The sequence below is a fragment of the Fundulus heteroclitus genome, chromosome 4, assembly GCF_011125445.2.
Source record: "Fundulus heteroclitus isolate FHET01 chromosome 4, MU-UCD_Fhet_4.1, whole genome shotgun sequence".
NCBI classification, from domain to species: Eukaryota; Metazoa; Chordata; class Actinopteri; order Cyprinodontiformes; family Fundulidae; genus Fundulus; species Fundulus heteroclitus.
In genome coordinates, this window is record NC_046364.1 from 33,277,434 (window position 1) to 33,421,612 (window position 144,179).

Here is a 144,179-nt window from a genome sequence, read left to right on the forward strand (position 1 = left end):
CTGCAGCTGATACGTCCTGCCAAGCAGCACCCCCCGCCCCAATGGCGGCCACTTGCAGCCCATTTACGCTAGAAGATGGCACTGCATTCTCAAAATCAGTGATCAGACTACAATCTAAGATGTTGTTCTTTTAGATGTTTTTGTTTTAAATATGTCATTGTGTTTTTTTTATTTTTTTTTATTTTTTATTTTTTTGTTGTAGTAGTTGTATTTAGAGATTTGTTGATGTGGTTTGCATTTTAGGGCCACTGCACCTTTCCCCCTATAGTTTTTACAACTGTTTTTTTTTTTTTTTTTTTTTTTTTTACCAAAAGCTTTTGCAACATATTAGTAAGCAGTGGTCCAAAAGAAAAGTGCTTTAAAACTAAGGGAATGGAAAAAGTTAATTATTTTAAAATTAATTTTATTAAATTTTTTAATTGAGTCACTGACTTACGCAGAGGTTTACAGTTCCAGCTCAATTGCAGTAGAAATGTGAGGAAAATGGTTAAAGACTGTTTTGAAATATTGCTTCTCTTAGGAACAGTCTAAGGCTTAATGAATTCAGTCTGCATGATGTGCGTCAGTTTCAACATGGGGAAAACAGCCTCAAAGATGGCAGTTGTATGAATAATGAAGGTAAATGGAATGGTAATTCACACTGAGTGTGAGGAAACAATGTACTTTAACGAAATTGTATATTTCCTCAGAGTACATGACCCTCAAAGAAAAAAAAAAAAAATAATAATATAAATTATTTTATATATATATATATATATATATATATATATATATATATATATATATATATATATATATATCTATGTATCTATGTATGTATTTATGTGTATGTGTGTGTGTGTGTGTGTACACACACACACCTTATGTTTTGAAATTTATTCCGATTCATAATGGCACCTCCAGTAAACATGCCATTATGAACTTGAGCTGCAATGAGAACATTTCTCTCAAATACTCTGAGAATGGAAGTGAAATCTCTATCTAAACCCCATCTGTAATTTCTCATCCATGTCCTTATGGACTTAACGTTGTGTACTGGTACAGAGTCAGGTCAGAACTAAAGGGACCATCTAAACTGTTCCCTGAGTCAGGAGTGTAAAACTCTCTAAATTACTGTTTAATGCTGCAGCATTTAGAATCCCTTTAAATAGAGCTAAGCCCAACTCCTGAAAAACAGTGCTACTCCATAATCCCCTCTAACAATGTTGAAATATATGTTAAATGTAAAATTTTCAAATCAGCATTTATCTCATAACATACTGAAGCCAGTGCAACTGACCTTACAAAACATTAAAATTAGATTTCAAGAATAGTCCTCCTTTGAACTATATTTTTTTCCAGAATATGCAGTGAAAAACGCAACAGCAGAACTTCATATTCAGACCCAAATGAAATTACTCTTTGGAGCATCTTTAGCTTCTTCTTTTTTTCATAAAAAAAAAAAAAAAATCTGGGTAATTGGCAGCTGTGCTGCAGCTCCAGCAGACATGCGTACAAAGCGGGGACAGAGAGAGATGGTCTGTGTTTGTTGACACTGATTGAGTGAAGTGAATTAATGGTGCATACTTTTGAAATGAAAGATGTCTTAAGATTTAGATTTTGGGTCTTTTCAAGCGAACATGTTCAAGTCCAATTCAAGTCTCGAGTCATTGGTGTTAAAGTCCAAGTCAAGTCACAAGTCTCTGAACACTTTTTCAAATCAAGTCTAAAGTCATAGAAACAATGACTTGAGTCTGACTCAAGTCCAAGTCATGTGACTCAAGTCCCCATCTCTGCTAATAACTAAGAATTTGCAATAGCACATATTTGGTAGTAGTACAGTATGAAGAACCAATCCTGCCATGATAAAAAAATAAATACATAAATAAATAATTGGTTAGTAAATAAATAAGCATTCAATTAAATGCAAAGAAAATACAGCAAATGAATAAATGTGGGCAGTAAGTAAATAATTAAAAAAGACATATATATTTATATATATATATTTTTTTTATTTCTTTATTCTTTGTAATAATTACTTTATTAATTATCTGTTATAAATTTCAACTTTATTTATAATTACTATTTTTTCAAATGCATTTATTTATGAGCATGTTTTAAATTTTTTGTCTGTTTTATTCTTACTTTGTATTATTCTGACCCTATTTATGAGTTACTGCCTTCTTTACGTTTCTGTATGCATTTTTGCCTCATTATGCAAATGTGTCTTAATTGGTCAACTTCTGCCTATTGGTTGGTTGCATTAAACTGCATAGCTCGAATCCACATGCTGCTATCAATGGCTGCTGCTACCGGCCACAGTCACAATGGATACTAAGGTTATCAATGAGCTGAGGCATTTAGGAACTTTATTTAAAAACAACTCAGTAATTCCTGACTTTATAATTTATCGTGTGGACGCTCTGACAGGTCGTGTGTTTCAGTTAGTGGCTTACACAGATGTCGAGAGTCAATTGTCATGCCAAAATAGTTATCCCTGACAGAAATTGCATCCTATGCATCGGGAGCATATTATATTACAGCATATTATATATATATATATATATATATATATATATATATATATATATATATATATATATATATATATATATATATTATTTCTTAGCTTATTATTTAATCACGACTAATCCTGTTTTAATTAAATAGCAATACTTAACACAATAAGCATTATTTTAATTTCAGACAATTTTGGTTAATGACTAAATCAAAAAACAGACACAAAATATTTATAATGATGTTATAAAGCAATTTCTACCTAAATGTAATGTAAGCAACAATGTTATGGCTCATCCAGGAGCAGTTACATTCAATATGTCTTATGGCAAGAAAACCAGCAGCTTTACATGTGATACTCTGTCGAATCATGAAATTATGTAAGGGAAAAAAGTTAAATACTCCTTTATTTTTCTTCATGGGGTTTCTGTCAATTCTAAATTCAAACTCTTTTTAGTAACTGCATTTTAGTTGAGATGTGTTTTTCCTAATCCCACACATGACATGAATGTATATTTGTTATTGTCCCAATCCCCAGTCTCAATAAAGAAAATGAATGAAAATACAAAAAAGAAAAGATGCTGGGATGGCAACAGTATCATCTGTTCAGGTGTTGGGATTTGTGGCAGAAATGGGTAGTAGTTACATTTACTCACTGACATTTACTTACTTTTGAAAAACAAGTTATCCTACAAAGAGCTTTAATGCAACCTGTGTTTTACTTTTACTTGAGTAATTATTTTAAATCAAAGCTGTTATTGCTTGAGTACAATGTCTGGCTAATCTACCCACCTAACGTTACTGTCCTAAATGAAAAAAACAACAACTTTCTTGTCATGTCCACATTGCTGTGTGCAGGATTCAAGTCCTCTGCCTCCTCGTTTAAGGAATTTACAGGAGTTATTTTTAGCCAAAATCATAGTTTTAAGTTTAATCTGATGTGAGGGGGGGAAAAAAACATCTTAGACTGCAACTGAATAAATGTGTTGCAATTACATTGTCACCACATGAAAAAATCACATAATAAATCATTACAGTTTTGGTTTAGTATTATATGCTTTCTATTACCTAAATGCTTTGTTTGACCCTTTGTAAAAATGAAATATCAGTGCAAAATACTCTAACAACACAATTTGCTTTCTATTACTACACAGTATTATGTCTGGGTTTTGTTGGTGATTCCAAAAAAGTCAAAAAAGTTGTTTAACTTTTTTGAAATGACCATGACCTGGATGACTGAGAATCTTCACCTGTGTTTTGCTGGTGGTAACTATGTATATTCATAATTATTTGAAGCATGTTTGTGGGATCTATAATTGCAAATTAAAAAGTTATTGGTACGGTTATTTTTTCTTTAATATTTTCATGCATTTTTTAACAGAATGTTTCTTCTTTTTTTTTTTCCAACAGCATACCTCTGTGACTACAGTGAAAGCTTATCATTACCATCTGCAAATGGCCAAGGCAGAAGTAAAGATTAACTAAGCATACATTTAGGGCTGAGGCAAAATGGACATGTCCACAGATTTAGTGGCATTTATTATAGTTATTCTTGTTTTAAGTGCAAAAACGCCTCTAAACTGCATAAATGAATAGGCTGTTGCTCGACTGTGCAGAAGCCATTAGTAGGAGAATTTATGCATTTAACATATTAGAATGGAAAATGAATCCAAAAAGACAATGCAGTACGGAATCACATTATCTCCCCCTGTTGAAAGTTTTCTGGTTCAACATTTGGCAGCCTCGTCAGTAAAATGAAAGAATTATTTCAATGATTTTAGAATACTGAATCATAGTTTATGGGAAAAAAGTGTTGACAGGTCTGCATAGCTATAACACTTCCCCTGCCTCTAACTTCTCTGTCATTTTTAATGAAGAAACCCTTCTACACAACATAAACTTAGAAATATGCAGGGAAAGGGGGTTTTGTTAGATGTCTTTAACTTTTTTGTAACTGAATAGGAATGTTTTATTTTTTTATGAGCACCAAAGGTTAATTGAGACAGCCAGGACTTTGACAGACAAAATTAATCTGTTTCTTACTGTTGAACCTTTTTACTCCATGTAATCTCTTTTATAGTCTCAGTAATTATCTCTGCGATGCTATGCTATAGGGTTCCAAGCTCACACTTGAGTTACTCTTTGCAGAATTTCACTCATCACATGAAAAACTATATTTCTGCTGTACCTGCTAAACAAACACCTAAGGGCAGATGTATCCTCCTTATATTTGTATTAGCTCTCTGCTAGCAACTCTGTCCTTCTGCACATAATGTCCTCTATAAATAGATGGTAAAAGAATAGGCCTTTCTAAGCCAGTGGTTCACATCCTCCACTACACATATCAAATGCTTTATCCCTGCAGCATTTAAGCAAATTAAATACCACCATCATTAGCAAGCCTACACCTAGTGGATCCATACAAAATACCCCCACATCAAGGACACAAAAAAGTCCATATGTCATAAAGGCTAGCATTCATTCAAAGACTAGCTTCTTTCCTTGTACTTGGCCCACTGCTCTAAACACATTGTGAGTATTTGCAGTCGACGTTCCTACTGCACTTCATCAACACAGCAACACCTTGGGGTCAAATGCATGAAAAATACAACCCTAACACTTCATATTTTGGTCATCTGATCTGATGTGTAAAGTGGTGTAATGTCAGTGTGTCATATTACCCCATACTTAGGTCACTTTGGTATCTGGCATAACCACCAGTGGAGCAATTGATTGCATTGCATGTACTAATTGTATATTTTAAGCTATAGTGTTTTTATTTAAATTTTGGATTTTTCATGTTATCTGTGTGTGTTTATTCTGAACTGGTATGGCCAGATCATTTTGGGGGCATTCTGTCATTTAGAGACTGATAATCAATCCCTGTTCTGTCCATATTCTATGTTAAATAATGCTTTTAGGATTTCTCAGGCAAAAAAACATGCTATGTTTGTATCAATGAACTGGATGTATGTTTCCAGGTTCAGACCCACAGTTCTTCACTGTACCATTGGCTCATTTGTCTCCATTCTCACCTTTGACCTGCAGGCAAATGGTGATAAAAGCACCCTTCATTACATTCGACAATAAAAGCAATAGGCAGTTCCTGAGTCAAGCAGCACAGTAAACAAACATAAATAAAAGAGAGTGGGAATCAATGAAAGAGGAAGCATTGTAAAGCAGCATATAAACCTTGAAGCTGATACAGTTAGACATTACTACCAGTACAAAAAAATGCAATGGCTCAAAAACAAAGGTGCCAAAGTCTGTTTACACTGTACAGTGTTAAATTAATGGATTAATAAGACATACAGACATACAATCACAAAGCAATGTGCCAAATCTGAGCATACCTGAAAGTGTGTTTTTTATTTATTTATTCTGAAACTAGATGAAAAGGCACAGCTGCTCCTAGAATAGTGTCACCAAAAAATATTGTCTCTCTGCACCAATGTAGTATGACCACAGTTACATGAGGTATATCGAAAGTGTTTAGTGACAGGGTTTAGTATTTTTATGGTAGGTTAGTATAGAGCAAATATACTTATCTTCGTTTCACCTGGTAGCTAACTATTCTGGCTATAAGGAGCTCATTATGTTCACCAGAGTGACAGCCTGGGGAAAGAAATTGTCTTTGTGGCAACTGTTTTTTTTTTTTTTCAAATTGCACTAACGCTAACCCAAAGGTAAAAGTGTCAGAGTCCCCAAGCCTTTTTGTGACAGGCCACAGCAAAACCAGGAACAAGTCTTCCCGTAGCCATTTTGAGTTATTTACAGATTCTGAAAGAGTTGTCTCTAAGCTTTCCAATGATGTCAAACTTGTGGAAATAAACAAAGAATTGAAGAAGATATGACCATTTGAATGTTGGTACGCTGCAAAGAAGATTAGTGAGAAAACAGGCCTCAAAGTTTGTTTAGAATCAGCCTTCAGCCAAGGGGTATTAACAAAAGCTGTTAATTTGAATTACTTTGCATACCTCACAGCGACACCCCCCCCCCCTTTCAATGCCTGTCAATAGAGTGTCCAGATCAACTCACTGCACTATTTTGTTCATGTAAAGGTAATTTACAGCTCTGCTCTACAATATTTGTGTTAGATCGGTACATTGAACAAAAATCTTTCAATTGTCCAAAAATTACAACACATACAAACAAAAACAAAGTAAAAGTTTTAACAGTTATCATTTACAAGATTGGTAAACGTTAAAAGTTTTTGTGTCTGCAAATTCCAATATGCACAATGGTATTGTTGCTTGTTCGATTTCAATTAAATTGTTAATTAAATTCAATTAAATTCATGATACATGTCATCTCAAGGCACTTTAAAAAGTCCGATTCAATCATATTATATCATCAAAAAATTTCCTATCTAGGAAATCCAGTAGATTGCAACAGATAGATCAGGTAGATTGCAAGTCTTGACAAGCAGCATTCACTCCTCATGAAAGAGGGTAGAGCCACAGGAACAGCCATCTGCTTTGTCCGTGGCTTTGCAGCAATCTCTCAAACTGAGCAAGCATGAGGCAACGATGGAAAGGAAAACTCCCCTTTAAAGGGAAGGAAAATCCTCCAGCGTGAGGTCAGTGTTAACGGTCATCTGCCTCGACCAACTTGGGGTTAGAGAAGACAGAGCAGTGACACAAAAAAGAGACATAAAAAAGCACAGAAGCACACATCCTTTCTACATCATATGGTAATAGTGGATGAGCTGTCTTCCCTGGATGATGTCATAGGTAACTGAACGCCAGACCAGGTGTACCTAGTATGAAGAAATAAAAATGACAGAGAACAGAAAGGTAAAATATAAAATAACAAGCAATTCAAATTCATGTCTTCAAATTCAAGCAATTTGCATCATGTTTGGTTAACCACAACCGGAAACTATGAATGCTCACCAAAGTTATGCAGTCACTTCGTCAGTTCGTTTTGAAATGTAAATACAGCTCGGGGGGATTTTAAGATGAAAACATTAATTTTTAAACACAAAGTTTACCATTTTAAAACCTTTGAAACAGTAATTTAAAGGGTAACACAACTAAATTAATGATTTGCTTGTATTAAATGTTGAATTAACATTGCTTTTAGTTAATTGACATAATTCAGATATAGTAATGTTGGTAGCTCTGCCGCTTTGGGGTATGAAAGCAGCTCAATCTTAAAAAACAATTTGTCCATAGGGAGGACTGTTGCATTCCTCAAACCCTTTAGCGAATTTTTTTTCTTAAAAAAAGCTACTAGATACAAATCTACCAATTTGCTTTGTGTTATTGGCAAATCTCCATGAAAGCAATCAATTGTTCTGCCGTTAGTGTCCTGAGGCAGCCGGGAAGGGGCTAGTGTGAAACCACGGTGAGATTGGTTTTGGGTGGGACATTGGATATTCACGTTCCGCAGCTTCAACAGCCAGCCAACAGACAGAGAGCGGCAGTCTTACATCAGCCTCCCTGACTCGGCTCGAACAGGAGGCAGACACTGCTGAAGCCGGGAAGCACGAATATCCACTGTCCAGACTAGCTGCACCACGGTTGCTGTGAACTTCCCTCTCTAGATTAACCATACTTCGTGCCCACACTACAAATTATCCCCAGATCCCCAGATGCCCGAAGGCATCTGGGGATCTGGTTCCCCTAGCGTCTGCCTCTGTGCTCTGGGGGGCAGGTATTTGGCTCTTCACAACCACTATTGAGCATTTTTCTCATGAATAAACCTTACATACACAAGTGCACTGTCACAAACACCTGCGGGTGCTTGGATCCGGGTACTTACAGACTTACTTCTACACAGAAAACCCCTATTATTATCTTCATGTGTCGCTTTATACATGTTGTATAAAGGAAGTCCGCGTGTACTCGAGGCGGACTCAAGGCGGACTCTGCACATTCAGGTACGTGCAGACTTAAATTTTTACGACAGTGTACTGTATGCAGTGTTACACTATGAAATTTTTGCCGGCAAGAAGTCTTTAAACTGTTTTATATGTGACACTGAGCTTGATACACTGAGCTGCTCCAAGCAGGAGGTCACAAGGCATCACAGTCACTCTCTGTTCTCACTTACATGTGTGAAGTGATAGCCTGCTGGAAAAAATGGCCCTAGGTGCTCAGCTAGCTAATCACACATTTTACCATCTGGCAGAAAGTGTGAGAATTGTAGGAATTTGCCACAAGAAATGTAGGCAACAGTTACCTCGACTATGAAGGGTAAAACGTCCGCGGAGAGTCTGTGAGGAATCTACGCAGCTCACAGTACGTCCAATTATGTGGGAGCATTTAGGCCGCCCGTGTCTGGAGTACACACTTGCAACAATAAACCTAGCAAGTTAATTAAATATAAAAGTTTAATTTATTGTGCCGTTATCTTAAAAACAGGGCAGTGTAGTCCAACTACTCTGTCCTTCCGACACAGACAGATGGCTCTCCCTCTCAGAAGAGAGCTGTGTACGTGAAGGGGCGGAGTGATATTACATACTTGGGGAAAAATATTTAGTGCGCCTTATAATCTGGTACACCTTATGTGTGAACAAAGACACACATCGACACGTTTATTCACAGTGTGCCTTATAATCTGGTGCGCCTCACAGTACCATCTGCATGTACAAAAAAATAACAACACATTTGCTAGAGTCCTGTTCCTCACAACTATCATTAGAGTCCTTTAATTTGAAAATAAACCACTGACTTGCCCACTGAGCTTCCCTTTAAACCCTAGTACCTGCTGGAGCTACTGTTGGGTCAACCTGAAGGGCAGATAAGGTAGGTAAGGTTGAAAATGTTAAAAGGCAGGAGCTTAAAGTCTGCCAGCAGGTAAATGCATACAGCAGTGAACCTGCTACACTAAAAACATGTGCCCTAAATAGGTCTCAATAATTACCTATCATGCAAAAATAAAGCGAAATGTTCAAATTTTCCTGTTTTGTTAAATTCAAATCTAACATTTTGATGTTTTTTCTCAGCCGCTAGCCCATGCATTGTCATTCCAAACTTCAGGATCATGTTGTGTTTTGGGAGACGACAGACGTGTGAGCAGCGAATAAAGAATGGTGCTGAGGACACAACCATGTGCGATGTCAATGTTTGTGATGAAAATGGCTGAAGTACCATTGCCAATTCTGAAAGTCTGGGATCTGCAAGTCTAGAAGTCAGTCACAGAAGTTGGGGTTGAGTCTGATGGTAAGCAGTTTTTGGGTGCATTTGCGAGGGAGTACCATGTCAAAAGCCAAATTGTAGTCAGCAAGAAGCATTCTGATAAACCAGTTTTAGTTTTCCATATATATATATATTACAATTACATACTGAGAAGTAAATTGGTGTGTTAAACAGTTATCTTCTCCTTGATGGTAAAATGAAACCTTAAAGTTTGCTTGCGATGTAGTATTACTGATTTCATCTTCTATTGTAAATTCTATTTTGGGGTTCATAAAACTATTGTAAAAAATGCTTTCTAATTATTTGTGGCTTTAGACATTTATATGTTTGAGAATGAGGTACCTTCAGTATCTTCCTTGAACTAAACACGTGCAACATTCACATTTTTTGAAGCATCCAATTTGTACTGAACATCTTAACAATTTCTGGCACTGAAAATAAAACAATTGAGCCTGACCTTCCTCTTCCATCACTTTCCTTTTTCCTCCGCTCCAAACATCCACCCCATAACGGATTAGCTCAGAGGAAGACCCATTTCCTCTTTGAGGCTGCTAAAATATTAATCAAAACACAGAGGAGTGTGCAGCAGCTCCCAAGATGCATGTCTTCTAATGGTAATACATGGGGAAGGCAGAGAGGGAGGAGTGCGGCCTGTAATAGCATCAGAGAGGGGAGGAGAGGAGGAGGGCCAGAGGTGACAGGGGGCTTTCACAAGGGACAAAGGGAATGAGAGAAAGGGACAGGCAGGAAGAGTGGTAGAGGGAGGACACGGGATGTTTGGAGAATTGACAGACAAAATGAGCTGATATGGGGAACTTCTGAGAGATAGTGGAGATCAAAGGAGTATAATCGCCTCTCACAACTAATTTTATGTGCTTACAAGAGTTCTAGATAGCCTTGTGTGAAACTTCAGGCTATGAATAATAGATTAAAAAAAAAACATAAAAATAGCTAAATTAGCTTAACATTTTTTTTCTTTCTTGTCGACATGGTCAAATGTTTGATTGGGTTATGGTTGGCTGTGTTTGGTTTAAGTGTAAAACAGAAAGAAAAATAAAATGTTCAATACATGCTCTTTTTTTTTTACCTAAAACTCAGTTTGATGTAGGTGGTCTGTTTCTGAGAAAAATCTGGCTTTCTCTTGTGGGCAGAATTCAAACCTGCCTTTGGAACTAAGCTACTGCCACTAGGGAAATCAGGGGAAAATCCACACTAATCATATGACTAAGCTTTCTTGTGGTAAGACTAGACGAATGGTGTTATTTTGGCTCATTTTTCACACTTGTCTCCTAATCTTTCTGTTATTAGATAATTTGAGCACACTGACAGTTGTCATGTTTTTTAAGAACATTTGGCAAGCACATTAGCGTGATGAAAGCTGTGAAATTAGGCGCACACATGTGGCAGACAGCCTCCTAACTGACAGTTTAAGGTTGACAACTATATAAAATACATGGTCTGTAAAGAACAACAAGCTGATTTATGGCTAATGCAAACTGTATATCCTCTTAGGTCATCTCCAGCTAACGTGCAAATAGCTGTGACTGTTCCCCTACCTGGTAATTAGGTAGACGTGAAGCCCCTATGGGTTACACACAAGCAGTGTGCTGCCATACTCCTCCTCCTTCGTACATGAAAAATCCCAGGAGGGAGGGCCATTTTGGGAAAGGTGACACAACTCAAGTGACCGCTGTCTACTTGACCATTTCGATAATGAGATGGAACTGAAGCTTTGTTGTATGCAAATTATGCTGTGCGTGACAACAATGTTGAGGAGAATCGAGCTAAGGTTGGTAGACATTAACTTCTCTCAGAATAATAAACACTAAATATAAAAAGGCAAAGAGGGTGTATGATGGTAAAAATGAAGGAAATAAATTACAATCATTGGTCAACATGTTCTTTGTTTCTCATAGAGACACGCTGGAACACCCCCTAGTGTAAAGCTTTTGTCTCTTGTGTTGCTTTAACTAATGTAAACCAATAAAGCAGAGGGCCCAATCAATGCTTATTTAGAATAATATTGATTAACAGTTCTGATTATTGATTATGTCATTCTGGTCCAGATATTCCAATGGTTCTGATAAGGGCATACCCTGGAACAAATAGCCAACTAACAACTAAGCTAGGGGACACACAAAGCATGGCCCTTTTATTTGAAGCACTCACAAAAGGTTTTAAAACTACCCCTCTACTAATATTATGACGGTTATATGACAAAGGGTTTTTTTTTGTTTGTTTTTTTTGTTTTTTTGTCCTGCCATAACTGATAGACGTTGACATCCCCCAACCCAAGAAGTCTAACATAATACAGCTCTGTCTTTTAGTTTGGGTCCACGTTAAAATGCTATTTTAATGGCCATTCCAATCTCTAAAAGTGAGGTGGATGAAATGGAATAGACTAAAAGAAACATTTTAATCTCTCAAATTCTCAATTTTTTTATCACTTCCAAGCCAGACACAATGTCAAGAAGAATTACCCACATTTTGATTATATGTCTGTTACTCATCCTTTTTTCGAGGCCCTCCTGCTTCCTTTAGACTCCAGACAGTTGATATCAAAACTTGTGGGCTCTCTCACTAATCCAGTTTTCTCTGATTATATTAGGGAAGTTTGAGCCAGGAACTTACTCTGAAATATAAACACAATTTTGGGAGGAGACACTGTCTTTGGTCCATCGTCTGTTAACTGATGTTATCGGCTAATCCTGTGGAAGGTGTTGCACAGATGAGATTGAGATTACTCAAAAACAAAGTTAAATCATATTTTCCATGGTGTACCCTGTAGGTGATAACGGTCACAGTTCTGATGGCTCACTAGCACATCTTTTCTGGTTCTGCCCTAAACTACACAATTTTTTTTTGATTTAACGCAAGGCACACAGGTCACATTGCTCTTATGGATGCTGGTGGCTAAGAAATGTTTTCTTCTGTCTTGGATTTCTACCATCCACCTATGTTTAGCCACTGGTTCAGTGAGAGGTTGGCAGCTATTGAAATGGAAAGACTGCGCATGCACAAAGAGGACCTGGTAACTATTCCTAGCACAGTCTTATTGTGATTAACCCACACATGTTGTGAAACCAACATGTGAGACCATAGGAGCAGGTTTGATGCTGGTATGAAGTTTTTATATGGTGCTTGTTATACTTTTAATTTTACAACTATAAAAATGTAAGTAGAACACATATTTCATCAGAATGTAGATTTGCAATGACAAATAAATGTTTCTTCTTAATATCGTGTATGCAAGTCAAATGGTACAAATCTGTCTGTCATCCTTCTTTTCTCGTTTTTTTTATTTTTTTATTTTTATGTTATTCTCTTGGGTTTTTAAATTATTCAGTTAATATTTGCCACACTACATGTGGCATGTTTTAAAGTTAAAAACTGTAAATAAATTATTAAAAAACAATATAGTTACAGCAACATGTTAAATTACAATTGAAATTGCCCAAATGACATGAGTTTTTTTGTTTTGTTTTTGTTTTTGGTATCTTCTTAAACCATCATTTGATTGCAGTAGATGACTGCTCATCCTGAGCCTGGTTCTGTTGAGGTTTGTTTTTGTTAAAATTCACCATATACTCACTCTGGAGGGGACTCTGGAGGGGAAGTTATGTCTCAATGCAATCAGCTGGGCTATTTGAGATATAAAGCTTCTTTTTAACAATTAGCACAGGGAACTCAGTTTGTTGGTATTGTTTAATAAGTAGCATCCAATTGTATTGTAAATTTAATGTTAATATGCGAGTGGATTTATTTGGCTGTTTATTTCTGTATTTAAATTGGATCTGTTTATCTTGTAAGATGTCTTGAGATGACAATGTACATTTTAATAAACTGAAAATTAAAGCAACAACATCAGACATAAACACAGACTGAAGTGCTTAATAGTTCAGTTTTGTCTGTGCCACAGGAGCAGATGTTATATTGGTTAAAAAAAAGAAAAGAAAGTTGAAGTTGTCATGTGAAACAAGGTGTTCTCTTACTGACCCTATTTAGCTCAGGTCTGGCATCTGCAGACCACAGGAAACTGGTTCAGAATGGAACCAAATCCCAAAGTATTTGAATTGTGGATGAGCAAAGGTTTTGTTTTTTGGACAAAGAGTCAGAAATGGCTGATGGACATTCACTTTTTAATCACCCTAGTGTGGTGAAAATTAATGTGATTAAGATAAAACTGCCATTTATGTCATTAGTCTACCTTTTCTCTGATTTTCTACATGCTTTTCTTGAATTGCATGTCTTTGTTCCATCCTGTTTGTGGATGATGTGAAAACATAAAATGAGGAGAGAGTAGTCAAGATAACCAGAGTTGTTGCTTCTAAACCAACCTTTCAAACTGCAATTAATTAAATATGCTGTCACACAGCTGAATCATCTAACCATTGTTTCGCCATTACTATTTGTGTTAGATAAATTTCAACGGTGTTCCTTCGGTTTAAATTTATAATCAGCAATAATATGTCATGCCTCCGTTAGGTATGATGGGGAAAAGACACTCCAGTGAATCCTTGCTTATTGCTTTTCCAGCATGCTTCACCTGTCATCACTTTGCCTTTCTGTGGGTGGACTATAGAAACTAAAACACCCCTACATTTTGCTGAGACTGATTTCCTGATCACATAGGTATAAATTTAGAAAATAGAAAAGATGGGTAAGCACATTTTAAATGCACCTCAGACGGACTTATATTAACTCCAAGACTGAACATTTTTAAGCAAAATAACTTGCAGCCCGAGTTTGTAAGAAATAAAAACTTCTGTTTTTAAATTACTTTGTACTTAGTTTTGCATATGTAGTTTTCATCTCTAAATATTATACATGTTATGTTACAACTGTATTATTAATTTTTTTCTTACCAGGGGTCCTGCAATCTTTGCAAAACAGAAAGACAATGTTGCTCTCAGTCGTGCGAAATAAAATGCCTCTAGAGGCTTGGTCTAAAAAGCAGGGCTGTGGTCTGATAAGGGAAAGTAAACTTACCAGGGCAACACTGGTAACAAACGCTAAACACTATTGATCAAATGCCCCAACCCTAGCCCTACCCCTAGGCAAGGCAAGGCAAATTTATTTATATAGCACATTTCAGCGCAGACACAATGCAAAGTGCTTTACATGATTAAAATATAGGAAAATAAAACAGAATAAAAGCAAGTAGGGAACAAAATAGACATGGGAGAATAGAAACTAAAAGCAAACATTAAAAACAGTTGGACCACAGTCCAACAGTCGAAGGCAATCCTAAACAAATGTGTTTTTAATCTTGATTTAAAGGAACTCAGGCTTTCCGCACTTTTACAGTTTTCTGGAAGTTTGTTCCGGATAAGTGGAGCATATGAATTAAATGCTGCTTCTCCGTGTTTGGTTCTGGTTCTAGGTATGCAGAGAAGGCTGGAGCCAGACGACCTTAGTGGTCTGGAGGGTTGATACACTGATAACAAGTCTGTGATGTATTTAGGTGCTAGGCCATTTAGGGATTTATAGACTAACAGAATTATTTCAAAGTCTATTCTCTGAGATACAGGGAGCTAGTGTAAGGACTTTAGAACTGAGGTGATGTGCTCTACTTTCTTTCTTTAAACCAATTCAGTGCTGTACCAGAAAGGCCGACCCAGTTTCCAAGGCATTCTAATAGGATGGAGTGATCGACAGTATTGACTGCTGCACTGAGGTCCAATAGTAACAGCACTGTGGTTCTTCCACAGTCTGTATTCATATGGATGTCATTAAACACCTTGATAAAGGCGGTCTCTGTACTGTGGTGAGCACGGAAGCCTGACTGGAAAACGTCAAAGCGGCTGGTCATTGTTAAGAAGGTGTTTAATTGTTGAAACAGCTTTTTCAACAATCTCACCGATAAAGGGGAGGTTATGAGATGGGCCTGGGATGGGTTAGATCCCTAACCCTAACTGAGATGTGTTTTTACCCAGAACCAGGCTATGATGATGAAGCATACCATTAGGAAAATTCAACTACAATAGCCACTGTCCAACCCTAAGAAGACAAATACTGCTAAACTTAACAAATTCACATGAAAACAGAAAAAAACAATTACACAGTAACATTAAAGTAGCATCCACAGGCTCATTTTATATAGTTTATCTGCAAAAAAGTTTATTTTGGGTTTGGTTACACTTTACTGATGTGACTACTTACCCTTTAGAATGTTTGAGCGACATCGTGTCAACTCAATCAGAGTTCGGCAGCTTTTGTTAGTACATAGTTTAAATAACTGACATCCATCCCCTGGTGCTCTACTGTGGATGTTAGTGATTATGTGGTACTTTAACCACTAAGGAGAGGTGTGAGAGGATTATAAATTGCTCAATAGACCTCTGAAAAATGTACCCCCCCCCCCCTCGTACTTCTAGGATGAAGGCTATATCCCTGGTAGAGGCACACTCCTGACCTGCTGCTGTAGCTCTATTAGTTGAGCAAAAATGCATGCCACACTTTTCTGATTTCTGAAAAAGCTTTAAAGGCATGTGCATTATGTTGAATACAAATGTATATTTCTTTAACTTCGTCTGCCACAAAACCCCAACAATAACACATTAAAGTTTGTGTTTGCATTAATAAAAAAAGTGAAAACGTTCAAGGGCCATGAATAATTTTGCAAGATTTGGGATTGGTGAAACCACACAATGTAATGTATCTGCCCTGTCATTCCTGTATTGTAGGAGTTTGATTTGATACTGCCTGAATGCCTGCTCTGTGGCTGAATGCTCTGCTCCCCTCGTTAACCCAAGCAGCAACACCGGCCGCTGCTAATTACAGGGAGTTAGTTGCACCTGGAATTCTGCCTATACATTTATCTGCCTCTCCCTGTGTGTTGCTGCCAGATTCTAGAAAGCCATTGTGTGAGCAAACCATCTAGGCTTCCTTGGCTGCCTACCTGTTTATGACCTTCCCTTAAGTTTTTGGATTTCCCTGTTTGCTTTGCCCTTTTTGGATTCTCCAGTTGGCCTCTGATATCTGGACAACTACATCTTGCTGAACACTGACCAAGCCTCCTGTCCCTCTGGAAAGCTCTGCCTGATCTTATTCATGATTCTGACCCATGTTTGTATTATGGACATTCCTCTTGCTGTGATTACAAGCTGCTTAAAGCAAATCCCTCTGACAGTGCTTGTCTGCAGAAGCATCAATCTATTGAAGACCCTAGACCCACAGACCAGAACCTGTGGAATCTCCTGGCTTATGAGAAGTTTAGTGGCTTTCATTTAGTGTATTCTACTTCTTACTGAGTTGGTCCCGGCGACTGACCTTACTTTCTCCCTCATAGTGGTTCCTGGGTGAGCTCCTTACTATTTCCTGCCATTCTACACCTTTAATTTAAATAAAACCTTTAAAACTACTCCTATGTTAAGGCTGAATTATATGGTTCCGTTCTTGGTTTATTACAGTAGAATCTGGTCAAAAATGGACCCATTGCCTGCACAGGAGTGACGTTATGTTCACGTTTTGTTCATATGTGACGTTAAAGACGCATATGAACAAAATCACTGACCTGCTTCATGGTGTCACAATAGCCCCGGTTAATTAGTTTAAACCTGTACCTGCCTCTAATCCTCCTGTCCCCTCCTCCCCCCAACTACCTGTCCGTGAGCCTTGTCTCATTCCACCTGAGGAATTTAAAGGAGGTGCTTAATAAACTCAGGGTTTCATCATTGCTTCCTCATCACCCTTACGAATGTGCTATTAATCTCCTTCCATGCACTATTTATAGAGGTAGGTTGTATTATCTTGCAGCTCCAGAACATCAGGCAATGAAAAAATATGTTAAGCTGGCATTTTTCGCCCTTCTTCATCACCAGCAAGGGCAGGATTCTTCCCGCCCCTGCTGGTGATGAAGGATGGTTCTCTTCATTCATGCATCGACTACAGAGGTCTCAATGTGATTAGGGTAAAGAACCGCTACTCTCTGTCACTAATGGATTCTGCATTTGATCTCATCCAGGGGGCAAACATCTTGACTAAGCTAGACCATCGGAATGTTTATCATTTGGTCTGCATCAGAAGACGGAATGAATGGAAGACTGCATTCAACATGGTTACTGGCCACAATGAAAATTTGGTGATACCTTTGGGCCTCACCAATGCCCCGGCGGTCTTCCAGGCCCTAGCTAAAGGTGTTTTCAGACATAGTTGGCCAATATGTATATGTCTACCTAGATGACATTGTCATCTTCTCTAAAGATCCAGTCACACAAGTACCTTGTCGGATCCGTACTTCTCTACCTGCTCCAGAACATCCTGTTCGTTAAGGTTACTTTGAGAGGTGCAAGTTGCATCAAACCACCATATCATTCCTAGGGATCATCATTTCACTCAAAGTAACCATGGGTAGCCATGGGCCCCTATAAGATCACAGACATCTGAGATTGACCTACTCCATCAGACTGCAAACAACTTTAGAGATTTGTTGGTTTTCCCGACTTTTATCATAGATCCATCTGCAGCTTCAACCAAATTGCTGCTCCTCCCATGCCATCACTTCTTCCACTTCTACTAGGATATAGTTTTCATGGACCAAACTCAAAAACCTATTTACCTCAGCGCCTGTTCTACATTCCCCTCACACTAAGAAACATTTCATTGTCAAGGTCGATGCCTCTAACACAGGGGTATGTGCTGTGCTTCATCAAAGAGCCTCTGGCTACATCGTAATATTTTTAAAGAAAAAAATGCTATTGCAGTTGAATTGGTAGGAAAAGGTTGGCAATTTTTCAACTGTTTCAACCTAGGGTTGGGAATTGAAAAGATTTTCACGCTTCCGATTCCCTTATCGATTCTGTGAAACGATTCGATTCCCTTTCGATTCTCTTTTCGATTCCAATTTGGGGAAAAAAGGAGAACAAACAGTTTGATGAGGAGCATCAACTTTGTTTACTTAACTACGACACACGACCTTACAAACTAACAAGGTCAAGATGTCCACAGCAAATGTGCAACTGGAGTAACATTTATTTGTTTAAATAAAAAAAGGAATATAAGAACAAACTTAAATACAGTAGATGAGTTGTTTAGAATACAAGAAAGTGTAAGTTTGTTGTGACAGTTGCCTATTAATCTTTCTTTAGATAAATAGGCTATGGAGAAGCCATCCGTTTAATGAAAAAGCATTACTGTACAATTTTGGGAAATAAACTCATCTCCCCCTGATTTAAATAAACGAGCTTCACCTTTCTCTCGCTCCCTGAACTGCGGAGCAACTTCGTAGCATGTTTCATTACATCCACTGCAATGCCTAGAATCCTGTAAGAATTCCAGCTACCAGTAGTTCTTTTTCATAATATTCACTCGGTGTCTCGCTATGGGATGCAGCCTCCTGCAGCCCTGATAGAAGCATTTATCTCAATCTGCCAATCCTGATTGGCCGGTGAAAGTGCTCGTCTTACGCCACGCCCAGTAGCCCCGACTACTAAAGCGTGCGCAGATCACGTCACTTCAATTCAAAACCTCTTCTCACCTCAGAGCTTATCTCACGTCGGAGCCTTTTGCTAGCTTAACTGCCCATAGACGGACCTTGCTAGCTTCCGTCGCCGGACGCTAGCACTGTGCTTTGATTTCTGCCCTGTCCGCTCACTCCAGACCGGACCGGTATCGTTTTCTCTTTTTTTCCGTTCACTCCACGGCGGAATCCCTCTCAGCTCCCCTCCGCGGATGCTCGAGTCGGTCGAGCATTTGGCACACCAGCGAATTTCTCGACCCCACCACGCTAGCACACCAGCTAGCCACGATCCCTTTCCCTACCAGCACTCCAGCTCGTCGGAAAATGGCAACCGTGAAAAACCCTCACACCAGAGGAGAATACCGTCTTTGTGGTTGCGGGAACAAAATTTCGGGGAAGGACACCCACCCGGTGTGCAGTACCTGTCTGGGGGTCGACCACGCCAGGTCAGCCCTCGAAGTTCCCGGGTCCTGTGGGCACTGCAAAGTGTTCACGGTCAAGAGCCTCAGACGAAGACTAGCCCGCCAGGTTAGCATCTCGGACCGTGACCCATTCCTCCCCACCGCCGCCCACGAGGCAGCCGCGGAGGAGGACGAGGACATGGCTGGGGAAGCCCCGGAGACTGGCTACGACTGGAGTGCCCAGTGCGAGCAGCTCCGTGCTCCCCCGTTTCCCGAGGAAGACGTGCTGGATGTTAGCCCCATGGAGGAGGATGACGACGCCTCGTTCCTCATATCAGAGGACGAGGAAGAGGATGACATCTTCATGGCGCCAGTCCAGACTGAAAAGCCGAAGCTGCCGAGCCCTTCCACCAGGGAAGACAGGGGAGCGAGCTCACCAGCTCCCTCCCTCCATGTGGACCTGCTCGACGTGTGCAAACGCGCGGCAGAGAAACTGGAGATCCCATGGCCGATTGCAATAGCGGAGCCCACCCGGTCCCGCTATGAAGGCAAACGGCTTCCCTTGGCGCGAAACGCGATGAAGCAGCTTCTTCCTGTCTTCCCCGAGTTGCTGACTGAGCTCTCCAAAACATGGACTAGCTGCCCGTACAGCAACAGGAGCCCCATTGCGGGCGCGGCATCCCTCGATTGCGAGGCGATGGACGCCCATGGCTTCTTCTCCATGCCTCCGGTGGAAGTCCCGGTAGCTGCGCATCTCTGCCCAGGCAGCGCGAGCCAGCTGTCCGCGGCTTCCACCAGGCGCCCGACGCTGCCAGCTAAGCCCGATCGTTTTCAGTCTGCGCTGACCAAAAGGGCGTACAAAGCAGCTGCCCTCTCGGCCAGAGCCCTCAACGCCCTCTCCATCCTCACCGCCTACCAAGCGGAGTTGTTTGGCGCGTCCGCTGAGGAGCAAGACCCGGATGCGTGGGAGGAAATGGCGGTCATCGCCGATTTGTCTCTCCGCATCCAACGTGTCTCGGTCCAGGCCACGGGAAAAGTGATGGCAACCCTCGTCGTCCAGGAGCGAGCGAGATGGCTCAGTCTCGCTAACCTGACCGACAGGGAGCGGGATGACATCCTGGATATGCCAATCGTCCCTGAAGGCATCTTCGGCTCCGCATTGGCCACAATGCAGCAGAGATGCGAGGCAAAAAAGAAGGACAACGAGGCCCTCAAGCTTTGTCTCCCTCGGAAAGCCCCAGCGCCTTCACCTCCGGTGCAGCGCAAAACCTTTGGGCAAGCTGCCTCCCAGCCGCCGCGTTTTAAAATACCGAGACGGCCACCACCACCTGGCCAGCCCCTCCCGATGAGGAAGGAGCGCGGAGCCGGCTGGCATGGGAAATCCGCCTCCCCGACCGCTGCGCCGCCGCTGCCCACAGCCGCCGCGACCTCGGTCCCCCGGGCGATGAAGAAAAAGAGAGCGGCCTGAGAGAGCCCTGAACAAATTCCTGCGGAAATACAAGTTCAGGATGCTGACACATGCAGCACTGCTGCGTCTAGTAAGACCGAACGACTGGTTTTCGTCCGTGGATCTGAAAGATGCGTATTTCCACATTCCCATTTACCCCCCTCACAGACAATATCTCCGATTTGCCTTTCAAGGGGTGTGTTACGAATACCGTGTTCTACCATTCGGCCTGTCTCTCAGCCCGAGGGTTTTCATACGGTGCACAGAGGCCGCGGTAGCCCCGCTCAGACGCCGTGGGATACGTCTGGCCACGTATTTGGACGACTGGCTCCTGTTAGCGCAGTCAGAACAGGAAGCCAGGGTTCACACACATATTGTCACAGCACACCTGATGGATTTGGGTTTTGTGATAAATATGGAAAAGAGCCACCTATCTCCGACGCAGGAGATATGCTTTCTGGGGTTATCCCTGCGCTCTGTGCCGTTCACAGCTCGCCTATCAGAGGAGAGGGTGACGACTTTCAGAGCTTGCCTTGCACACTTCCGTCGGCACAGATCCGTCCAGAGACACAGCCGCCCGTTCCTCAGTTGGTGCAGCCTGCAGTTCCCCGTTGCGCAGGCCCACCATTTTGGCTTGTTCGTGCGCGCCCCGTGCCACCGCTGCCCGTTCCAGAGCCGGTCCGCGAGGAGAGGGACATCGCCTCGGAGAGTTGCGCTGTTGCGCCCTGAGCAGAATGTCCACAAGCACACACATACACACACGTTCGAAGGTTGAACGGTGTGAAAATAAAAACAATAAATCTGTCACATCCAGGCCACGAGCCGAGGGTGCAGATAATAAAAAAAGCCAAAACAAACAATGCTCTCTCCATAAGCAGGGTGGCCATTCAGCCCCCTGCAGCCCTGCTACCGGGATGGGCGTCGCCGTCCCCGCGGAGCAGAGCAGAGCGCCCCGTCACACCTGCGGTGGTACCCGAGGATCATTTCCCGGCTCTGCCACAGGGGGGCGCGGAGCAAAAGCCGCAGTATGCTCCTGCTCTTTCTCTCAAATGGGAAAGCTGGAAAGCAGCAGCGGCCCCACCGTGGGTATTACGCACAATTTCCCGGGGATACAGGCTTCAATTCGCCACTGTCCCTCCCCGTTTCTCCGGCGTAGTACACTCACATGCACAGGGAGAATCAGCTCGAGTCTTACAGGAGGAGATCCTCTCTCTGATAGACAAACGAGCGGTTTCTGTCGTATCTCCCGAACAGAGTCTGTCAGGGTTTTACTCCAGATACTTCCTCGTCCCCAAACGGGGGGGGAGGGGAATCCGCCCTATTCTGGACCTTAAACACAGGTGCGGACCTGCTGTCCAGGGGCGCGCCAATGTACGGAGAATGGACGCTGCACCCGCAAGTCGTGGAGCAGATATGGGCGCGCTATGGCCGCGCCCAGATAGATCTGTTCGCGTCCAGGGAAAACGCTCGATGCGAGCTGTTCTTCTCTCTGAGGACCCTGAATGCTCCCCTGGGCGTAGACGCACTAGCGCACGCTTGGCCGCACGAGCTGCTCTACGCGTTCCCCCCGCTGGCCCTGATACCCCCTACTCTCGCCAGAGTGAGGGCATCCAATCACAAGCTGATCCTGATAGCTCCACACTGGCCAGCACAACACTGGCTGGCGGAGATATTCCAGATGCTGTGCGCCCAGCCTTGGCAGCTGCCGCTGCGCAGGGACTTGCTCTCGCAGGGGGCGGGGACAGTGTTCCACCCGCACCCGGAGCGACTGCAGCTGTGGGCCTGGCCCGTGAGTGGCTCAATTTGACCACTGCTGGGCTCCCTCAGAGTGTAGTTAATACTATACAAAATGCCAGGGCTCCCTCCACCAGGACTCTATATGGCTCCAAGTGGGGACTGTTTGAGCGGTGGTGTCTTGAACGGGACTACGTTCCTTTTCAGTGTTCTGTACCAGCGATTCTGTCGTTTTTACAGGAACTGATTGATAAAGGAAAAGCCTTTTCCACGGTTAAGGTCTATCTGGCTGCTATAGCGGCGTGCCATATAGGATTTGGGGACAAAACGGCGAGCCAACACCCTTTGGTGTGCCGGTTTATGAAGGGCGCGCGCAGGCTTCTCCCTGTCTCCAAACCTTTGCTGCCCCCGTGGGATTTGATGGTGGTTCTGGAAGGGCTCAAAGGGCCCCCTTTTGAGCCATTGTTGGGGACCAGTCTTAAACATCTGTCTCTTAAGACAGTGCTGTTACTGGCTCTGGCCTCTGCGAAACGAGTCAGCGACATTCATGCGCTCTCTGTGAACCCCGCATGTACTCGGTTCGACCCGGGGTACACGCGTATGGTTCTGAAACCCAACCCAGCTTTTGTTCCTAAAGTAGTTGGTTCTTGTTCACCGATCGAGCTGGCGGCGTTCTCCGCTTCCCCCGGTGAACAGCGAGCGCACATGTTGTGCCCTGTTCGGGCCGTACGCTCTTATATGGACAGGACACAGAACATCAGGAGGAGTGATCAGCTCTTTGTCTCCTGGGCGGAGCCCCGTAAGGGACAGCCGATCACAAAGCAGCGCCTCGCCCACTGGGTGGTAGAGGCTATAGCTTTGGCGTATGAAAGCAGGGGTCTGCAGCCCCCGGCGGGTTTACGTGCACACTCTACCCGCGGGATGGCCGCGTCCTGGGCTTTATTCAGGGGAGTGTCCGTTCAGGACATTTGTTCGGCAGCGAGTTGGTCCTCGCCTCTGACTTTTGTGCGGTTCTACATGCTTGACGTGTCCAGACCGTGCTAGGCCAGTGCGGTCCTGAAGTCATAACGGAACTTATGGACCTTCCCCATACGGCCGGTTCTTGTTCGATAAGCTGTCTGGCAATACGGGAGCTACCATATCCCATAGCGAGACACCGAGTGAATATTATGAAAAAGAACGTTTGGTTATCTAACATAACCCCAGTTCTTAGAATAATATGAGCGAGGTGTCTCGCCAGACAACCCTTCTTGCTGGGCGGTGAGAAGAGGTTTGCTTGTTGAATTGAAGTGATGTGATCTGCGCACGCTTTAGTAGTCGGGGCTACTGGGCGTGGCGTAAGACGAGCACTTTCACCGGCCAATCAGGATTGGCAGATTGAGATAAATGCTTCTATCAGGGCTGCAGGAGGCTGCATCCCATAGCGAGACACCTCGCTCATATTATTCTAAGAACTGGGGTTATGTTAGATAACCAAACGTTCTAATTAAACATGCTACCAATGAAGGGCTGGATTAACGAGAAAGGCACACTCCCTTAATAACCCAAAGAGAGGTAGATTTACTAGGAACCAGCCAGTGATGTAAAACTAGCTACTTACCACCAGAGTTGCCTTCCATGCTGGTCGTAACTTTAGCTTCTGTCCGGTAAGAATCAAAAACACGGCATTCGTTAAATTGTATGCCATGTTGTGTGCGCAAGTGTTTCTGCCTGTTGGATGTATTTCCTCCAGCGGATATAAATGCTACTTTGCAATGATTGCAAAGCGCCTCGTTGCCATCTTTCTCTTCCTTAAAATGAAGCTAAACTTTCCCGTTTACCTGATGGGTAAACATTTTTTTTGTTTTGCTTTAAGCCTGGTCACGTCGTGCGCAAGTTACGCACACATGCTTACTGAACGCCGTGTGCGTAACTTGCGTATAAAACATGACGTAACTTGCGTAAAAAAAAAATGTTGTGCTAACGTTGTGCTGCTAAGAGCCACGGCACAACGGAATCGAAAAGAGAATCGTTTAGCGAGCTGCCAAACGGTGCCACGGAATTGGAAAACACAGAACCGGTTCTGAACAGGAACCAGTTTTCGATTTCCATCCTTATTCAACACCCACATATCCAGTTTGCAAGTTGCTCACTGGTAATGTCATAAAAGCCCATGTTGCACTCCATGTCTTTTTACAAAAACACATGGTTAATTTTTTTAATCACACCATCAATCTTTGCATTCAAGTACAATATACAGGGGTTGGACAATGAAACTGAAACACCTGGTTTTAGACCACAATATTTTATTAGTATGGTGTAGTTCCTCCTTTTGCGGCCAATAGAGTGTCAATTCGTCTTGGGAATGACATATACAAGTCCTGCACAATGGTCAAAGGGATTTTAAGCCATTCTTCTTGCAGGATAGTGGCCAGGTCCCGACGTGATACTGGTGGAGGAAAATGTTTCCTGACTCTCTCCTCCAAAACACCCCAAAGTGGCTCAATAATATTTAGATCTGGTGACTGTGCAGGCAATGGGAGATGTTCAACTTCACTTTCATGTTCATCAAACCAATCTTTCACCAGTCTTGCTGTGTGTATTGGTGCATTGTCAAAATACAATGTTTGAACCATTGGATGCACATGGTCCTCCAGAATGGTTCGGTAGTCCTTGGCAGTGACGCCCCCATCTAGCACAAGTATGGGGCCAAGGGAATGCCATGATATGGCAGCCCAAACCATCACTGATCCACCCCCATGCTTCACTCTGGGCATGCAACAGTCTGGGTGGTACACTTCTTTGGGGCTTCTCCACACCGTAACTCTCCCGGATTTGGGAAAAATAGTAAAGGTAGACTCATTAGAGAACAATACATGTTTCAAATTTTCCACAGCCCAAGATTTGCGCTCCTTGCACCATTGGATCCGACGTTTGGCATTGGCACGAGTGACCAAAGGTTTGGCTATAGTAGTCCGGCCCTGTATATTGACCCTGTGGAGCTCCAGACGGACAGTTTTGGTGGAAACAGGAGAGTTGAGGTGCACATTTAATTCTGCTGTGATTTGGGGAGCCGTGGTTTTATGTTTTTTGGATAGAATCCGGAAAAAAATAAAAATAAATAAATAAATAAAATTAATAAGGGCTGTCAGGTCTCTGTACGACCGGTGTCAGAGTCTGGTCCGCATTGCCGGCAGTAAGTTGGACTCGTTTCCGGTGAGAGTTGGACTCCGCCAAGGTTGCCCTTTGTCACCGATTCTGTTCATAACTTTTATGGACAGAATTTCTAGGCGCAGCCAAGGTGTTGAGGGGATCCGTTTTGGTGGCCTTAGGATTGCGTCTCTGCTATTCGCGGATGACGTGGTCCTATTGGCTTCATCAGGGCGTGATCTACAGCTCTCACTGGAGCGGTTCGCAGCTGAGTGCGAAGCGGCCGGGATGAAAATCAGTGCCTCCAAATCCGAGACCTTGGTCTTGAACCGGAAAAGGGTAGAGTGCCTTCTCCGGGTTGGGGAGAATGTCCTGCCCCTAGTGGAGGAGTTCAAGTATCTTGGGGTCTTGTTCACGAATGAGGGGAGGATGGAGCGGGAGATCGACAGGCGGATTGGTGCAGCGTCTGCTGTGAAGCGGGCGCTGTACCGATCCGTTGTGGTGAAGAGAGAGCTGAGCCAAAAGGCGAAGCTCTCGATTTACCGGTCGATCTACGTTCCTACCCTCATCTATGGTCACGAGCTTTGGGTCGTGACCGAAAGAACGAGATCCCGGATACAAGCGGCTGAAATGAGTTTTCTCCGTAGTGTGTCTGGGCTCTCCCTTAGAGATAGGGTGAGGAGCTCAGTCATCTGGGGAGGACTCAGAGTAGAGCCGCTGCTCCTCCACGTCGAGAAGGGCCAGTTGAGGTGGCTCGGGCATCTGGTCAGGATGCCTCCTGGACGCCTCCCTGGTGAGGTGTTCCGGGCACGTCCCACCGGGAGGAGGCCCAGGGGAAGACCCAGGACACGCTGGAGGGACTATGTCTCCCGGCTGGCCTGGGAACGCCTTGGGATTCCTCCTGAGGAGCTGGCCCAAGTGGCTGGGGAGAGGGACGTCTGGGCCTCCCTACTGAAGCTGCTACCCCCGCGACCCGACCCCGGATAAGCGGAAGAAGACGGACGGACGGACGGACAGAATCCGGGTTAGCACACGAACATCTCTTTCAGACAGCTTCCTCTTGCGTCCACAGTTAATCCAGTTGGATGTGGTTCGTCCTTCTTGGTGGTATGCTGACATTACCCTGGATAACGTGGCTCTTGATACATCACAAAGACTTGCTGTCTTGGTCACAGATGCGCCAGCAAGACGTGCACCAACAATTTGTCCTCTTTTGAATGCTGGTATGTCACCCATAATGTTGTGTGTATTGCAATATTTTGAGCAAAACTGTGCTCTTATCCTGCTAATTGGACCTTCACACTTTGCTCTTATTGGTTCAATGTGCAATTAATGAAGATTGGCCACCAGGCTGGTCCAATTTAGCCATGAAACCTCCCACACTAAAATGAGAGGTGTTTCAGTTTCATTGTCCAACCCCTGTATCTACACATGATGTGAGCATAACAGTCCATCCACATTTTTCAAAGAAAAAAACTAACATAATTTAAGTTGAATGCCAGGTGTTTTTTAAGCACCTGTAAATATAATTTATGTTCACAGGGTTTCCCCCTCTAGGAAACTAATAAACTCTTTGTCATTCTGTGATGTGCTTTTAAAAAAATACTTTTTAAGATATAGAAAAAACAATAATTATCATGACAGCAACAACAACATGAACAGCTTCTCCATGCTTATACAGGACCTTGTCCCCACTGCTTTAATCCTCTTCCTTGTCCTATGCAGCTTCCTCAGATGTGACCCTCTGGCTGTAGTCAGAGGGCCTAGTGGCACAAATGCCATAAGTCACAGCAGCCTCTGGGCAGCTGTGGCTAGTAACATAGCTCACCACTGTCAGGGTTTGAATGTGTGTTTGAATGGGTGAATGGCTGATTGTAATGTAAAGTGCTTTAGGATCATCGGACTAGTTACAGCGCTATACAAATAAGTAATTTAGGATATATTGTTGTATGTATGAAAGGTCTTGTTTTGCACACAGATGTCTTCACTAAAACTGAAATAGGAAGTTACAGCTTCAGCAAGTTTGTTCAAGTCAAGGGCTGAAACTTGAAAATCACTCCAATCTGTACAGTCGAGCCTTGACTCATCAGTCCACTCCTAAAGTCCCAAATACAGACTTTGAAGTTTTTTTTATTATTTTTATTTTATTTCTGCCAGCAGGTTAGAATGAGATTAAACATAAAGAGATTAGAAAGTCCTAAAGTAGCCCTGTTGAGAGAGGGATATGCATATGTTGAAGCTGTGTAACAGTGGTCCATTGTGTTTTTATACCTGGTAAGACATTTAATATGCTGTTTTTACTTCTCCATATCTGTTATCAGCTCAGCAAGTTGTTTTCTTAGCTTCTGATGTAAAGGTTTTTGGTTCAGATGATTGGTTACTCTACAAATAATCTATTTTATAAACTGTGTTCAACATTAAATATAAAACTAACACAGAGAATATATCAAGAATATGTTAAAGGAATATTTTCATACCCAGGAAATGATATCTTGCCTGTATAGCATGTAGTTCTGCATTCTGATAATAAAATCCCTTACAACAGAGTTGCTGTAAAAGTGGGAAAATGACTCCATCAAAATTGTCAATAAGATACAATCCGAGAGGTCTATTTGCTAGTGCTAACATTTCTGCAGTATGTTGAGCAATTCAATTTTTATAGTCTGTATGAAAAGATATAAATAAATATTCAGGGAAATGTGGATATACCATGCTGTAAATAACTTATAAATTCCTAAGTCTGAAGACTTACTCACTTTGAGAAATTCTGGTGCTTAAGTAATATACTAATTATGTGATAATTTAATAATATGCTATAAGATTGAAACCAATCTAATGTATCTACAATTAGGCCTCACTAGGGTGTACTGGTCACTTGTAGTGGGTAATTAAACCCAGTACAAGGATTCCAAAAAAATTTGATACTAAAAAAGGAACACTGAAACAAAAATCTAATTCACATTACAACTCTTTTCAGGTTTTAAAACCTAAGAGATCCAGGTTACATACAAAACCCAAATGCAGAGGGCAGGGATAAGAAGAGAAAATATTTTTTTAACCTATTCTACCTTTAAAATATGTGACCCTTTGTAGAGGAGCCAAGAGGAGGATTACCTCAAAAATAATGTATTTTATGTAGGAATTATGGTTTAAATTGTGGTTTAAATGTGAAATCTCAACTAAGTGTTGAGACTTCCCATTTATTGCATTTTATATTATTCACATTACCCAAGAATGTCAATTTCTAACATTTTCTTCAGAACAGCTCAAAAAGTGTTTGAGTCTTGCCCATAAGAAAACCCGAGGCCAAGACCTTGTACAGATGTTCTCATTAATACAGCTGGTCTGTGTTTTACTTTAGAGAACAAGTCTTTTTATCCAACTCCAAGTAAATCTCAAATTTAAAGGGACAAGTCCAAGTCAAGTCTCTCATCCCTGAAATAAACATTTCACATTTGATGTGTGTCATCCATCTTACCTATCCCTTCATTACTGTTGGTTATGAATTCAAACAATTATGTAATGCTTCTGCTCTGCACACACTGTTGTGTTTTAGGCTGAATCTGAAAATGTCTAATTGGTAAGAACAAAGCAGAAGTGGGACAGTGGATGCCATGATAAGTGCTATCCAAATAGAAGGAAGGAAGAAAAGGAGCCTGTGTGCTTCCTATCATTTATCCTTTAGCATAGGAACCTCGCAATGCCCGTTATCGGCGCTAAGCAGCTATAAGGAATCCGACAATCTTTTATGTGACATTATATATAAGCACATCCCACCTGAAAAAATAAACGAAAATGTCCTTGGAGAAGAGATTGTGCACGTTGCAGTTATTTTTTGCAAGGTTGTAGGCCCAGATTTGACTTGTATCACTTATGTGCATTTCTGTCGTATCAAGACATACGGAATTAAAGAAATATCAAGGTACAAGAGCTAGGAGCTATGATTACAACATTTCGGATTCAGCCTTTGTCCAGCTGGCTGTGTGCTGTTCTCTGCTCCTACGCTCTCCTCCACTAATTAGTAGGAGCAGCGACACCTGCACTGATGCTGAATACCTGATTAATACTCACCTGCACTCCTGCCAATATATTCCTACCTCACACAGCCAGTCTCCACCAGATAATTGAAAGCCATTGTGTGAGTAAACCATCAAGCGTTCTTTGCCTGCCTGCCTGCCTGTCTGTGACCTTGCTTTGTGTTTTGGATTTCCCTGTTTCCCTTGATCCCCGTCGTACTCACTAGTTGGCCTCAGAATTCTAGACATATGTCTGATCTGTCTCCTAACCAAGTCCTTGTGTTACCTCTTCCTGCCTCTGCTTTTGGTTGTGACCCACGCCTGTATATTGGATCACTCTTTGCCTAGCCCTGTATCTGTTCAATGTTAGAAAGATTATCTGTGCTTCCTGCACCATCTATCCCAGCACCCAGTTGGAGCCCCTGGACCCATGGTTCAGTTCCAGCGCAATCTCCCAAACTCTGAAAAGGTTATTGGCTTTTGTTCACTCTCACTGAGTTGTTACCAACCACCAACCTCCCTCTCCTCACAACAGTGGTTCCTGCATGTCCGCCTGGCAGTTTCCTGACTGGGATTGAGATATTTCTCGTTAATAAATTTATCAAAACCACTCCTGTTGTCTGGCTGAATTATTGGGTTCTCAGTTTGGCATTATGGTACAATCTGGTCACAAAACACACGAGTGGTGTCCTGGAATTGAGAAACCTATTTCCGGGTTAGAGACGCAGGTATCTGAGATCATTAAGCTGTGACATGCCGTCACTATTACCCCTGCAGCTCCAGCCAGTGTTTACCCCCCCACACACACACACACTCATCCTGTAATTTAATAGATTCATCCCAGCCATGAGCCTTGTTTGATTCCTCCAGAAGTGTTTGAAGAGGACCCTGACCAGTGCCACTCTTTCCTGACTCAATGTGAAATCCATTTTCCTTTCCCACAGAATGCCCAATGGTAGCGTTTGTGATTTCTCTGCTCCCCTAAGAATAGGGATAGGGCTGAGTGGCAACGTAGGTCACCTGTTTGCGATTTTTATTCTGAGTTTGCCAAAGAACTTGTGGAGGATTTTTACCCCATTCTTCCAGAGAGGAAGGCAGCTAGAGAACTGCTTTCAAGGAGTAGGGTCTGTTACCAACTAAATCATTGAATGTCATACTATTGCAAAAGATAGTTGCTGGAATAAGGACGCTTTAATTGACACATCCATGCATGGTCTGGATGAAGTCATCATGGACAACCTGGCAACTTATGATTATCCCAGTACCTGTCCCAATTCACCCCTGGTACCATTTATCAATGGACTTCATTACCGGTGTGCCCTCTTCCGAAGGCCACATAGTTATTCTCACCATTGGTAAAAGGTTCTCTAAGATGGTCAAACTGGGTTTCTCCCCTGATCCAAGGAACTGGTGTAGATACAAGGAACTGGGGGAGGTCCTGGTCCAAGAGGTGTTCATGCTCTCATCTTGGAGTTTCTGCTAGCCTGTTTTCAGGGTTTCATCCTGACTCTAATGACCAGTCAGATATGCTCAAACAGAAGGTTGAGACGAAACTAAGTATACTTTGTGACCTAGAACATACCAAGTGGTCACACAACTTAGTGGTCACACAACAGCGTGTTCAACCCTGAGTTTAACACGCCATAAACTTCAGTATCATTATTGTGTCACCCTTCTACACTATTACCAGGAAACGGTGTCTACCCCACAGGAAACAGAGGCAAAGTGCCTTCTGCTCATGCAGCCACCCTGAGATGCCACTATGCTGGAAGGAGAGCCAGGGAGACTCTTTTGAAGATGTCACAGTGCTACACAAGTCAGCAAATTGTTGCTGTAGCACTGCTCCTGTGTATAAAGTGGGTGAAAAAGTCTGGTTCTCCACTGGGGACCTGCCCCCTCATTTGGGGAGTCGGAAACTATCTATTCGTTTTGTGGCGAGTTGCTCTCAGAGGTACCTCAGAACTGGGGTAAAAAGGAAGAATACTAGGGGTAAATTAATGAGGTAATTATTGAGAAATTCAGACCAAAGCATTGCAGTTCCACTTTATATAGACCACAACTGGGTGATTTCAGTGTGAAAAGAAATAATTCAAAAGCATGATATGTCCCCTTTAAGGTATAGTAATACCCACTAAAAAATATGAATATGTATTTATGTTTAAAGCAAAACCATTGTAATTGGTTAACATTATTTAACAGTTAATTTCTGAATTAATCAGAAGTTGATTCAGGGAATACATTTTTATTTGTTTGATTTTATTTTATTAAGTTCATTTGTAATGATGCTAGCTTAAGAGTAAGATAGTTAGACATTGGAGGTAAATTATGTTTATTATGTTCTGAAAACAGAAAGAATTTTTTTTTAGTTTGAGAGACATCTGTGTGGTCATTATTATGATGCAACTATGTAATAAAAAATTGGGGTAGATTACTTAAAGTAAACAATGAAAACAGATACAATTGGAAAGTGTTGTCATATCCTTTTGCTGGCATTACGTGTTGACAAACATTTCAGACAAACCAATATGTATTGTGAAAAGTGCTATTATGAAAGACAGTCATTGGTATAAAAATATATTTATAAATCAGAGGGGACAGCTTTAACAATTTTCTCAAATGTTCCATATCTATCTATTTACTTTTGCCCAGGATTCTAAGAGTCATAGGAATTTAGACACTTTGTTTTCGATTTCAGTAATACTGCACTCTGAGTCGAAGACACAAGTCAGCATTCTGTATGTCTGTATCTGTATGCAAGAAACTGATATTCTTTTCTGAAATTTATATCCTGGTGATATCCAAATGTATAATAAAAAAGATTGATTATTAGTCTTATATTTGTGGAACAATTAGTGAAAGAATTCCTTTTTTTCACGTTTTTAAAAACATTGTAACCACTTTATTTTAACTTTATGTCAATCTTTCAAATTTAAATGGTTTTGACTCAGTGTGCTGTGGTGACCTAAAAAGTGCTTGGGCTTGTGCTCATCTTAACTTATCTTGTAGCTACTGCTGACCTGTGCTGATGAAGAAATCCAGACACTGCTACAGCTGTGTTTTTAGGGAACTGTGGAGAGAGCCCCTGTTCTCTTATTCTTCAGTCAGCAGTGCCAGTTTAGGCCCTGTCAGCCAGCCAGTGTTGAGCTCTGCACTTTACATATAGGGGCTCTTCCGTAATGAGCCTCTATGTATGGGTATCATGTGAGATATCTGAGCTAGCGCTTGCTGTTCCATGGCCAAGGTCAAAGCCGGCCCACTCCACCACTGACTCCCCAACCCTATCCATCACCTGAGAACACAGTCTGCAGCTAAGCTCACATTCCAACCCCTCTGGTCATCCTCACACAATTGGGGAGGACTGTGATTATGGTCATCCCAATTTATTAACTCACTATACCCTGAAGATATTACCAAAATAAAAGCCATCACCTTCCATACCAAAATACTGCTGCCATTTTTTCATTTAACAATCACAAGAATAAAACAAAAATTATTTGGTATTAAATAAATTATTATGACTTTTGTTTAGACTAATATTTTAAACCGTAACAAAGTAGCTCCCTGATCTTGTCCTAATTGTGGCCTGTCACTGATGTTTTCCTTTTATTCCAAAAAAATCCCTTGCTACCAACATGTCACAAGTGAATACCTTATTTGTTTCTATATGAAAAAGACATAGGCTTAAGTGGAGAAAAGCCTGGAACAATCTGACTGTGCACCATCATACTAAAACTAAAGTCCCCACAGTAATCAATAAACTGCCCCGTACAAGATTATATATCAATATGTTGCTGAACTCAGGGGTAGAATAAAAAAACATGTACCTAAAGAATTAACGACCTCAGTGCTGTATGCACGTACATGAAAATAAAGCTCACATGTTCTGCAGCCTGCATTTGGAGAGGGCATCCTCTTGTCTGATACAAGAAGGAGTTTATTTATCATGAATGGAAATCAGAACATATTACTGTACATGCCAGATTTTTTTTTTTATTTGCTGAGGTCTGTGTTTTGGGTGTTTATATATATATATATATATATATATATATATATATATATATATATATATATATATATATATATATATATATATATATATATATATATATATATATTTACATTCTTCATGAAATACTGCTAAAAATGCCCCTTTATTATATACTAAAACAATCTTATGGCACAAGATCAAAGTACATAAGCGTTCAAATTGTTTGTCGTTTTAGTGATTTTCTTTATAGGTTGTCTTAGGCAGCAAAGAGAGTTTGCCTGTTCAGTTTTTGCCCTGTTAATGATAAGGTTTTGTTTTTCTAAAAACAAATGCATGCATGAAATGTATGCAGGCTGCATTCACTTAGACTGTAATAATCCATCTTATAACTTATACTGTAAACCAGTTAAGTTTATGTACATGAGAGGTGAAAACTGTGATGTATATATTAGCCAGTAGATTGTAAATAAGCCTCCTTCACATTGTGATTTTTCTGTCAAATAAATAATCTTTGCATTTCTATCATACAAAATCATTATTTTCCATAAATGCACTTTTAATGAGTGAAAACTAAAATATTATTACCTTACTAGACAAAATATTGAAATGAAAATGAGAAATGTTTTCTAATTATATTGTAAAACATAGAAAAAACAGGTAATGTATTTTTTCATTCTGAAAATATGTAGTTCTTTTTCAATCAAAAGCCAAGTGCCAATGGCTTTTGCCTTTTCACTTAAAAGCACCATGAGATGAAGCTATGACTTATGTCTGTACTTCCAATCCGAACAACCTAATGACAAAACAAGTGCCGGGATCGGGTTTTATTCAGACTGCAGTGGCTATAGATATTTGAAAACATGCTCTAAAGTACAGGAAACAGGATTTTTTATATATATATTTCCACGTTGCCAGCTTTAACATTTACCAGGATTTCACAATTTGTTCCAACTTAGTTTTTTGAAAAGCTCCTGTCAACTTAGGTCAGCTATACATTTCTTTATTTTTACACCAGCTAACAGTTTCATCACCACTATTAGGGGATCAGGTGTGAAAAATCTTTGAAATTAGTGCATGCTTAAAAAGAAGGTGAAAAGGAAAGGAGAGATGGATTTGCTGCCATTTGTGATATATGACCAATCTTGCTGCCTATGTTCAGATTTGCTGTTAATGGCTATTGGTCGAGATTTAAGTTCTTTCTTTTGTGTTTTTTTTCTTCACTTTATCAATAAATTGGCAACCGTTTGATTGAATGCCCATCCATTGTGTAAAAACGGGCCTGAGCAGGTTGTGTCTTTTTTGAGCGATGCTGTTGTTTTCATTACATCTTTACAGATGGTTTTCAAAAGAGGACATTTCTGAAAATCCTAAATTATCTGTCATCAAATAATCATCAACAAACAATTACTTTAAGTACAAATATTAAGTTTGACCAGTCCGGCCCTCATTTTCTGTAAACAATAGATACTAAACTTTATGCTCAATGGCTGTCACCTGTGGATTTGATGAAGCCACTGTTCTCTTAAAGGGGCAAACAAAAAAAGATAATTTCTTATAAAATAAAAATGACAAATGCTCATGTATGTTATTTATTTATTGATTGATTTATAATAATGATTTTTGCAGCAGTCAGGATGCCTTGTTTACTGAGTGTGCATCTACACATGCTTGAGTGATTGCAAACCATCTCAAACTGAAAAGAAATGTGAAAACAACAGCCTCACTTTGCGCTCATCAGTATTGCAAATCTACCTTGTGTAAGCTTGAAATTATTCCATTCTTTTAATTTTTTATTCTCAGATAAGACTTGAACAACAAATCACAAACTATTTGTTTCCCAGAAGAGAGCAGAATTCCTTCCATAACTGATATAAAATTAGCTGTCATAAGATTAGATCCAAAGCAATATATTTGTTTTCTGTTCCTCCAACTCCATGCAGGTGAACATCATGCCATCAATGAGATTTTAAGCAACCTGTAGCTGAACCAGTTATTGAACTTTTTTTTCTAGAAAGTCAAATTAAATAAAACATTTTTTCCATTAATAGATCTGTAACTATATGTTAACTTGTGCTGAGCATAAGGAATATTTTTGAATACTTTGACAAATAAGCCCACGGAAACTTTGTGAAAGAGAGAAAAGTTTTGTTTTTAATTCCTGCAGAGAAGAAATGGCTGGGGCTTGATGAAATGGATCATTTTAATCTCCATCACACATAAATTCATTATATTAGGCAACTCAGTTTTAGAGAGAAACAAAAGACTGAGTGTTTAGTCATTGCAGTTGCTGACTGACTGTGGAGAAAACACAACACACAGAGACGGAAGCTCGAGTTAGTATTCAAACAAAACTGTCAGATTCAGTCAGATTTACAGTAGAAAAGAAAAACAACTGCTCTCCTAGATCCCGACATAAACAAAGCATCCTTATAGCTGTAGTTGAACCACAATGCCCTCTATTGGCGCCCGACTGTAATTGTCATCTCTTCCAAGGCCATCACACTAAAAGCACACCGATGTCTTTTCCAGCACACTCAGCAGAAGCATCACATAGAAGTTCAATCACCTGAAACCTCGAAGTCTGTCCTTATTAGCCTTCTAACTACCACAAAGTGCTCTGTTGTTAATTTACTAATGTTATACAGCTAAAGCAGTCATTGATGCCAAGATTGGTGGGGGAGAGGGGGGATTAAAAAACATATTAATTGGAACAATAATGAATAAAACCACAGTAGGTAAGTGCAGGCTCCTTAAAGAGGAAGAGGCTGCAGTAGGGGTCTCAGATAGCTTTCCGACAGAGTGTGTGTGTGTGTGTGTGTGTGTGTGTGTGTGTGTGTGTGTGTGTGTGTGTGTGTGTGTGTGTGTGTGTGTGTGTGTGTGATTGTAAGGCAGGACGGTTTACAGGATCAGAGGGAGTTTTTGACAGGAATGAGCATAGAGCCTTTCGTTTCCCTGTTGCGTTCTCTACTGAACCGGAACAATGTTGTAGACAAACAGGGGCGCCCCAGAGAGCCTGGCAGGCTAAGTGAGTGAGCACGGAGGCTTAATATGACAGCTCAACTTGCGAGTTCAGGGTGAGGAAAATGTCCTACACTGTGGAAGGCTATAAGCAGCATCTTAGCAAATCAAACCACGTCACTTGAATGAAACATATAGCGTTTCATACAGGTGAATTACTTCTAAAATACATTTCTCAGAGAGACCGTATGTGGAAAGAGAAAGGGTCACTTTTCCAGAGCAGCTGATTGAAACATAATCACATAACAGGATAGATCTTAAATAGTTAATTTCTTCACTGTACGTGCAGTTAATCCCTTAATTAATTCTCACCCTTGCTAGACATGAATTTAGAGTTATTTTAATTTATTTAATAAATTTGCATTTGACAGGAAATAAGGAACGCATTTCCGAGAAGATGATAAAACAAAGTAAAGGGAGTATCAATTTTGCCAAAAATATTTATTCTGTTTTTATCTACATTTTTACCAAAAAATTAGATGTTGAAATACTGCCAATACCAATCTCCTTATTGAGTTTGGTATAGACTCTTTGTCAGATTCAGGCCTGTACCAGACTGTTATCTATTTTGTAAGAATAAAGATATTGATCAAATTAAAAGATTACTTTAAATCTCTATCTACCAGTGTTATGGATAATCTTGGGATTAACAGTACATTTTGTGATAATATTATAGATACAGTGACAAGGAAGTGAAACATTTCCTTTGTAAACATTATTTGTAAAACGTAAAAAACGTTTCCAATTATTATGACAACTAGTTCAAGTAACACGTTGCATTTCAAAGATTGTTTTTTTTTTTTGGTAGTGTGACATTATTAAAGTATTTTTTTATTTATATCTTGTCTTTTGAGATTTGCTTCTTCTGCAGCATTACTTTCACATACATGTACAACTATCATAAACAGATGTGTAGGAACAGTACTTTTCAAATATAAGTATTAGATGGAAGTATGATGGTATCAATCTCCGCTGTAAAACTTTGTTTCATGTTTCTTTTATTACGTTTTTTTTTTTCTTTTTTGCCTTCCATGTGTCTCCTGTTTGCATGGATTAAACTGTCATCTTTCGATGTGCTTCCACTATCCTGCCAACCTCTCAGAAGGCCATAAAACACTTGCAGACAAGCTACAAAGGTGGGGGTAGCATTGCAGAACAAAGATAGACAGAGATACATGCTAATAGCTGTTTTGCAGTGATAAATGCTATCATAAGAAGGTTCGAAAGCTGTCGCTTTTTCAAATGGTTAGACAAATGTTAAAATAAATCTTTCAGAAAATAATTGTGTTAAAGGACATCTACTTCAGTATGTGTGTTCATTAATAATTTTCTTATACTTTTTTTCTCAAATTGCAAGGGGGAATTTAAAGAAAGCAACCTTCGGTGTTGTCTCAAAAGCCTTGAAAAGGAAATCATGCAATGCAACTGAAAGGCAGTGTGATCCATACCTGAGCAAAGCTAATAGCCTGAGTCCTCTCCCCATTTTTATTGCAGTTGAAGCCTTCCCTTTGATTCAGAGGCCTCCAGATTGGACAGAATGAACAGTTTCTGAAAGAGGGTGAAAAAGGTGTTATTCTTGAACAGTTGACAAATTTTCCCTGTTGTGGTTTTCAGAGGCACATGTATGCTTAAAAGACTGTACCTGCTATAACAACTGTGAACAAAGCAATACACCAACAGGGAAAGAGAGACAGAAAACAGACAGACACACACACACACACACACACACAGTCAAAATGGAGCTGACAGGCCTGTTTTTCATTCTGAGTCGTACCTCCCCAAATGTGATTAATCAAGAGTCTGAATATGCATATGGAGAGGAAGAAAACAAAACCTCAAACAGCACGAGTTATAGCTGATGTGGAAACCAGCACATAACCAGTGAATGAAACAAAGAAGGAAAAAAAAAAACAGAGGAGAAAAAAATCTCTGCTGTGTGCTGTAATAAAAAAAATGCATTTAAAAGGGAAGAAAGTGCATCCTAAAGAATTCCATGCTTAACAAAGGGGTTATCTGGAGTCTGTGAAATAAGAGCTGAAGTTTAAGTCACTGATTGGACTTTGAAGGTCATATATCGTCATTGCTTACATCAGAAATCAAAAATGCTCTTTCATTGTGCCAGAAATGTATTCATTTTAAAACCACATTTAATTTTAAAGCATGGCTGTGTTGTTGTTTTAATTTTTAATAAAACCTTAATTTTAGCAAACCAGAACAACATCGGACCAAACCTGTAGTTCAACATTGCAGCTATAAAATCTAGAGAAAAGATGTAAATACCTCAAAATATTAAAGTTTTTCTCCTGACTGCTACTTTTCCTCTCCTTGTTTCTATCTCACTGCAGTTTGAGTCAGTTTGTTGCGAAAGGGACCACCCATGGTCCACATGCAGAAATGTACATGTAGTATTACCCAAGTTCATAGTTTCTATACTTTTAAGAGTTAAAACATGATACTCTATAGCCTCCCTACAGTTTTCAAAGAGAAAAGGAGAGGCACAGAAAGTGCTCACAAAATGTACTCAAATGTGCAACACGTCACACTCCAGTTAGCAAAAATTTGGTGATTATTTACTGCTTGAAACAGAAAATATTCAGTTTGAAAAAAGAAAAAAAATTGAAGCCATTTCCTCACTGTGAAAACAAATGAATTTCTTTAACAGTCATTCTCATTTAAACCACGTTAAATGGCATATTTGCTCACCCCAGAAATTTCATGCCTGTTGAGCACTGACAGGTGCAGTCATCTGGAGGCTCTGGCTGTTGATCTTTTCCTCAAGATTCCTCTCAATTCAGTTCAATGAATTTTATTTGTATAGAACCAATTCACAACAAATGTCAACTTAAAGGCACTTTACAAAATCATTCAAATCAAATCATACATACAGATTGGTCAAAACGTTTCCTATCTATTTAAGGAAATCCAGCAGATTGCATTGAGTCTTGACAAGCAGCATTCACTCCTGAAATACTGTAGAGCCACAGAGGACAGTCATCTCCATTGTTGATGGTTTTGCAGCAATCCCTAAGAACACATAAGAAAAGCCCCTTTAAATGGAAGAAACTTCCAGCAGAACCAGGCTAATTGTGAACGGCCATCTGCCACAACCGAATGGAGGTTTAGGACAGAGCGTATGCACAAAAGAGCACAGAAGCATTAATCTAGGAATACTTTCTATGTTAGAAAGGGTAATGGCAGATGACCTGCCCCCCTGGATGACTGTCACACCTAAACAGATCCCCAGGCCAGATGTACCTACAATGCAGAGCAAAAAGAATAGTAGGAGAACTATAGACCCTGATGTCTTCCAGCAGCCTAGGCCTATAGTAACATAACTACAGATATAGCTTAGGATAACCTCAGCCACTCATTTTGTCAAAAAAAGAAAGTTTTAAGCCTAGTGTTAAAAGTAGACAGGGTGTCTGCCTCATGGACCAAAATTGGGAGTTGTTTCCACAGGAGAGGACCTTGATACCTAAAGGATCTGCCTCCCATTCTACTTTTAGAGACTCTAGGAACCACCAGTAGACCTGCCGTCTGAGAGCAAAGTGCTCTATTAGGACCATATGTAGCAATGTGTTACATTTGTAATCAGTTATAGTATATAACTATGGTATGATATGGCATATATCATGGTAAGAAATTTATTTAATATCATGTCTTTAGTACAGGAGCCATAACAGGGGCATGGACCAGTTCTACAGAGGCACTGACCCCTGTTGGCCCCTGTCTAGAACAGTGAGGGAGGGAGCTTTATTAAGGGCTTTATATGTGAGAAGGATAATTTTAAATTCTGAGATGGGCTGTGCTCCATCTCTCAGACTTTTATAGTTCTAAAGATATTTGTCACGTAAAGAGAGGACAAAAGGGCAACAGGAACTGAAAACAACCTATGTTTCTCGTATATGCACACATAGCTGGCAAGGAACGCTGATTCAGATTCTGATTGATTCAGATTTTTTTTGTTGCTATCTTTAAATCAATCTTTAAACTCAATTTAAAGTTTGTGATTATTGTTTAGCCTGGTCTACCTGCAGGAATAGAAGCTACTGTACATGTGTCAGGAATTGTAGCATTTTACCTCTCTCAGTGTTGAAGAAAAAACAATTGATGTTCTCGTCTGCAAACAGTAATGCCCTTAGCATCCTGGATGTTCTCTGACGTGGTTCTAAGCATTGTATCTGCTTTATGCTTGTTTTACATACTTGCTAAATTGCCAATTTATTTTTGAATCATCTTTTTATTTGCATGAGCCACTTAACATCTTGTGTGATTGTCTGTTTTGAATAATATTAATCAATTTAATCTGTTTTCTGTGATTTAGAGAATCTCTAAATGTTTCTTCCCATCCATTCAGCTCTTTTTATGACACAGGCGTGCATATTAAAGGGAAGCAGCCAGCTGTGAAAACAGCTTAATTAGTAGTAATCAGTTCTAATGGAACATGTTTCCACCATTTGCCTCCATTAGGGATGGCTTATTTCTCATCTTCTATCAGCCAACTGCTGCCATTCTAAACCAGGTGAGGCAGGTGAATTAAAAGATGTGTCCCAGAGGCATAACTTTAACTCTAAGTGTGATCTTGACATTAAAAAAAAATTAAAAATGCACAGATGGCTTTAACAAAGAATTACATTACCTTTAAATAACAACATTGCATCCCTGGTATTTCACAGTGGATTAACTTGTTTTAACTATTTCTCTTGAGGAAATGGCTACAGTTTGTGGTTAGTCAGATGACAAGGACCAACAAGAAATCATCCACTTGAGACACATGCATACATTGGAAGAACAGTTTGTAGCAAAGAGCTTTCAACCCTGGATCAACAAGAGCAAGACTGAAAGAATCGAGGAGACTGATTGACAGGGCAAAGGAGAAACGGATAAAAGAAGTCACCATTCTAGCTGACATAATATCAAATTCTTGAAATCTATGTCACTGAAGATTACATTTAATCAACCAACAACTTATTTTAAGCTGAAACTGATGTTTAATTTTATAAGGATTGGGTATTTTACTTAGCAGATTAAAGTTCTTATTGAATTATTTTTCTGAAATAGGCTTTCCATGTAGCAGCCTTTATTTACAATCTTTGCAAGTCATTGTTCATTTATGGTGCATACACATCTTTCTTCCAAGCTTTGTACATTAATACATATCATAGTGTGATTGTGATGACATAATTTAATTGATTTAAGGGGTAAGAACCAATCAGTCTCAGAATTTATTAAAAAAACTTTCCATCAATATGTTTCTACAACACTGAAATGCACAAGATTTCAGAAAATTTCTCAGAAATGTATTAGTGTTGATTTCCATTTTTACATTACCATTTTTTAAACATTTACACCTATACTATGAATAAAATAGTATTTGGATTTGATGTGTGACACCCTCAACTACAATCAGTATTTAAAATTGCAACTAACTATGAATTATGTCAAAGCTTCTCTAGTTTTCCTAATCATGGAAATAAGAATATGGAATTTTTTTAACGTAATCTTTAATTACTATTTGTTAAGAACTTTAACAGGTCCAAATAGTGAACAATCAAACAAAGCCATAGTAAAGTCCATATTTCCCACAGATCTTCAGACCAAAAGAAAAGTAGTTCTTGTAGGTGAAAAGTCAAATTTAGGTGTGTGGATAAAATGTGCACTCATACCGATTTCCAAATACTTTACAAAGAATGCCACATCCATTACTTCAAAAAAATGTTTTGTAAGTTCACAGGACATTTTGCCACTACTCACTTTATTTAACTGTGCTTAACCCTCAGTACTTGAACAGAAATAAACTGCCACTTCTCCCTCTTGGTTGTTAGACAGCAGTACTGTTATGTCCAGACAATATCTGTGCAATGTGCACTGCACACTCCTTTATTGCTTTGTTTTATTATTCTTTTTAAGGCTGCTGCATTGAGCAATTTGTGATAAACACTATATCTATCTGTCTATCTATATAGATAGATAGATAGATAGATAGATAGATAGATAGATAGATAGATAGATAGATAGATAGATAGATAGATAGATAGATAGATAGATAGATAGATAGATAGATAGATAGATAGATAGATAGATAGATAGATAAAAAGTCAGTCTGCAACACTTGTTTGAGCTCATTTGCAGAGAATGTAATGTAAACCTGTATGTGATTCTTGTTAATAGTATCACTGGCAACTCCTGGACATACAGACTGGGACTCCTATCCCACTGCTGCTTGCTTAAACATCCATCCATAAGCATTCAATCAGAGCACATCAACTCGAGCTGAGTATCCACACACACATTCACTGCCACAGCCATAAAAGGCACAGATGCCCAAAGGAAAGGACAACATTCAACTCGATACAGTTAAACATTTCTGCTGAGTGGACATTACTATGCATGGGGGATTAGCACTTGGCTCGGGGAACAGAAGACCAGGTTGACTGGTGTTGTTGGTGTGGGTATCACTGTTTGTTTCTTTGTGTAGAGATAAAGGAAAATGACAGGTTTAAATTCACTTTTTAGATGAGCATATTAACACGGTATCAAAGAGGACTAAAGTTTAAGAGCATGTGATTAAAGCTTATTTTATTATTATTATAAATGTACAATCAGGGAAGGGGACCCTGAACATGCCTTAAACAGTTCACTTCAAGTTCCATTACCATGGTTTGTGTGGTGTTCTCTTTATTTTAGTTTCTGCTATACCCAGCATTTGAATACAACTCAGCCTAAGAGTGCTGCTTAAAATCCAGAAGGGATAGCTTTGAAGAATGTCTTATGTGAAATGGGAGAATAAAAATTACCAGGGCTCATATAATTTAGCCAATTAATTTCATGATAATTCTATTTTCTTTTCCCCCTGTATCTCTTTCATTCTCCTTCTGTCCTTACTGGTTTTCAAAGACCTGCCTTGCGGGCAGTAAGTATATACACCATGAACACATTTAATTTTCCCTGTTAGTCCACAGCACGGCCAGAGGTGAGGTTTAATAAGGATCAATGGCACTTTATCTGAGACAGGACCCACTCCTGTGCATGCAAATCACAACACCAGCAATGGATTCAATTAAAAAAAGAACCTCCAACCACCACCACTGGAAATTCAATTAAAGGATTTATGCAAAGGTTTGCTGGCTTTTTTTTTGTTTGCTTGGTGTTTCTGTTTATGTAATGAGCTTTTCATATCAAGAATCAATACATAATCTGGAGTGGAGCCATACAGAGGGTGGTGGACTGCCTTTACATATGTATACAGGATACATTACAAGAAAAGGCTTTTTAACAGGAAATCTTACTGTGCAATTCTGCCTGATGACCATGAGCTAAATTCTACTCAGCTGGGGCTTTTTTTTTTTTTTTTACGTCATGATCCCTCCACAGTTGGCGTTCACATCATTGACTTGGACTCACTTTAAAGTGCAGGGATTTTCCTTAAAGCCCCTGACTGGACTGCTTCTCCCAGTCAAGATTCAAAAGTAAAAGGCCAAGGTCCCTGGATCAACCCCAGTATGCAGTCTTAGGTGTGTGTTTTAGTCTAATGAAATGGGATCTCAATAGACCATAATCCTTGTTATAGGATTGAACCAGGACACCCATGTCAATATTAGCAAATGGGATTGCTGACTTTTCATGTTTGTGCGCACACACACATGCTGTCAGAATAGTCTCATACCTTTGTGTCCATTTGGTTTCAAAATGCTTTCTTGTTGCTCTTCTGCCCAGGTTTTATGCAGAACTCCAAAATAACACTTTTCAGGCTAAACTTCTAAACTGTGGGTGGAGACTCATAATGCTTTCCCACACCTGCATGATTAGAGGATTTAGGCTCCCCTGAAATTCCTGAGAAGTTTTTGATTAATCTGCTACATATGCACCAAGAGAGATTTTTGTCAAAGATAGAGGTGTAAGAAAAATGATGCTGTGTCAACAGAAAGGAGAAACATAAACTAAAAGCTGTACAATACATATCTGGGCATTTAATGAAAAGGAGCACATACATTAACAGCCACAGTATATACAGAAAAGTGAAAGTCTTGCACATGTCTGCTTATAGTTTAGGTTAGGGAATGTTATGGTGATTTTAAGTATTTATTGTAGCATAACCATCTTCATGGTTTGACAAAACTAAAATAAAATCACATGATCAATGTAAATAAAAGAAAGACTTCTTCTATCGGTTACCACCCTCAGTGATCGCACAGCAGATCCCCTGTCTCCATCTCACCATGTCCTTTACTTTTTCTACTGTTAAACCAACCACCTCCATGCCTTCCATCGCTATGTCCATTAATCTTCTCTGGGGTCCTTTTCTCCTGCACCACATCTTTATCTCCTAAACTTTCTTTACAATGTATGTCTTCTCTTTGCATGTACATATGCAAGAAGAACTGTTGCCATAAAGAAAATAAACCTACCAAAGACAAACGTCCTTACTTTCCATTCTCAGTTTGTAAACAGCGCAGTTTTCTCTGCTTTATTTGGGGTAAATACAGTGAAGGTCAGAAGCTTACATATACTCATCATGGTTTTGAATATCACAGTATTTTAGGTCTTTTAATTAAGAATGTGAAGTTTTCTTTTTATTGAGGTGTAATATTCATTCATAAATTTGTTTCGTTCAGTTTTTAAAACAAGAATTCTGCGCACCCGCTGAATTTATTTTATCACAACTAGGTCAAAATTATATATAGGCTCAAAAAAATACATAGACCCCTATAATTATATGATGTAAATAGGTCCTGAGAAAGCTTAATTTTAATCACATGCTTTTTGCAGCCATCAACAAGCTTGTGGCATAACTCTTGCTTGATACTTCACCACTCTTATTGATTGATTATTTGAAATCGGTTGGTTTTGTGACACGGACCTGGCTTTAAATCATTAGGACTGAGGTCAGAGCCATTCCAGAGGCCTTATGTCAATCGGTTTTATCAATTTCCAAACCGGTTTTAATGTTTGTTTTATTCCCCTGTTATTGTGTCTGAGTCTCAACCATTGGACACAAGCTGTCTGTTTCAGATCAAAGGGAACTGCTTAGTAAGATCAGGAAAAGGGTCTCAAAGGGGTGGCATAGTGGTAAAGCAAGTACCCTAGAGGTTATTAGTCCTTAATGAAGCTGTCTTGGCTTTGATTCATGATCAAAAGCAAAAACAAAAATATAAAAAAAAGATTCCTAGATAATACATTCATTTATAACTTTGATTAGAAATTGTCTACAATATTTAATGTGATAATGACAGGTATTTAATTATATTTCATCATAGGATTTTGTATTATTTTACAAAAAGTTTTTTTTTTTCAAATACAATACTAGAGACATCATAACTAACCCTAAGGAGTTTTTTTTAACACAAAATAACCTTAACCAGAGAGAACAATGCAAGTGTAAACTGCTTTATCCTTCATCCCATCAGCACTCTAAGTGAAGGAGAAGACTGGGATGTAGAGCAAAAGAAGACTAAAATTACCATCTGTATGAAAAGTGAAACTAGACAGGTTATTCACATCCTGACCCAGCTATAAATAGGGTAGCACACACACACACAGCTAATGTGGTGGATTAGTAGCAGGAAGCAGACAGACAGTCATCACAGTCCTTGTTCCCCTTAGCCCACTGGGTCCCGGATCCCAGCAGACGTCATACTATCTACCAAATCAGTATTAGCCGGGGACTTTGTCCATTCACAATAGCTGTTTCCATACAACTCTCAACCCTAGTGTGTTGGCTAAGGGTCCTGTTTCAGAAGTTGATATTCTGTCAGGATGTTCCTCCCCCTTTTCCTGTTCACTGCACCATTTAAAGTAAGTGTGTAACCATATCCACAACTAAGGACCCTTTCTTTATATTTATATCAAGTCTGAAGGCATGAGATCAAGGATTGAGTGCCGGTTTACTCTCAGATTCAATCACTTAATTTCCAGCCATGCCTTGTCTCCTCAATTAGGTCTGATTGATAGACAGCTCTGAATATTTGTTTATATGCCTCCATCTTATGATTTTCTTCATAATGACAAAAACACAGTAGAAATCACATTGGTTCGCCTGAGTAACAAATCTTAAATCAGACAGCTGCTGTGCAAGAAAAACTAAATAATTTGTTGGGATATATATAACGGCAATTCCTAGTTGTCTTTTTAGTCACAGATTATAAAATAAAGTTAGGACAGCAAACAGTGATATATCTGCACATAAAAAAATAGCACTGTTTTGTTTCCCTGAATTAGCAAATGCAGCTGCTTGCTGTTTCATCTTGCTAACATCAGACTGCAAATAGACACTCCCTCACCTTTTCCTCTCTCCTAAACACCAATTAGGACTCCATTAGTCTGGCCTGGCAGCTCATTTGCTCTGGAGGCAGCTGAGGGGGCCTGTAATGTGGGACCTCTGCCTATAGTGTTCCACCCCAGCAGCCACAGCACCACATGGCTGTCATGGTAATGCTGCCTCCATGTCTCCCTGTGCCACAAGTTAACGTCCCCTCCCTTCTCTTTCACCACTTCCTGCCTAACAGTGCTTTGCCAGGGAAATCCTCAGACAAACTGGCCGCCTGCAAGCAAGACTCTGGGATTGAAAGTGAGCAGAGCAACTGGAGGGCAGTCAACATACGTCTGTGGGGCCACTTGTTAGGCACTTCATTAAATGTCTGTCCCTATGGTAAAAAGGTGAGATAGGACCCTTATTAACTGAGCATTGACAAATCCCCCAAGAGCAGGGAGATGTGCTACAGTGCCAGCTGCTGTAGCAGGTCTGTGTGGAACAAGGGAAATAGCTAGTGGTGGAGGAACGGTGCAGGGCTCAGGGTGGAGTTTGATGAGACAGAGAGCAGGCACTGAGTCACATTCAAAGCACTAAACAGCCTCTTTGCAACACAGGGAAATTATCCCTCTGGCATGTAAGTCTATGTCCAAAGCTCTCAGGAACTTGTTAAAGCTGCCGGCATCCTGTGCCCTTCTAAGACACTCTCATGCCTAATATCACACATGAGGGACTTGGCCAAAAGATCAACATGGTCATATAGAAATACAACACACAGTAGGGGCCAAAGGGAGCAAAGACTCAGATCCCAAAGAGACAAGCATCTGTTATATGCCATGTCTAATGGGACAAAGAGAGTATTTCATTTACATAACAACTAGATAACTTGAAATCCCATTCTCACAAAAAAAAAATCACTTTGTTAGTTGTATCCAGATATGTAGTTCACGTTTTCTTTTTTCTTTTTAGATCCTTCGTATTTTAGGTCAGTTAAGATGATCAAAATTTATATAATTTGCTCAATGCCAGAATATTGAGCAAAAACTGCTTTATGAAGAATTATCTACATTTTCCAAGAGCCTAACATTTACATCCATTTCCTTCTTTTTTTATTGCATTTATAATTTAGGTGAAACATTTTAAGCACGTTTCCATTAGGTTTTCATATAATGTTGAAAGCACTTGGACCCATTTCTCCTGACGAGCTGGTTTGTAGGCTGCCTGTTTTTAGCTCTGCCCACCAATTTTTCCATGGGACTGAAATCAGGGCTTTGGGATGGCCATTCCAGAACATTGGAATATTTTTAATTAATTTGATCAAATGGTAAGGGTCATTGTCCATTTCTACAGCCAAAACATGAACTTCATGGATCATGAAGTTTTTCTCACTGCAAAAGACCCACACAACATTTTACTGCCAATTTCACATTTGTGATGGTATCATCTGACTTGCAAGCTTCCCCTTTTACATTTTGACGAAACATTACTTATTATGGCTAGACACTTTTCAGTTTTAGTTTAATAAGACCAAGGGACATTACTGCAAACCTTAATGCCTTTCTCCTTGTGATCTGGCTTTTTACGTTGATTTTAGAGTAATGGCTTCCTGTGTGCAGGCCTTTTTCCCCATTCCAGTACAGGACTTATTTCACTGTGATAAATATCAGCATTTTCACATTGACTTTTTTCTGGGGTTAATAAGCACATTTCACACCAAAACATATTTCTCTCTGGGTCACCCACCTTGTTCCCCTCCCCGAATTGTGTGATGGCTGGACATCCCGATGCTGGACAATATGAACGTGCATATATTTCTTTGAACAGATTAATGCAGCACATTCAGACAGCTTGCTAATTGTAGCCAAGGATGAACTACACAACGTGGATATCAGGTTTATCAGAAGATCACGAAGCTTAGATTTCCCCAAATTATTTAAAAACATAATAGTTTTAGTGTATGTAAACTTCTGAATTTAAACAATTGTTCTGGTATTTAGCAATAGAAATAATGTTAAAAAGTAATATCTGAAAGGGAAACTCTAGTCTGATATGAAGTCAGAGTGAGCAAAAATGTTAACTGTATGTAAATGTAAAAATGAATGCAAATATCTTTCCCAATATATAATTTTTTTATGTTGGATAAGAAGAACTCAACCAAATTCCTTTCCCCAAGCTGATTAATAAGACATATCACAAAAAATACAATGAATACAGTCCCAGATTTTAAGCATCTTTGATATGTACCACAGGTTCTCTCAATGCAATAAGGATATGTAATTGCTTGTGCCAATCTTGTCAAGTGAGTGTGAAACAAATCAAATACAGTACAGTTTGCTTTCTCAAGTTGCTTTTTGTGATCCCATTTCCAATATGCTGGCATCGCAGTCTCTGTAATCTCCATGGATCCCTGGAGTATGTACAAGCAATTAAAACAATAGCATCTTTACGCCCCTGCAACCAATAAACAAGCTAATGTCACTGCTGTGTAAAGACACTTAGTGTCAGAGGCAAAACCCCAGCTGGATTAAAACAGAGCTCTTTGCTTTTAATACCTCACAATAAAGATGGTTTAAAGAAATGTATGCACTTTATTAAAGAGGCTCAGAGGAAATAATATCAAATACATAACCAAGTCAAGAAACTGGAGCTGAAGGATACAATTGCAAGGCATAAACTGAACTTTGTTTACCAATACTTCGTTTTGTTTTTGGGCAAGTTCTTGGAGGTATGTTTCTTCTCAAGGACTCAAAACAGTAGAATATGAACAGGATTTTTTTAATTACCTAAGTAGACATTCAAATGAGCTACACTTTTTGTGTGTCGAAGTTGTCCTATGAGGTCTCATTACTAAAATAACGACATATCATATAGCAGTCAATTATCAGCATATGTGCCAGTTGAGCCTGTTGAGCCTGAAACAAGATAGAATCAGAAACAGCTGCTAAAGTATTGTGATGCTGACAGGGCATACGTAAGGAAATATCCAGATGTAACTCCTGCAAAACGGATATAAAAAAGCATTGGGGTTCCAAGATATTACAGGTACCATCTGTGCTTTAACCGGAGAACTTCACTTTGTTCAAACATACCGCAACCTGAAGGTCAAGGAGGTCAGTTACACAAGTCAGTATATTTTTGCATCGCAATCCTAAACGGAAGAAAAATATATTTATACTATATTGTGTTTAAAATGTAATATATTATGTATTATTAATTGTGGTGAGAAAAACTGAGGAAGGACTGGTGTTGGTGAGAGGAAAGACGCAAGAAGTGTGTGTGTGTGTGTGTGTGGGACTATTTCTCTGCATACTAATACACTGCTTTCATTGGCTTTGTTGCAAAGGTTTAACAGGGCTGTCCGGGGAGTGGTCCAGCACCTTTGGTTTTCCTTTACTCTGGCTGACAGTGGATTAACATACCCTCACCCTTCCGTTTTCACATTTCTTCCTCTTCCGTGTCTTTTCAAAGAGTCTAATGGGACTCACTTTACCCCTGGTAAACAAGCCTTGCAGCTGGGCAAACAGAACTCAAACCCAGCACCAGAGTTGGCATAAAATTGTTTAAGAGGGGGAAGAAAGGGGGATTTATGGAATAAGATGTTGGGGTGTGCAAAAAGTAAAAAAATAAAAAAGCAACATTTTGATTCAAACACTCAGAGTTTCAGTCTCTCCTTTGGACAGTTAACAAGCTCCATGGGTTGCAAGGCCGGGTTATGCAATCATTAGTTTACCTAACAGGAACCCATGGCCAAAATGAGCTGAATATGACAACTGTGAAATCAAACAACTGTTGAGAAAAAAAGTCAAGATGGAAACAAAAGAAAGGTTTAAAGACCTAAAATATTTTTGTGTGAAGGTGGTCTCAGCCTGTTCATTTTTGTAGGGTTTTTCTGTTTCCAATGAAAGTGAGGGATATTAGATTAGATTAGATGATTCAACTTTATTGTCATTACACAGGTAAAGGTACAAGGCAACGAAATACAGTTTAGGTCTAACCAGAAGTGCAATAGCAGCAAGTGCAGGATAAACAATGGTTCCATAAGTACAGGACAGGGTTTTTACTGAATAGACACTGACTACACAGACACAGGTCTCAGAAATGGACCAGAAGTCAGTCCAAGGTGTGCATCCACAACTGATAGCCCTGACGTAACGTCAGTGTACTCGGTCAGTGGTGTTTGAAAGGTGTAGTAAGAGCAAGGGCGGCACAGCGGAGAAAGGGACAATTAAAGAGGAAAGCTCTGACAACAGACAACATACCCAGACAATGATAGTGACCCGCTATACATATTTTTATCTTTAAAAGTGAAATATTAAATACACAAAGCCCACAAGTAAAATGGAATAGGATGAAATATGATATAAATCTGCATTTTTTTAAGAGTAATAGGTCGTTAACTTAGGTGTTCTAGTTTGAGGCATGAAACTCCTGGGCTGAAAATGACTCCCTCTCCGTCCCTAACGACAACACTGTCTACCAAAGCTCCAGCTCTTCTCAAGAGGAAAAACATGTTCAGTTCTCCCATGAATTCACATAAATTTATGTTTATGTTAGTGCTGCTAATTTATTTTTCAAAGCACAATAGTTTTCAGCATTAGCCACTGAAATAGCAGGTAGCAAGAACAAAAAACTTCATTTTGTAAACTTGAATGCTTTTGAAGTGCGATTTCTATTTTTTTTTTCAGTTTGTGGATAAAAAAACTGCTACCAGTTAACAGGTTAACAAAACCTCCTGTGACTGTGGCTTCCGATGTCCACTCTACTTGTGTAGTGGAGTTTGGAGGTCTTTACAAGTCTTTACTGAGAAAATCCAAAAGATTAGAGGGGCAGTGTCATAGTTATGGTTCTGTTTAGCTTGTCTTTACACTTATGAGGACTTTTTCTGTTCATTCGTTCACTATTCAGCCACCAGCAGTTCTTCTTCTTCTTTCCTTTGATTGGCTGGCACCACCAGCAGTTATCCTTCCATCTCAGTCTGTCTCCAGCCACCACCCCACTCTAGATTATCTACACCTGTCCCCACTAATTAGTTACTCAGCTCACCTGTTCACCGGCCTACTTATACCTGCCTCTGCCTACTCATGTCTGCCAGAACTCTCACTCACTTCGTCCTGCTCCTCATTGCTCACGCTCTTCATCAACCTCATCGTGTGGTGTGCCTTTGCTTCACCTTGACCTGCTCATGTGTGCTTTGCCAGCTGGACTCTCCTGCTAAGGTCGCCTTTGTCTGCATGCTGCGGTTCAGCCTGTTTCCCTCTACTGGATCCTGTGTGCCCTGCCAGCTGAGCTCTCCAAGTTGAGGTTGCCTGAGTCTCCATGCTGCAGTGCTACCTGTTCCTCCATAGGTCCCAGCTGCTTGTTTGCCCGTTCTGGTGGCTCTCCGGCCACTGGTTCTGTCACCGCCTACATCTCCTGGTTCTCTGCTCATCCTGGTAAACCAGCACTTTTCTGCCAGGATTCTTTTGCCAAGATTGTAACTGTTTGCCTGCCGGAGTTGTTCAGAAAACTGCAGCTGATCCAGAACGCTGCTGGCTCCATTCTCACTAAGAAAGCAGAGCACATCACTTCAGTTCTAAAGTCCTTATACTTTGTCGCTGAATCTCAGAGAATAGACCATTGAAGTACGTGTTAGCCTATATATCACTGAATAATTTGGCACCAAAATACAGGACAGGCAGTGTATCAACCCTCCAGACCACTCGGGTCTTCTGTTTCAAACCTACTCTGCATACCCAGAACCAAACGCAGAGAAGCAATATTTAGTTATTATGATACACTTATCTAGAACAAACTCCAAAACGACAGTAAAAGTGCTGAAACCCTGAGTTTCTTCAAATTAAGGTTAAAACCCTATTTGTTTAGCGTTGCCTTTGAATGTTATTTTTGATGTTTGTAGTCCAACTTGTCTTAAATCTTGACCTGCCACTATTATTCTACTGCATTGTACTTTTACCTGTAATGCTTCCTGATGGTAAAGAATTGCAATAGGTTAGCCTTAAAGTAACAAATGCATTGACTAGTTTTTCAGCATCACTCATGGACAAAATATTTTTTAATTTTGCCAATATTCCAGAGGTGAAAAAAGTAAACCCTGGAAACCTGTTTAATGTTAGATATTATATGAAACTAGATGTTGATGGAGCTGTTGAAAGCAGTTACTGGGAAAATAACAGATGATTCATAGACATTGCGAATGATAGGAAAGCGGTATACATAGAAATGGACCAAAGGGACAGCATGCTCACATATACAGTATGGGACATCATATTTCAAAAACTATCAGAACACCCAATTGGTGACATATTTTCCACTGATGTCATGTCAGGAAGAGTAAAGCCCATTGTATGGGAGTGCACCTAGATTCTATAAGAAGCTGATACAACCTTTATTCTGGGCTCGCTCTCGCTCTTTTCTTTTCCCCCATGTCGAATCTGTTTAGAGACTCAACTGATCTGCACTGTTTCTCTGGCTTGCTTAGATTAAATCTGTTGAAGTATAGTTTCTGTTTTGAGTCATTTCCTCTCAAAGACTAGTCCTTCAGGGTGAAAAGATTGGGCAAAGTGCAGAGGTGCCTAACTGCAGAAAGTGGGCAGTAATTCATTGACATTAATACAATATTTAAATGACATGTCCTGGTCAAAAATGACACCAAGTTTGTTTTTTCTTTGTTACCAAAGGCCAATTTAATGGCACAAAGATTTTAAATGTGTGTGGAAGCATGTTACGAGCAAACCTGCAGGACCCTGGCCCTTGAGGACTGGAGTTGGAAAACGCTGCCTTACAGGCAGAGAATAGGAAGCAGCATAACTTAAGCTGAGTCAGTGTAAGTGATAGCAGAGTAGATTTTTGTTTTTTAACAGCACATTATGTTTGAGTATACATCAAAGATGCCAAAACGGGCTCTTTGATTGTTCCTGGGAACACTGAATTCTGAAAGGTGTTAAAATAAGTCCCCGGGTAGAAAAGCAGGCACACTGTTTATACGCACACACACACCGTAATGACACATCATGCTCTTGGTAAGTAAGAAGATTGCAGAAGCCTCCCTGAAGATGTTTATGCTGAAGTAAAGTTTGTGAAGGAAGCACAACTGATATGACAAATCTACAATAATCTGATTATTGCAGATATATATAGCACTCTTACTCAATTGCAAAAGACACCTGTTATCAGTTAAAACTGCCTTTAGGGACATGTTGAAAAATGTTTGAGTCAAAATCATTGATAAGTCTTTCAACGTCTTTGCTGTATACAAGTTTATTGCATGAGTAACACTTATCCCTTTAGGCCAGCCTTGCCGATGCAACAATAAAGCCAAAAGAGTTTATCATTGATTTGATGGAAGTACATTACTACGCTGTGCAGAAAAAAACATACCAGATCACACATAGTTGCTACTTCAACAGAGCCTGCTATTACAATTTGTTCCGTTTGATACATCTCATCTCTTAGAGCCTGCTTCCATTAGTTCATCATCTGAGACCACAATCAACTAGATCTCAGACAATCTTCTAATTATCAGTAAGACCACAGTCTAGTGGTCATATGTAATTTCTCCATAAAATGGATTCCCCACCCCCAGTCCTCTGTGTGCGGAAGCTACCAGCTTTAATCTTGTTGCCCCTTACGCTAGAATAACTGTGAGTACTTTCTTGGCAAAGGCGTCTAAAGCTAAGGGGTTACTGCATCGTCGATCCTCTAGCAAGGTCCTTTCCATTCTCATTCAATCAATCTTTATTCCTACTATTGCCAAAATCAATTGCTTTCTGCCTGAGATGCCTGGTTGAAATGTGGGGAGGCACAGAGTCAGCCAGGGTGCTCTGTGGTAAAGCTGGCTAGTAACACTTTTTGAAGGGGTTCCCCCATTCAGTGTACAGCATCATATGTTACATGAGTTAAATCTCTCTGGACAGACATTGTCCTTTTTTTCACCACAGCAAATTGTTCTCTCTATGTTTCTGGTTGTCACTGCCAGATAAAGGTCAAATATGAGGTTGGCAAATATCAGATTTTATATAATTCTCATTATTAAAGCAAGGCAAGGGAAGTCCATTTTATTTGAATAGTACAAGCCAGCAACAATACAATTCAAAGTGATTTACATAATGAAAATGTGATTACGTGTTTTTATAAGAAGGTTTATAGATGTGGAAACAAAATCAATTTCAACTTTCTAGCTTTATACCAAGTAATTTTTTCTGCAGTTTAAATTCTAAAGACTCCCTTAAATATAATATGTAATGTATGTAATATTATTTAATGTAATAAAACAGTTCCAAACAAGTCAGGGTAAAAATCATAAATGAAGGGAAATGATTATTTCCAATTTTCTTTTTTTTCTTTTTTTCTTTTTTACCTTTTCTGCATACTTTTATCCCCTGGTGACATTCAGTGAGGTTCTACTTGAAAGTGAACAGCTGCTCCAAACTGAGAGACTGTCAGGACAAAAGTTTGCTTTTTATGTGGACAAGAGTTCATATCCTCTCCAGGGCAAGAGCTTGTTTATTACTCAGTGGGCTGCTATTTGCATGCTCAAGATTACTATATCTGCCTTTTTGGGGATTTACTCTTTAGCATGTATTCATTCAAAAATAGCTAGATAAGACTAAGGCTTTTCCCTATTTATCAAAACTTACAGTATATATCATGTTGACCTGTGTCTGCACTCCCTTGCTGTTCTTTCAATTCAAGAAACAAACTTGCTCTTGTCAGGGAGTAAGACTAGGTAGGTGGTAGCAGGTACGCCAAAGATAAAGCAAAAGAACAAAGTAGCGGAGTGGTACATTCTTTAATAAGCAAGGCTGCAGGAGTATGTTACGAAATAAGAGTTCCCCACGATCAAATTTTTTTTTACAAGTTTTCGTATAGTCTCCACTATATACTGCTTTCATAGCCTGTGCTTATGGACAGATTTTGTCCAAAACATTTTGTCCAAGGAATTTCCTACTCAGACCATGGTGCACAGGGTGAGTCGGATCGAAACAGCTCAATTTTGAAAAAAATGATGTACTTTAAAAAAAATCCTGCTTGTTATTCTTAAGTATGTTGGAAATAAGGGAAACTTTAAACATTTTTCTGATTGTGGTGAGTCATCAGATTTGTGGGGGTCAAAAAAGTTGGGAAGTGAAAAGATATGTTGGTTCCCCCACTTTCAAAAATAGGGAAGCAGTTGCTTCACTCACACCATTGTTCATGAGACTATGTGTAAAGGTTCTGCACAAAAATGCAGTTTTTGGAAAGGTCCCCTCACAGCAGAAAATTAAGTTTTCAAGTTCTCCGAATGTATTTGCGAATTCTCCTCAGATTCTCAGGGTTTCTAATTCAGTCCAGAAATGTGAATGTTTGAGTTATTGATTGTGCACATAATACACTAAAGACCTAACCAGGGTGTACCCAACTTCTCAAGGATAAGCAGGTAGAAAATAGATAAAAATTTGATTAAAAAAAATATGGATGTGTATAGTACTGGAAACTGGTATTTGCCAAAATAGTCAAACCGCATAATTAAAATGAAAATATTTATAATTAGAATAGTAGAATTCAAGCAAAATCCAAATTGAGCTTTAATGTAGTCCTATAGACATTGCATTGGGTGCCCCTACATGTAACTTTCAAGCCATGATCCCAAGTGGTAAAGGATAGTTCAAAGAAGACGCATCTGGCACACACCCAATATAAACACAGCCTTGAATCCTTAATACACATTTCTATGCCAAAACGAAGTTCTTTGTGGAGGCAGAAAAGCGTGGATGGTAAGGAAGAAAGTAGAGACACTTGATTAGGATACCTTAATAGGACTACCATGTCACATTGCATTGATATCTGGGCCATGGTCCAAAGCATTACTGACACTGCACTAAAGCAACAAGAAAAAGGTGAGGATAAGAGAGCTCCTGCATTAAGACACTTCCCAGAAGTTGGCTCTTTACTTACACTCTGTGCGAGTAACACAGTTAGGCTGAAACAGATATTCTGTAAAACAAATTACAACACTTTTGTTCCAGCAAGTGTGCCAAATTTCCTAAATTCCGTCCAAGGCCTTTGTCACTTATTGGATTTTGCTGAACCATGTACCATCACCACCTTTTTCAAAAATAATAAGTCTTTAAAAACATGTACTATGTGTAAATCATGGCATAAATACAAATGGCACAAAAGACACACTGAAATCTCAAGCATGTTAATTAAAGTCATTCTACCACGTGATCAAACAATTACTGTTATTTTAAGTCTGGGCATGTATATGGTTAATTTGGTTGCTGATTTTCCTTTTCCTGAGTTTAAATGCAGACCGACCAGCTTCATTGCAAAGATGAAATGCATAAAAATTGGGCAGCCTAGGTTCACTGACAGTTAGGAATGATGATGACTAGGGTGTGGCAGATTGTTTGGGCTAGGAAGTATGGTCCATTAAACTTTGGGACACAAGATCAACAACGGAAAAAGGAAAGGTTTGAGATACAATGGCGGTATTGTTTGTTGTTTGTTGTGTTGGATAATTTTTGATTCTCTGTTGTATCACATATTCACATATGGCGAATATGTGATACCATAGATCTATTTTTTATTAAAATATGGAGAAATATGTCCTGAGTGAAAAATAACCACATGTATGTACACACTCTTGACGGTTGGGATTGTTTTGACTTGTATCCAGGAAAAGACACCCTGTAAAATACTATATTATTATTGGTTAAAGTCTTTAAAACAGTGCACACTTTAATTTGTTTATTTAAATAATGTTTCAAATGAGTTAAAAGATTTTAATAATGTATTTGAATGTGCCTGTAAAAAAAAATACCTTTTATAGTTCTTGCCGTATTCTGTTATTTTGCCATTTGGGTTTTGCCTTATCAGTCATTTTCTCGTTGCTTTTACCTATTAGTCTATTTTTAGGTGTGTGTATTTCTATACTCATAGCTTTCTAGAGAATTATGTATTAAGTTTTACTTGCCATTGTATTATTTTCTTGTTTAGATCATATCTAGCTCTGTTTATTTCTAATTATGTTTTTGCTGCACTGTCAACCACCAAGTTTATTAGTAGATCCCAGTGACCTGTGTCTCTCCATTTAGTCTATGCCCTGCACCTGCTCTCTCATCTGTTTAACCCTTCAGTTTGTCTTCACTGGGTTGTTGTGTGTGTTTCAGTTGCCGTTCCCATTTCTGCTTTATAAATTCAACATCATTCCTTGATTAAATATTTCAAATCACCATGCTGCTTCCAAGCCTATGTCTGTATTTTGGTCCAGAATACCATTTCATGGCATATTCAACATCAGTAGTGGTGTTAACATTTTGTGTTTGGAAATAAAAATAAATGATTTAAAGTTGCCTGAACATGAAATGTAGATAATTTTAACTAGAAAATGTTTGACATTAAAAGGCAAGACACATCAAGCACAGTCCCATCACAAAACTCCACCCTTCATTCACTGTCCATCCAAAACGTAGTACCTTCCTATCAGGGCTATTTTCTGGGGTAGATTTTTATTCACAAAATCGGATAGGGCCCTACTTCCTGAAATAGAAATAACAGGGGTATTACCTTCATTACCGAGACAGAGACTATTGTCATCTCTAACTGCATGATTTATTTTACCCTCCGTCAAACTTCCTTGAAACAATTTCATTGGTGGTGGAAGTGTGCCACACATCTGTAACACAAAGGGTTAACTCCTTTGACCGTTTAAAAAGTATTTGGAACATGCAACATGTTCTCCCCGTCAAGTAAACTGCTGTCTCTGGTTTCAAATACTTGAAATGACCAATACAATTGTATCCGCATACAGATGATATGACACTTTGTTATAGTGTTTTAGGATGTCCCCTAAAGGATATACATAAATAGATTAAAACAACGGCTTTAAAAAAAACAAAAACAGAAGCAGAGCACAGAGCCAGAAAAACGAATCCTTTATCGGTTTTACAACACTCGAGGCAATACAAATATCTTTATGAAAAAGCCAATGTAGATATAACGTATCTGATATGCAAATGCTATAACAGCTAAGATATGTGTGCATACTTATCTGAGTTGCTTGCTCTAATTGCATTCACTCAAATACAGTTCCCCCATTGCGGGATGAATAAAGTATTATCTTGGGCCCATCCACACAAAGTGTCCCATCCTGATGAACTGGCCACGGGACTGCCAACATTTGAAACCTGCTCCTAGAGTGGGAAAGTTTGAAGCCAGCCCCTACAATGGCTTTGTCTGAACACCCCTATCTGTAGAACTGGCTACTAGGCTGACAAGATCTGAAAAAAACAAAACAAATGTGGGACAACAAGGACGCTTATAGCCCTATTATGGTGGGATTATTCAATAAAATGAATTAAATTATAAAATTCTATTTCATTTATAGAAAGCCAATTCACAACACATGTCATCTCAAGGCACTTTACAAAGTCAATTCAATAAAACCATCCAGACAGATAAGATAAGATAAAATAGGCTTTATTGATCTCACAATGGAGACAATCTCAGATTGGTCAAAAATGTCCTATCTAAGGAAACCCTCCAGATTGCATCAAGTCTTTAGCAGCATTCACTCCACCGGAAAGAGCTTAGCCACAGCGGGCAGTCGTCTGCATTATCATTGGCTTTGTAGCAATCCCTGATATTGAGCATGCATGAATCGACAGTGGAGAGGGAAAAAATCTGATCTGTGTTGTTCAGACTGTCATAAAAAGATCAGATACAGGTCGCATATGGGCAAAAAAATCGGAATTGGGTCACTTCAGGCTGCACTGTGAACGTAGCCTCTGTCACATTTTTCTCCTTTCAAACCTAGAGGTATGGTCCGGAACTACCACCGTTCAGAATGTAGCCCGTGTTTACTTCCTGGTTCCTGAGCCAATCTATGGAAGTTCCCAGGGTTCCCAAAACAGAGGCAGCATTTGGTATTTTATCTTGGCAAAAGAGCATCAGCCTGCAAATATGGAAAGCAGTAAGAGAAGCTGACCAGAAATAGAACAGAATACAACAACATCATATACCTGTCTTGTGGAAGTAAAAATTCAGTGGGTCTTAACGGCAGCAACAGAACTGTTTAGAAACAGCAGGCTGTGTGTATGTGTTATTCTAATTTTAAACGCTAGGTGACCTTATTACTTATTGTTCCTTTAACAAAGTCTTTGAAGAGAGATACTTTTTTTATTTTTTGGTTCAAGTTGAGTCATATTCATTTTTATAAGATTTTTATAATTTACAATTTTGGATTAGTTTTTAATCTATTCGGCCCCATCTACGGATGGATGGGCCTGTGGGTCGTCTGGGCTGGGATCGGGGTGGGGGATTAGGACCAGAGTATGGACCGGGTAGATCAGGTTAAGGTGGTCCCAACATTGGGGTTCACCTCCCGGGTCTGGGGGCTGGATACCCCTCTGGCGTGTCGGTGCCTGGACCTGAGAGAGTATAGGATGTGTGTCGTGATTGTGAGTGTGTGTACTGTGTCACGTTTTTTCTTTTATGGGTAAGAGTGTTTGCATGTTGAATCACTAGGGTGGGAATGTGTGAATGTGACTGTGTATGTGGTTTTCTGTTTGTCTTTTTGTCAGGTTGGGTTTGGGCTGTCCCCTCTCCAGGGATATCTCAGGTCTCCAATAAATGTATATAGGTACCTTTTGGGCAACTTTGCTCTGGGGGTCCCTTCGGGCATCTGGGGATCTGGTTCCCCTGGCGTCTACCTCAGTGCTCTGGGGAGGAGGGGAGGTCTTTGACTCTTCACAACTACAATTGAACATTTTCTTATGGCTAAACCTTACATACACAAGCGCACTCTAACAAACACCTACAGGTGCTTGGATTCAGATTCAGATTCACTTCAATACAGAAAACCCCTATTATTATATTTAGCTGTTACTTTATACGTTTTGTATTAAATCATACTGTATATTCTTCAGTTACGGTATCAAGGTTTTGGTTGTTTGTACCTGTAATACTTTAACAGTTGTTTTTGATGTTCTTTTCATATCTCTCTTTGCAGGTGTAGAAGCAGACTCCGAGGATATTATCTTGTTCTCTCCCTTTCCTCTACTCTTTTTCTTTCACCTGTTCTCTCTTTTAACATTTTGCCTCATCTGTTTCTCATCTTAAGCCCAAAAACCAAGACTCACAAAATTTACAAGCGATTTTAAAAACTTTATATTCAGGAGATGTTTGTAAATTTCAGCAAAATCTCAGGTTATCCCTAGACATCGGGCAATTTATTTAGGGTCCACGCTTATGAGGGACAATATGGGATACATTACTAACACTATGATAATGTCAGACATTTTGATTTAACACAGATCACACATTACATTAAAATTACATTATAATCAATATCTGCTTTGCCTGTTAGTGTATGACTATGAAATATTATTAGTTTAAAAATGCATCATTTACCTTTCTCAAGTTTAAAAAATGTTTAAACTTTTAAAGCTGAATACAATTGTTTTAAGTTTATCTAAAAAAAATACATGCAGGTTTAAGATTTGTTTGTGGAAATGAGGTTAAAAATGCAATCCAGCAATAGATTTTTCATTTTAACGTTTTTCATTTAGGACTGAAGTTGTCTACAGCGACAAACAGTAAAGAACAGCCACACAGTAAGACTAAGCTGTTAGTAAGGAGTAAAGGTTACTTATGCATGGAACAACCATCCAATGTGCTGTGGAAAATCAGGCCCCATGATGACAAAATAATCACAGTATGACAAAATAATAATAGGCAGGAGTAATCATCATGCGTAAACCATAAACCCCCCTAAATTTACTCCATCATATCTTTTAACATTTACCCAGTGCTCTAAGCAGAAGGGGCTATTTCCACTCTGTCTAGGTTTCCATGGGGATTAAGACTCATCTGTCAGCTCTGAATCTACTGTGAAGTGTTGTATAACAAACTGCAGTAATTACTAGCTACCTTCTTAGGCTAACCTCTTTTATTTTGTGACATCCAGAGCTGCCCCTCCTCAGGAGTAAAGACTTCTTCAAATGGCTTTAGTCGGCAGAACTTTATAATGTAAAACCATTGTCTTATGGGACATCTCGCAGCTTTGACCACAGTGCAAATATGAGTAATTTGTACACATGTCTTCCGGGAGCCACAACAGCCTCAATGGGAGGAATTACTTGAAATAATTACTCAAGAAAATATCACGGCGAAGCACTTGCAATGTTATGAAGAAGAAGAACAGAGTGACACATGGAAAAAGACATTGAGAAAGAAATGATGTTTTATATCCCTGTAGTGGTTTGAGTGCTCTGTGGTGAAGCTATGAGGCAAACACAGAGGCTCTTTAAATGCACCAAGCAAATTTACTCGCATGGAAAATTAAGCAGAGATGGCATTCTGTCCCCCCTAAAGACTTTAAGATCTATGGCTGCTTTTGTAATTATCATGGGTCAGCTCCTAAATTGAGATGTGCTCATATACCAGTGATTCCAGTGTAAATCTTTCCCCGTGTGTGATGATTCTTTCAACAGCCTAGTTCCGTGTGTGTCCTGCTTTTCCTTTTTTTGTGCACAGTGCTATCTTTGTGCAAGAATAAATGTCTGCGCATGTTTGCGCATGTGTGTGTGCATCTGTGTGGTGCATGGAGTGGGTGATATATGAGTTGCGATAGGATTGCGAGAGCCTTGTCGACAGCTGCTGGCTGCCATTCACACCTGAGAGGACCCATGTCCTTATGAGAATTAATGTACTCTGACATCCTCTGGGACTTTGGCAGCCCCCAGAGGGACTAATGAAGAAATACAACCTTGCCAAGAGAGAGTGGGGCATTTTAAAGGGCTCCCTCAGGCCCCAGGAGAGGGCATTCAGAGAGGGCATGGATAGTTAGAGGAGACAGGGACCAAGGGTATTTAGAGTTAGAGCAGAAACAATAGGATTTTTCTTGAACTTTGCTGCACCGTTGTTTGATTTGGTGTAATGCAAACTGAGCCTCAGATGTTCATCAATATGTTGATCTATGTTTTTAACTATGCAAGCAGAAGGTGTCACCAAAAAATGTTAGAAATTCCTCTCATGCTCATTAAAAACCTAATAATCAATCATTTGTATCAGTACATGTAGAAGTCTAATGAAGCAGTCTGAAGAATTCAATGTTTTCTGATCTACGAGCAAGTCCACATAGGGTCCCGAAGGTCTGGAGAGTTAAAAGGCTAATCTCTTTGGCTTATTTGTGCCTCAGAGAAGGTCAAATTTGGCTTGCGCAAAAACGAGCTGCACCTGGGATTAAAGTACTAGTCATTATGCAAAATCTATTTGGGTCTCAGTGATGCCAATTAAGCACCAATTAAAATTGCTTCCTTTAAATTCAAGATGACCTCATCTTCAAATGGACAGATGGTAAGGCACAGTAACTTGTCCAGACAGGTCTGCCCAGCTGTCTGAGATTTACAAAGTTGAGCCATGAAGTACTGTGTGAAAACAAATAAGTATTTCAGTTCTCAAACCTTGGTTCTTGTTCTGTTTAAATTCCTTTTTTGCCCATCACTTTCTCTCCCACACATCCTTTCCCAAATCTGTATCTCTACACCAAAAAGCACCACTCACACACTCTTGGCAAACTGAGAGACTTGCACAAGTGAAGCATGCAGAGAAGAATGTGAAAATAGAACTCAGTATGAAAATCTAACCACTGGTGGGTGTTTTAAAAGATCTATTTTTTTTTTTCAAAATGCCTAGATTTGCTTGAATGAAACCCAGAATTCTGGCTTCACGACAGCAGTGCTCTTAGCGACTACATTTGAGGTCCTTTGAGTTTGTGGACTGCACTGTGAATCCTGTCAGTATTTCCACAGGCATCTGGATCTCCTCACCATGTTTACTAATCATCCAAAAACCACTAGGAAATCATGGTACAAGCTGACCCAGACAGAATAGCCAGCATAAAACCATGTGACGTCAGTACGACCAACATCTATCATTAGCACATCTACAAACTTTATGTTCACAGTCTCTTGCCCATTAAAGCAAAGCAGGCTGGTTTGTTGTGATGAAGCACTTGTGAAAAAGTCAAGGTGGATATCTTTTTGTAATGATATAACAGATAATTTAGAGTTCAGTGAAGCTTTTTTTTTCATGACGTCTTCTCAATAGTCCTTTAGGGACATTTTTGCGGAGTATACTACTGTCTGAATTCTGCTTTGCCACTAATCCCTGTAAATTACAGTGTAACTGCATCCACGGAAAGTCAGTTCAGTCACACCAGCCACTCCTGTTCAATCAAAATGAAAACCCCTGGAATAGCATCTATATTTATTGTCCCAATGCCAAAAAAAAAAAAAATCTTATAAAATTACAGAGACATGTCTCCTGATTCAGTTGTGTACGTTACTTCAATAATAGGACTATAATTAAAAGTGAAATGATATGTCTTCACGTTTTTATGTATCAACTTTATTTGCCAAAAGTTTAAAGTCTGTTTAAGGGGACGGAAAAAGCCTAACATTCACTCTCACACTGCTCAGTTCAGACAGAAATTGCCCTTTTATGCTATATTACATTTCCTACTCACTCCTGTCAAAATAATCAACTTAAAATATCTATCAAATGTATATTCAGGTGTGAAAAACTTTGATCCCGAAGTCAACACTAATTCTAATAAAACAAACAGATCAAGACTAAAAAGGCTATAATAAATTATATATGTTTGCAACAGTGTTTGTGAGGCGAAAGAGATCGGCAAGGCCCATTTTGTTATATTTACAATATTACTTGATGGTGGAAGAAGTGATAGCTTCTGTCATAGCTCCGAGTAGCTATGACAGATTGTACCCTGTCGAACCTATTTTTATGTTAATGCTATTGTTCGATTTAATTTTAGATACATTTAAATCTAATCAATTCAATACATTTGAATCTTAACATTTACATTTTGTATTGCTCATTTGAGTTATTGGATGTTTCTTTTAATGTTTTTCCTTTCCTCGTGGTTGTATTGTATCTTAGCTAGTTGTGACTAATTGTGATTGATGAACTCTTCTGCATGGATTGGGAAAGTGGGGAAATGGTCAATGGAGTTATTTTATTTTTTATTCAACGAACCTTAATCACTGTTTGGCCTTAATTGGTTTAAGTGCAAGTTTATGAAATAGTCAATTATCCTCTAGACACCAGTTTGATGTCTTCATATTGGAGCAGCAGGTCACACGGCCTCTAACCCCACATCCTCACATGATTAATGATTACAGTGAAATTAGACCTTAGCCCTCGCTTTATATTAACGTGCTCATATTGGTCACAGTGGCCATGCATAATGTATGCTGTTACCAAAAAGCCTCTCCTTTAAATGCAATGTGTTTGGCAGTGGGCTTTTTTGAATCTGTGTTCCTTGGAAATAACACTGGTGGGGACTTCTGAAGCAAAGACTGAATAACACGTTCCGTACACGATTATTTGAAGACACATACTGATTTCCAATATAAAAACATTGCTTGCCATATGTCATTAATTATTCTGCATAACCTCAGGAAATTCCACTGTCTATTGTAGTTCTGTCAGTTTTGAGATCAAAATGTTAAGAGTTATTTTTTGGTGCAGGAAGACAGGGTCTGACAATAATGACAGATTTGGACTCTGAATGAGATTCTTCAGTGTGCTTGCTTGAGTGGGTGTTGGAGAGTTATGGCTTTAGCTGCCCCATAGTTTATGTGCGCTCTGGGTAAAATACAGAGCACTTTGAGAACATTTATCATAAAACACAGGGAAGGGACTCTAGTGTAAAATGGCTGCTCTGTTCTGCCTTAGTGTCTACAATCTCATGTAAACTCCACATTAATAATGTATGACTGCGTTGTTGATAAAATGTCAGAGCACCTTTTATTTCTTGCTTTGGAAATTATAATGCACCACTCTTTGTTCTCCTTTTTTATTTAAGACTGTTTCTCTTCTGGTTGTAATGCACCTTTATTAACTATCACCATAGAAATTAAAGTAAAAATAGAGTAATTTGATTAAATAAAGTAGTTTCAGTAGTGGCTGTCGAATGAAGAATTTAAACCCAGGATAGATTTGTAGATAAACAGTTCAGAAAATAAATAGATTCTTAAAACATACCAGCAGATATTTGATTTTCATTTTACAGTAAAAACAAACAGAACCCTCATAATTTACACTTATGGATCATTTCCACTATTTTCATTCACTCTTAAAAAAGTTCTGTTTTGTCTAACCCTGATTTCCCTAACTGAGAAATGAAATCCCTAACTACATCCTTTTGCTTTGTGAATTCAACTTAGAAATAAATCAGCTAAATGCCAAAAGACCCCATTGGTTCTCTTATTTTCGCCCTTTTGTGTATTTTCCCGAATACATAAATAAAACCTACAGCTACTCTGTCCAAAGGACACAGGCAGTGGGGGACTCCAAGCACATTGGCAGCATTTAGCAGGTGACAAATGGAGTTTCTCAGGCTGAACCAGCCTAGAAGGCTCACTCAGATGGGTTGATGAATGCAGAAGTAAGGTAAGAAAGGCAGGTTTATTTTTATTACGTCTGTCAGAGCACCTTTGCTCTGTCTCCAAAGCAAGTCTACGTTCACACTATGTGGTACTTCAAGTAGGGAGTAGTCTTGAATCTCAATGAAGGATTTGCAAAGTTCTACTTTAGCTCTTTGTTGCCTTTAATGTAGCATGGGGTAAAGTCAAATTCTTAAAACGTGAAATCAAATCAGTGAAATCAACTTTTACAACTGTTTCCCCTTGTTTGGTAAGATTTTATGAGTTAGGATAACAAGAGACTGAGGGAAACGGAAAAAGAAACATGAGCATCATATCCAAGCTTCAAACAGAGCATCCCACAGCGAGAGTAAAGTGTGGACACCGGGTGACAGAACTACTAATTAAATCTAAAAACAAAACAATGAAGGGCAAACTTACAAGAAGTGGCAAAACACCCATCATAAATTCACTACATTTCTTCCCCAACGAGAAAACACATGACGGCAGTGAAAAACACTGTTTCTGTATTTGGCTGCACACAGAGTACTTTATCTACTTGACAGAGGATGTGAAATCACAGAAAAGGTGTGCAGAGAAGTGAAAGAATATTCTTTTTAAGAGGATGATTCATGGGCTCCTGGCTGCGCAATTCATGAGTCAACAATGTACTGTGGGTGTCTTTGGGGGTGTGTTCAGGGAGGGGTGTGTATCAATAGGTAATAAATCTCAAGCCATTCCCAGGATGAGGACAGACTCACAGGTGTCTCACTGTAAACAGAGCAGCTTCAGCAGTACACACAGGTCATAGAGATTCTGTGACTCTGCACACTGGCAGTTAAGAGCGGAATAGCACTGTGTGCCGAACTGGGGAGCATCAAGGTAAAAATGATTATAAAAGCATTCACACATTTGTAAATAGCAATGCAAAACAGAAAGGATGCACGGAAGCTTACAAATGAGATTCTGATGAAATTTGAACCAGGTGGAAGGATTTAAATATCACTCAAAAGCTGGTTCTCTAACTGAGCTGTGTAGTAGCTCCTTTTTATTTATTTATTTTTTGTTTTGTTTTGCGCATGAGTACAAAAAAATCTGTCAGTTTCCAAATCAATGGTTCCTTCATCCTGTTCACTTAACCAGGCGATTTTAGTCCCAGTCTATGCTGTGGAACTGGAAATGCAAATGGTTGAAATTAATCTCTGGACCGACTTTTTACCTTCTGAGCCTTGATTCCCCTCCTCTGCTTATGTCCAGCCCATGATGAGCTCAAAATTCAAACAAGGAGGCCCACTAGATGAGTTCTGCAAGTTAGTTTCACGTGTCAAACTTCAGAAAAGGGCTCAATTGAATTAAGAGCAGCCTTAAAAACACCTTGTTTGTTATTAAAACAAGGAGAGGACCATGACCTGTTTAATAGTGAGATGATTATCTTAAATAGAAATATCCATCACACAGATTTAATTCTGTGGCACAACGCAGAATATGAACTCATCCAAAAGCACGAAGAGGAGAAGCTATTATAAGGTCAAAGCCCCCTACCACCTGATGGGATGGCTGAATAATAGACATATTTTTTTAATATCACAATAGTTTAAAAAAGAAAGTGGCACAACATGTGGGAGCATTATGTTAGTGGAATACATGTGTTCTGTGATCCACTAAAGTTTAAAGGAGCTATAAATAAGCTATTTACTATAACATCAACCTAAATCATTCTCATTTATCAGCTGGGATCGAACTAACATTCCCTATAAACAACCTCCATCAACAATGACTTAGTCATAATTTTCTCCTTTCAAATCTTGAGGTATGGTGCAGAACAACTTCGGTTCAGAGCACTGACTTAGAAAGCTTCGCATCATCTGTGCTTTCTTATATTCACTTATGCACTGACGCTGTCCAACCCACAAAAACAATCTGGTTAGGAGTGTTTCCTAACCAGAAACCATGGGTGGACAGATCGGTGCGGACCCTGCTGAAGGCCTGGGATGCAGCATTCAGATCTGGAGACAGACTGGCCTACAGCAGGGCTAGAAGTGAACTTAACGAAGGCATCGAGAAGGCAAAGCACAGATTCAAGCAGTGCATCGAAGACCCCTTCAGCAGCAGCAATCCACACGACATGTGGAGAGGCATCAAAAACATCACAGACTACAAGCGCAGTGACCAGTGGCTGAGCAATGACCCAGCTCTCCCTGGCGCCTTAAAAAGCTTCTTTGCACGCTTTGACTCTCCAAGCAGCAGGGAGCCTGAACATCTTACCCAGCCAGAGAGGCACCATCAGCCTCTCGTCCTGCAGCTCCACCAAGTGACCTCTTCCCTGAAAAAGGTCAACACCAACAAGGCTTCAGGTCCAGACACGGTGTCAGCCTCAGACGCTTAAATCATATGCTGACCAGCTAGCAGGGGTCTTTCTGGACATCTTAAACCTCTCCCTGCAGCTGTCCACGGTTCATGCCTGTCTGAAATAATATGTTATCGTGCCTGTCCCCAAGAAACCAATCATCACCTGCCTCAGTGATTATCGTCCTGTTGCTCCGTCATCATGAAGTGCTTCGAGAGGACATCCTCCTAAAGTACATCAAGGACGCCATCCCTTTCAGGATGGGAATCCAGCTCAGAACACTCTTCCAAGTCTGTATGCAAGTTGCAATGAGTTGCTGTCTCAACCCCTGAATAAGGGAGTAGCTGAAAGAACTCACACACTGTCTCTTCTTCAATAAAAGCTTACCATTGAACCATTTCTTTCTCTAGCTGAATCCAAAAGGCATTCTGAAATCAAATAATTACAAAATCTGAACCTTCCTGGACATGACATTCTCTTCTGATAGGTCGTCTCTGCTCCTTTCAGTCAAAGAGATTCCTCGTCTCTAGTTCATCCGGAGTTCAAATGGAGACTCAGGGGTTGTTCACCCTGTCTGTGTCTGTGAGGTGTCTTTTAAGTAGCTGCCACAGAGGAATCCTTTCAATTAGAATGATTTATGGGAGACCTTATTGTGCTTATTACGCATGGGCTAAGGCTGGGAGTTTTCTGCGCTATACGGGGGTCATTTACGTGTTGATAACATGAAGAAAAATTGGAAGCATTGGAACAGCATCAAATCTCATCCTGACTCTCATCAATCTGCAATAACTTGCGCTCCATTAGTTTTAATGAAGTCTGACTAACCAACAATGTTCTCCTCATTTTCAACCATATGACACAAACAACAGAAGCAGACCAAAACAGCTTTTTTTTTTTCAATGGCAGTCTAATATTTTCGCACGATAGCAAAGGTGGATATTATTAAGCTTTCTCCTCTACAGTTAGATTTGCAAATAATGCATATTTTAGCAGTTTCACACACTACCTGCTGTCTCCCAGGATAGTCTAATGGCAGCCCTAATAATGTTATTTTACTGTGTGTCTGCCATGCAAAAAAAGCTTTTAAATCTCAAACAATTATGCCGGGTCTCATTATGCAATTCAGCAAAGATATTTAACTGGAACAGTTCAACTTTGTAAAGATGAAAAAATACATCTTTAGGCAGAGATAAAAGGTATAAACACATGTTATTTTTCCCATGTCTAACACAAACCACAGTTTGGGAAAAGTTGGACATTAACGGTAATTTTGAAAGTCAGCAGAAAAATACTTTTAACACGAGTTCAAACAACATTGTGGCTTTGCTGAAGAGAAGATTGTCTTAAAACTCATCTTTTGACAATGATATGTGCTCATGTCAATTAAAAAAATTGCCTTTATAGAATTATAAAGGCAATTTAATCACATTATTATAATCACAGTAGATTACCTTTATAGATATCCTATGCAATAATATTATTGATATAATTATTGAAGTGTATCTAATTTGTGCAGAGTTTAAAAAATTTAATAAGTTCCATCATTAGGTGTGAAGGAAGACACGGATGTGTTTTCAGGAGCTCAGCTCAAACCCAGTCATTACCATACTGCTATCCGGTATTGCCCGAGTGGATGTTATTAAAATTGCATTGCAACAATAGCCAAATGTGTGTGTCGGCAGCGTTCCAAAACAGATAAGGCATGCAAAATCATTAGAAATAAAATAATGTTTATCTGACAGCTTTCACTGAAGTTGTTATTTAGCTCCTCAATCTATTGTTGTTCTTTCATTACAAACAAAGGTTAATTTCCTGTCTATATGGAGGAGCTGCCCAATTTTACGCCTGCCTTTGAAGGTAATTTAATGTTGATCGGGCTTCTCTGATTTCAACTTTGTAGGAATTATTTACAGAGAAAAAAAAAGGGCAGGATAGGGATATCAAAATACTCTTTGCCCCAGGTGATTATCCAGAAGTCTTAAGCTGGACCCATTGATGAAATTGGCTTATAGTTATGCACGCTAGGGGATTACACTTTCAAACAGTCAGACCACCATTCCTCTTCCTCAATCTATAATTATAAGCGGATTAGTCTGCATTTGAAATGCAAACAGACTCCTTACTTGGAACCATATCCTGTCCCAAATATTATTCCTAGATGAATGCATGTCCTCATCTTATCACATTAGGAAATAAACGGTAAGGTGTGTAAATAAGAAAAAGACTGACATGGTGAGACAATGCTTTTCGTTTCAAATCCACAACGCTTCAAAAGTTAAAGTCATATTGGGCTGCAGGCAATGAGAACAAATACATTGACCCTCTGATTTCACTGGTCCCCTTGCCTGTCTGCCAGCTACACGATCACCAGCATTGCTAATTAAGAAATACCAGCAGCCTGCAGATCCTGTCCTTTTTCTTCTGCCATCAGACGATTCTCTGAACTAAAGGTTAAAAACTGAGTATTCTCAGATTTCACAATGTGACAATTCATCTTGCACAGCTTCAAATAAAAATTGAAATTTTAACAGTGTAAAGATTTAATAATCTTTTTTCTCGTTATGTAACCATGATGAAATATTAGTGAACAACCAGTTCAGAATTCACACATAACCCAAAAACACTAATAACACATAACGTTCAAATAGTTGAATGCACTGACAACACTTCCCGAGAAGCTAAAAGCAAATAGTCCTTACCATCTGAGGAGATTGAAATGTTCAAGGCAAAAAAGACAGATACCAGATACAGACGATGTAAATTACTGTGCAATCGCTTCAGTGTACCAGCCAAAACAGTCCCTGAGAGGTGAGGAGAAAAGTGCGCAAATAGTCACTAGCGAAATTTTTCAATTTAATTGATGCTCAAGTCAAAAACACTAGTAGCAGTCATTTCAGAGGATGATGTAAAAATACTGTGTAATTGCATGAATGTATTCACAGGGCATTAAAGTGTGCAAATAGTCATAAGCAGGCCAGCTGACAGCTTTGCTAGGGCCCGGGACAACAAAGTGTTTTTGCCCGCCCCCTCTACACCTGCCGCCACAACACACACACACACAAAAAAAAAAAGCCCACTGCTCCCCTAGGAGATGGGTTAAAGCAGAGAAACCACATTTTGTTGCTCTGTACTTGTGACAATGCAATGACAATAAAGTTGAATTATATTCTAAATATTTTCTGAAAAATTACTTCTGCCTGTATTTTGGTCAGAGTGTCAGTTTTGCCCCCCCCCCCCCCCCCCCCCCCTTTGTCCTTGGCCTGGGACAATTGATCCGTTTGCCCCCCCCCCCCCCTCCTTTCAGCGGGCGTGGTCATAAGCAAACATTTGAGTCTTCAGGTTGAAGAACCGTGGAGGACAGACTACAGAGGAGCCAACTGTCATAAAGCCATAACTTACATAGAGAGTAACTGAAGCAAAGTCTTTAGCCAGAGATCCATAATGCAATCTATTCATTACAGAAGAGGATTTCACATCTTATCAGAATCAACTGACTGTCATCAATGGTGGGGCAGCTTTTGGTTGAATTGCATAGTTTACAATCAGTAATTATAATTTCACAAATTACTTTCTTGCTTCTTGACTATTGACTGGGAACACAAATCAGATGGTTGATTGGCATGCAGGTGCTCACTGAAAACAAGCTCTGGGTGTAATTATAGAACAGGTGCATCTCGATAATGTAGATCATAGTTGAAAAGTTAATTTAATTGAGCAATCAGTTCAAAAAGATCATTCATATTATTTAGAGACATTACACACTGAGTAATATATGAGTGTTTGCCTCTGTCAGTCTGGATGATTATGACTTACAGCTAAAGAAAACCGAAAGTTAAATTTCTCAGATATTTAGAATTCTTTGTAAGAGCAATTAAAAAGGGATTCTACATTATGACCTATACAATCATGGAGAAGACTGCTGGCTTCACATCAACACGTTGCATAAGTCTAATACTGAGTCTTTGTCCAACTTTTCATTAATGTCTAAGCATATTGATGGAAAGTTTAGTGCAAAGAAGAAAAAAGAAGTACCTCTGTGGTATATGTGGTTTAAGACCATGACTTTAATTCAGGAGACCCAGCTTCGAATCCCGGTATTGTCCAGGGTTCTCATTTATTAAACTTTATGAGAAATCCATATTAAAAGTGTACATACGCCAAGTAAAAGAAAACGGCGTGCACAATTTTCCTTCCTTTATAACTGGAAATGTGCGTACCAGGTTCCTCCTCAGGTCCTGCTCTCTAGACGCCCATATTTATCCATAAATGCTCAATGCAAAGCACCTCATGAATGTTAATCTGTATTAAAAATGGGTCAGCTGATTTTTGTTTTTTTCATCATGTTGACATGACAACCACGGAGAAAAGGTAAAGAAACTGTGAGAAAAATGCAAAGAGAAGTTGATTAAATGTGAAAAATCACTGGTAAAAGCACATAAAGAAATCGGTAATAAGTTGTTAATAGGCTGTTAAAATAAGTTGTTAAAAAGTAAATGAGGCTGTGCTCTGTGTTGACATTCCCATGTGGCTGTGCGTTCAGGTCGACATTTAAAGAATGAAGGGAAACCAGAAGGAGGAAGAGAGCAGGAGGAGATATTTCCCCTGCAATTACCTAGCCTCGTGAGACCATCCTGATCTCGCGAGGTTTCAAGGTTTCACTCGCAGATCAGTCTGGATACCCTCCGTTGAAGAAAATTTGGAGCCGTTCACCAAACGAACGTCCAATCAGCGTTGGCTTTGAGGCGGGTTGAGGTGTGACGCAACGGGAAGCGTGACAGTTCAGTCTAAAGAACATGGCGGCTTCAGCCGATGAAACTAGCGTTAGCGTGGCTATCGAGCAAGTTTTATCGGAATTACAGAGTATTTCTCTGCTGAGCTAACGAGCCTTTACTTGCAGCAGCAAGAGTAGCTTGGCTTGTGGTTGTGTTTTCGTCGTCGCTCTGTTACGAGCGACGACGAATCTGATTGGTTTATTTGGCCCGTCTATCACCAACATAGGCCAATCAGCTGACCAGTATTTTCGCCCCTTCCCAAAATTACTTCAACGGAAGGTTTCCAGATGGATATGCGGAGCAAATCTATCTGGCGGAGTCAGGTAAGCAATTACCCCCCCCCCCAAAAAAAAAGAAAAACGAAAAAGAAAAAAAAAACAGCAAAAAGCATTTCAGGAAGGTGATGGGCACTCAGCGCTGCCTGGGTGTGCTCTGTGGGTAAGAGACCTGCCTTTAAGCACATGGGTGGTAGGTTTAGCTACTTTCCCCCTGTAGGTAACAGAACACAATGTTCGGAGTCTAAAGCAGCATATTGGCCAGTCATCATTATTGACCAGGAAAGATTTGATCCCTTAAACCGCGTTTCCTCAATTCTCCCACCTGCAAGGTCTACCAACACTGCAAATGCATTCACCGACTGGCATTACTCATGAATGTGTTTGACTGTTTACAGCAGTTAAATGTAAATAGCCACGTTATATGCTTATAAAAACGACCAACAACTGTTTGATCATGATAAAATAAAGTTATATACACCAAGCCTCCATCCTGATATTGTTTTGATGGTTCTTTCTGTGGATAAAAATAGGCCAAGCACCAGGCGCAATCACCAAATATAAACAGACGTGCCACCATCTACCAGCAGTATTGCAGAGCTATCATAATGCTAGTTTGCTTAATTAATAAAACTGTATTAAATAATGCCAGACCGAGCCTGACCCTCTGCAATGCTCTGCGGTAAAGCGGCGGCTCGGCAGGATCGAAGACCGACCGTTATTATTAGATACACCCATCTGCAGCATTGGGCCATTCACACTGCCATGAAAAAGACAGATATGAGTATGTTGCTGTCTTTTTCTTGTGAACTTAGCTTAAGTTGAGGCATTGGATGTCTTTTTGACACTCAAACCGCTCGGTCTGAACGCAGCATTATTTAGTCAAATTTAATAAATTATTTAAAAGCACATTTGGGTGCGTCCAATAAGTATTTCAAATAAAAGTCAATTGATATACATGGTCCTATTTACTTTATGATGAAAGAGAAAGCAATAGCATGGTTATTACGAGAAGAAAACTTTGTATTGTACTATCATACTATTAGCTAATCCATGATTGGAATGGGTTGAAGCAGGTATTTTAGAAGTGTTATAGAAGTGCTTACATAAAACCAAGAAAAGGTTTGTATGACTGCACAGTGGAATACAAAGACACTGAGTTGTGCCTGCTGGTGTAAAAACTATCTGACGGGGTCCCTAGTATGCTATGGCATATTGTTAGATTTAAAAATAATTGAACTTGGTAAAGATCAGATCATTACTTTGTAAGGTTCCTTGAATTAAATGAGGTTGTACTTTGTCAACTATATGTATATCACTCTTATTTGTATCATATTTCATGTATATTTTTCTTTTAAAACTCCAACACCAATACCAATCCTGATGGTTGATCCATCTAGACATTTTCAACAAACTTAGGTCACTTGAATGTTGCTCAAAGCCACGTTTTCCAAGTTTTATAAGCCAACAGTGTTTGCGTGGTTCTGCTCCCTTTAATCAGTAAAATGTCCCACTGCACAATGCAGTACAGCTTGCAGGCGAGCATTATTACAGCTAAGGGAGCCTCCTGGCACGATAAAGAGGTGAAAGTTGAAAGAGTTGATCCTAGTCATTCGTCCAATATGGAGGAGTAACATCAGAGACAGAAACAATAACTGCTCTTCCTCAGCAATGGTGCCCTCATGCACCCAAATGCAGAAAAATGACAGGAGGTGACGTTCCCGGCTGCATTACTTTTGAGTTATGGAGGCGATTTGCAATTCAAAGAGTCTGAGGAGTGCTGACCACAACACTAACGCCTCCATAGGCCCACTGAGGCAAATAAGACCGGGGGCAATTTGCAGCACTTTTTTGCTTGGAAACACTTTTAGGCCAAGTCATGTAAAATAAAAATATGATAAATACCAAAACTAATGAGGCCAAATTTTGTTTTCTGAGATAAAAATAGGGGTGGCATTGGGACTTTGCTTAATGTCAAGGATACCTGCTCTTGGCTAAACTTTGTTGGCCTTGAACATGTTGCAAAGCAGCTTACATGTTCCAGGGATAAATGAATGCTTTGCATATCTGCTTAGCTAGTGACGGAGTGCTCTATTACAAAATGTAAACATTTGAGAACAATGCATTTGAATTAAGACAAAAAACACAATCTTATGTGAGGATTTCCTCTTATTGCCACATCCTCAAACATCCTTACCTGAAATAATAATCAAAGTTGACATCAAGAAATCAGAAATGATGGTACAATATTTCACAAAGCATCTCTTCCTGTCAAATGCTAAATAATTCAGACACGTGTGTTTAGTGATGAAGGCTCAGACCACCAACGCTTACATAGGATCAATGAGGAAGGACCACTTCTGCCAACACAACTTCACGATCTTAGAATGAAAAAAAAAAGGTCTGTATTTTATTAAAGAAAACTGATCTTAAGGCTCCTCAGTAAAAATGTCAGAGGATTATAGAGTTAGTGTCAGTCTGTGTTGAGTTTGCATGTTCTCTTTATCCTTGCACAAGTTTACTCGAGAGCCTCTAGTTTACTTTTTATACTAGTCTTAGGTCAGTATGTGCAGGTTTGCTCATCTGTCTTGGGTGTCTCTTTGGTGGCCCTGTCATGAATTTGCAACTTGTCAAGGAATAACGGTCTTGTTGACTACTAGGTTTCAGTTCCACCCTACAAACCTGAACAGAAGCGAGAAAGAGTCAGAGTGGCCTGAAACCTTTTTTCACTTTTAAAGTCACAGAACTGATTAAAAACAACAAACTGATTAAAAACAACAAACAATAAAGCATCTTATGTGATGCAATTTTATAAATAAAAGATGTTCATTACCTTTTACTTTAAAATAGGATAAAGGTCACAAGACACGGTTGTTCAAAGCAATAGCAAACTATAATTGCACCTAATGAAAACCTAACACTATATACTTTTGGGAAAGGGGGAAGTTATACCTGTAAAGATGAACATGACATTACACTTTTTTTGTAATAAGGCAACAGTACAGTCATCATAAGGTATGTTTTTGTAACATAATTATGTGTGTGTTTAATGTACAGGAAAGGAAATACTATTTTAGGGCAAAATATGCTTTTCAGATTTACCTGGCACCTTAAAACCATCAAGTGAACCTCAGAAGTGTAAATTGTTATCACAACATTTAAGACATAGCAACTCAACATTCATTAAAATCTTCCACAAATTTTGTTCAAACTCACTTTGATTGTGTGAGTCTTTTTGGTCCAAAGTCTATCTGAGTTTGCCTTTAAATCAACCAACCACCTCAGCGCATGCACTCTAAACTTATACGGATCTCAAATGTAATTTAAGACAATTTTTTGAGGAGCCTCTGAAATGTACTGCAATTCAATTAAAACTTGCATTCTGTCTCAGCAAACTGGACATTTTCCAAAAGTGCATTTCATAAAACATAAATATCACAAAATCATTAAAACACTGAACCTAAAAGGCGTACTACCAAGCCCTTTAGATTCCTAAGAGTGTATCCATATCAAAGTCTCCAGAAAATAACAAGCTGTTTTGCATTTGAAAGAAACGAAGCACTAAAATCATCAGAATTATGGTTTTACTTTTACCTCAAACTGTTTCCTTGTGTCTTTGTAAACTTCACACTGAAGTTTACAAATCAGAACAGCAAATATAGGTATATAGGAATACTGCTATATCTGAATAAATAAGAATATCTTGAAAAGTTAATTTACTTTTTTTAATAATATGAATTAACTTTTTTATAATGTAAAGTCATCACACACAGAGTAAAATAGGTGCTATTTCTGTTCATTTTGAGGATATAAGGTTAAATCTAATAAGAACCTAAAAAAATCTGAAATATTTAATATGGAGATATGTAATATATAATAATATTTACCTATTGAAATGTATGTCCATGCACTGTACAGTACACGTTTTCAATACTTCTAGACCCTTTTGCATAAATTACTGCATCAGTGGGACAGAGCATAGGAGCCCATGGCTCTGCTAAGGTTTGAAAAGAGTCTAGCTTGCTTTAATAGTGGCCTTCTCCCAAGTCTCTCAAGTTTCTATTGTCAATACCACATAGATCTTCTGTAAAATTTAGGTCAGACAAGCTTGCTGGAGACTTTGACAGTGATAGCATGATTATCAAATAATCGATCAGAATCACCTTTATTTGCCAGGTATGTGAACGCATCCAAGGAAATTGACTCTGGATCAGTGCTTTAGGCAGTGTGGACAGGTGTCAAGCACTGCTGGAAAATGAAATAAGCTTCTCCATAAAGCTTGTCAGCAGAGGGAAGCATGGAAGCTCTCAAATTTCCTGGACTTCGGACTTGATAAAACAAAGCATACCACCGGATGATTGACATACAGTACCTCCCCCAAATCATCACTAACAAGGGAAACTTCACGCTGGACCTCAGGTTACTTTGATTCTGTGTCTCTCCAAACTTAGCTAAATCTCGTGGAATTTAACATTTAAATCAAGTGAAAAATTTACTTTTATTTGAAAAGTGGTTTTTGTACCACTTTAAAATAGCCACGTCCGTTTCCTCCCTAGCACATGTAAGTTGTCACTAATGTTGTCTCCATGATAAGGTGGCTTCCAACAAGTTATTTTATATTTGTGGATTTGTCTGTGGGATGGCTCTTGAAACACTGTCTCCAGCTGCAGTCCGCTTATTATCACCTCTGCTTGCTGACCTTTTCTACTACACTTTTTCCTTGCATTGAACTTTCCATTAATATGCTTGGATACAATACTATGTAAACAGCCAGATCTAACTTTGCTGGAAATCTGTCCATTTAACAGTCTTCCTCATAATTGTATTGGTAATAACATGACAGGGTTTTTTTTCATTAGTATTTTGTGATATTAAAATTTACTTAGAAAATAAGCTTCCTTTTTTAATGAAATACTGAAATCAATCAGGTCTTTAAAGATATTTTGATTTTGTTATACATCCCTGTATATAACATTAAATTATGCAAAAAAAAAAATTAAAGGAATTCAACATAAAACACAAAAATGGGCAACATCGTACACATGTTTCTTCAGTATTAAATATGTTTCTTTGGGTCCAGCTGTAAAACTTGATCTCAGAATGCAAACACGGGATCCCTGTTCAGGTTTAAAATAAATATGTTCAATAAAGAAATAAATATGAAATTGTTGTGACAAAAGGGAGAAGAACTGCAAAAAAAAATTCCAAAAAGAGGACCCAGACTGAGTACAACATGTTCACAATCATGGAACATCTACAAGGTCCCATGAGACATAACCTCAGGAAAGTTACTGAAAACAAACTGTTACCAAGTCCCCAATCCTCAAACAATCAGCATCTACATCAGAGCTGATTTATGGTAAAACCAATGTATGGTAGCAGCTTGTGAAAAGCTATCAAAAGACTGAGTTATATGATTGTATATCACAATACAATAACGAATTGTATTAAAGTTAACACTAAGGGCAGAGTTTCCTTTCAGAACTTGGGACCTGTTTTATTATCCTTTTTTTCTAATCCTGTGAGACACTAAACAACATAAATGATTCTAAGACGATTATGTTCTATTAAAATATGTATACTGTATGTTTATGTATATGCAAAGAAGAAGTGAGACAGAGTGGGGAGACAGGAAAGGAGCAAAATGAAGGAGAAAACGGCGGTACCTGCTACATGTATGTCAAGAATAAACAGAAGGAATTATCAAATCTAATTCCTCTTTATCCATAGTTAAGTGTTGGGTTGTGTTTATTTATTCAACTTCTGGAACATTCCTCAGAAAGGCTAACAAACAAAATAACAATCAATGTTTCAGTATTAATCTTTTGAAATCTAGGTGCTCCTTTTCTCGGTTTTACTAAATGGCTTAAAAAAACACCTGCAAATGAAGTAACAAACCAAACTTTAGCTGTTAAATAAAAGTCATTTATCATTAACACTCATCTCGCTTTGCTTTTCCCATGTTTGCCTTGGCCTGAAACTGACTTTTGCCCACAAGGTTATGAGACTCAGTGGTAGGATCTAGATCTGCTGACATCCACAAATACAGGGCAGCCGTCATATTTACACAAAATGACACAGGGTGAGGAAAACCCTTTTATGGCGGGGTCCTAAAAAAGATGAATTAAAAGAGGACAGGCACAATTTTGCCTGTCACTTTGCATTAGAAAAGAAACCCTTCGAGTTAAATCTGCACCAACAAACTTCTAAACTGGCCTTCCTTCTAATGAACTGCTGCTCGGTGATAAACGGTCCTGTGCTTCCAAAGGACCACCTACCTGACAAGAAAATCAGGTCATCCACCTGGAAATGGTCTGAGCCACAGAAACTAACAAACAGCATGTGATTAAGGTTGGCTATTACTCGGGACTTTGGCCCACACAGAGCTAGACAGAAGTGTAAATGGGAAGAAGTTTAAATTCAAGTTACAAGCCAGCATTGTGCTGCATCTGATTTCTCTAAAACCGGACTCACAAAATAAAACTAAACATTGGGAGTGAAATATACATTAGCACTGCATGATTATATAAAAATGCATAGTTGTTTTTAAATGTGAAGACAAGAAGCTAATCACAGTGTACACTTTGATTGATAACATCACACTAAATAGATTATTTGTGAGATTACAACACAGACTCAGAATCTTTTTTTTTTAGGATGTAAAACCTTTTTCCAAAGAAATATAAAGACAACAATGAAGTTTAGAAAAGGTGAGAGTTTGATTTGCAAAGGATTCAGCCTTCCTTGTTCAAGCCAGTGTTTGACAATCATAGTCAAACCATTGTTGATAAAGTTAGAGTAGAAATTGCTAAATGTCTATTGAAATTGCTATTCAAATTTTTTCATTCAGTTGGTTTCTGTACATTTATAAAGCACATGTTCTACCCATATGGCCGCAACTAGTTTTCTAACATGCTTGCAATTTGTGTTCATACGGGTATAGTTTATCTGAAAAATTCAATTCAATTCAATTCAAGTTTATTTATATAGCGCCAAATCATGAAACATGTCATCTCAAGGCACTTTACAAAGTCAAGTTCAATCATATTATACAGATTGGGTCAGATTATACAGATTGGTCAAAAATGTCCTATATAAGGAAACCAGTTGATTGCATCAAAGTCCCGACAAGCAGCATTAACTCCTGGGGAACCGTAGAGCCACAGGGAGAGTCATCTGCATTGTACATGGCTTTGCTGCAATCCCTCATACTGAGCAAGCATGAAGCGACAGTGGGAAGAAAAACCACCCATTAACGGGAAAAAAAACCTCCGGCAGAACCGGGCTCAGTATGAACGGTCATCTGCCTCGACCGACTGGGGTTACAGAAGACAGAACAGAGACACAACAAGAGAAACAAAAAAGCACAGAAGCACACATTGATCTAGTAATCTGTTCTACATTAGATGGTAGTAGCAGGTGAGCCGTCTTCTCTGGATGATGTCACAGTTAACAGAACGCCAGACCAGGTGTACCTACTATGAAGAGAAAAGAGAGAGAACAGAAAGTTAAAGCAGAAATGACAACACATAATGCATAATTGAAGAACAGTAGAACTCAATATAGTGAGAAAATTAGATCCTGATATACTCCAGTAACCTAAGCCTATAGCAGTAAAACTATAAAGGTAGCTGAGAGTAACATGAGTCACTAGTTATAATTTTTGTCAAAAAGAAAAGTTTTAAGCCTAGTCTTAAAAGTAGACAGGGTGTCTGCCTCACGGACCAAAACTGGGAGTTGGTTCCACAGGAGAGGAGCCTGATAGCTAAAGGATCTGCCTCCCATTCTACTTTTAGAGACTCTAGGAACCACCAGCAGACCTGCAGTCTGAGAGCGAAGTGCTCTGTTAGGAACATACGGGGTAATCAGAGCTCTGATATATGATGGAGCTTGATTATTAAGGGCTTTATACGTTAGAAGAAGAATTTTAAATTCTATTCTTGATTTAACAGGAAGCCAATGAAGGGAAGCTAAAATTGGAGAAATATGATCCCTCTTGTTGATTTTCATCAGAACTCTTGCCGCAGCATTTTGGATCAGCTGAAGGCTTTGAACTGCATTTTGTGGGCTTCCTGATAGTAAAGAATTACAATAGTCCAGCCTTGAAGTAACAAATGCATGGAGCAGTTTTTCAGCATCACTCCTGGACAGAATGTTTCTAATTTTGGCGATATTCCGGAGGTGAAAAAAGGAAACTCTGGAAACCTGTTTAATATGGGATTTAAATGACATGTCTTGGTCAAAAATAACACCAAGATTTTTTACTTTATTACCAGAGGCCAGGTTAATGCCACCCAGATTAAGTGATTGGTTAAGAAGTTTATTTTTTGAGGACTCTGGCCCAAAGATTAAAACTTCGGTCTTGTCAGAATTTAGATGCAGGAAATTTAAAGTCATCCAGCTTTTGATGTCATCAAGACATGACTGCAGTCGAAGTAATTGATTGGATTCATCAGGATTTATGGATAAATATAGCTGAGTATCATCAGCATAACAGTGGAAATTAATCCCATGCTGTCTGATAATTTTGCCAATCGGAAGCATATATATAGTAAATAGAATTGGTCCAAGGACTGAACCCTGTGGTACTCCACAAGTGACCCTAGAGTTTGAGGAAGATTTATTATTAACATGAACAAACTGGAATCTGTCCGACAGATAAGATTTAAACCAGCCTAATGCTTTTCCCTTAATCCCTACAGTATGCTCAAGTCTTTGTAGGAGAATATTGTGATCAACTGTATCAAACGCAGCACTGAGATCTAACAGGACAAGTATAGACACAAGTCCATTATCTGAGGCCATGAGAATATCATTAGTGACCTTCACCAGAGCTGTTTCAGTGCTATGATGAGCTCTGAAGCCTGACTGAAACTCCTCAAGTAGGTCATTACTTTGTAAATGTTCACAAAGTTGATTAGCAACTACTTTCTCAAGAATTTTAGATAAGAAAAGAAGATTAGATATAGGTCTGTAATTTACTAACTCATCTTGATCAAGAGAAGGTTTCTTAAGTAAAGGTTTAATAACAGCTACTTTCAAAACCTGTGGTACATATCCACTTACTAAGGATAGATTAATCATGTCTAAAATAGTGCCACTGATCAAAGGGAATATGTCCTTAAACAACTTGGTTGGGATTGGGTCTAACATACAGGTAGAAGGTTTAGATGAAGCTAAAATTTTAGATAGCTCAGAAAGCTCTACTGCTTCTAAACAGTTCAAACACTGCACAGATTCTAAAGATTCCTCCAATGCTGCCTCACTTACTGAGGACGAGGTAATCATGTTTGGGAGGATGCCAATTATTTTATTTTTAATGGCATCAATTTTATTTATGAAGAATCCCATAAAATCATTACTACTAAGAGCTAAGGGAATGGATGGATCAACAGAGCTGTGGCTCTGGGTAAGTTTGGCAACTGTACTAAAGAGAAATCTAGGATTATTTTTATTCTCTTCAATTAATGATGAAAAATATGCTACTCTAACTCTGCGGAGGGTCTTGTTATACAACAATAGTCTGTCCCTCCAGATTAAGTAGGATTCCTCTTGGTGTGTAGAGCGCCATTTTCTCTCCAATTTCCTAACATTGTGCTTCAAGGAACGCAGCTCTGAATTAAACCAAGGAGCCAGCTTCCTGTGAATAATCACCTTCTATTTCAAGGGAGCTACATTGTCTAATGCAGAACGCAATGAGGAAGTCACATTGTTAGCAAAGGTATCGATTTGTGAATGGGAAGAAACAGCAATGCTGCCATCTACAGGGCATTTCTGCAATACTGAGGATATTAAGAAGGGGACAGACTCTTTAAGTTTTGATACAGCATTATCCGATAAAAATCTACTATAATGGAACCCTCTTTTGGGGGTGGAGAATTCAGTTAGATTAAACTCAAATGTTATTAAAAAATGATCAGACAGGACAGGGTTGTGAGAGAATACTGTTAATTCTTCACAATCAATGCCATATGTCAGAACAAGGTCTAAAGTATGGAGCCGAGAGTGTGTCGGTTTATGCACATTTTGAACAAAACCAATTGAATCTAGGATAGTTTTAAAGGCTACACTAAGGTTATCACATTCAGTGTCAACATGGATGTTAAAATCACCCACTATAATAACCTTATCAGTATTTAACACCAAATCAGATAAGAAATCTGACAACTCATCCAAAAACTGAGTGTAAGGGCCTGGTGGACGATACAAAACAACAAACAGAAGAGGTTTTATTGCTTTGCAGTTTGGATGAGGGAAACTGAGGGTTAAATGTTCAAAAGAACTGTAGTTATTAATTGGCCTGGGACTAATTAATAAATCAGACTGAAAGATAGTTGCCACTCCTCCTCCTCTTCCCACAGATCTGGGAATGTGGAAATTTGAATAACTGGAGGGGGTTGACTCATTTATACTAACGTAGTCCTCTTGTAGCCAGGTTTCTGTGAGACAAAACAAATCAATCTGATTATCAGAAATCAATTCATTAACTAACAAAGTCTTTGGAGGGAGAGACCTTATATTTAATAGACCACATTTTATTATTTTATTTTTAGGTTCAAAGTGAACCATAAAAAGCTTCTTTAAATCTAGTTGGCAAATTCACATACCTCTTCACTGCCTGGAATGAAAGCAATGGGAAAGCAGTAGTTCTGAAGCAGGAATGGGTTAGCCGTTTGTATAACTTGGCTCAAAACTATTGTATTTAGATCATATTCTTGTACGCAGATCTTCAATAACTGAATCTGGCCATACCATTATTCCCTGGTTCCATTTCACAAACCACTTTCATGAGTTTCTAATTCTGAAATTACACTGATTTCCTGAAGCACTAATGAGTGCCTGGATGGAAAGAGAGTTTATTTTTCGGCAGCCAAACAGTTGTTTTCTCTATAAATCACATAACGTCCTCCGACAAGCTGGCCATCTACCTCCTGCTGTGACACATTAATTTGAACTTTCTGTATACAGTCTATCCCAAGCCATGAATACATAATGCTCAAAAATGAGTCATACTCACAGAGCAGACATGAAGCTCTGAGTAATTACAACCAATCTATCAAACACTGTCCAGATATTGATGAAGGCCAAAAAATGCGGGCAAAATGTTGCTCTTATCAATGGGAAAATTTAAATGATTACACGTTATGCTATTGAAGCTCAATTTTATAGCTAATAGCTGTAACCCAGCTTTGTCAACGAAGACCAGATAAAAATGACAGACTAAGCAAAGAAAACCTGTCAAAATCAGTGCAGGGAACAAGTAAATACGCTTTAAATTCTGTCTTCAAGTCTTTTTTTGTGTGTGTTAACGTCGATAATAACTTCAGTGATCCTTCTCCCAAAACCCGACACTGTCTTTCCTTAGGAAGATGAAAAATGCAGCAGAAACTGGCAGGTCATTCATCTCTGTTGCCCCGGTGGGTGGTGCTGGCTACAGGTTGACTAATGGTCCTGCTGAAATGCTTCAGATGTCTGAATAATGACAAGCTATAAAAGCTAAGCTGACTATAAAGTCAACTGGCTGTTTTGTAGCGTTGAAGGCTGTAAAAGTTTTAAAATAAAGAAATCACACAGGGTAAGATGATGTTGGGTCCAAGCATTTCTGCAGTAATTTACAAACAGAAATGTACCCCAGGTAAACGGACAAAAACTGCACAGAGGTTACAATAGTTCCTCTTGGTCTTCTTAGTCTGGAAGTGAAAAGCATTCTAACTATTAGAACACTGAATGAAAATGTAATTATATAAGTAAGTATATATGAAATGCAACAGGATTAACAGGAGACTGACAGAGAGGGTCAGAGATCCCAACCTTGAAAAGTCTGATAATTTATGGAAAAAAATTATTTGAGTTTGGAAAAACTTTTGATTTGACTTTTTTCACACTTTCCATTTTCTAAAGGGCATGCATCTAATAATTTATACTATATTCAAGTGGAATTTTTTATCTTAGGTTTTTCAAAAAACACAAACTGTAACATTTAATGAGTATTTTGTGATACTGTGATACATGTGACCATTTCCTTTTGTAAATTGACAACTTCAGATTTAGGTTGATTTGGAGCTGTTGTCATTAAACTGGCTGTGGTAGAAATGCCTGACTACATACTAAAAGTGTTATTGTTTATTTTAGCAACAAAATTAAGGCACCAAATTGTGCTTTAAACGGAAGCCATTGAACTGCTTTGTGAAACCTATATATCAGACTATTATTTAAGCAGTTCAAAGGTGAATATATTGCACTCATACACCTATAATGTTATTAAAATAGCAGAGCAATCTTTAAAAATCAAGTCTAAAAGTATAGTATTTTAAAATAAGAAATGTGTGGGAACCATCAAGGGTCCAAGAAAGGCAGTCCTAAAGGAAGGAGAGGTAAATTCAGTCTGGAGCTTTCCCTAATCTGAGCTGTTCCTGCTAATACCCCTACCCGCCTCCAGCCGTACCCCCCTCTTCTGTTATTGCTCCTTCTGCTCCTCATGTCTGTTAAGTCAGCATGACATTTTATGATGCCTGGATATTAAAACGCAGTTTCTATTATGTGTGAGAGGGAAGTGGAAACAGCCATGCTCATGCTCGGTAATTAGGGGAAGCAGGCCGAGGGTGTATTTATGAATGCAGGGAAAAGCTAGAGGGGGACCAGGGGAATTGGTGTGTAATGTCCTGCTGTCAGAAACAGTTTTCTCTTTAACTCTATACAGAGCACTGTTAAGGGTGGAAATCATTTTGAATCTCATTTATGATCCATGATTCCTCTGAATCATTTGGTTCATTTGTCCTCTGTGATCAGTCCCACCGAATAATGCTTGTTGGAGCGCTGATGAAAGTAGCGCTAAACTGTTTTAGAAAATAGGGCCATGGCAGGAGAGATTTGATTATACCTGATGAGATGAACACAGAGGGATAACAGTTAGTTTAGTTTGTAACACAGTCTGTTTAGTGCTGTCAACAAGGCCATTACATTTCTGAATTATTTTTCCTTATGTAAAATAAATTGCAATACAATCCAGTACAGAATGTGTCTTGCAGCTGTTACTGTCTCCGGGTGTTTTGATTTTCTTTTATGTTTGTGTTTTCACTATTTCCTTGCTATTTATATTCAGCTAGGTCTTGCCATTAGTTACATTAGTCCATGCATTTCTGTTCAGTTTCTTAATTTATTCTTGCATTCTTTGCCTTTAATATTTAGTATTATTTCTGTTACATCTCTGTTTATCATTTCTCCTTGGTTGATAGTTTATTTGTGTCTCAAGCCCAATCCACATGGAGAGCAGATTAGGTGGATCGGCAAAGGTATTTTGCCATTTAGGCTGTGTGTCCACATGGCTCAGGCGTTTTGGGAAACATTTTTTGAAACCAGGTCCCAGAGTGGATATTTTTCAAAATGTAGGCAGTTTTTTTCCGTGTGTACGTATGAGACACATTTTTTTTTAAATGATGTCTTAGCTTCGCCTCTTTCTGTAATCCGCATGCACCTCACTCTCTCAAATAATAAAGATGGCGTTGTCTGATATGCCGTTCATGGTGTTGTCTGCACATGCCCAGTGGTTTTTACATACACTTTATGTCTGTCAGAGCTGCTCTACATCTCCTCTGATTGATCCACTGGGTTGCTTGTACTTTCTCCACCACAACCTCTGTATTAACGTCAACTGTGTTCCTAGCTCTTTGCTGGATTATTCCTTTGACTGCCTGTTCCATAACGGTTTCATTTCCTGTTCATGACCAACATGTGAGTTTTCTTACTGTTTTCATTATTAGAAACTTCATTTTTGTCACAGTCACTCTCTGCACGTGGGTCCTTTACCAGCAAAGCAACTGAAAATAATGCACAAACTGATCTTTGTCATGGTTTTTCGGGTGTTTGGCCCACATGCAGAACACAGTCGGGAAGCAGAGAGCAGTTTTAAGATGTTTAAGACACACAGGCGAACAGAGGAGAATGAGGGGACAAATCACGAAGTGGCAGCGCCAATGAGAGACGCGGGGCCAGGACTCGCTCGATCTAAGGATGAGAGGAGAGTGATTAGATACTTCAAGCGTTGGGGAGATGCGCAATGAGGGGGGGGAGCTTACCACGGAGCGCGTGAACCGGGCCAAGAAGAGTGGAGCAGAAGGTGGGACAAAGCAGGACTCTCTTTGATGTGGGGACCAGGTGACTGAGCGACAGGAGAGCTGGCAGGTGGAACCAAGGCGGGGAGCCTGAGCAGCACCACGGCGGAGGTAGGCACGAGGAGCAGCTGAAGGAAGCAGAGTGAACCCAGGAAGGGGGTCTCTTGTCCAGCTTGGTACCACCAAGTGGGCTCGAGGGGAACGCCAGAGCAAAATCTGAGCAGCAGGGATTCAGGAAACGGTCTTCAGCGCACTAAGACAAAATGGCTGAGTAATTCCAGAGCATGACGAACTGAGGGAGACAGGAGACAAAGTTAGAGCTTGGAATCAGGAACATCAAAACTCAGAGGAGTAGAGAACTGTCAACAGGATAATGGCCTAGGTGTACCACAACGGGCTAACACTCCAGCGTCCTTCAGCTGATTGAACGCTCCTTTTAAGCTCAAGCCAGAGCAGCCACAACGAGCCCGAGGTCTGGGCCACGCCCACCTGTCAACTGCAATCACCTGTCACAGAGGGAGAGAAGAGAGGGCAGGAAGCGCTGGCAGAGAGCTGCACAGCACTGCCTGCTGAATCCTGACAATCTTTAGGTGGGAAATATTTTTTGCACCAAATAAGCATCATTGAGGATTTGCTTATAAAAACAGACCAACATGACGACCAGCACAGATGCATTCTCAGAATATTTTGCATGTGCATTGCATTTGTGTATTTTGCAAACTGTGCAGGACTCTGCACCTGGGAAATAGAAAAATAGAGACTTGTAAGATGAAGTAAACATGTTCTAGTGAAACAGAATTGATTTCTGTTACCTGGACTTGTCTACTTCTTATTTAATTGTTGGCTTTATGTTTTTATTTGAAATTTAGAATTAACTCTTAAGCCTTCACAATACTGTTGATCAATCAAAGTAGACTGGATGTTTTGGCAGGGGTCTAAATCTTTAAAGTCATTGAAAGTTTTTAATAGAAATAAAAAAAAATGTACTGGGCACAAATAGCATTCTACTAGACATATAACAGTGATGTTATAGCTCCAGCAGGTGCCTGATCCTAACTCTATACATACAATTGTCTAAATTTAAACATTTATTTAAAATCCTAGACTGTATAATTGCTTAAACCTAACCAAAATGTGAACCAAAAAGTGTCATGAGTTTAGTGTTTGTTGATGGATCAAAGTGCAGACAAAAGCTTGGGAGAAGCATGGTGAAGTGAAGGATATTTTAATAAAGAACAAAATGACAAACTTAGAGAACTAGAAAACAAACAAGGAGCAGATTTGACAAAGGGTGAGGGGAAACTGGCAGGTTAATTAAGAGAAGAAACACAGGGAAAGGCAGGTGATAGTAATTAGCACAGGTGAATGACATGACAGTAATGAGCTGAAGGAGAGTGAGTGCAAAAGGATGGCAGGAAATGGAGGCAAATATAACCCAACAAGAATACAAAACCACCATCAATAAACAGGCAGCAGAAACAAGAATAAACTAACTAAATCTATGAGCAGAATACTAAATGGCATGAAACAAGAAGGAAAGAACAGCATTTACAGACCAATAAACAATAATAAAAAGGTGAAAAACTGGCAGAATGCACAATCACCACAAAGCTAAAACTTAAAAATAATCAAACACCTGGGGATTGTGATGAAAAGTGCAGTGGTCTGGAATATAATAACCCATATGCTGGTTGGCAGGTATGGAGAGCTAGTTAAACTATTAAATAGTGAATCAAACTATATAAATATACCCTTTTTTAAAAGATACACTGTACTTTTTGGGTCAGTTTTACCTAATTCTAACACACTATTCTTTTCTCTCTGTAAGGGTGACCCTCATGTACACAAAAACAATAATGTGAATCAAAAGCATTGTGTGATTGATTTAAAATTATTTTATACTCAATGTCTTTGAATTAAGGGCCAAGACTGAACAAGACAAGTTTATTTTATTTATCAAGTTTTAAAAGAGGAAAATATTAAAATAATTAGGCCTGACTCTGTAAAACATTTTTAATCAGCATGGACCTGCTCTGCAGAACATGAAATACAAACATAGATAATAATGTCAATGTATACAGAACAACATTGTCAAACACAGTGTCCAAGAGATAACAGTTATGGGACTTCTTAAAAAGTGTGAGTGTGGGATAGTCTTTTTGTGCTCTGGAATGTTATTCCAGGATTTAAAACAGTGTACCAAATTTGTTTACTCTTATAGTTACTGACCGAATACCGCGGTACTACTGAGTAAATATTTGCGTAAAATCAAATGGTGCCATGTTTTAGTACCTAAACACATCATTGTGACACCGAGGGATTGGAAGAGTGCCCGATTTTCCATGCCGAACATGAACACATCTTTGCATGCGTAAGAGGGTATTGACGTCAGTAGCTGCTGGTCCAGTCAACAAAGCAAGCATGGCTGATAGAAAGCGCTGGAAAAGTATTGGCTCCACATTCCAAAACGCGATGCAGGTTACGCTCACTGCAATATTTGTGATGTGAGTGCAAGGTCAGCAAAGGGAATACTTCTAATCTGAAGATGCACCTGGTTACTGCTGCCAATCTATATCAGTTTTGTCTCTACATTTTTAAAAAGTGACTATCGTTCTGCAGTTAATGTCTTGAAGCAGCAGTGAGTCCTGGTATGAGCATCTTCCCACTTCTCCAAGCCATGTCTCACAGGCAGCTGTAGCTACATCATCCTGAAACCCCCGCCTGCAGTCAGAGCAATGAAAGCACAGAGAAGATCCTCTCCTTTTCCACATTGCACCGTGCTGTACAGCTGTGGTTTAGTTATTGAGGAAGGTGTTCAGCTTGGTCCATCTTCACCAGCCACAAAAACTCAGTTTCTAAACAATGTTGTGCAGTCATGTGTTTTCTTCATGTATGCAGCTTATTGGCCGATGCACATAACTAAGGTCTGCGCGAAGCCAAACTAAGGCGGAATACAAATGAGGTGTTGGGTTTCTTCTCCTATATGTGCAGGTGCTGGTCAGCTGGATTTTAAGATGAAAACAGGCCAAGTTCAAACACAAAATTTTTACCATTTTAAAAACTTCCGAAACAGTCATTCAAAGCATTGAGGGGTTTCTTCATAACTTCAATTAGCATATTTTGCAATCAGTAGTTCCTCAGAAATTGAAAGTTTTTCTTTTTTACTGTCATTTGTGCTCTGCTGAGTTGTTCCTGGTTTTCCCGGGGTGCGTTGTTGTTGCACCTCCTTATAGTGCTGGGCTGTTGCCTCAGAGAGAGAATGTTTTAGAATTTAAATCCTTTGGTGGGGAGTTTACATATTTGTGATCTGTGTTAGAAACCATGTCGGTTTGATTGTTTAGCTCAGTTATGAAATAGGTGAAGAAATGGATGGATGGATGGATGGATGGATGGATGGATGGATGGATGGATGGATGGATGGATGGATGGCTTCTGACTGACATGTCTTTTCAAAATGTTTCTCTGATTTAATGTTTTTCAAATCATCTATTTTTTTCATACACTGCTAAACTGAATCCGTTTGAAAGATTTACATTTTTTTTACATTTTTTGACCTTAAAATAAATGGGTATGTTTTTGGCATTTTTTATTAAATCATTTTCCAGCAAGCTTCCAAAACAGCTTCCAAATCAAGTTTTAATAAGTACAACATAAATCTTGTTATAAAAGTAACATTTTTTTATTTGAAATAAGAATTTTTAAAATTGTTTTATTTCATTTTCCTCTTCATTCAGAAGATTTTATTAGTTGGCATGGCATCACTTGCAACAAGCTTCCCTGTGTTCACTATGATGATGTGGTCAGCATATTTGCTTCTGGTACTTGCTGATAAAAAAGTGCTAATATTTCTTCAACTCTAAAAAATCATTCCCCAGCATGAGGTGACTTAGGCTTTTATGGTTTGATCAAGGGTTATAGTTGGTTGGTTATAAAAATGGCAATGTGTGAGTATGAAACGGGCAAAGGGACTGGCGAAGAGGAAAAGGGGTGAGCTGACATGGAGCCCCACTAAGCAGAGACATTAAGAGAGAAAATGGTATGATTAAAGATAAATGGATGTCTGTTAAGTAATTAGTCACCAGTTTTCCTCAGAATGTCTTACATTTTAACTTTCATAATCTGGGATTTGACTTCAGCTCTGTGATGCTGTAGTTTGCCTTTCCCTGCACCTGAACATTAAATAATATTTTCAGTAAGACCCACCAGGCCCCCAGCTCAATAACAGTTTGAGGCTTGAGAGAAAAGAGTGGAGGTGGTTCAGACACCTCTGAGCCTGCAGGGCTGCCACGGGCTCTCCCAGGAACCACAAAGCTGCACAGGTCACTCTCAGGTTTGTTGCTTTTCGTTTTCTCCACAGCTCAGGGACAAAATGAAGCCTTAACCTTGTAATCCAACCAATGTGTCCCCTGGTAGCACTTCTGGATTTAAAGCTGGGAAATTACACTTCAGGCCTAAAAGGTAAGGTGGGAGAAATGTGATTTTGAGCCAAAGAGAAAACGGCAATTTAGATCACAAAACCAAGAGACCTGGGGTAAACACTGACTGTTGTTTGATCATACGTTCAAGTGCAATATTGTTTCTGACATAGGCACTGAAGTGAGTTGTTACTTATTTAAACAAAGAAAGTATAACAGCTGTGTTTTATTTTTGAACTGATTTTATCTTTGATGGTTTTAGTTGGAAAGGTGGGGCTGGCTGAAAAGTGACAGCAGTCATTCTGCCACCTGTCACACTGCGGTTTTGAGGGAAAACATACCAGCATTTTTTCTCCTCAGAGCCAGCTCAGACCCTTCAGCCCAGTCTGTCTGCAGCACAATCAGCCCTCTGTTCGAGACTCTGGGTGGGTCCTTCTCCTTCCACCAACACTTCTGTGAAAACAACTCGATCTCAAACACAGACACTCCCTCTCTTGCTATTCCCTGTGTAAATACATACTGCTGAACCCACTTCTAAACCCATTGCCCACCACAGAGCAGGAGGACCTATGGGGAACCTGACTCCATTCCTGCCACTTACCATTATATTCATGCCCCTCGACTTAATTGAGAACATATGCATGTGTGTATTTAACGCAAAGATGCTTGTAAATGTAGGTCTGCCAAGGCTACTCTGCAGCAATGTTGGCTGTGACTGTACACACAGATTTAAAGAACTTGCAAATGTTGGCAGGAAACATGATTTAGGCCATGTCATGTCCTCACTTGTAGACTTGGTCTTTACCTGCTATTCAAGCATATTTCCATAAACAGCTATTTTGAAAAATCTAACCATGCCATTGTCTAAAACCAGATTAAATGAATGCAACAATTACACATGTGAGCTTACTTTGGACCCGCAATTTGTTGCATAAACAACTCAGCCCAGGTAAATGTCTGAACATACAGTTGTATCATACTTGAGCATCATGATTATCTTCTATTGGAATAGGGAATTCTTTTGTAAATCAGTATATTTCACATCTCAGACTAATCACAGGGCTGCAGACACACAGGTGCGTAACAGGAGAGTTTTGGCAAAAATGGGTTTTTTTATTTCATTAGTACTAGCACATACACAGGCTAAGATTATTTCTGCATTTATACATTTTTACATATATCACTAAAAATGTGTATGTGACATTATTTGAAAGTGAAGACATTATATCCTGTTTGCAAATGGTTACTTTTGCTTTGTGTGTTAAGCATTCACAATGGAAACAAAAAAACACACAAATGATTTTAGTGTTTGTACAGTCTTTTCCTCTTCCCGACACCGGTCTCTCCTTATAGAACTTGGTTGTGTGCTGTAGACAGTAATTATTGAAGGAAAGTGATAACATACTGTATGACAAATTAAAAAGTATTAGCTGTTTTTCTTCCTTGGAACTGCCACATACTGGCCTGGCCTTGAGCAGTGTGGCACTGTTGCACTGAGTCTGCAGGCTCTCTCTGTGCATGCATGGGTTCTCGCCGGGAAATCCGGCTTCCTCCCTAATGTTAAGTTATGGTAATTGTTGTTTTTTTTAAACAGAAGTCGGTGAGCACATGCCTGATTTCATATTTCTGTAATGCACCAGACTACAGAGAACCCGATAGTCAAGCCAGACATGGTGTTGCGCTTAAAAAGTTTATTGAAAAATAAAACAAATAAACAAAACCTTGGTACAGATTGGCAACAGTCCAGAATAGAGCAGGAGACTGGCAATGCAGACAGCAGACTGCTCACAGCAGGAGATGGGGTCAGAGAAGGCTGTAGGCAGAGATCCATGAAATGGGCTTGGGTCAAACATGGAGCATGCAGGCAGAAGAAGGCAGATATTAATCCAGCAAGGAGCAAATTAAAAAAATTGAGTTTTTACAGCAGGGGAGACAGGTTGGAAACATGAGTGTGAAAAAGAAGGCAACAGGTGGACTGAATAAACTTGACCTTGGTGGCCATGGTTAAAGGTGAAAGAATGAAAAAAAAAAAACTGAATTAAGCTGAGCACAGATACAAGGACATAGGCTCCATCCAAGATGTTCTAATTGGCATTGCATCACATCACAGAGCTGCACACTTCACCGCAGGACCAGACAAGGATGTCCACTCTCTCCCTTTTTATTCACCATCTTCGCCTCTGTCAGTCTGCCCCAGGGCAGCTGTAACTACTAACATAGCTCACCACCGTCAGGGTGTGAATGTGTGTGTGAATGGGTGAATGACTAAAACTGTAGTGTAAAGCGCTTTAGAGGTCATCAAGACTAGTTAAAGCGCTATACAAGTACAAGCCATTTACCATCTTCATAGAACCACCTGCAGCAGCAATCAGACAAAACAATAACATCAAATGAATTTTAGATATCACAAAATTATTATGTTTGCGTGATCCTTATAATTCACAACAAAAAACATTCAGCATTATTAATGAATATTCCAAAATCTAAAATTACACTATAAAGTGGCATAAATCAACAATTTTACCTCTCTTTGAAAACACTTGGGATTCCGCAGCCCAAAATAACTCCCTCCTACTACACACAAGTAATATTCCTAAAATATTTAGTAATTAATATCTTCCACAGCCTGTCAGAGCTGTTTAATCTTAACTACATTCCACTGTTGTAGAAAATAGTACACAATCTTTAACGCCGGACAAACCTTCCGCTATCACTTATTAGCCAAATATGAACAATTGAAATTAAAAGACTACCCCAAATTGACTACCTGCACTCAACTATCCCAATAATAGCAACAACTGGTTTAAATCATTACATATATCAATATCAATCTTTACACAATGCTACTGGAAAAACAAACCCGAAATCTTACTAGCAACACTACAGCAACAGAAATCATTAAGCGGATTATAAGCACCCAACTTTAATACCTATTATTTAGAAAATCAACTTCAATATTTAGTCAAACGGACCCAAAAAGATAATCACAACAATCCATGGATTGACATGGAACAAAATCATTGCAACAATACTTCACTTTTGGATCTACCCCTTTTACCTGTTTTAATAAAGAAAACAAACTACTCCAAAACTATTACTGACAGCCTGGTAGAAAGTTAATAAAATCAATAAATCCTCTTTAGCACCTTGTAGATACATACCAGTCTAGCACAACCCAGATTTCCAACTTCAGAACAACCTCATCCACTTCCCTATATGGCAGCAAAAAAAACTACTTCACTTTCATTTACTTCAAAATAACCAGTTTACCTCATTCCCAATGCTGATTCAGAAGTGCTGAGTTAGGGAGGATCCGTTTTCACAAGGAGCTGGCCAAAGTGGCCGGGGAGAGGGACGTCTGGGCCTTCCTACTGAAGCTGCTACCCCCGCGGCCCGACCCCGGATAAGCGGAAGAAGACGGACGGACGGACGGAATCAAATCAAACCTTCTGAATTAATAGAAGAAACATTCAAAATGACAAACCCTTAAAAAGTAATATCTAAATTATATAAACTAATTTCCAGATCAGACACTACTTCAACCATTCCAATAACCAAATAGGAGAATGATCTCAACTTCTGGAATAATACAATAAAATAAAATGTGTTCTTTCTGGTAAATTTTAGTCTGGCATAAATATTTCCTACATTTACTGTAGCCTATGTCTTGGAAGACATACTTTCTTTTTGCATATAGCTTACATTAGTGGTTTCCCAAAACCACTAATCTAACTGACCCTCACAAAATAGAAAGAAGACATAAGTTAGATAGAAGGAGGTGGCAAACAGGTCTGTGGTTTGTAGATATTTCAAGGTTAACAGAGGACAATAAAGAAACAGACTGTGCTGTGCTAAGCTGTGAATAGGAGAAAAAATTTGACTTTTAACACAAAAATTAGATAAAGTATTTAAAGACTAAACATCACACAGAATTTATAGCGTTTGCTGCAGCATGACTAAGTTTACTGCTGCAAGACCAAGCAAACTAAAGTACTCATATATGTACTTGGCCTTGAAAGAAAATGGTATTAGGACAACCCTAGCTTACATAAAGGTTTACCTCGACATGCACTTTCATGCAAACCGTAATCAGGGATCAAGAATCTTTATTGTTATTAAGTTTTATCATAATAAAATGACACCGGTTCAGAATTCAGATACATCCAGGCACAAGACATGATATTTTCACACTTTCACAGGTAACAAGAGCTTGATGAGACTGTAGGCCTTTTGAAGACTTTTGAGACCAAGACCTGAACATGTTGACAGTTGTTCAGCTAGCTTTTGATTTTACTATGACCTTCCGTCTCACTTTCACAATCAGAAACATGTGCATCTGATATAAGATGTAACTTTTAGGTGAAAACAAATGTGGATGTGCCCTACTTTAATTGTCAATAGAATTAATATTTCTATAAAATTGTACAGCTTTTTTCCTGAAGTTTTTTATTTGTTCTTTTTATTTATATGATTTAATATTTGCAGTAGTCTTTCTATTGTTCTTTTCCCTTTTCCCTTTCAGTAGTTGCCACAGTGAGTCATCTGTCTCCATCTGATTCTCTGTATCTTCTTCTCTCACACTAACTACCTTGATGTCCTCTTTCCAGGCATTCGTAGATGTCCTCTTTGGTCTTCCTCTAGGTCTCCTGCTGGGCAGTTCCAGCCTCAGCAACCTTTTGCCGATCTACTCACTATCCCTGTTCTGTACATGTCCAAACCATCTCAGTCGGGCCTCTCGGACTCTATCACGAAAACATCTAACATGAACTGTTCCTCTGATGTACTCATTCCTGATCCTATCCATCCTCGCCATTCCTAAAGAGAACCTCAACATCTTGATCGATGCTAACTCCAACTCTAGCCTCTGTTTCTTCCTTAGTGCCACTGTGTTTAAACCATACAACATCACTGGTCACACCACCATCATGTACACATTTAGTTGTATTCTTACTAATACCCCTCTTTACCACAACACAAGTTTTTATCACATGTACTTAAGTACTTAAAATCCTCCAGTTTCTATATCTCTTATCCTTCTCCCTATAACCTCACAGCTCCACTTGGGATTCTGGTATTCTGTCTTACTATGGCTAACCTTCATCCCTCTCCTTTCAAGAGCAAACCTCCATCTCTCTAGATTTTCCCTGCTCCTACTGTAGATCACAATATCATCTGATTTCAATGGACTATAACACCATAGTCCATGGAAATTCCTGTCTAACCTCATCTGTCAACCTGTCCATCACCACAGCAAACAAGAAGGAATTCAGAGCAGATCCTTGCTGCAGTCCTACCTCCACAATTTTCTTGGCATAAAACCATACTGCTGCTCACAGATGCTTACTTCTGACCTCAGTCTAGCTTCCACTACTTTTTCCCATAACTTCATTGAATGATTCATCAACATTATTCCTCTGTAGTAGCCACAACTCTGTACATATATCGTATTCTAGAAAATTGTTACCAGTGCACTTTTTCTTGGTCTCTAAGATCTCATTGAACAACCTAGTGAAACATTTTACTGCTGTCTCTAGCAAACACTTCCATGGCTCCACAATTATATTAACCTGGCCAGCCAGATTGATAATGTGTAGTACTCTACGTTATGCACATTATCAGTCTGGGACAATCCGTTGGGGAAAGGAGGGACATTCAGCAGCACTCTCCGAGCCGATTGGGCGAAGCGACATCTAGTGGCCGCCTACCAAAGGTTGGTTTTAGCCAATCACATTATCAAATTAAAACGTAAGCAGCAGGTGCTATAAGATGTATGTATATGTGTATATAGTTTGTAAGCTCAAAATCTGGCCCTAACTCTGGAATAGTAAGTAGAAGTAATGCCCCTTTAAGTTGGTCGCCAATCATCGTTAAAAAATTAAAGAAGAAGGTAAGGTGGTCAAAGCACTTCTTGTCAAAGAAAAAAAATGTGGATTTTGACAAAACAGATGTAATGGATTCTCGTGTGTGTTTGTGAACGTACAAATACTGTGAGAATTCAGCTTGTAAGCAAGGTTACTAATATATCAGGACCTACAGCTTTTTCACTCTGCTTTTCAATGCATTTCTTACTTCTTTGTTATTTTTTGCTACTTCCTGATTCATGATGGTCACTTCTTTTGCTCTTTGTTTTTGCTAATTTTTCTCAATCATCAACTCTCCAAAATCCTCCTTCCATCTCCCAATCACAATTGTTGCACCACCTATCAGTAAATTTCTATCTCAATCTTTATCAGTCTAACCTGCTGAACATCCTTCCCATCTCTGTCTCTCTGACTCTCCAATCTGTACAAATCCTCCATTCCCTCCTTACTGTTCAACCTATCAAACCAATCATTGTATGCTCTTTGTTTCACTTTAGCTACCTTTACATTCACACTATGGTGTGACCATTGGTATCATTCTACACACCACCATTCTATGTTGTCTGGCAACACTCTCTATAACCACTACCTTTCAGTCAATGAGGACCTTCATCTTACGTCATCTACACAAGATGTAATCGACCTGTGTGCTCCGACCTCTGCTCTTGTAGGTCACCCTTTGTGTCAGTCTCTTCTGGAACAAAGTATTTACTACAGCCATTTTCATCCTCTTTTTAAAGTCAAACACCATCTGTCCTTCTGCATTCTTGTTCTGGATACCAACCTGCCCACCTCCTCCTCATCACACTTCCTAGCTCAAACTTGTCCATAGAAATCTGCACCAATCACTACCACACCACCAATCTCTCATCTCTGGGGATATTCTGGATCACTTAATCTTTTCACTCTCTCCAGAGTCCTCTGACTCACACCTGTGGGGCATAACCACTAAAAATATTGAATATGACACCTTCAATTTATAGCTTCAGACTATCTGACACTCTTTTTACCTCCAGAACATTCCTGGCTAAATCCTCTTTTAAGATAATGTATCTTCCCATCTACACAATGTTAGATAAGCTTGAACCTTGCCTCTAGGTTTTTAGCCTTGCTTCCTTTCCACCTGGTCTCCTGAACACACAATACATTCACCTTCCTCCTCGCCGTCATGTCAGCCAACTCTTTAGCTTTTCTTGTCATGGTCCCAACATTCAAAGTCCCTACTTTTAGTCCTAGGCTCTTGCTTTTCATCTTTCTTCTCTGCCTACTGAAACAGCCTTCTGCTTTTCTTTAATTTCCTATTTGCTGACCAACAGTACCCGATTTCCACCAGAACCCTGTCAGTCATCATCACCAGTGGCAGTCATTGTTAACCTGGCTTTTAGCTGATCCAGTATGGAGATTCTGTTATTTGCTCACAGGGTAAATCTGGCAAACGTTTTACACCGTTTATCGAGAGTTAGGGCAGTCGAAATCAGACACAGCACACTGTGCCCTGTTTGAGGATACGTTGAAATTTTCAGTAGGCAATTTATTAAAATTAATCATAGGCATTGTTTTATCCAAACATGTTAGAAAAAAAAATATTTTTCACTGAGCATCCTACTTTTTGTCATACAGCAACTCTGTTGATTCAAATAATCCACTGGGGCCCTGTTATTTTATGTACTTATTTTGTTGTTTGTTTTTAAGAGAGTTTAAAAAGCCATTTTTTTTTTGGGGGGGGGGGGGTTGTTGGTCCTACATTTATGTCTGAAAAGGACCGTGAGTAGAGAAGGACTGTTCTCTCAAGTAGTCACATGATTCATTGTCCTGCTTTGTAGCATCTTAACAATTCAAGTACGATATTTGACAGTAGGAACAAATCATCCTATGTGAACACCCCCTGTACAATCATTATGGGTTATGACACCAGGAAAGTTCTTAATGTATAATGATGAAAATGTGCCACTTTGACAAAAAAAAAAAAGTATTTGGCTCACTGAGAGAAACACATGAGCCGACATATGGTTCAGTGTATTGCAGTCGACATTGACATATTGTAAGTTGAGCTGCAGAGGGGCTTACATGGAGAGGAGGCTCGTCCAAACGCCCAACTCCATAGATCATCAGAGACAGAGAGCTCTCCCTCAGCCTGTTCATGTTCCTAAAGCGAGCTCATTCAGTCTGAAATGAAAACAGAGAGAAACCCATTTACGTTTGTGGAGTACAACTGCATTTGTGTGTGGTATGAAACTCAGACAGGCACAGCAAGACAAGCCAGTTTTCTTTACTCAGACCACACATGCAACATGCCTAATTGCACACATTTGACCATGAGAACAACCAAATAACATAACATTCAAGCACAAGCCAAGAAAAACTAGACTGCTCTTTCACAACATCCACCTCCTGTAACAAAAAGCTCAAACAGGCTTTAATTTTTTTTTCTCTTGGTTGGATCTAGTAGTTAAACACTCTCAGGAGTGATGCATCTTTGATTAACTTTGTTAAATGATACAATAATTGCAAGTGTGATTGTTTGCCAGAATACTTGCATATATAGCCTCACCAGCTCAATGCCCTGGAGGGAAAAGTCAGCCAAATAAACAGATCCAGTTTCTAATAGCTGAGACATGTAATGAGGAGTCATGCCAGATCAAACTACTACCCATTACACTCATTCGTCCGCTAAAATGTTCCTCAAGTTGACATTCCCCGTTCACAACGGTGATCGTGCTGTTGCTGGAGGCAGGAGTCTTGTTTATACTGCCTTTTAGTGAGCCTGTCTCTATTTTGAGAACACACTGGAGGATTTTCTGTCACCAGAACATATTCAGCACACAAAAATAGACAGAGAAGGGTAAAATATACAGTAGATAAGCTCTCACTGACAGGCACACACAGACAATAGTCCAATTGATTGCTTCTGGCACCAATGCATCACACAACCCATAACTCACAATTAAACTATAATCGTTAAAGGCAGTGATACACTGTCTTCATTTCATGACAACATTGAAGAAGCGCAATTTTGTCCAAAACAAAACCCCTCTAACCTATGTTTTTTTTTTTTATTACAGTTTTTCTTTACCTTGAAGGCCACTTTATTGACAACTACTTTGTCCCAGAAGACAACACATACGTTCACAGAGAGCAATGCCTGTTATCATTAGATCCTAAACTGAGATATTTGGTTTTACCCTTGCTATTTCCACAATATTTCAAGAACAAACATCACACCAGCCATGATTACAGGAAATAATTATTTAAAGAGGTTGTGGAGGTGATAACTGAGCCCACATTGCATACATAAACTTCAATGTTGTCTAATTTTAAATACAGACTGCAGGCGAACATAAATATATCCGAATATCATTAAGAAGTATGTTTATTTTAGTTTTTCAATACAAAAACTGAAACGCTTACTATAAAGATTAATTACACACAGTGACTTATAGAATAACAGTCTGTAAGTTGAAGTGATTACAACTCACAGCTAATGAAAACTCAAAATAAAAATTTTCTGCAAATTTGATTATTGCATACAATCAATAAAGAGGGATTTTTTTTTCTTCTTTTTTTTCCTGAAAGAAAAAAATAAAGAGGCATTTTTGATTCAGAAATTTGCCTTATCTGCATTGTTAGGTCTCATGTCTCATCTTCCCCTTGACATCATTCCATATAAAATACCAAAACATGCCAACAATATTTCTTCATTTCAACTTTTTTTTATTTGTCTACTCGTTCGTCTACTCGTCTTTACTCATATTTAGAATAAACAAAAACTAGTAGAAATAATCACTTAGAATAACTGACTCTCTAAGAACTGAATCTTTACATAATACAAGTTTACATTTTTCATTTGATTTGTATTCTGCTTCATTTATATAGAGAAAATATAGTTTATACTTTGATTCAAATAGAAGACAGTCTGTCATACCTTTATGACCTATAATGTACAAAAAGGAAAAGAGACTGCAATCATCAACCCTTATTCAACAATCTTTGTTATTTTATACCACTGTGATTTTGATAAAACTGTATACATGTTTATAGACTCTGAGGCTAAAGTATCTGTGCATCAAAACCCATATAAATATCTATAGTTTTGTTGATAAAATTCAATATTGACATATTCAAATAATCCTCCTTCCTCTTGTCTTTTGCCTTCTTTTGTGCCATCCTTTTTTTCACTCTGATAATAAGTACTGAATACATAAAAGATGTTGCTAGAGTCCTCCCTGTTTATATTAATGTTTTATTTAGTGTTTTGTATTATCATAATCAAAGTTCCAATAAAAATAACAAAGTGGAATAAAATATACATATCAAGTGACAGCCTAGTTCTGTAACCTGTCCCGCATAGAATTTTGATGTTATGTTAACAAACAAATTAGCATTTAAATGAGTCCTGCATTTTATCCTTCAAGGTTATGTTGTTATGGATATTAAATTAGAGAGTGTGGAATTGCCTATGCGTGCATGTGTGTAGCTGTGTGTGGTCCACAAGCTTGCCAACCAGCAAGTCCCCCTGAGAGGTGTTCAAGCGGGTTTGTTTAGGGTTGCTTGGGATGGAGCACGTTCCAATGTATGTGGTTTTCGGCCTGCAGACGTTTGAGTAGAAGCCTTCCAGACATTTTCATTTTCAAAGTGGTGGAAATGGACAACAGTTGCACATGAACATTTCCTTAAAGCCATTGTGTGTGTGGTTTCTTTGGGTTTGGAAATAAAGTCTGTACACAACGCTTGGATAGAATAGTTTGTCCATGTGCTGGCTTGGTTTGGTTTCAGCATTGGCAGGGGGCCTAAGGTAGCACTAACAGCAGTAAGTGTTTCAACTGTTATTGCAGTGCCGCTACGTTGTTTAAACAGCAAACAGTGCTTAGAGTGAAACAGCAGCTGCCAGAAGGCTCAACTGTGAGTTTATGTTGTAAATTCTGAAACAGAAACTTTCAGTGATGAGAAAGTGTTTTCAAGCTTACTACAGTGATTGAGCTCATGATTTTATTTCAAGTATATGTAAAGATTAAAAACTTGATTTTCATACCCAGTTGTAGCATCTTCTCATAACTGCTGGCAATTAAGATTTCAAAAACATTTTTCGCACATTATGGCAAATGAAGAAGAACCTAAAGAATAAGTATTTTAAAGAATTACACTTTTTGCTTTTAAAGTTGTAAGATATATTTTATAGTGAGGATAACTATTATCCACTCACTTCTTCACTGTAGAAAATACATAAATAAAACAAAACTGCTAGTTCCATTCTATCTTTGAAACATACATTTAAGCCCCAAATTATTCCTACCTCCAACAAATTAAGCAGACAACTAGAAACAGCAATGCATTTTGTTGGGATTTTAGGTTACAGACTCACACATAGTAAGGAGCACAAAATCAATAGCTGGAAAGAAAATGATTTAGAAAAATTACTTTCAATTATTTTTATGAATATAGATCTTGAAAATGTAGAATGCATTACCAGTCACTCAGTTTACTCAGATACCACTAAATTAAATTTCCAAGTCACCTAATTAGCAAACAGGGTCTAATAATGAGTAATTCGATTAGAGAAAAAGGAAGGGAAAGAAGTCAAAATTGCATTGCATGTATTCTTGTCGATTGTCAGTAAAATGAAATATACTTTGTGAGATCAGATCAGCAAGTGTTAGTGAAGCATCTAATCAACCACACATAAGAAACAGAACTTACACAGTGATATAAAGCATAAATATTGAGTCTGTCTTATGTTGCAAACATTAAATCTACAACTAATATTGTGTTGATTTCACACTTAATCTCTATGGCAAACTAATCTCCTATATAGATGATTCATGAACCTTCTCAAAAACAACTTTTTAATCTACCCCTCGCCGGCTCAGCAGCTACAATAAAATTTGGATTAACTTGTAAGATGGGTGATATGTGGATTTTTATATCTGATTCTTATACCAGAGAAGCTTCATCTGTCTGCAACAGTAAATATGTATGCTAATACAGTAACTCATAAAGTCTTTAAAAACACCTTCCCATGATATTATGGGCTGGAAAAGCATTTTCAAACACACACACTTTTTGTATACCTATACAACAAAAACAACTTGCATGCTGCAGCAAGTATGCTAACTCTGCACACAGAAAACAGATATTTAACAAAAATAGCTATGTGTTAACTTGTTAAAAAAATACATAAACATTTGAAACTGCAAAATTATTTTAGACAAAAACCTAACAGAGGATATTTTGGAAACTGATCATTTTTGTAGGCTTCTATTTAGAAGATTTTAAAGAAAGTGCTATGAACACTTAAATTGGCCACAACCTTTTCAGACGGCCTTGGAAATATTTTTGTTTGTACAATTTTTGTGGTCTACCCACACCCCATTAATCAATAGGTGGTGGCCAGTGATTTGATACACCTTGCACAGAGTTCCTTTGATTAAAGCCATGTGGGCATGGTTACAGTTGGGACGACAGTTGCCTATTAATTCATCTGAAACTGTTGCTGCACGTTAAGATCGTTATTCAGACATTCCAAAGAAACACTGATCCGTCATAGAGATGTAAGCCTGGAAGCACTCAGAACCCTCCAGCAAATTATTTCCTGGAGCCACCCTCAAACTATTATCCCAGCCATACATTTATTTATTTAGCATCCCTGTCCTGAGGAGTTTAGGTTATTGATAAAGCCTACTCATTCTAAATCTTAGATTTACTAAATACAGGTCAAATTCTAAGAGGATGCAGGGCTCTAGGAAGGGGCTTTTTGGTCCCCTACTAGCACAAGTGTTTTCTAGGTTTGATAGTTATGTCCTTATCAGCATCAATGTTTTTAGGCCTTATCCGAATAGCAAAAAAATTTCAAAACACTGTTTGAATTTGCCTTTTTTTTAAAAAAATTCAGTTTCATTGTTAGACATCCCGAGTTTTCTCCATAGCTGTGCTGCTATAGGCGTGCGCTGCTGGAGGATGCATTGACCAATTTCCCTACTCTCCATTTTTTTAGCATTATTTTCTATTATTTCAACTTTAACTTTATGTTCTTGCTTTAATGGGTTTTTTTCTCTCTCTTAATAGTGGCACCTACATATGACTGGGAGTTGTGTTTGACTTTGACACCGTCCTGGAGGGGGGCATCGGCTGAGCTTCTGCTACCAATAACAGCATATTCTCCTTCTATAGATGATAAGTGTGGCCCTGTCTTTCAGGGTTTAACCATGTTTCTCTCCAAGACATATGGCTGTGCCTTTACTGCGACTAGATGTACTATTTTTCATCCTTCAGACCAGTGGTTTTAGGTGTTTCCTTTCCTCCACACAGCTGTCTTAAATAACTTAGTGTTGAGGAAGTGATCCACTCCTTTGATTCAAGTACGCTGGAGAAGAGACACATCTGAAAAATGTAGGACAGTGGGTCGTGAGGACTGGAATGGAAAACTATTGCTCTAGACTTGAAAACTGACTCAAATGGCTTAGCTAGACCACATATGACCGCATTGAGCTAGTCAAAATTTATTGAACCAATAATTACCTGTGTTACGGCCAGTGGCCTTTTTGTCTGTTTTGTTTTTCTTTTTAATATGTTGCAGGTGTAGTTGCATCTTCCTGCCAGCTGGTGCCACTGTGGAAACTTGCAAACCTACTGAAGTATCCTCCTCGTTTAACTTCAGCCACTTCCTTCTGCCATCATCCTCATTCTGGATTGGACACTAGCCTGATTGCCTCACCAATCCATGGAGAGCCCTCCTTATTTTAACTCAGCTCTCCCATGCAATCAGGGCAGCTGTGTTCTAGAGCAGCTTGCCACACTGCCGGTTGTGTTTTGTTTGTTGTGATGTGTTTTTGTTTTACTGTAACACTCGTTTAACCTGACTATTGGAGGCTGTGTCACTCGTTAGGCAATTTGCTGTGGCACTCTGGTTAAACCTTTCAGTTGCTGGTTGTGTTACTCGTTTTCTGTTTTCTGACACTTTGTTAACCTGACTATTGGAGGCTGTGTCACTCATTAGGCAATTTGCCGTGACACTCTGGTTAAGCCTTTGAGTTGCTGGTTGTGTCACTAGTTGGATGTTCTGTCTTGTGGTTTATTTTAGTGTTGATGCTGTCAACACATTATTTCTTGTGGCCTTAAGTCATCTTTGGGTTTCTTTTGTTATTAGAACACGTCCTGTCCTTTTCGGTAGTATACTTATTGTTTCCATTATTTTTGTTTCTATAGCCAATTTATCAATAAATTGTTACATTTTTCTCATACTCTTTTGTGTTGGCTTTTTATGTTACCTCCCCTGTACCCCTAGACCTTTGGGGTCGTAACATAAGTGGGGGCTTGTCCGGGAGCGCTGAATTATCCAAGTTGTTTGTGGTTTGAGGTACACTGGTAAAGTTTGCGCTATTGGCTGACATGCTTCCTGCAGCAATATCCTCGCCTGGCCCCTCTCATACGTTTGCTAGAGAACCACAGTGGAAGACACTAGAGGTTGATCATGAGATGGTTGGTGGGTTTAAGATTCCTGTCACACCTTCCCGGTTCGAATCAGTGTCAACTGAAACTGCTAGTTCAAAGCTTGATGCTTGTCTGGTTTGTTTGGCCCATGTACAATTGGAGGCTGAGGAGAACGCCCAGCTCAAACACTTCTGACTTGAAGTGAAAAGGGTGGAAGCAGAGAAGGTTGTGAGGCTTCATCAGTTGGATCTCGAATCACTAAGGTTCCAGGTACCTCCCAACACTCGAATAGTGCAAGCTTTTCAGTGGCCATTTGATGTTTTGTCCCAATTTGTGCAGTGTAAAATGGCTCTGTCGACGCCGCTCACCAAGAGCTTGTTTGAATAACATGCTGTACTGTGTTGTATCCAAACCTTTTGGTTTGAATTTTAGGAGGGGAGGTGTTATGGCCAGTGGCCTTTTTGTCTGTTTTGTTTTTCTTTCTAATATGTTGCAGGTGTAGTTGCATCTTCCTGCCAGCTGGTGCCACTGTGGAAACTTGCAAACCTACTGAAGTATCCTCCTCGTTTAACTTCAGCCACTTCCTTCTGCCATCATCCTCATTCTGGATTGGACACTCGCCTGATTGCCTCACCAATCCATGGAGAGCCCTCCTTATTTTAACTCAGCTCTCCCATGCAATCAGGGCAGCTGTGTTCTAGAGCAGCTTGAACCACTCTGGTAGATGTGGGAAGATCTCTGACCGGCAACGAGGAAAACTCTGACAGACAGACGTGGGAAATTATCTGACTGGCAAGCATGAGATGATTGACGACGATCCGGCGGGGAAGAACAGACTGAGGGAGGCTTTTATAGAGAGGCTGGCAGGTGGAAAGAGTCCAGGCTGATTAGGAACTGACAGGTGTAGATGATTAGGCAGAGTGGAGTCAGAGCTGGGCAGGAGGAGGAAGGTGCAGGGATGTTCCTGATAGGCAGGCAAAAACTGCAACATGACGGTTGTAACACATTAAATCAGTGAAATAAATACTGTGTCATAGCAATTTATAAATATATTCCATGCCATTTGAATGCATAAAATATTTAAAGTGTAACTAACCCTGATGCAAAAGCATACACCTACACCAGACACATTTTTAAACATTCCACCAAAGTGGGTTGTGCAAAGGGACTCTGAGGGGCACAGCCAAGTGTGGGTATGAGTGGATGGGGATTATTAAGTGGTGGTGTGGGAGAGTGACCTAATGAAACATTGAGATCGACCTGAGTGACACTGGTGGTTTGGCCAAAGATTAGTCTTTTGAGATAGAGGATTTTTCGCACCCCTCTTAACCGGAGGTTGAGGGAGGTTTTGTGGAGCCCAGAAGGTCCGAGCCTTATCATCAGTTAAAGCTGTTGGCTCAAGGCGTTGACTACCTTTAGCCAGCACTGACTTGCCAGTGCCCTTGGAGGGCGCTGACAGAAAGGATGCAGACTCTGAGGGGTAAAGTGATGTTAGCACCATCATTGGTAACACCGGCTGACCTTCAAAGCATAAACAAATGCTAAATGCTATTGATTAATACTGACATATTCAACTCCTGACTCGACATGGGAGCATGTGTCTGAGTGAGATTGTTTTATACCCGAACACGAGGCTGTGACGAAGTCATGTACCAAGCTGTACCATTTTAACAAATAGGAAAATTTTACTTCAGTACTGTTATGGAAATATATAATCAGTATTTGCATTAATCATGTATTTTTACCTAAGTTCTAATTACTATTGTAAACTTTGTGGCCTGGAGTCTACATAGGATGGGGATCTGCAGGCTCACTCAAAGCTATAAATTCACCCAACCGTCTTGTGGGATACTAGGCAAAGTGAGAGTCCCATGATGTTTTTTTGGGGGGTTCCCGTCAAGAAGTTTATGGTAAAAGCTTTTTTATTGTTCTTAATGTTATCTTGGTAGAATCCTAGAAACACCTGGTCAATGAATTAAAAGATAACTCCTTGGTTGACACTGGAATGTGGATCTGTTTTGCTTGTGAGAACACAAGCACAGATAGAATGAGGGTGGACTCAGCACCTCCCAACATCAATCAGTCCTGTACACAGTAAGGGCTCTGGCTAATTGTTGTGCGCCCCTGGCCTGGGTCTTCAGACACACACCTGCAGCCAACACGGGAGGGTGGACTCCGTGCTTTACTTAAAATGGGATTGTAGGATAAAGGTGTAAGTGTGTGTCTCCCCCTGGGATTCCAATTGTAATAAATATATGTATACTCCGAGTGTTTTGTCTCTGATAAATGTTTTCTTCCTTTGCTGCCAAATCTATGAACCGGGTGAGGCGGGCCGCAGTGAATGAGATAGGAAGAACTAGAGGCTGCCTCGTCAGTACCCACATTTCAGCCCATCAGAATTGAGATGGTTTCAGGCCAAAATTGCAGAATTAAACAAGTTTAAAGGAAAATGTCAAGATTTGCACAGTAACATAAATATAGTAAATGCAGGTTATCTGCAAAAAAAAAAATTTGGGTTTTAGGTACTCTTTCAGCTTGCATTGGTAATAGTGTTTAAACTGTGCACAACAATAGACTAGGAACTAAATTCTAACTTCAAATGTGAGAGAAACTCAGCATCACTAACATTTGATACATGTTTGCATTTCAGATTAATCAAAACCATAAGCTTTTTTATCTGTTCGAATATGCACTTTTTTACCCTTAACCCAATACAGCTTGAGCTGCCTAAGAAAGAATTTATGCTGCTCAACCCATTTAACAATCCACACAAACACAAAGCATGACTAACACATGAGGGTCTTCTAGGGGCCTGCGTGGACAATTATGACTGGAGAAATGACATATTACAATTTTCCAGACATAATGATTATGTGTGGCAACAGTGATGACAGATGTTTCCCCCAAAAAAGGTGATGTCAAATAAAGAACAGACAAAGAAGACAGAGTTAAACCATAGGCATGGGAAATAACTAACAAGTATGCTTGTTTTGAAGGAATAATTTGCGAGATTTGTTACTTTCCATATCTGAATCTAGAAGTGGTATGCATTTATGGATGCAGTGAACAAGAAGAAAGTGAAAAAAGTATTATTTTTGTCTCTCTGGCACACATTCTCATTCTCTCTCTCTCTCTCTCTCTCTCTCTCTCTCTCTCTCTCTCTCTCTCTCTCTCTCTCTCTCTCTCTCTCTCTCTCTCCCTCTCTCTCGCTCTCTCTCTCTCTCTCACACACACACACACACACACACACACACACACACGTGCACACACACAAACACACACACACACAGATGTCCATGTACGAGGGACTTGAAAGACCAGTTTAAAGTGTTTGAACTCATCATTACAAGTTCCAGCCTGGGGATCTGCTCAACCTGACAGCCTTGTTGATAGATTGTAATTGTATGGTCGCAATTGATTGACTGAATCTGGCTCAATGTAATATGCATTTGTTAGAGGTTGTAGGGAAAGGGAGTAATGACTTCCCTTATTGTCCTTTGGTAAATGACTCTGTGCAAACGCTGATGGACACCTTTCCAGGCAGACACAAGGAAAGATACTTTTTTATTTCACTGGAGATATTCTGCTTACAAGTAAAAATAAGTATCTTCTCTTCCTTTTAATCAAAACTAAATTATTTCAGTCAAGAAGAGGAAACTTTCCAGTTTTACGGCAGACTTGTGTGTTCTCTAAAACACTATTTTCTTCAAGCACCTGCAGGTAATTAATCACCCGTACATGTTTTTAAACATCAGTGACTTTCCTCCGCTGTTCTCTTACTCAGTACTTTGCTTCTGTTGTACCAGGGCGTGAGTGATTACCACCAAGCTAAATATATTTCATATTCCAAAGTGCGGAAAAAACACATATGGTATGTTCTTTGAAGCTGTGTTTTAATTTGAGCATAAGTGAGAGGGGGGGGGAAGCTTCAGAGAAAAAAAAGGAAGGTTCAGAGAGTGGCTTCCAATGTGCACGAGAGGTTCAGCATTTCCACTTTATGAGACTGAAATGAGCTCAAAATATGTGAGCTCTGCATTATAAGCCATGAATTACATATAAGTAACTAATCCATTTTAATATTACATATAATGTTTATATTATGTCTAGATGTTATTACATTTATCCTACTAAACATACAGCATCTACATCTTAAAGGAAGTAGATGAAGATTGCAACACATAAGGGTTGAGTGCAATATGTTGCAAGACACAGACAAGATGCGGCTACAGCTAAGCTAAATCTACAGCTTCTATGACAGAGATTCCCAAAGTGTGGCGCGCCGCTGGGGGTGCGGTGTTTTTCCCCCCACTCCATAAAGAAGTGTAAATAAACATTTCCTTTGTAAAGATTAAAATCAAAAACTGTAAATTTAATCAATAAACAAAATGTATTGTAATGATCTGTATATATATATATATATATATATATATATATAATTTATTTATTCTTTTCTTTTTGAAGATTGGGGGTGCGTCAACCCGGTTGGGACACGGAAGGGGGTGCGTGGCTGTTCTATGACATCAAGACCCATTCAGATAAACAGCTAACCAACCAAGGTAATTATTTTAATTAATTTACTGACTTGATAAAACAATCAACTAAGGTGAATCAAATCACATAGCAGTAGGATCACAATACATAAAAAACATACAACCATAGAAGCAAGACAACAGGAAAATAGAAATCACATAAAGTGTCATCATGCTACTTTGCATTAAAAGTCTGCCTGAACTCGATTCAATAAGTGAAACACATTAGCACGACTTTAAGATTTGAATGCTACGTCAGACCAATAAAAACCCTTCTTAGTTTAGAAATATTGGCTACATCAAAGTTATGTTTAACACCTGTTTACATTGTTATGCCATGGCAAAATTCAGATTGAATTTTGAACAACATGTGACATGGGAAGGAATCAAAATGGATAGTGAGTAAGGAAGTTCACACCCATGCCAAGACAGCCACTCACAGCAGGGATTCCCAGCTATGAGCCTAGACCACTCCTCAGACCCCCACTTCTTAGTGGGACTCACAGAGAGAGAGTCCCCCTGGACAAGCCAGCCAGGCATGGGGCTTCATGGGGCCCGAAAGACCCACCAGCCAGCACAGGGGAGAAATCTCTCTTTGTCAAGAGAACCTGACCGGTCGAATCAGAGTTAAGTCTGCAGTCTTAACTTTATTTTTGGCATGGAGGCGCCAAGAAGCGTCTGACGCTGGATGAAAGAATCCCCCATGCCAAAAACATCTTTGTTTATTTCTCCTCAGTTGTTACAGGAAAGCTGGCTTGAGACGGCGCGGATTGGCCTCCTTTACCCACTTCCTAAGCTGAGAGGAAAAAGAAGCTGAAATCGCAACTGGGTCAGAGACTGCAGGCAGGACGTTGGGCCATCCTACCCTCGACCACGTGTCTGCTAGCCACAGAGCCGCTAGCCCACTGCTGAAAGAACCGACGTTTTCCCTTTACATTGCTCTCTTCCTTGGATGGCCAAGGTGAACCGAACTTACACGAGGCACCGACACGTTTGGCAGAGAAATAAACAGGGAAAGCTAAATGGTTTGTTTGGAAAGCTTGTGTAACACGTCCACATGGTGTTTTAAACACATGGGGCTGAGTGACATAGCTCCCGTTAGCATGTTGATACCATGCCATTGCCGATGTAATTCGATTGTGTTTTTATGATTATAACAAACATTATCTCCACAAGAGTTGTATACACTGATGGGATATTGATGTTTGTGTTATCCTGTGTACTCATTACGACTAAATTAAAGCCGAAGCTTTTAAAGTTAGCGCCAAAAGTCCGCTACCCTTAAGGCTATTAGCTTCCGGTGACATCTGGTTTCCAGATATCTAACTACGGCTCGTTCCAAGCATAAGGCATAAGGATTAAATAACTTTAAACCATGTATAATTGCACAACAACATGTTATTGTCAAACGGTACCATTAATTTTCTAAACAAACCTCATGGTAATTAATATTCTAAATTAGCGAACACAACTGAATATATCTGTGTCTTCAGCTCAAGTCTAAATTAATCAAATAAATATTTATACTGCAATGTGCTCAGTAAGGAGGAGCAGTACTGTCTGAGAGAACAGCTTGGAGACTTAAGAAAGTCTTCTGTCACAAGCCGGGTTTACCTATAATTTACCACACTAACAAATGGCCACTTGGGACAAAACCTCCAGTTCGATTCTAGTTGCATTCAGATGGACTTAATTTTTGCTTTGGTTCTTAGCAGTGTTTTTACTCTCGTCGGGTAGGCATGCATAAGGGTGTTCATTCAAACAGCTGTGTCACCAGACACATTTTTATATTTTTTATGTTAGTTATAAGTCTATACATCCATCTGCAGCTAGTTTTCCCACAACAGCAAAATACCACTCCAAGCTAATGTTACACATGTGGTGGCGCTGCTGCAGTCAGTCTCTTATTAATTTGATCAAGACAAAATAAATGAATATTTGTGTGGCTAAACAATGAGGAGGATCATTCGTGTGATTCGAGTGTATTTATTTATTTTTAGAGAGGTTATTGATTTAATATGATCTGCACATATCATCAGGTGTTCTGTACTGAGAAAGGACACATCAAAGAAAAACACAGAACACATTTTCTTAAAAGATAAATTTGATGGTCACCAGCTAGGCCCACAGTCTCGGTATGGTCTGGCTTTTGTACTCCACGTTCAAGCAGTCAGAGCCAATACCTGAACAGTGTTGTGTCCTCTTCCAGCAGGTTTGAATTGTTCCTTCACTTTAATCCAGGGTCCATTTTAAAATCCTGAGTCCAAAGCTGTTTCCTACATAAAAACTGTATTACTCTAGACAAGCAAGGAAAACTCTATCCTATTTATGTGAATGTGTGACTAAATGTAGTTTAAAGCACTTCTGGGTCTCCTGGACTGGATAAAGCGCTATTCAGGTACAAACTATTTACCTGCTTACTTCCAACGAGCTCACCCACGTTTATTGCATCGTTGAGCTTCCTGGGAAAAGTGTTCACTTTACCCTTCTTCTTCTGTTTTGCCACACATCCATTCAACATATTACTGTTAAACTTTAGGTTTGTTGCACTTTATTTCATAGGTAATGTTTTTTTTTTTTTTTACTAAAATATATGGTAAGTGGTTTAAGCTTTTCTCACATACTATAATATTGGTTTTCATGTAATAGTTAATATAATATTGGTTTTCATGTGATAGTTAAAAGCGTAGTCTTTTATGCACTCAGAGCATTAAAAGTTGTGACATGAAGGAAAAATGTGAAATAGCTAAAGCCTGTTTCTCTCATAGAACAGAAACACTTCGCAATGCAGTTTGTTGTGAAAAGCACATATGGTGGAGACACATGGCTCCTTCTCAGTGAAGCTCACTTACTTTGGACACAAAGTTCCTGTTTCTAACAATACCACCATTATTCTTTTCTTTCAATGAGCAACCTGGTGGAGCAGAGTGGATCTAAATCAAGCTTCTAAAAGCTGCATGTGTGTCTGAGATGTTTCCTGGGTTATCTGACAAAGACAGAGGACAAAATGAGAGACGGATCAGTTTCACCTCCATCTATTTTCTCTTCTTCTTCCTTCCTAAGCTAAGTCTCTCTGCTCTTCTATCCGGAGATACGGGACCTACACCCAGTGCACAACCGGATGACACCAGGCCCATCTTCCTTGTAGAAATAGAGAAGGGCTGTAAAAAGCATTTTCCTGATGTCAACACACAGAGAGAAGGAAACAAAGAGAAGGGTTAGGTGAGAAAAAATAAATCATATATATGTATATATACACATACACACACACACACACACACACACACACATATATATATATATATATATATACATACACACACATATATATATATATATATATATATACATACACACACATATATATATATATATATATATATATATATATATATATATATATATATATATATGGGTTATGTTTTGCGATGTCACATTTTCTGTGTTTTGCACTTTTGTTCCGTTACCTGGAGATAATCAGCAGCTGATTGTTTGTTGACTTTGTGATGAAGTGTAAAAGTGTCATTGGTGTTTGATGCTTTAAGATAAACTTAGACATGGGAAGTAGGTGTGGTCTGTTTTTATATTATTGTTTTAAGCTTTGGCCTCCTGCTCTGTTTTACAGGTCTCAGAGGACAGTTGGCACTCAGTGCTAATTGGTTCCAAAGCGAACCATAAAACAGATTCCACCGACGACTGTCCGCCTTCATCATCACAGGACCGTAACGAGTGTTTTGCAAACACAGTGGGTCTGATAGGAGGCCAGGTGGGTAATTGATGTGGTTGCTAAGTGGCTTATTTGCATTCTTTACGCATATCAAACTAAGCAAGGAAAGAAATATGGGTAAATTAAACAGAGTTGGGGGGTGGGGACTAAAGGCCTAGATGACAACAAAAGTTGAAATTTTTGCCTTCAAATTAAATGCCTTATTTTGGTTTCACTGTTTAGTAGCTGTTGTTCTTTTTCATCCATTTTTGTATCTTTGTATATGTCATAGCGAGCATAGTATTGATGATTATTTTGATACATATAAAATCAAAATACCTGTCTTTACTTGAGAGTGAAGAAAAAAAAAAGAAAAAAAAATGAAACTCAGATATATTTACTTAAATGCGTTTGCCAATGCTGGAGACTGGGAAATCCTTTCCACTAATGTGATAAAATATAAATATAATCTCTCTCTCTCTCTCGCTCTCTCTCTCTCTCTCTATATATATATATATATATATATATATATATATATATATATATATATATATATATATATATATATATTTATTTATTTATTTGCTTGGTCCTGCTCTAGGATCCAGGGGTCAATGGATAATTCTGGGTTGTAGGGCCAGGGGCATCTCTAAAGGTTTCAGGACTCTGGTCCTCAAGGATTTGAGTTTGAGACCATTGCTGTAGATGTTTGTATTTGTATTTTTCGTCTGTTAAATTTTGATTTGTTTCAACATATGTTGTGGTTCTTAATCATGTCAAGGTGATGATTGCGATGGAAACCTTTTAATAATGTTGTAGTGGTGTTCCTGGTGCTATATGTAGAAATTGTTTCCATATAACCTTGGTTCAAAACATTATCATTTTATCAAAACTTCAAGTGAATAACTCCACTTCTTATGTGGAATCATATCTGGAAAGTATGCAGTCCTTAGTGTGGTAAAGGAAACATTTTATTGACTGCTTGATAAAGTCAAGCTGTGTGTCCCAAACCACTGATGAATAACTGTTTAATCCTTTGACAAAATCCCACCCGCAAAGCTGTTTGTATGAGATGAGGTTTACCAGAACAACAACCAGAGGTGCATTTCCTTTTTAACACCCATGTGGTTATTTTAAAAATAAAAAAAACAAAACAAGGACAATAAAAATTATGACTTTCCAATGCAGGATTTCACAAAAAAGAAGATGCTCTTAAACAGTGCACTACAAAAAAGAAAGTGTTTCTTTTGAACTTTCAGGTCACCTGATATCATGGGGGGTTGTAAGGGCAGACATTGAATTGTGATAAGAAAATTGTAAACAAGTCTGAAGAAAAGGTCAGTTTGGGGGAGATTTCTTAGATATTGTAGAAGACTATGCTGTCAGAGCGAGGACTAACAGAATCGGAAGTATTTTCAGGATTACAACATGGCACAGGATCTGTTACGATTGCAAGCATTCCTGCCTTATGTCTTTGATCCAGAATATGACTTTGATGATTTATGATGTACATTAATACGGGCATAGAGGCTGGAGTAAGTGATCACCAGGATAATTATCACCTTCAGAATTTGACCCCAAAACCATTTTCGTGTGTTTCATTTAATTGATTTAAGATCAATCAAGCCACATTTAACCTGAAAGCTCAGCCCTCCACTAAAACCACCGCCATAGAACTGAAGAGAAGATTCTGCACCGTGGTTTAGAATCAAATTGCTCTTAGTTCTCTCTGGAAACCACGCTTTGACCTCAGATGGAGCCGTTCTCTACTCTTCGATTATCTTAACTGGGCTGGAGCCTCTTCTTGGTTCTGTTTCTTCCCTAATCTGTTTTTGACTCTACCGTTTAGAAAACTCAGAGATGCAGAAACTGCTGTAAATTTATTGGGTTCTTGTTACTATTAAAAAAAAAAAACTTGATAGGAGATGGACTTACCGCAAACAATCAATTCAAAGTAAAGAATAAAATCTGCTATTTTTTCAAACATTGCTTACATTTATGTATAACAAAATCCAAAACAATTAGATGAAATATCTCAAGCAGGAAGCAGAATATGTCCTTTATGGTTATGACAGAACAAATAACAGATAATTTCAAATTCTTGCCAAACTAGCAGAATAACATTATTCACTTTAAAAGGCGAAACTTTACCCATGTTGATATCCACCTAAACTAACATTTTCTTGATCATGCCATCTTATTTGATCTAATGTATTGACGAAGGCCTCTGCAAACGCCTTTCTTAGACTAATGATATCTATTAAACAGATAAGAAAACGATTTAATTCCTGAGGGTTCATGTCTCCACAGCAAATATGTCTCTGCTCCCTGAAAGGTCCCACAAAGCCTAGAAATTCATTGAACTCTTCTTTTCTGTCAAAACTCATAATGTGCTTTTAAAGCTACTGAAAGCAGTAGACAGGACATAGAGGAGATCAGGAAGCGACTGAGTCACACACAGGAGAATAGACTTGCTGTCATCTCCTCTACCGGTATGAAGAATCACTGAGGCTTTTGGTGCCAGATGTTGGCCAGGATCATTAAGCTTGTGGCTAAAGGAGAGGCTCTTACTCAAAGAGGAGAGCCATGCACCAAACCTGCATGCTCAGATGCAAGGATCTCTCTGGTCCCTTCAAACTAAAAGGGGAGCACTGAACCTCTCTTAAACAGATGAAGCTAAATAAAACAGAGGTAATTTATCAGTGTATTAGCCACTTCACTCTACCTATACTGTCCAGTCAACCATTTATTTACAGCAAAACCGTCAGCCCACACAAAGCAAATCTGAATAGAACCAAGCTGAACAGAATGATACTTCAGTAGCCCACTCATCCATTATCTTTACCCGCTTATCCATGCACAGGGGTGGGGGCATATCTTCTGTGGTTGTTGAGCAAGAGGCAGGGTACACTTGAACAGGTCTCTAGTCCATCACGGGGTATCACAAGAAAGACAATCATGCACATATACACACAATGACCTGAGAGCTACTTAGAGAGACCAATTAACCTGATAACCATGTTTCTGGACTGCGGGAGGAAGCCAAAGTACCTGGAGAAATCCCATGCATGCACAGGGAGAACATGCAAACTCAAAGCAGAAAGACTCAAGGTTGGGATGTGAACCGAAGAACTTCTTGTTGCAAGGTAACAATGCTACCAACTCTGCAGCCCTCATCAGGATAAAAAATTGTGGCTGAAGTAAGGAAAATAATGACTTCCACAGCTGTCCATGTGGAGAAATTAGGATATAGGTTACTTCACTCTGACTAGGCTTTGAATTAGATTTAACTGCAAAAAAACTTAAAACTCTTTCCTTAGAAGAATATTTGCGGCATAAGAAACCTGACAATCCCGTTTGACATCCATATAGGTTCTCACATTTCTTTCAAATGAGAAAGACCATCAAATTCACGAATAAACTAAAACTGAAGAGTGCACTCCAAAAACTGTGCAATTTTTGGCAAGTCTACTAGTAAGAGGTTTACATATCCCTTCATGTCCAATTACGTGCTTCCCATTTGCCATGTTGAAGGGATTTTGACGCTTCATTCATCACGTGAGCTGCCAACAGCTAAAGAGCTCAAAGAGTGATCCCCGCTGCTACTGTGTATCAGTGATGCTGCTCCGCTGTGGCAGATTTCCCACCGAACACACAGAAATGGGAGACAGATTATTTTCGCCAGACTCATCCTCTCCGGGGAGCAATACGTCTGTGTTACAGTAGTGTTAGTCACACAGATAAAAGTGCCACGCTCCACTGCAGCATGCAGAGTTTGGCTCCTTCTTCCAAAGTGGTTTTAAAACACAAGTAATTAGGCATGATATGTTAACTTAAATGAGTGATTGTGATGTGTGCTAGCTATTTCCTCCCTTATCAACCATAACAATTGCAACGTACTAAAAAGAGAAAATAGGAGGGAGGTTTGCACCCTCAGAGGATAAGTAATTTTGGATTGTTTAATCATAATGACTCTCTTGCACTCTAGAAGGCTAAAGCAGGTGAATTAATACATTCAAATCAATAGCATACTAACCTGGGACAATCTCTTCTGCTGCAACAGCTCTCTGAAAAGTACACATACTGTACTTTAGAAAGCCAGCTCTATCTAAATAGAGCTGGCTTTACAGAGCCTTGCAAAAGTATTTATACCTCTTGAACTTTTTCACAATTACTTTCAGAACCACTAATTGCATATTATCTTTTGGGGAATTTTACTGATGGACTGACATCAAAGCACTGTATAATTAACAAGTGGAAGGAAAATGCTATGTCTTTCAAAGTTTTAGCAAATGCAAATCTGAAAAGTACAGTATGTTTGACATTTACCCCTCTAATACCATTTTGAAATTTCAATTACATTTAGCAGTCACACAATTACTAAATAAAATCCACCTGTGTTTAATTTGTTCCCAGTATGAATATTTTCTATGAATGTCTCAGAGGTTTGTTAGAGAGCCTTGCTGAACAGACAAAGAACACAGCAGACAGGTCAGGGATAATGTTGTTAAGAAGCTTACAGGAGATGAAGGCTATTATAATCATATCCCTCGCTTTGCACATCTCACAAAGCACAGTTTAATCATTCAATGATGAAAAGAGCATGGTATAATAGCAAACACACCAAAGCATAGCTGTCCACCAAAACTGATAGAGAGGATTTATTCAGAGAGAGCACAGAGGCCCCTGATAACTCTGGAGGAGCTGCAGAAATCCACAGCTCCCAGTTTGTCAACATGAAGTGTATTAGTTGTTGACCGCACACATCTGGCCTTTATGAAGAGTGGTATTGTAGAAGAATCCAATTTACAGTCAGCTCCTAGTATGCCACAAGCTATATGGGGGCAAACCTGTGGAGAAGGCTCGACTGGTCAGGTTAGTCCAAAATGTAACCTTTTGGCCAAAATGCACAACCAACCCTTTTAGCTCTCTTTAGTTTTATAGAGGAAAACTAAAAGCCCACATTATTCTGAAAACAACATTTGCAAAGTGAAACATGGTAGTGGCAGAGAGAGAGAGAGAGAGGGAGAGGGAGAGACTGAGAGAGACAGAGAGCGAGACAGCAAATTTCTTGCACATTTTACTAGTAATGTGAGAACTTTGATGCAAATTGAGGACCCTTTTTGGTCCTCGCTTTTTTCTGGGTTGGGGGTTAGGTTTGGGACTAAGGTGTCAATTAGGTGTTGGATTAGGCCATAGAAGGGGTTAAAACTAGAAGGAAATTAATGGAAGTCAAGGCACAGTCCTCTTGTGTCCTCCCTTGCAGAATCCGTCATCTTCAGTCCATCTTTCTGCTATCTTATGGTTAACAATACACTTGGAAGCGCAACTTCTGGTAATCCCTCCGCTAATCCTCTCACTGCACCAAACGCTGCTCCACCAAACTCGCCGTCCAGGCTCCGCCTTATTCCACCAACGACAACACTCAGCTGTCTGTCCACCTTCCAGTGCTCTGCCATCATCTGCCTCTCCCTCAGGAAACCAACAAAGAATCATCACTGACCTAAACCACTCACCACAATCTGCTAACCTCAGCCCCTGTGTATATACTTACCTTCCTCCTGGACCTCCACAAACTCTATAAGAATTGTATTTTCTTCTTCATCAGAATCAGTTTTCAGACAATCCACTACTTAATTAACACTTACCTCTTCTTGTCAGTGCCTTCTCTGATGCCTTTGCTGAACCCTCAAAAAAAAAACTCCACTTATCTTTTTGTATCCATTGCTGTTTGCACAAGGGTCTCATCTAACACCAACAAGACAGCTTCACCTTTAAGCAGCACAACAACACTAAACGTACAACCGGAGCATGTCAAGAATGGAGTGTATTGGATCAAAGCACATCTGTGTGTTAAAAGGACCACTATGTATATGCAGACAAAAATACAAGACTCAGAAGTGGATGTTCACTGGTGCTTTCAAGCCAAACAGACTGAGTCTGAGTTGTTTTGCATGAAGATAAATTTGCAAACATTTTAGTCTCTGGACAAGCATGTATAATTTTCCTTCCACTTCACAATTATGTGCTAATTTGTGTTCACTAATCACATTAAATATCAGTAAAATACATTGAAATTTTGTTTGCAACACTACAAAAAAATTATATCTGGTCAAGGGGTATGAATACTTTGCAATACACTATATTCTTGAGTAATAACTCTGGACATTAACACCTGCTCTTGCTTTCCTTTCTTTCCTAAAGACCATAATACGAAAACGAGTTCTGTGGTTTGCAACCTTTTCAGCAAGATAGCCATGTCTAATGGGGCCATAATACGCTGCGAGATGGCTCTATCTGCTGGGGAGAGACGGCTCTCTGAGCAGCCCTTAGGCCATCGCCTCAGGTCCATTTCAGAAATAAACTCTCAAGTGTTTTATAATCGGACGTTTTGATCACTGAACTATATTATCTTATCTTTTTAGCAGTTAGTTGCTGTGCTGGCTGGCAGATCGTTAAATGTTTTCATTATTGAAATGACCGCCTGCCTACAATCACAAACAGGCAGGTGTAGTTTATCTTATTTGGTCACTCTGATTGAATAAAATAATTCAGCAGAGACACGGCGGGCAGACAAGACTAAGTTAAGAGAAAAAAAAACCCTCCTATTTTGAAGAAATGTTGCATCAGCACCCTCAAACCCAAAGACTTTAGATAGAAAATAAAAACAACAGGAAATGGCTACTTTATTGCATTTTATTTTATTCCTATATTCCAGTATGCTAGTCTCTGAGGAGAACTGGCATCGATTGGTGAATTAATGCAAGTTCTGTTCTTCCTTTCTATTCGTCACTCATCCTCTTTCTGCTCCTCCAAGTCAGTCTGGTTTAAATGCCTCTGTTAATCAGGTTTCTCCTAAAAGCTAAATAGAATCAGAGGTTTTGTGCCAAGATGCACTCTATGAAACTCAGGTGTTCCCTCAATCTTTTGTTTTTCAACAGTTTTCCCAAGTGGTCTCAGAGATGGCTCTTGTTCCGAGGTTCAGCTTAGATAAGCATGAGCTTTGACTCACAAAGGGATGAGAAACAATAGGATGGGTGCAAAAAAATTCTAATAACATTAAATGCCTACAACAAGGAAGGGTTGTTGTTTTTGCAGCACATGGCTCTCTGCCAGAATTTTATCACTTTGGAGATTTTTATCTGATCACCTTTAGGATTCACTGTGTCTGAAAAGAGGCCAAAGAAGAGGTGGTGACAGTTTTCATTGTTAACAACTGTATTAGTCCCTTCCAAGGACCTCCTTTTGCCATCTGTGTCTGACATGATTTACCTTCCCCAAAGTTATTGCACTGAAACCGAGAGAGGACAGCCCGTGGTTTATTGAGCAGGCTGTGGATAAATGCAGGGTATGTTTTCTGTAGGGTGTCTAAGTTAGGCGTATACATACACACACTAAAGGGTTGCCTTTTTCTTCAACCTTTGGAATATGTAGCATCATTCAAGCTAACGTTTGGCCGGCCAAAAAATATTAGAGTGTCATGTTTTTTTGTTGAGGCAGTGTATTTACCTTTGTATGGAGGTGGCCAGAAAACCTTCACAGAGCTGTTTATATAATACCCAGAGAGATAAACCACAACTCTTCTGTGACTACGGGAAGTGTTCAGGAAGATTTAGCAGAGTGTAAAGTGTTGGTTTACTGCTTGAGTGGGCAGTTACACCAGCGTAAATATAACTTTTGGGGGAAGAAAACTCTTCCTGTATCTTCATCACGCTTTTCAACATCAGAAGTTTGCTGGTGAAAACGTGTTTTTGGAAACAAATTGCATGTTCTGATTATATGATTTTCTTTTCTGAAAGGTTTAGAGGAGATGGCTATTTATTATTCTTAGAAGAGAACTTCTCCATTCAGTACAAATGATGGATCCATCATGCTTTATGCTTGAGTTACAGCAAATGGCTCATAGAACATTTAAAAAGAGAGAGGAAAGGTTTCAGTCTAACAAATAAATAGTGCAACTCTCTAACACCACATTTTTTGCAAGAAAATCTAAAGTTTAACAGAGGATAGTGTCTAAAACTAAATAACAACCCTAAGATAAAATGAAAACCCATGTTCTCTATACCACAGTGCCTGTGCTGAAAGATATACTACAGCAACCCAAATACTGAAAATCAGTGTGCAGACCACAAACAGGCAGCACAAGAACAACGGCCAAAGATTTGCACTGAAACATTATTTGGGAAGCATTGGAGGAAATGCACAAAAGAAGTTAAAAGTGTTATAGCAACAATCTGCAACAAATGGGGTTTACCAAAGTCATGCAAATGAGTCAATGCTTTACCAAAACAAGATATTTTTGCACCAAGCAAAAATGTTCTTACAAAAACCTAGTGTACATTGATTAGCACGTTTGTATGGAGTTAAGATGTTAATATGTGGTCAACATAACTAAACTTTTTTGAAGCAAATTGTAAAGGCATTAAATGGTTGCTAGTACAAAAAAGTACACTGGGTTTCCCAAGAAAACCTTTTGACCAATCTGTCTGTATGATTTGATTGAACTGACTTTGTAAAGTGCGTTGGGATGACGTGTTGTGAATGAGCTCTATATAAATAAAATTGAATTGAATGGAAGTGATTCAAGCACACTGCAACTGAGCCTAGATGCATGAGTTCTGCCTCCATCTGGAAGACATTGTCATGCTATGAAAAATGAACATAATCAAACATCTAAAGTGTAAAAGCTCAAGATATAGCACAAAGCTACACATATAAAAGCTATATATATATATATATATATATATATATATATATATATATATATATATATATATATATACACACACACATATATACACAAATATATATATAAACATATGTAGCTTAAATAGTAAAGAAACAAGAACAAGACAGTGTTTGCTTACTAAACCCAGTTTTGGATTCTTTAAGAAGCCTTACATTTATTTGCAGAAGATAAGCAGCTCTTGGACTGCTGTGAGAGCTAATCATCACATTGTTCCTGATGAATGACCAGCCAAAATGATTATGCACTCTACAAAAACTCTTAATTAGCTAAATCTCTTCCTCAATCAAGTATCTAAATTACATTTGTACAGTTCAGTGATTACTGACCAAAAGGAAGATTCTTGAGCTTTAAAGAATAAGCTGGCCCATAAACGGTCCCACTGAATGGGTGACCACTTACTGAATGAATCATGTCCCAATAATTAAATTGTATAGCATACCAAGAGTGTTAACTTTAGTGGATGTGCATTGAGCGGTTCTGACTTCTCAAAGGGCTTTTAAAGAAATTAAGTGATGGGCTAAGATAATAATTTCTCTTTTCTGGGCCATTGATTGTTCTCCTTTTTTGGCTTCTTCGAACACGTTTTGCTCAGCTCCTTGATTTATATTATGAGACCACCGCCTGACTTCTAGAAACTCACATAAGTCAAGGCTTTAAAAAAATGCATCGGACTGAGCTTTACAATTTAGAATTGCAGTAATTAAAATGTTTTTGCTGAACTTTTATCTCTTTGGAGTTCTTTTCTGCAGAAACGAGTTATCAACACTGCTGTCTATCAGTGGATAAAGTGTAGACTTATTTCACTAATAAAGCCCAAAGTATTTGAACATAAATCAGCATTGGCTCCATAACTGAAAGAAATTTATGTACAAATGTACCAGTATTCTAATATTCAGCATAGATCAGCATCTGAAAATATGGACATTGCCCACCAATCTATCACGTTCTGCAAATGTTCATGCTGAGTTTGAATGATCTCTCTCGGTCATATGTATTACTTATGTCATGCTAATGGCTGTGCTTAACCTTTAAAGTGACAAGCTGGTTAAAAAAAACTTGATGGTAAGGGGGTAATATAGACACCGTAGTGCCCTCTTCATGAGAAATGTGTTGAGAACATGTTTTTACAGCGCTCATGATGTCAAAATTATGTAGATTTCTCAGATTACCTTTTGGACCTGGTCAAATTAACAACCGCAATCTTTTTGGATCTCACAATTTATCAATGTGTAACTGATTTTCTGATTTAGACGTTAAAACGTCATATTTTCTTCAACATGTCATAACTATGCCAGTGATCTAAAACAAGTAATACATTAATTATCTCAAACTTTTACAGTTCTGCTCCTGTTACCATTACTGTTGTTGAATCTTTAAACATCCAATGTCAGTATGATAAACATTTCTGTGACTATCCGTTTTCCCCACTAACATTTCAAATGAGATTTAACAATATAAAGCTTCTTCCTAATCAATAAGTAGGACCGTAAGCTAATGCCGTTCATCACCTTTCAGCCGTCACTCCTGTTGAGTGATAGATCTCCCATGCAGCCTGTATCTAAAATTACTCATAAAGACCGATTAGGGTGAAATCGGAACCTTCCTCTACTGAAACTTCAACAAATCATCAAAAAAATAGCTTTCTCGTGTCAACCAGCCCCATGATCGACGAGCATTTCCAAGCACAAGGCCAGGGTATTGTGTGTGCCATGAAGCTTATTTTATAGGGTCCATGATCGATGTTGTTTAGAGCAATTTAAGCGCCCCTTATGCTGGTGTCAGCATCTGACCCCCCCGCAGTGATAAAGCTATCAGACGGAGAGAGAAGAAGCAGAAGTGAAATACGGAGGGAGGGTACATGCGTGCCAGATAAACTCCTGCATGCTGGGCACTCATCCAGCTCTGTAGGGAAAACGCCTTCAGTCTTATCTGCATAAAACGTAGGAAACAGAGGCAGTGGTTTCATTTTTCTTGCCTGTTGAGTACACCTACAGCCAGGTATCTCGGAAAATTGCTCAAATCATTGAGAACCTAAACAGACTACGTGACCAGATGGAAACAGGTGAAAATAAAAGTCATTGTCAAGGCTGACCGTCTTTTTCCCACCATCATTCTATGTCTTGTTAAGAAATATTTCATAATTTGCTTAAAGAAAATACATTCAAATGTGAATATTATTAAAAAAAAGTTTGAAGACTAACACTTTTTCCCAGCAAAAAAGAAAGAAAAGCAATGGCACAAAAGTGGCTCCTTCATTGAGGTTACTCTAGGAAGGCAAACCCAATGGGACAATAACCCCTCCCATCCTTTCTCCTCCAACCTTTATAATATACCCCCTACCCCAAATGAGTAGTTTGGGCTGTCATATGAAATTGAGACCTATCGGTTGTAATCAGGAAGCGCGACAGACCTGTCCTCTCTAAGAGCAGGTCACCTCTGCTTCCCTGCCCTCTTCCTGTTCTCGTCATTTCAGCCTTCATGAGCCCCATGTTTTATTCCCCCTTTCTGTCTGTTCACATTTGCCTCGTCATATTTCACCCTGCTGACTGATTACTGGTTACGCTATTGAGACGATATCCTCTCACAGTTCCCTCTCCTCTGTGGCCATTATTACGTCTTTATCACCGCCATCAGTACTTCTAGACTACTTATGGTGGGATATTTGAACACTGACTTTGTAGTGGAAATAAAGACTGTGAGCTTGGGTTTAAAGTGTTGTTTCTTGGATAATAATCTGAAACATTGAGCTTCAACTAAATTTGTTTTTCATAAACCCAGCATTATCAACAGTCCATTTAACTTGTAATATTATACTGACTTATGTATAAAAGCGTGGAGGCTTAAGGCTGCAATATGGTATGCTGTACCGTATACAAAGAATCCCATCCAGAGCCTTGCTGTGAGGATTTAACTCGTTCTCCCTATGCGTACATAGATTTTCTCTGGGTATAAACATTTCCGTGTATGTGCATGCAAGGTTGTTTGTGTCATGTTCCTCTGCACAGATCCTGTGATGGAGTAGTTACCCAGTCAAGGTGTACTCGGTCTCTCACCTGTCAACACCTGGAATAGGCTGTAGCTCCCTCCCCCTCAAAACTGAATAAGGAGTAAGTAGGTATAATTAGTCATTGATTAGAGTCCATGTCATGATTCATCTATTTTTTCAGCCTCTTTCTTGATTTAATCTTTTTTCAATCTACAAGCCATTTCTGTTTCTGTTCATGTTTCCTTGTGTAACGATAATTTCTACTTGACATCAGAAAAACATGTGACAAATGGTATCACTGATGAGTACTGTGATAATAATTGCATCCAAAAGAGGCCACCTTTGTCATTCCTCTTCCCATAATCTTTTGCTATTATGATGTCTATGACACTCACTCAACCACTGTAATCTAAGTCTGGGGGAATTTATGGTTGCAAATTCAATAATCCAGTTTTGTTACAGACATGCAAAACATCAGTGTGTGGCACTTGAAAATATAAGAACTCGCTGTTTCTCGTGGTCCAAGCAGTGTTTATGACACTGAAAATTCAGTGTACTTTGTGTTTCAAAAGAAAATATTACTATAATATCAAAACATATATTTTTTAGGATTTTACTTCAATTTCATACGGTTTCTGAGACATCCTATGTTTTTGCTGCTTTATGTATTATGTATGTGTCTTGTTTCTTAGCTTTATATAACAGATGATGGCAGAAACGTGGAGAAAGCACATTCCTCCTTAAAATGATGCTGTTAAGCTATTAAAGCTAGTGAATAAAGTACATAAAACTGTCAAAATAACAATGTGAAGGGACATTGGCATACATTGTGGTTCAACCAACACATGTTGTTTTTTGGCATCATTCAGTAGGATTTAAGCATAATTAATTAAGTTTATGAAGTTTTGTGTGAAGTAAAAGAAATGATGCAATGAAAAAAAGATGTAGAGAAGGAGAGACGGAAACCACCCAATTCAAAGAATGAATGTGTATTTTATAGAAGAAAATTGTTTGATATTTTACCAGTACATCTGCAGGTGTATGTCGACACATTCAAATGCCAAGATAAATGTAATTCAGTGGTTCAATTTGAAATGGGAAACTAACATTATAAACATGCATTACATTGAATGGCATACTTCAAGCTTCTCTCAGAATGTTGGAATATTATATCAGAGAAATAGATAAATGATTTTCAACACAGAAATGTTATGTTCATTGAGACACGGTTGTACGTTATAATCCTTACTCTCTAGAGATGCAATATATCTATTCTTGGGAACCTTGAAATCCCACAGAATGACCTGCAGAGTGTTCCTGGAAAAAGACATGTGTACCTGAATCAATGATCTGACCTAAGGTAAGCGGAAGACAATGGCTAGAGGAAGAGCTACTCACTGTAACCCTTTTCATCTAATCTGAATGGCCTTTGTTTTTGTCCAGTTTAACTGTTCATATTATAAACAGTTAAACTGAAACTGAAGTTGAAGGTGACACCAATTTCAAAGCAATGACTCAGAAAACAGTGAGACTGGAAAAATCTTCAGATGAAGTCTGTCTGCTTCAACTCCTGTAAAAGGACACCTGCTATGAAAAACGAGTGACTGAAAACACTTCAACGACGAAGCTTAAACTATTTCTGTCTTCTTCCTTTAAATGGAGCGAGTCGCATGTTTAACCAGATTTTTTAGTTTTGACCTAACATGACTCTTTAATGCACTTTAACCCACTGAAGATGTAAACAACATACATGTTTGAATATTGTTTTTTTTTTTTTTGGTTTTAGCAAAGGTGGCATTCTATCTCACAAAACCTTGCAACAAATTTTTCTGTTTCATTTAAAGGAAACTGTACAGTTTCCTTTAAATAAAAAAAAAAAAAACAATCCAGTTTAGTGGTGCAAAAAAAAAATGTTTTAAACGAGCTTGTCAAAATGTTAAAAGCAAAAGTTATCTCTGTTTTTCTGTCATTTGTTTTCATTTTCCAGCTAAATTGTTGTCCATGCGTGCATGGGCATGGATTAGCGCTGTCTCGGTGGATGTAGCGTGTCCCTGTCTGCGTCTGTAACGGAATGGGTTTGGGGCAAATAACAGTATGAACTCCAACAGTAACTTCATTAAAATGGCAAATTTCAACACATAAAAAAATGTAATCTTTGCCCCACAACACATAGCTTTAGGGTCAAAGCACTGGTGGCAATTAATATTGACATCACGCTAATTGTAGCTGCATAATTAATTCTCACTGTTTTGTTGTAGGGAGACTTGGGAAGGTGAGGTGACAGTGGCAGAGCCAAACTCGGTAAAATCATGACGAATTGGAGCTGCAGAGATATTGTTCAGGTTTAATTACTTAAAGGGAAATTTCTCAAGGCTACAGTGTGTGAACTTTTCATCAAAATGCACAAAATTCCAAACTTGAACCGTACCATAAAAGTAAAATTTGGATATAAATGTGTAACTTTATCTGATATGGCCAGAAGACGTATTTAGTTTCTGTTTGTCGAGATAAGCATCTATTCAAATGTGTGAACTGTCACGTAAGCCTTCAATGAGATTTGCAATACTTGTCTGCCCTCTATTGGACAGCAAGCTATAATGTGCTTTTCCATCCATCCATTTTCCAACACGCTTATCCCTGCTGGGGTTGCGAGGGGTGCTGGCGCCTATCTCCAGCTGTCAATGGACAAGAGGCGGGGTACACCCTGGACAGGTCACCAGTCTATACGTGCTTTTCCTCAAAGAGCAATTTGCCATTGGTTAAGCACATAAAAAATGTGTTTATGGGAAAACCTCTCGAGTCATTTCCTTGTGGTTTTCCCAGAAAAAGAAACATGAAGTCATAAACTGTGTAGCTCAAAAGAATGGGTTAAGAAGAAATGTTTTTCAAGGTTCTTAAACACTTTACTTGAGCTCTTTCAGGTAGCAGGGAGCAAGTGATTTGTGACTGTAGTCACCTTTATTAATGCTCGATCTGCCTAAAGGCATATAGAAAATCTAAACTAACCCTCTTGTATAATGCAGGATTATTAAACTGAAATTATTTGTTATTTTGTGAAATTATAAAATTCTGAAGCCTTTACTGTTCACTGGGTGCTCGAATGGACCTCTGTTAAAAAGCAAGATCAAGCTACAGTGCAAGAAAAATGGAGCATTTAGAGTCTCTGATTTACCAGAAAAATCAGAACAAGATTTAATTATTTCAGTTCATTACTCAACACAATTATTCTGACCTGTAAAGAACTAATAATACTTTTGTATTTATTTTTAATCTAATGTCTCTGTCAGATTATTCACAAATATTCAGTGAATAAGTTTTTTTTATGTTCTTTTATATGATTTGGGTTTAGCTGCATGCACCAGGAACATTTTATAAATAATATGATTTGCTGTATTATGCTGGTTTTGGTCCTCTGTGAAGAAGTGGCACCCTATCCCACCCAGGTTTTAGAAGAATTATTATATTTTAATTAAGAAAGCAGGGGATTTTGCTTCATTTATCTTGTGGTAACATCACATTCTTTGCAGTCTAATTCATCAACCCTAAATCATGTTGGTTTGACAATGTAGATTTAATTCATGCAGGTTGTTACTGTACAGCTGTTTTTGTAAAGTTAGCTGAATCATGGCAACAAGAGTCTGTGCGACTTGTAATATTCATGACATTTTTACAGTTGGCCAAGGTATTTTCTTAAAAATGTCGCTGTTCTCATGTTATCATCAAGATGTTGGTCGGAGAAAAACTGACTATGGGATGCGTCTTGGCCTTTTGCAAATAGTATAAAATTGTGTCCAAAATAAGGGAAAGTCCTTCAGATCTGAGGTGAATTGGATGGTGCCACAATTGGACATATAATCTCACACAAAACAAGAATTTGTGTTCTAAGAAAACATCAACGATCAAAACAAAAAAAGCAGAGAATCTATATTATTGAACCAGATAACAGAGAATCATCATGAAGATTTCACACTCTACGTATGAAACACTTAAATACTTAAATATGTAAAGGTGAAAAAAATGTGACCTTCAAAGAGAGAGAAGGGTGGCGGGTTAAATATTTGTTCAGAGGCCAGCATGTGAGACATCATTTTGACCTAGATCAACAATCACTTACACTGACGCAGATTCTGAGCCTCATATGTCAACAAACTAACAGATGTGGTAATTTGTTTACTCAACTAACTATCTGAAAGACAAGATGGTGTGAGCAGCAGGGATCAAGATTGAAATGAGGCGTAGATGAAGTAATGCTTCATGTCCATGAAGTGGGGTCTAAAGTCTCCCCCAAGGATACCATCCATGTGGGAGATAACTGTGTTTCACATCATCGATGGTTCAAAACATGTATGCACAGTATGATTATTTCCTGCTCTTTGGGAGGAATACTGTGTGTGCCTTAGCAAGAGCAGGGGGTTGAATAGAGAAGGTGTCCTAATACAACCGAACCCTGAGTCGATAATTCAAAGTCTAATCTGAATTTCACAATAACAAAGCTGCAGAGTTTTTTTTCAATGGTTCTATATCATACTTTTTTTTTAAGCGTTCCTAAGCCTTTCATCATATAACTATAGGCATATATGTGATGAAATATTCCCTTTGGCTCTACAGAATATTCATTTGTTATGAAATATTAGTTGTTTTCTGGTGCTATTTTTCCAACCTGGATATAGAAAGCCGCTCGCCTTCATCCCGCCTCTCCCTGTATGGAGTTGCCCTATAGCCACTGCTTCATAGTATCAAAAAAGAAAAGTTGGTGTCACTGTGGAGATTAGTGGGGGGCGGGGGGGGTCTAGAGAAACTAAAAAAGACTACTAATACACTGAGCATGAGAATAAATCAAGGTAAATCAAGGGAGTGTTGAGAAGAGAAGGGAGAATAGGTGTTACACAGAGCTCAAAGGGAGAGATTTCAAAATTAAACTGGCGCTAAGGTCTACATTCAAAAATAGCATATTTGCCAACAAACAAAAAGCCAAACGTGAACTGAACCACAAAATGATCTAAAGTGCAAAACCAAAGTCCTAAGGATCATAACATTGACAGAAAACCAACTAACAGCTAGTCTACTCTTGAAGCTGGTCCACATTTACACATGTTCAGTTTCACTTTTATGTTGGTCAGTTTCATTTTAATGTTGGACCCACACAGTATTATTCCTGTGTGGTGCCTCAACTCCAGCAATATCATGCAACCTCAGTAATTCTTAGCACAAGACAAAACACACAAAGACTCTCAAATGGTCAATTTGTAACCTTTGCACACTTATTGTTAGGCCTACGTTGAGATGCCAGGTAGACAGTTTTGCCTAAAGTGTTCGCCCATGGCACCAAATCATCAAATTCAGGTCTCCCGGTCATTTCCATGGCCACTGATGTATAGAATAAAGGACTTCTGCATGCAGGTTGCTTCAACAAATATAACAAAATTAAAGTGATCAGGAATGGCAGTGACTCTGACAGTAAATTAGGAATGCTGATGTGCACAATGTGCAGAGACCACCAACTTTCTGGAGAGTCAATACCTACAGACCTCTAAACTTCACTTGGCCTTAAAATTAACAAAAGAACAGTGCACAGAAAGATTCGTAGACTGAGTCTTCAAAGCCGAGCCAGTGCATTTGAGCCTTGGACGCTGTGGATGCTTGACGTTTACACTGGATTCCACGGTAGGGGAGCCGTCTTCTCTGGAATGATGAATCATGCCTCTTTGCCGGCAACTCAATAGATGAGGCTTTGTCTGGCAGTTGCCAGGTGACTGCATTTTGTCAAATTTAAAGTTTGGTGTAGAGGGAGGTATGGTGTGGGACTGTTTTTTCAGGGAGGGGGGCTCTGTCCGTTCAATCCAAAGAAAAGAACTTCAGCATACCAAGACAGTTTGACATTTTCATGCTTCCAACTTTGTGGAAACAGTTTGAGAATGGAAATGTCCTGTTCCAACAGTACTAAGCAGCAGTGCACAGTGTAAGATCCATAAACACATGGATGAATGAATTTTGTTTGAAAGAACGTGACTGCACAGAGTCTTGACCTCAACCAAATAAAAGACCTTTGGAAAAATTACATGGGAAGTTGCAAGCCAGGCCTTCTCATTCAGCAACACCATCTGACCTCAAAAACGTAAATCTAGGACCATGGCAAAAATCTCACGTAAACACATTTGTAAACCTGCTGGAAAGTCTTCCAAGAAAGTTGCATCCCTGAAGCAATTCATGCTTCAGGGATGCAAACAATTACAAATGGAACCGCACATGGGTATCATTTCACAGCTTAGATTTGTCTGACTACTGTAACAACCCTGACTCAAGCCAAATGCCATCTGGCTCTGATGTCTATTCTATTTGTGTATTTATTTTGTGACAATTTACAGAACTTTAGTTACAAAATATGTTATTCCGAAATAAATCGCCAGTTAGCAAGATTTATTTAGTAAATAAATAAAGATACTTCTTGTTTCTCCTTTTATACTTGTGGGTTTAACCAGTCTATGGCTAAAGTTATTACTGGGAAACGCCACCACTGAATGTAAAGGACAATGTTGCCATCTAGTGAATGAAACAGGGATAGTATATCAGTCATTGCCTTTTTTATTGTGAGGAAACAACTTTTCTTTGACAACTAAAATGCCAACGCTGGTGACATAAAGAAATTGTTTTTAGGTTAATTCTCTCTTCTTTTTTTTCTTCTGCATTTTTTAAAGTGGAAACTATATAAATCTCTATAAACAGAATTGTTTCAATGATCTGTAGCATTTATGTTTACTTTAACAAACAAAACAGAAGAAATTTGTAAGCAGACAGATTATTCTTTTTTATCATTGACTCTAAAGGGTCACTTTACTTAGAACTGGATAGTTTACATTGTAAAATGTGTCTGAATTTTTTTTGTAAGGTTGAAATAATCGACCTGTCTTGTAAGCTGATGGGTAAGAAAAAAGAAAATGTAGCATATTATAATCTTTCTTTCAAAATACCTGCTGTCGTACAACTACAACTAAACTTAATGCTTGCAGAGTGGTGCCAGTCGATAGCACTGTTGCCTTGTAGCAAAAAGGTTGTTGGTTCTAATCTCAGCCTGGTAGCCTTCTGTATGGAGTTTGCAAGAGCTCACTGTGCATCCATGAGTTCTGTCTGAGTAAGCCCACAGTCCAAAAAAACATGATGGTTGGACATAAGCACAAACTCCCTACTCTCTTCCTACCCCAACCAGCTAGCATAAACCGGTATATAAAATGGTTGGGCAGATACACAACCAACTTAAGTAGTGCAGTTGTTCTTACACGTTAGTTGGCAGTTGTGCACTGCCGACAGGAAAATTAAACAATTACTTTATATCTTTTCTTTGAAGATATTATCTTCAAAGAAAATAAGCCGGTCAGAAGGCATGACTGACTCTACAAATAGTATCTGCTTTTATTGTGCCAGAAGATTTTCTGAATCAGAATGAACAGTGAGGTAAGGAAATCGTTGCAGGCAGCAGTTAGGAACTCGTTATGGTGACCTCTAATTTGAATGCCTGCACTGAACAAGTTGAACCGGAAAGATCTGTTCCATCATGTTTGCATTTATTGCTGGGTGTATAGGCTGCATTTTCCTGTTTAATAGTGACAGTATGTCAAATTCAGCAAGTCCCAATTTTGCCATCATGAAGCTGGTTTAGTGATCTTCATGTTTGTGTTTTTACTCTGTCTCCCAGAAACCTTTTGTTTAATCTGCTTCCTGGCCATACCCCCTTGGATTAAAAAATCCAGACCTTTTCTGTCATCTTTATATTATTCCTTGGCTATTTTTTGCAGGAAATTCTACATAAATGGAGGAAACATAGACTTACAAGTTGCACTCAGCATGCTCCATAGTTTGGAAAGGAAAATAAAATAAAAGCTGAATAAAAAGAGATGCTGCCCAAGAGTGCTCTGTTAATGTAATTAAGCTGCTTTTTGACTACAGAAGGTCAAAGGCATCTCGTTAAGACTTCAAAGGGTTGTTTCATTTGCTTCTTTTTTGGACATGTAGGTCCAAACCCTAATCATTTGAAAATGTTCATAAATTAGAGTCATCCTTAAAAGGTTTGCACTGACATCAGTAAATGAACAAAACACACAAACTACAGCTATGTTGGCTTGGACACTAACAACATAAATCTCCAAAACATTTTAGCAGTGATTTTAACATAAAAAAGGTTGTTTTACTTAATATGCATAGTGTAGTGATGCTTAGTGTATTGTACATCCAAATCAAGATTGCTAAAAAAAATTGATAAAAGTAGAAGAGCTATCTCCCTGGTTCAATAATTTATTGATTAGAATAGGGAAGCCCAGTTTACTTGAATTGCCAATATTCACTCATCTTGAGAGCATAATAATACCTCAAAGATTATATAATATATACACAATTTATTGGATTAATATATAAAAGGAAATCTCATTTGCTAAAAAGTAGGTAGATAGGTTTTTCAGTTTTCGTCTTCTTTCCTATGTTTGAATAAACATATCCAGCCTGAAAATGTGTGTTTAAGTTCCCCTTGAAGGTTTTTTCTGTATTTAAACATTTAATTTCCAGCATCCCACAAGTCTTCCTTGTTTAGCTCCTTCTCACTTCTGCTACAACAGGATGTTCATCAGCCTGTGCTTTTGCCATTTTCTTTGAAGTCCCAGTTTCTCCAATGAGACTAGTTAAGGGCGAAGTGAGAAGAAATTATCATTTCAATTATCACTATAAATAAATTTTTAGCCTTGTGTGCAATATTAACCTGTCACTTAATGGGCATTTTTTTTACAATTAAATGTTTATGTCAAGTGTTTAAGGGTCTACATTGTTTGAGGAAAAATATTGGCTGGTTGATGTGATTTGGACCGTAGCTGTATAGTTACTTACAACATATACTATATTTAATGAAGATTACAGAAAACATGCTGACAGGGCGGTCTGACAAAGCAGATTATACTGATACTTTAGTTACTTGAAGTATTTTTCTGATTGGTGACATTTCAGAAGGTTTCTTGTTATTCTTTTATTGTCATGTTAGAGATTTTACCTGCTGTGCTTTGAAATGTGTGCTCTCCTACACCTCTCAGGCAGGTTTTTGTATCATTTGTGTAGATATCCATCATCATGGTTGCAACAGAAAGATCTCTTTTCTATGTTGTGAATCCTGACTCACTTGTAACACAAATCCACCACATCCTCATATTTTGTAACACTTAAAACATGTGATAAAAATGAAGTCTGAACTGTTTGCACTGCAGTTTTTCTGAAAGAATGGTTAGTATCATGGAGTCCAGATGTAAAACATGACAGCTTTGATGAGTGTAAGCACTGCATATGTGAAAACAGAAGGTGAAGCAGACTGAAGCTTTGCTGTGAAGGCAAAGAGCATGATTATTTGGTCCATGTGGCAAAACTCTTCAGGGGCCATAATTATCATCTATATCATCTTTATATGACAGTGCAACATACATTACAATCAAATTTGTCCTCTGCATACAACTAATCCCTTGGGGAGCAGTGGGCTCTGTAAATACCATGATGGTGGTTTGACTCCTACCAGAAATATTCGCCTATCTTTGCTGGTATTTCCTATAGTCTGTAAACAGTTTGTCAGTGTAATTAAAAATGAAAGACAGAATTAATCAACCTTAATACCATAAATACCAAAGAACTAACAATAAATTTACCATAATTTTGGAGTGTGTGTATGTGTGTATGTGTATGTGTGTGTATGTGTGTATGTGTATGTGTGTGTATATATATATATATATATATATATATATATATATATATATATATATATATATATATGTGTGTGTGTGTGTGTGTGTGTGTGTGTCTTAGTTACCTCTCATATCCTGCTAATTTTAGCTGACAATATAAGAGTAAGAACACAACAATTTCTTTGCTTAAGGCTATTTATAGCGTAAAAGCACTTGAAGGTCCTCTTTGAAACCTTGAGTTCGGATTTAAAAATGCTTACTTTGTCCATTCGTCCATCATTGTATATTTTATATCTTACTAAATTGTCAGACTAAATTGTCAGCCAAACAGTATAGACACAGATCCCTCTTCATAATTACCTCGTCCAACTCTTCTGTGAGGCTTTAAGGGGAATCTGAGGCATTCCCAAACCAGCTGTGATGAATAATCTCACCAGAGAGAACTGGCTCTACTCACACTCCTCCCCCTTGTGACACATTTCTGAAACACCCACCTAGTTAGCCATTCAGAAGGCCTCCAATTATCTAAACCCCTACCAGCATAACTCAGTGTACTCAAGTCAACCCTGACTATGTGCTTTATAACACAGGATTTTTTTAACCATGGTGTGAATTATACCTTGACAACTGTGTGTCTGTGTGTGTGTGTGTGTGCGTGTGTGTGTGTGTGTGTGTGTGGGGGGGGGGTCTGCTTTCTCAAAGATGTGAAAGTAGACCTTTAAATGTAAGTCACCTGTAATCGTTACTGAACACTTTGGGGTGATTAATTAACAATACTAGTTTGTTCCACGTTCATTTGAAATACATTTAATTTAAACATGAACACATGGATGTAGTACTCCCTCGTTTAAAAGGGTTCCATGCCCTAATTAGGTGGTTATTGAACGGGAGCAAACTTGCTCACATCTATCCATCCATCCATCAATCCATCCATTATCTAAAATTCCATTGTGGGGTCACAAGGGATGCTGGTGCCTATCCCCAGCTGTCAATGGGCGAGAGGCGAGGTACACCCTGGACAGGTCACCAGTTTATTGCAGGGCAATACAGAGACAAACAGGACAAACAACTATGCTCGCACACACTCACACCTAAGGAGAATTTAGAGAGTCCAATAAACCTACAGTCATGTTTTCTGACTGTGGGAGGAAGCCAAAGTACCCGGAGAGAACCCATGCATGCACAGGGAGAACATGCAAACTCCATGCAGAAAGACCCTGGTCAAGGGTAGGACTTGAACCCAGGACCTTTGCTCACATCTAACGAACGCAAATAATCTTTGCAGTGAGCTGACAAAAAATCACTATTTAAAACTTTAGGAACAACATTTGCCTGTATGAGGACGCAATTGTCATGATCTTGGCACTAGTGCTGGTCTGATTCACCATTCGACACACCTGTGCAGCTCCACCTCGTTCTCATCAGTCTTCACCAGATCCACTTGGACCCCTGACCATATAACCAGCTGTCAGACCAGTCACTAGTGCCAGATTATTACGAGCCACTGGTGAGTTTAATCCAACGTACCTGAATCCCAGCTGCTTGTCCTCTTCAAGCTGCCCTGGACTCTGGATCACATTGGGCTTCACCAGCGACGTCACCTGCAAACAGTAGCCTTCACTCACCTTCCAAGCCTGTTTCCGGGTTGTGAGAAGGTTAGTGACTAAGGTTTCAGTGGCTGTAACATCTCCCAAAGTCTCTTTCTGGTCACTAACCTGTTATCTCCAATTCCAGTGGTTCCTGTTCCACCCTCGACCTGCAGCAGTTTACATATCAAACAGTTTTATATTGCTATCTGATCTTGTCTGGCTGAATTATGGGTCCTCTGATTCCGGTCAATTGTTAAATCATTATGTGAATAATTTTAATCCAAATCAGCAAATTACAAAAGAGGATGAAATGATTCTTCATAACGGATTCAGTTGAAGGCAAAACTACCTCGACCCCTAATGCCACCCCCAGTTGTAATTTGTGTAAATAGCCATAAACGTGGGTGAATTTTTCCCTAATTGTATTTTTAACACCTCATTTAAATGTGGAAAACTGTGTCGGCACAAAAAGAGGCCATTTGCCTGATAACACTATTTTAAAAGCAGCATCTTCTTTGTGCACAGTGTAACCTTAAAACTGTAGTTTAGACATAGTTAGCTTTGTGAATTTCTGTGTGCCACCCAAACAACAACATGAATGCGGTTTGAATCTGGACGCAACCAATATTATTATCTATCTTGTAGATGATAAGGAACCAAAAGTAAACCTGCCTCTTGTCACAATTTGTCTATGGATGAACCCAGAACCACACACACGGGACTTAAAATGTAAAGTCTTTATTGAAGGATTGATGGGATGGAGGGTAATGTAACCAGCGAGGTAGGACTGCACGGGAACCAGGGTGAAGATGGCAGGAGCTGACGGCCAGAGAGAGAGTTCCTGGAGCCCAGAGACAGGTAGCAGAATTCACAGTTCAGTACCGAGCCAGTTACCTGACTCCGCCAGATGGATTTGCTCCGCATATCCATCTGGAAACCTTCCGTTGAAGTAATTTTGGGAAGGGGCAAAAATACTGGTTAGCTGATTGGCCTATGTTGGTGATAGACGGGCCAAATAAACCAATCAGATCAACAAAGCCTATGACGTACTCGTCAACATGCTTCGTCGTCGCTCTGTTACCAGCGACGACGAAAACACAAGCCAAGCTACTCTTGCTGCTGCAGGTAAAGGCTCGTTAGCTCAGCAAAGAAATACTCTGTAATTCCGATAAAACTTGCTCGATAGCCACGCTAACGCTAGTTTCATCGGCTGAAGCCGCCATGTTCTTTAGACTGAACTGTCGCGCTTCTGGTTGCGTCACACCTCAACCCGCCTCAAAGCCAATGCTGATTGGACATTCGTTTGGTGAACGGCTCCAAATTTTCTTTAACGGAAAGTAGCCAGACTGATCTGCAAGTGAAACCTTGAAAGCTCGCGAGATCAGGATGGTCTCACGAGGCTACCGAGCCAGAGCACCACAGCAGAGTCCACAGCATGACAGAGAGTGAACTAGATCACAGCAGCTGGTTACTCAGCACTGCAGAGAATTCACAGCACGGCAGAGAGCAAACCTTGAACAGAAGCAGAGGTGGCAGGTTTCCAGTAGCAAGCAGGAGACATGTGGACAGGCATGGAGTAGGTATTGAATGATGACGAACCGGCAGGAAAATGAGAACAGAGGGGAACTTAAATAGGGAGAGTGGCAGGTGAAACGACTGATTGATTAACTATCCACAGGTGTGACTGATTGCAAGGGAGTGAAGTGAAGGCTGAGTGAGAAGGGGAGAAGAAAACTGAAAACTAACAATAAATAAAGTTGAATCATAACTAAAACCCAAACGAGGAAGAAAAAAATGAAAACTAATGGTAAACAAAAGCCAAATCAAAACTAAACCATGACACCTCTGAGAATGAATTTCTTTGTTAGAAAAATATAGAACTATGGGTTTTAAAGTAAAGATATTCAAGAGCTTTGTATCTAAAAAGCATTTTCAAATATTTCCAATTTAACAGGCAATGAATGGACAATGAGAGAAATATAGTGAGACTTTTTACCTTTTTGCATGAATTCCTGATTAAAGAATGCTAGTAGTCAACCCAAACGTAATAAATACACAAAGTATTTGTCTCTTTTAATCTACAGCAGATGTTTTTCGCAATATGTGCAATATTTGGCAGGTAAAAGGCAGATGTCCTAGAAATAGATTTTCTGAGATTAACACATCCATTGTATAGACATGCTGTAATTATCTAAGGCAATGTAGAATAGCAGTAACCTTCACCAGTACAGTTTCTGTGGTTTGTTGAAATAGGCATTACATGGAGGGCTGAGGAACGTGATCCAAAGACTTAAAAACTGGCTCAGAGTTTGTCTGTTTAGCTGTGTTCCTCTTCCAGACGAAGCCACTAAAGTATTTTCATTGACATTTTGCATTTCTTTAACATAGAAAGTAATCCTGGATCAGTAGTTCTGTGTTTTTTGTGTGTACTCTGTCTTATCAAAACTGTCAATGTAATCTGTTGGATTCATTTGATAGAAAACCTTTTAACCTATTGAATAATAAAAAAAAAACTTAATTGGATTTTTTTTTTTTTTTGATAGTACACAATTTGGGAGGCATGTAACTGACTTGGACTCTGTATCTCAACTGAATTAACTTTTGTTTGTGAAGTGCCTATAGACAGCATTGTTGTGTTCAGCGCTAGGTGGCATATTACCGTGAGGTTGAGTTCTCAGGAATGAGAGAGGAGCTAGTGTAGTGATAACACACTACTTAATACTTTACTTGAACTAAGCAAGTTGCTATAAAAGCTGTTAAAAGGAATTCTTGTCTAAATACTATTCCTGCTTTGGGATGACTTCCAAACATAATTGCTGACGATGACGCCTCTCTTTATTGGGGAATGTTCGAGAACTATATAACAGCGAATCAATGCTACAGGAAATTCCTTGCCTAATGCCAGACAGTGTGCTCTACTACTTTATACACTTTCCTTTGAAGAACAATATTTGCTCCACACTTGTCAAACACTGGTACTTCATATGACAAGGCAATTATGGGGTTATTACAACAATTTGCACCAAAGGGGAATTTTGTTGTAGCAAGACACTAATTCCAATAGAGAATGCACTGGACTGAAGAGACTGTGCCACAGTACTTGTCTACCCTATGTGAAATGGTTATATCACATGCTTATGATCCATAGTAAAGGAGATATCATGGTACCAACTCAATGAGAGAGCAGGAAGTGAGAGATGGACTCTTATTGGAATCTTTAATTACGTTGTGGAGCATGCCTTACAGTCATCGAAACTCCTGAGTGGATCTACTGCCCTACACACAGTTGCCCAGCATGGACCTGCTCAGTGCACTGATAGAGGACAATGGGCTGCTGCTACTAAAAATAGTCACACACGCAGCTCGCCACTGACAAGCCTGCTTTCGCTGTCGATCAAAAAAAACACCTGGCGAATGCACAGGACTTCCCTGCAGCTGCAATAAAATGCAACGGCTGTGGGCAAACTGGACATCTTTCTAAGGTTTGCTACTCAGCTAAACAAGTTTGAGAAGTAATGCATGAAGTAGTTGTGCCATTGATGACTGCTAAAGAAGTTAAAACTACTGATAGACTGCAAACTCTGCAGGTCTGTACAGTGTATGTGGCCTGTCCGTTTTAACAAAACTTTGTTGGGTTCCTGTTATTTTTGTTCTAATTCAAAATGCCGACTTTTTGATAGTGTTTAACTGTTACTCTTGCTATATTGTTCAATACCAGATAGAGCAACTTATCTGTGGCTCCAGTATTTTTCTGCACCACACTACTTCGATTAGCCCTCTTATGATACTAGTATTTGGCCCAATCTCTCTTCTTACTTAAATATCCTTACTAAATATTGACTCAGGTAACACTTGCTTGCCGTTTTATCTGGTAGCCTGCTCTGGAGATAATGCGTCAGCACATTGCTGCTACATTCGACAGCACACTCTGGATCAGATCAGCTCCTCTTTGGTTCCTGTAGCTGGGCTTGGATGGGGGGTAGCCAGTCTATTGCTTCTCCTTTCCTCTCCCTCCAAGGCGTGGAGTGACCCGTCACAGCCTTCAGCCACTGGCTCTGACTCAATTGGCTGATCCCCTGGCTCCTGCTCTTGAGCGCTAGGTCCAACAAGACCTTCAATTTAAATGATCATGCGCACTGGTGAATCAAGTGCTTTTTGTGAACTTATACATTTGACTGCATCTACTTTAGCGCCCCGAGGACGAAGGTTCACAGAAGGGGGTGTGGCAGCTGATTACAGGAAGATTTACCTCTGTATGCAGCTTATCCTGATTACATCTTGTATAAGTTGAATTGAACATGTTCAAGCTTGGATCTGTCCTCTCGGTGACCTGCAATGTGTAAATAACCTGACTCTTGCTAGATGGATTTCATTCCACTGAGCTCCAAACATCCATCTGGAATCACTGCCATTGGGAGGGATTTCAATACCACATAGAATGGACGAGCCAATCAGGATCAAAACCCAGGCTCACGAACAGCATCACCACATCATTCAGTCTTCCACTGCTGTATTTTCTATGGCTTTTAGTTTAGAAATTACCTCTAGTAATGGTGTGGACCTCTACTCTAATGTTGAGAGTGTCCTCTATGGCCTCTTGATTTAGCTTATTCAGTCAAACTCTACTAGATGCTGTGGCTAGTCTAAAGATCAGACCATCCAAACCTAGACATGTACCTTGGATAAACCTAACCACACATGCTACCAGATGTGAGTGCGGAAGAAGTGAGCGAAGATGGAAAAAGAACAGCTTACAGGTCCACTCCCTGGGGGATAGTAGGCGTTTCTATCAGAGAATCATGCAAGCTGTAAAACCAAGTACATTTCTGTTGTGCCCAATGATCAGAATCCTCATGTTATTTTTAAAACAATCACCTCTGTTCTTAGTGCCACTCAAACAGCTGGCCTGGAGAACTCCAGTGAAGTATATAAGAACTTTTTGAACTTTTTATTGATAGGGTTGCAAGTATTAGAGCCCTAATTAGCCCTCAGTCTTGTAACCTCTCTGACTCTGCTACATACTCTGCTGCCTTTAATCCGCTTGAGGAGGTCACTTTGCCCTTTCTGAAAAAGATCATTGAACAGATGAAGCATGCTGGGTCTTCAAATGATACGTTCCAACCTTGTCTTATTAAAGAGTTTTTTTTTCCTTTGTGCTTTACCATTATAAATGGCAGTTTCTGTCAGCTTTAAACACAATGGTAGCACCACTGATTACAGTAATTTAATGACTACTGAGCACACCTGAATATAAGCTGCACCCACTAATTTTAAAAAGAACAAAATTGTTTTACATATATAAGTTGCACTTTCTATAAGCCACAGGTGTCAGTGTAACATGAGACATTTCCACAGAAAAATGCTACACAGAAATGTTTTTTTTTTTTTTACTTTTAATTAAATATGTACCAGTGATATACACAAATACGTACTGTAAATGCTTTTCTTTGAACACTGCCTGTAACATGGCTGGTTGAAAACAAAAAGAAAATACAGTTTACCAGGAAACGACACTGATCGCTATCTTCATCTTCCTCCTGCGCACTAAAAGCACTAAAGTTTCAGCGTCGGAATTGAATAGCCTCAGAATTGCTTTGTCACACGCTTCCTCGGCCTCTCTTTTGTTGTCGCTCTCAATGTCATTTTCATCTTGAGGAAAATTCCCCCTTGAGCTTGTGCTGTCCACTTCATCTTGCAGCCGTACAGCCTTTTGAAACCTGTTGATGACGGGGATTTTTTGACACTGCTCCACACTGTCAGGGACCACTGGCAGACTTGAGCAAAAGTTGTTCTTCGCAAGCGGCCAGTTGTGGGAAAAGATTTCTCGCTGCTATAGTCATCCAAGCCTCCCAATTGTGCTAATTTAAATGCACAATTCACACTGATGCTGAGTGGGTGCAAATACTATGTTATGCTCCTGGGAATCACAACTGCAACTGAGTTTGTCCTTTTGATGGCTGTTTTCACAGAATCTGTTCTATGGGCCCTCGTGCTGTCCGAAATGAGCAATACTTTTTTTCAAGAAGGTTCTGCAATACTGAGGATGGAGTTTATAAAAGTCCTGAAATAAACACGATTCCACCCGTGCCCCACCCCCTAACTTTAACCATTTTTCTTCTGCTGCACCTGTATTGCTAACAAAGACAGACTCTCCGTATACATAGGGATGCATAGGAATGCAATGCCAGTACAGCAAAA